The sequence below is a fragment of the Cantharellus anzutake genome (genome assembly GCF_015039405.1).
Source record: "Cantharellus anzutake strain C23 chromosome Unknown EI90scaffold_22, whole genome shotgun sequence".
Classification (NCBI taxonomy): Eukaryota; Fungi; Basidiomycota; class Agaricomycetes; order Cantharellales; family Hydnaceae; genus Cantharellus; species Cantharellus anzutake.
This window is the reverse complement of record NW_024066972.1, coordinates 640,281-776,801: the sequence shown is the minus strand read 5'-3', so window position 1 is coordinate 776,801 and position 136,521 is coordinate 640,281. Positions and strand designations below refer to the sequence as shown.

The 136,521-nt window shown below is 50.6% G+C and overlaps 29 protein-coding genes across 29 annotated transcripts; 21 read left to right on the top strand and 8 right to left on the bottom strand.

The window, feature by feature from the left end:
- Window positions 1-9,455: 9,455 nt before the first annotated feature.
- Window positions 9,456-10,067, top strand: EI90DRAFT_3123382 (uncharacterized protein; the record flags this gene model as incomplete). The annotated part of the gene is made up of 1 exon (XM_039063609.1): window positions 9,456-10,067. The coding sequence occupies one exon, from the start codon at window positions 9,456-9,458 to the stop codon at window positions 10,065-10,067; it is 612 nt and encodes a 203-aa protein (XP_038916365.1).
- A 14,907-nt stretch (window positions 10,068-24,974) lies between these two features.
- EI90DRAFT_2972368 (uncharacterized protein) lies at window positions 24,975-26,481 on the bottom strand. The gene is made up of 2 exons (XM_039055750.1): window positions 25,979-26,481; window positions 24,975-25,923 (listed from the first exon to the last, which is right to left on the bottom strand). Exons 1-2 carry the CDS (start codon window positions 26,328-26,330, stop codon window positions 25,058-25,060), a joined length of 1,218 nt encoding a protein of 405 aa, XP_038916364.1. The 5' UTR covers window positions 26,331-26,481; the 3' UTR covers window positions 24,975-25,057.
- Window positions 26,482-28,301: 1,820 nt separating this feature from the next.
- Window positions 28,302-28,673, top strand: EI90DRAFT_2844101 (uncharacterized protein; the record flags this gene model as incomplete). The annotated part of the gene is made up of 1 exon (XM_039053702.1): window positions 28,302-28,673. A coding segment is annotated over one exon (372 nt), but the record flags the coding sequence as incomplete, so codon positions are not given.
- Window positions 28,674-28,681: 8 nt separating this feature from the next.
- EI90DRAFT_3057202 (uncharacterized protein) lies at window positions 28,682-29,156 on the top strand. Its single transcript, XM_039060278.1, has 2 exons — window positions 28,682-28,876; window positions 28,940-29,156. Exons 1-2 carry the CDS (start codon window positions 28,743-28,745, stop codon window positions 29,106-29,108), a joined length of 303 nt encoding a protein of 100 aa, XP_038916362.1. The 5' UTR covers window positions 28,682-28,742; the 3' UTR covers window positions 29,109-29,156.
- Window positions 29,157-29,293: 137 nt separating this feature from the next.
- EI90DRAFT_3057196 (kinase-like domain-containing protein) lies at window positions 29,294-31,380 on the bottom strand (the record flags this gene model as incomplete). The annotated part of the gene is made up of 8 exons (XM_039060277.1): window positions 29,294-29,705; window positions 29,764-30,070; window positions 30,148-30,483; window positions 30,572-30,778; window positions 30,863-30,885; window positions 30,948-31,137; window positions 31,194-31,262; window positions 31,327-31,380. 8 exons carry the CDS (start codon window positions 31,378-31,380, stop codon window positions 29,620-29,622), a joined length of 1,272 nt encoding a protein of 423 aa, XP_038916361.1. The 3' UTR covers window positions 29,294-29,619.
- Window positions 31,381-32,917: 1,537 nt separating this feature from the next.
- On the top strand, window positions 32,918-34,271 carry EI90DRAFT_3057192 (uncharacterized protein; the record flags this gene model as incomplete). The annotated part of the gene is made up of 3 exons (XM_039060276.1): window positions 32,918-33,227; window positions 33,289-34,194; window positions 34,258-34,271. 3 exons carry the CDS (start codon window positions 32,918-32,920, stop codon window positions 34,269-34,271), a joined length of 1,230 nt encoding a protein of 409 aa, XP_038916360.1.
- A 315-nt stretch (window positions 34,272-34,586) lies between these two features.
- EI90DRAFT_964119 (uncharacterized protein) lies at window positions 34,587-35,528 on the top strand. Its single transcript, XM_039068295.1, has 3 exons — window positions 34,587-34,624; window positions 34,752-35,437; window positions 35,498-35,528. Exon 2 carries the CDS (start codon window positions 35,029-35,031, stop codon window positions 35,317-35,319), a length of 291 nt encoding a protein of 96 aa, XP_038916359.1. The 5' UTR covers window positions 34,587-34,624; window positions 34,752-35,028; the 3' UTR covers window positions 35,320-35,437; window positions 35,498-35,528.
- A 1,487-nt stretch (window positions 35,529-37,015) lies between these two features.
- On the top strand, window positions 37,016-38,304 carry EI90DRAFT_3057178 (uncharacterized protein). Its single transcript, XM_039060275.1, has 2 exons — window positions 37,016-37,415; window positions 37,487-38,304. The coding sequence occupies exons 1-2, from the start codon at window positions 37,067-37,069 to the stop codon at window positions 38,290-38,292; spliced, it is 1,155 nt and encodes a 384-aa protein (XP_038916358.1). The 5' UTR covers window positions 37,016-37,066; the 3' UTR covers window positions 38,293-38,304.
- A 900-nt stretch (window positions 38,305-39,204) lies between these two features.
- On the top strand, window positions 39,205-39,456 carry EI90DRAFT_2838457 (uncharacterized protein; the record flags this gene model as incomplete). Its single annotated transcript, XM_039053674.1, has 1 exon — window positions 39,205-39,456. A coding segment is annotated over one exon (252 nt), but the record flags the coding sequence as incomplete, so codon positions are not given.
- Window positions 39,457-40,266: 810 nt separating this feature from the next.
- On the top strand, window positions 40,267-41,522 carry EI90DRAFT_2920031 (uncharacterized protein; the record flags this gene model as incomplete). Its single annotated transcript, XM_039054724.1, has 2 exons — window positions 40,267-41,100; window positions 41,160-41,522. 2 exons carry the CDS (start codon window positions 40,267-40,269, stop codon window positions 41,520-41,522), a joined length of 1,197 nt encoding a protein of 398 aa, XP_038916356.1.
- A 1,621-nt stretch (window positions 41,523-43,143) lies between these two features.
- Window positions 43,144-44,940, bottom strand: EI90DRAFT_2920004 (P-loop containing nucleoside triphosphate hydrolase protein; the record flags this gene model as incomplete). Its single annotated transcript, XM_039054722.1, has 4 exons — window positions 43,144-43,227; window positions 43,282-43,394; window positions 44,027-44,546; window positions 44,608-44,940. Coding segments are annotated over 4 exons (1,050 nt in total), but the record flags the coding sequence as incomplete, so codon positions are not given.
- A 781-nt stretch (window positions 44,941-45,721) lies between these two features.
- Window positions 45,722-46,022, top strand: EI90DRAFT_2920071 (uncharacterized protein; the record flags this gene model as incomplete). Its single annotated transcript, XM_039054726.1, has 2 exons — window positions 45,722-45,859; window positions 45,918-46,022. The coding sequence occupies 2 exons, from the start codon at window positions 45,722-45,724 to the stop codon at window positions 46,020-46,022; spliced, it is 243 nt and encodes an 80-aa protein (XP_038916354.1).
- A 1,030-nt stretch (window positions 46,023-47,052) lies between these two features.
- EI90DRAFT_2920062 (uncharacterized protein) lies at window positions 47,053-48,302 on the top strand (the record flags this gene model as incomplete). Its single annotated transcript, XM_039054725.1, has 3 exons — window positions 47,053-47,272; window positions 47,334-47,495; window positions 47,641-48,302. 3 exons carry the CDS (start codon window positions 47,053-47,055, stop codon window positions 48,300-48,302), a joined length of 1,044 nt encoding a protein of 347 aa, XP_038916353.1.
- Window positions 48,303-53,809: 5,507 nt separating this feature from the next.
- On the bottom strand, window positions 53,810-57,091 carry EI90DRAFT_3123369 (uncharacterized protein; the record flags this gene model as incomplete). The annotated part of the gene is made up of 5 exons (XM_039063608.1): window positions 53,810-54,122; window positions 54,194-54,251; window positions 54,301-54,573; window positions 54,625-55,988; window positions 56,046-57,091. 5 exons carry the CDS (start codon window positions 57,089-57,091, stop codon window positions 53,810-53,812), a joined length of 3,054 nt encoding a protein of 1,017 aa, XP_038916352.1.
- A 3,094-nt stretch (window positions 57,092-60,185) lies between these two features.
- On the top strand, window positions 60,186-62,810 carry EI90DRAFT_3016286 (uncharacterized protein; the record flags this gene model as incomplete). The annotated part of the gene is made up of 7 exons (XM_039056971.1): window positions 60,186-60,386; window positions 60,441-60,734; window positions 60,756-60,822; window positions 60,893-61,294; window positions 61,382-61,476; window positions 61,618-61,873; window positions 62,131-62,810. 7 exons carry the CDS (start codon window positions 60,186-60,188, stop codon window positions 62,808-62,810), a joined length of 1,995 nt encoding a protein of 664 aa, XP_038916351.1.
- A 539-nt stretch (window positions 62,811-63,349) lies between these two features.
- On the top strand, window positions 63,350-66,086 carry EI90DRAFT_3154532 (uncharacterized protein; the record flags this gene model as incomplete). The annotated part of the gene is made up of 2 exons (XM_039065934.1): window positions 63,350-63,559; window positions 63,653-66,086. 2 exons carry the CDS (start codon window positions 63,350-63,352, stop codon window positions 65,687-65,689), a joined length of 2,247 nt encoding a protein of 748 aa, XP_038916350.1. The 3' UTR covers window positions 65,690-66,086.
- A 386-nt stretch (window positions 66,087-66,472) lies between these two features.
- EI90DRAFT_2819705 (uncharacterized protein) lies at window positions 66,473-67,232 on the top strand (the record flags this gene model as incomplete). The annotated part of the gene is made up of 3 exons (XM_039053565.1): window positions 66,473-66,566; window positions 66,654-66,811; window positions 66,879-67,232. Coding segments are annotated over 3 exons (606 nt in total), but the record flags the coding sequence as incomplete, so codon positions are not given.
- A 3,168-nt stretch (window positions 67,233-70,400) lies between these two features.
- EI90DRAFT_3289378 (uncharacterized protein) lies at window positions 70,401-72,137 on the top strand (the record flags this gene model as incomplete). Its single annotated transcript, XM_039067163.1, has 6 exons — window positions 70,401-70,792; window positions 70,870-70,979; window positions 71,071-71,211; window positions 71,266-71,392; window positions 71,585-71,662; window positions 71,731-72,137. The coding sequence occupies exons 1-6, from the start codon at window positions 70,444-70,446 to the stop codon at window positions 72,135-72,137; spliced, it is 1,212 nt and encodes a 403-aa protein (XP_038916348.1). The 5' UTR covers window positions 70,401-70,443.
- A 1,508-nt stretch (window positions 72,138-73,645) lies between these two features.
- Window positions 73,646-75,194, top strand: EI90DRAFT_3057152 (uncharacterized protein). The gene is made up of 3 exons (XM_039060274.1): window positions 73,646-73,865; window positions 73,966-74,267; window positions 74,329-75,194. The coding sequence occupies exons 1-3, from the start codon at window positions 73,693-73,695 to the stop codon at window positions 75,135-75,137; spliced, it is 1,284 nt and encodes a 427-aa protein (XP_038916347.1). The 5' UTR covers window positions 73,646-73,692; the 3' UTR covers window positions 75,138-75,194.
- Window positions 75,195-75,840: 646 nt separating this feature from the next.
- EI90DRAFT_3123363 (uncharacterized protein) lies at window positions 75,841-76,746 on the bottom strand (the record flags this gene model as incomplete). The annotated part of the gene is made up of 4 exons (XM_039063607.1): window positions 75,841-76,001; window positions 76,074-76,233; window positions 76,294-76,479; window positions 76,675-76,746. The coding sequence occupies 4 exons, from the start codon at window positions 76,744-76,746 to the stop codon at window positions 75,841-75,843; spliced, it is 579 nt and encodes a 192-aa protein (XP_038916346.1).
- Window positions 76,747-77,456: 710 nt separating this feature from the next.
- EI90DRAFT_3057142 (uncharacterized protein) lies at window positions 77,457-78,942 on the top strand. The gene is made up of 2 exons (XM_039060273.1): window positions 77,457-77,993; window positions 78,071-78,942. Exons 1-2 carry the CDS (start codon window positions 77,627-77,629, stop codon window positions 78,883-78,885), a joined length of 1,182 nt encoding a protein of 393 aa, XP_038916345.1. The 5' UTR covers window positions 77,457-77,626; the 3' UTR covers window positions 78,886-78,942.
- A 147-nt stretch (window positions 78,943-79,089) lies between these two features.
- EI90DRAFT_3057133 (kinase-like domain-containing protein) lies at window positions 79,090-81,568 on the bottom strand. Its single transcript, XM_039060272.1, has 9 exons — window positions 81,486-81,568; window positions 81,139-81,414; window positions 80,995-81,063; window positions 80,753-80,938; window positions 80,628-80,696; window positions 80,362-80,568; window positions 79,928-80,311; window positions 79,538-79,850; window positions 79,090-79,479 (listed from the first exon to the last, which is right to left on the bottom strand). The coding sequence occupies exons 2-9, from the start codon at window positions 81,304-81,306 to the stop codon at window positions 79,403-79,405; spliced, it is 1,473 nt and encodes a 490-aa protein (XP_038916344.1). The 5' UTR covers window positions 81,307-81,414; window positions 81,486-81,568; the 3' UTR covers window positions 79,090-79,402.
- Window positions 81,569-81,838: 270 nt separating this feature from the next.
- Window positions 81,839-82,843, top strand: EI90DRAFT_963602 (uncharacterized protein). The gene is made up of 4 exons (XM_039068294.1): window positions 81,839-82,054; window positions 82,117-82,171; window positions 82,245-82,355; window positions 82,421-82,843. Exons 1-4 carry the CDS (start codon window positions 81,977-81,979, stop codon window positions 82,693-82,695), a joined length of 519 nt encoding a protein of 172 aa, XP_038916343.1. The 5' UTR covers window positions 81,839-81,976; the 3' UTR covers window positions 82,696-82,843.
- An 852-nt stretch (window positions 82,844-83,695) lies between these two features.
- EI90DRAFT_2919935 (uncharacterized protein) lies at window positions 83,696-84,607 on the top strand (the record flags this gene model as incomplete). Its single annotated transcript, XM_039054718.1, has 2 exons — window positions 83,696-83,999; window positions 84,057-84,607. The coding sequence occupies 2 exons, from the start codon at window positions 83,696-83,698 to the stop codon at window positions 84,605-84,607; spliced, it is 855 nt and encodes a 284-aa protein (XP_038916342.1).
- A 14,206-nt stretch (window positions 84,608-98,813) lies between these two features.
- Window positions 98,814-99,600, top strand: EI90DRAFT_3289373 (uncharacterized protein; the record flags this gene model as incomplete). The annotated part of the gene is made up of 3 exons (XM_039067162.1): window positions 98,814-98,908; window positions 99,093-99,119; window positions 99,231-99,600. 3 exons carry the CDS (start codon window positions 98,814-98,816, stop codon window positions 99,598-99,600), a joined length of 492 nt encoding a protein of 163 aa, XP_038916341.1.
- Window positions 99,601-101,293: 1,693 nt separating this feature from the next.
- On the top strand, window positions 101,294-102,718 carry EI90DRAFT_3057108 (uncharacterized protein). Its single transcript, XM_039060271.1, has 3 exons — window positions 101,294-101,529; window positions 101,622-101,694; window positions 101,760-102,718. The coding sequence occupies exons 1-3, from the start codon at window positions 101,344-101,346 to the stop codon at window positions 102,623-102,625; spliced, it is 1,125 nt and encodes a 374-aa protein (XP_038916340.1). The 5' UTR covers window positions 101,294-101,343; the 3' UTR covers window positions 102,626-102,718.
- Window positions 102,719-121,668: 18,950 nt separating this feature from the next.
- EI90DRAFT_2919858 (uncharacterized protein) lies at window positions 121,669-122,184 on the bottom strand (the record flags this gene model as incomplete). Its single annotated transcript, XM_039054717.1, has 1 exon — window positions 121,669-122,184. One exon carries the CDS (start codon window positions 122,182-122,184, stop codon window positions 121,669-121,671), a length of 516 nt encoding a protein of 171 aa, XP_038916339.1.
- Window positions 122,185-130,491: 8,307 nt separating this feature from the next.
- Window positions 130,492-130,744, bottom strand: EI90DRAFT_3123349 (uncharacterized protein; the record flags this gene model as incomplete). Its single annotated transcript, XM_039063606.1, has 2 exons — window positions 130,492-130,611; window positions 130,685-130,744. The coding sequence occupies 2 exons, from the start codon at window positions 130,742-130,744 to the stop codon at window positions 130,492-130,494; spliced, it is 180 nt and encodes a 59-aa protein (XP_038916338.1).
- A 3,907-nt stretch (window positions 130,745-134,651) lies between these two features.
- EI90DRAFT_3123348 (uncharacterized protein) lies at window positions 134,652-135,095 on the top strand (the record flags this gene model as incomplete). Its single annotated transcript, XM_039063605.1, has 2 exons — window positions 134,652-134,845; window positions 134,888-135,095. 2 exons carry the CDS (start codon window positions 134,652-134,654, stop codon window positions 135,093-135,095), a joined length of 402 nt encoding a protein of 133 aa, XP_038916337.1.
- Window positions 135,096-136,521: the final 1,426 nt, after the last annotated feature.

The window sequence follows — 136,521 nt, the reverse complement described above, 5'->3', positions numbered from 1 at the left end:
AAGGGCTTCTCAGATGCAGAGAGGAACTACGAAATCTATGACAAGGAGATGCTTGCCATAGTCCGAGCCCTGGAGGAGTGGCGCCATTTCCTTGAAGGCACCCCTGAGAGGTTCGACATATACACCGACCACAGAAACCTCTCCTACTTCCGCTCAGCCCAGAGGCTAAACCGGCGTCAGGCACGGTGGTCCCTCTACCTCTCCCGCTTCCACTTCCTGCTAGTCCATAAACCAGGGAAACTCATGGGGAAGCCCGATGCCCTCTCACGTCGGCCGGACCACCCGAAAGGGAAGGACGACAACACGGACATGACCCTCCTACACCCGGGCTGGTTTGAAGTCAGAGCTATGGAGGGGGTCACAGTGGAGGGAGAAGAGGCAGACATCCTGGACAGGATACGCAGGGGGAAGGAGCATGACGAGGGAGTGGTAAAGGCAATGAGAGAGCTGGAAAGGGGAACCCTACACTCGGATGAATGGGAGAAGGAAGGGGAACTGATCCTCCACCAGGGCCGGGTGTATGTCCCAAAAGACCCACAGCTCTGCCATGACCTGGTACAACTCCACCATGACTCGGTGGCAACAGGCCACCCTGGGCAGTGGAAGACTGTGGAGCTCGTCTCCTGAAACTACTGGTGGCCCTGGATGGCACAGTATGTTGCACAGTACGTCTCGGGGTGCGACACCTGCAACAGAGTGAAGACATTCCCATCTCGGAAAGTCGGGAAGCTCATCCTGAACAAGGTCCCCACCCGCAGGTGGCAGGTGATTTCAGTAGACACCATTGGAGAACTCCCAGACTCCAAGGGGTACAACGCAATCCTGGTAGTGGTAGACCGACTTTCAAAGCGCTGAAGGAGTGGAGCTGGATCACCTTATGTAACCAGTTTCCTACGTCCAATAACGATATTAGAGTTTGTGCTGATTTGCGTACTGACTGTGTTTTGGTTGCCAAATATATGATTGTTCACTGTCTAAACAACAATAAACACCCCCCAACGATCTCACCTGATGTATAGATCGTCTACGGATAAAATTCTATATTGACTTTACTATGATTTCTAGTCAATATTACACCTATATTTACCACTTTTCAGTAGGATGTGATTTTCCTGATAATTTACTGAAGGAAAACTGCTAATAAAATAATTCCACAATAAATGTTACTCAATACAGGAGTGACCAAACTGCTCTTTCTATCGCTTAGAGTGCGTGCTAGTTATCTAGCAGGTTCAGGATCGCTCACTTTTCTCCTGTGGTGTGATAACCAAGTATTGCTGAGAGATTATTCAATTAAGAAGTCCCTCCACCAAATTCTCACTAATTCTCACTATGACACTTTTGTTCAGCTGTGTCTAACTGACCCTAACTCACGCTTAGAGTGACGTGTTAGTTTTATATTAGCTAACAACTAATATTTGCTTTTATCTTTTGGAGCAAACGAACCAACCACTGGTGAGGAGAATTAAACTTTTATTTCTACCTGAGGTTTGAGAGGGGGCAGAAGCGGTGGCCTTTTATGCTTTTCAGAGGCCTCTCTACTCCCACGCCTCGCACTAGTTACATGTGCTACATTTGTATTATAGATAGTTCTAGAATGATATAGGGGGTTGGGCTGTGTAAGCTTAATAATGGACTTAGGACATGACTCAGCAATAAGTAATTCATTTCTTTGTCTTTTGGGCCGATCTCAGCGGGATCTTGTAGCGCTGAAGCTATGCTCTACACCGCCTTAATTACGAACGGTTATCTTTAGAAATGACTCGGCTATAAAGGAACTTTCTAGACTGTTCTCTAATTGACCCCTTTTTGTGAAGCCACATCATTACTAATGTTCTAGAGCCTTCCCAATTAATTAACTGATCCGCGGACTTCTGAATCACTTCATGCTTATGATCCGAGATCCAGATCATCAATCATTCCTTTGTTCCGATTTATTTGGGCTTAAAATCAAAAAGTTTTGATGAATCATGGGAAAATATACAAGATCCGGTTTTTTAGCATTTTATCCTCTTCTGATGCGATCAAAAACTGTCCGCCCGCGCCGGGGAATACTCTATCATATGGTATTCGGTCCGCCAGACTTCTGGGCGCCAATATATTTCCTTGAGTCACATTACCTTTTGTAAGAATTAGCAAATAAATATATATGAATTATAAGGTGTTTCGCCGTTTGAGCGATATCTCCGTCAGTTTTGAAGTTTTTAGAATGAAACAAAACCGTGGATAAAGTTAAGAAACAGTCCTTCCAGATGGTAAAAAGGTTACAGTCAAAGGTTTACTGGTTCCCGAGATATTTACATTTCTTTCCCAATGTTCCTTCTTATTCTGCCGTCTATGTGCTATTTTCTTGTTGTAGGGATATATTCTTTGAATATTACACCTATGTCAAGTTCTAGGCATGATTGTAGTAGATTAAATCTCATACTACATGGGTGTAGATATTTTATACTGATCTTCTAATGTCTGTCCAGTCTCATAAAGATCATGAGATCTGTTAAACGTCTGAACTTGTCACCTGTTCGTTGACTATTCTGATAGATCATTGTTTTATTCTTTGAATATTATTTCTCCTACAGCGCATTCACGCAATCCCCACAGTCACTACGGTAGACTCAGCAGGCGTGGCCCGGCTCTTCCTCGAACACGTCTGGAGGCATCATGGCCTCCCAGAGGAAGTGCTCAGCGACCGAGGCAGCGCATTCATCTCCCGCTTCTCCAGGGAGCTAGCAGACCTCTTAGGGATCAAGCTCGCCCCTTCAACAGCCTACCACCCACAGACTGATGGCCAGATGGAGCGTGTCAACCAGGAAATAGAAACCTACCTCCGGGTGTTCGTCAACCACAGGCAAGATGACTGGGCTGACTGGCTGCCGCTTGCCGAGTTCGCCTATAACAACCGCATCCACTCTTCCACCCACCGCACCCCCTTCGAGCTTGACTCCAGGCAACACCCATGCATGGGGACCAAACCGACCCACATGTCTGAAGTCGAAGGGGCTAATGACTTTGCCTCTCGGATGATGAAGATGCAAGAGGAGGCAAAGGCAGCACTAGAGCACGCAGCAGAAGAGATGGCACGGTACTATGACAGGAACCGGAAGGCAGCACCAGTCTACCAAGTTGGGGACAAAGTCTGGCTCAACACTCAAAACTACACGACAGACCGACCAACCAAGAAGCTTGACCACAGATGGATCGGCCCCTTCCAGATCGTCAAGGTGGTATCCCCAGCAGCAGTAAAGCTACAGCTTACGGCCCGTCAAAGAGGAATTCACCGGGTAGTCTCGGTCTCAAACACCCGCCCCTACACCCCAGACAGAATCTCCGAACGCCATGCAGACCCGCTCCCTGGCCCGGACATCGTGAATGGAGAAGAGGAGTATGAAGTGGAGAAAATCCTGGATTCCAGGTACCAGTATGGACGGCTCTGGTACTTCGTCAAATTCTCTGGCTGGCCAAACTCAGAAAATGAATGGCTCCCCAGAGAGAACCTGGAGAACTCCCCAGACCTCCTGAAAGAATTCCACCAGGCCCACCCGGAAGCCCCCAGACCAAGGAGGATAAAGGAAACCCCCCAACCACGGACCACAGCCACTTCGAGGCAAAGTGGCATAGAGGGGGGGTGATGTCAGGGATCGGCCCCTGACCCCGCTGTCAGGGCACCCAACCACACCCCAGAACCACCTTCCCAGACCTCCCCATCCCTACATACCTCTCACAACTTCAGCCCGCATGTGAGCCCGCGGGAAAAATCACATGGGTTAAGGCGAGCAACTCGCCTTAACCCATGTGACACCTTTTCCGAGTCGCGGGAACATGCTCGGCTTCTACCCGGAGTCACGTTATGAACTGTACAGTACACTTCCTTTTTATAGTAGCCAAGTGGGGAATAGGGAAACTTACCCTTCTTCTCAACTCAATCCCCGCTTAGGCAAGTTGTAGTTACCCTCTGTAATACATGACAACTCAATCCCCGCTTAGTCCCTTCAGTGAGTTTGAGGAGCTAAGGACAGGGTCTATGTTAGAATGGGGCGGGAACGGACGACTCCAGAGTGGAATCGGAGACTTAGCGTGGAGGGACCTTGGCCTCAGCGACTCAAGCGGAGCGCTGTGCCATTGCTGTTTGTCCATTTGGTCCTTAATTTCACAGTAGGTGAGCAGGAAGTCTCTTGGGGGCATTTCAGGTCGATTTCGGACTGAAACCAGACGAGTATGTACAAGCGCCGATATATAAAGAAGGGGCAAAAGCACAAGGAGAACAAAGGGTGACCGAATCGGAACGAAGACGTCCGAACGGGAACAAAGGGTGAAGGGAGCGGAGCGGTACCAAAGGTCACAGGGCAAGACCTGTGATACATCCGAAAGGAGGTAGAGAGGGCGAGGCCCAGAGGGGCAGGAGGATGAGGGGAAGTGGGGGTGATGACTAACTGGCTAGAATAAAAGGAAGCAGTAGTCCAAATAGGGATGAGGGGGAATTGCGAGGAATACATTACAAAACGGCGAGAGTGCCGGAGGCGGTCCACGAAGCTCGGGGGTTGCGGAGCTTACGGAGCTTACGGAGGCGGGGTTGGAAGTCCGAGGAATATTGGCAATGGTGTTTACGTAGTATGAGGTCACCAATGCAATGGACTAAGACCGAGGTGGAGTCAAAGTCCGAGGTAGGGACTATGACAGAGGCTCGGAGTAAGGTACGAACGGTGTCCGAGTGTGAAGTACGGAGCAGCGGTGGACGGTCGTAACTTGGCGGAAGGGTAATGGAAGGAGGAGAGAGGGGACAGGTAAGGAAGAGGGAGTGGCGGAAAGGAGAGTAGTCAGGTCCGAAGGTGAGTATCGGAACGGACGGGGGAAGCGTAGGGGGATGACGGGAGGGTGGAGGTGTTGTGAGGGGGGAGCGGAGTTGTAGGAAGGGTGGCGAGTGGGGCGATGTTCAGTCCGAGATGAGTATCGGAACGGACGGAGAAAGGGTCGGAGAGGTAAGAGGAGGGGTGTGTTGCCAAGACCGAAGGTGAGTATCAGAACGGCAGCGGTAGGTTATGACTCCGGAGGTGAAGAGGGTGGAGGTCCGGAAGTCAGGTCGGGGTCAGGTATGCACAGATATGACAGTCTAGCGCCCAACCACCCGGAACGCCGCACAGACCTAGGCCTGAGGTCGGGCTGTCCCTGACGAGGACCGAGCCCTGACACACAATCTGGTATGGCTACACCATGACGTGCAGGCGATGGGACATCAGGGCGATGGAAAACCCTGGAGCTCATCTCCTGCAACTACTGGTGGCCTCGGATGGCAGAATATGTCGGGCGATACGTACATGGATGCAACACCTGTAACCATGTCAAATCCTTCCCCACACGGAAGGTTGGGAAGCTCACCCCAAATAAAGTCCCTACCCACCATTGGCAGGTAATCTCGGTAGACATGGTGGGAGAGCTCCCAGAGTTGAAAGGTTATAACGCCATCCTAGTTGTAGTGGACCGTCTGTCCAAACGCATCCATGTGATCCCCACCGTGATGTCCGTGGACTCGGCTGGTATTGCCCGGCTTTTCCTGGAGCACGTCTGGAAGCACCACAGGCTCCCGGAAGAGATCCTCAGCGACAGAGGGAGTGCCTTCGTCTCACGCTTCTCGAAAGAACTTGCAGATCTCCTGGGGGTCAAGCTAACCCCCTCAATGCCCTATCACCCCCAGACTGACGGACAGACAGAGCGGGTTAACCAGGAAATCGAAGCCTATCTCCGGGTGTTCGTCAACCACCGCCAGGATGACTGGGCAGACTGGCTCCCACTGGCAGAATTCGCCTACAACAACCGCGTCCACTCATCCACCTGTCAAACCCCCTTCGAGCTTGACACCGGGCAGCATCCCAGGATGGGGACAGAGCCCACACGTACATCCGAGGTAGAAGCTGCCGATGCCTTCTTGTCCAGGATGATGAAGATGCAGGAAGAGGCGAAGGCAGCCCTGGAGCATGCAGTGGACGAGATGGCCCGCTACTATGACCGGGGTCGAGAGACAGCCCCCAAGTACCAGGAAGGCAACCGAGTCTAGCTCAGCACCCAAAACTATACGACTGACCGCCCGACCAAGAAGCTAGACCATAAGTGGCTAGGCCCCTTCAAAGTCATCAAAATCGTCTCCCCGGCTGCTGTCAAGCTCCAGCTCACCGCACGGCAAAAGGGAATACACTCAGTCGTATCTGTGACGAATGTAAGACCCTACCACCCAGACGAGATTGCAGAACGACCCCCCGACCCCCGCCTGGGCCCAGAACTCGTAGATGGACAGGAGGAATATGAAGTAGAGAAAATACTGGACTCTAAGTGGTTACGCTGGAAGCTCTGGTATTTAGTAAAGTTCGTGGGTTGGCCGAACTCAGGGAATGAATGGCTCCCCCGAGACCAACTAATCCATGCCCCTGACCAGATAGAGGAGTTCCACCAAACACACCCCCACGCCCCAGGAAGGGAGAGAACGAACCCCCTGGCTGCTTCGAGGCGAAGCGGCTTAAGGAGGGGGTGATGTCAGGGCACACCTGCCTGACCCGGCTCCACCCGCCCTGACCTGGTATCCCACTCACCTCTACCCCCACCCTTCATCACGTTTCCTCAACTCTTGTTCTTCTTTCTATCCTTTTGTTCTTTTATTCCTTCGTTCTTTCTTCTATCTTTATCTACATGGACGACCTTTCCTCATACCTATGTATTATTGACCCACCCGCAATGCGCGCATGACACACCCAGCCCCGGATGACCTGGACGGCCTCACAGTGCAACCCAGCACGTGCGTGTGCAGCACATGCCCTCGGGATCCCCCATGGGGACACCCGATGACTGCGGCTGTATGTGGGGTGACGTGGCAAACCTCATGTGACCCAAGCTGCATGTACATAAAGGTACCTGGGGTGGGAACCAAAGAAGTAACCTTCTTCTCACAGTTCCCACTTCAGGTAAGTAGCATAGCCTCCCCTTTTAATAACAACTCACAGTTCCCACTTCAGTCTGAGTGGCCAGGGACCATCATCCTGGACCGGGCTTGCCAGTATGCACGCCCGCTCCACACCCCGCGACGGCCTCAGTGCCAGGCATTACCCTCGGGCTGCCTCGACCCTGGACGTGTCCCTGACACCCTCTTTCTTTCTTTCTTTTCTCCCTTTCTTCCCTTTTCTTTATTTCATTCTTCCCATCATTCTCTTCCTGTTTAATCCTTCTATTTACATGGACCACTTTCCCTTGCATCAATGTACTATTGACCCATCCAGCCCAGACACCCCAGATGGCTCCCCGCTGTGCCTAGCATGCATGCCTGCAGCGGATGCTCTTGGGATCCCCCATGGGGACACCTGGATGGCTGTGGCTGTCTCCAAGGATGATGTGGCACCCATCATGAGCCACATGCACATAAATGTACCTGAAGTGGGAACCGAAGAAGTAACCTTCTTCTTACCTTTTCCACTTCAGTCTAAGTGGCCAGGGACTGCTGTCCTGCATCAGGCCCACCAGCACGCATGCCCACTTTGCACCCCAAGAGGGTCCCTCTGCTGGGCACTACTGTACTGGCACAACCAACAACCGGGTCATGTGGAGGTGTGGGAAAAAGTTTCGGAAAACCACCAACCGGCAACCCTGCGTTATGCATTACACCCGACCGGATTCACATGTGATACAGGTTGGTTTTTTGATTGTTTTTTTAACGAGATCGGGTCTTACCTTAGCTGCGGTGCAGCGGGGTTGGCCTAATTTATTCATCTTAGAAGGCATATTATACTGACACACATTTGGCAACGTGTTATGAAATTTACTGTAAATGACAAAAAATTTCAAGCACGTGTTCATGATGGCTTCGGAGTTGGCTGAATTTTGCTATTCACATTTTTGAATGTATATACAATACAAAAAAGGAAAATTGAATTACATCAGCACAGCCACCACAAAATCCGTGAATCTGCGTTACACTGGACAGCCGACTGGCTGCCTCGCGTTACACGTCACAATTTTACATTTGAACTGGACCGGCGGGCCAGCGTTATGCATTACCGGTTGTTGGTCATGCCAGTACAGTACATCCAGGCCCCCTCCACCCTGGATGCATCCCTGACAAAAATCCCAAAACACCATTTTTGGGTAGCTACACCCAATAAGAATTTGTTTCCCTCAAAATTGAGCTTATTGTGATGAAAAATTCCAGTCTGGAAACTTTAATGTATTTGCTGTTGGGATTTCAACAACTAGTCCCAGCATCTGAGTAACATGGGATTTGATTTTTTTTTTTGGGGGTCGCTACAAACACTGAGACATGATCAATAACTCACCACTGATGGTGGAATGAGTTTTGAGGGTCTTGTCTCAGTCTCTGTTTGCTCTCTGTGCACTCTTTATGTGGTGAGACATGTCAGAGATGTGGCTCACATATAAAGAGGGCTCTCTCTGTAGATCCTCCCCCTCAAACTCTTGTATGAGTCTGAGGTGAGAGCTATAGCTTTATTATTATAGACATCTTTCTAACTATGTACATGTTGACACAGAATGTTATGGAAATGGGAATTTCCCATTTTAGACTCTTATGGGTTCTGTATCACATGATTTGTATTGTAATTGAGTTTGACCAATCAATAATCAATGAAAACCTGCTGCCACACTACCTGTTCAATAACATGTTAAACCATCTGTGAAACCACCTGTAAACCCTTATGTCCAACCCCCTTCCCTATTCCTGTGCCAGGACAGACAAAAATGGGTGCCTCCGGCCCCATTTTTGTAACACATAATCTTATGCATCATAGGTACAATTCAATTCTAGAACTCTTGTACAAGTCTGAGAATCTTATGCATCATAGCCTTTTATCTTTAAAATTTGCCTGTCCACAACTGTAGTTGTAAAGGCCCGGCAGCCTTTTACCTCTACCCCATTGAATATACAGCCCACTCAAGCTTATATTTAGATGGACTATCTGAGGCCTGAGGCAAACAGGGGAACAGAACATTATGGTCCCCAAATAAGTAAGCAACCTTTCTGTAAGGGATTAACCTTACTTCACTATAATTCCGATTATAGTGATATCATTATGTTGCATCGCTATAATTCCCATTATAGTGATGCTATTATTTCTTTATTTATTTGTGCCGAGATATGTAATTTACATATATATACCTCGGAGTAGTTGTAAAGGCCCGGTAGCCTTTTACCTCTACCCCATTGAATATACAGTTCATTAAAGCTTATGTTTAGACAGACTAACTGAGGCCTGAGGTGAACGGGGGAACGGAATGTTACCGTCCCCAAATAAGTAAGCAACCCTTCACTTTTTTAAGCTTGTTTCCTTTTACAATCTCAGCACCGCGATTGGTGACGGAACCCTACTGTGTCCCACATGCATTGTCTACCCTGACAATGTGCATTTGCGCTTAGTTCTCACATGCAAATCACGTGTGTGCCATTCCTAGATGCACACTCAACTATGCCTCAGAGTAGAGGCAAACCCTCCCAATCTCAGGATCTGGGAAACCCTGACTCCCTTGATAGGTCAGTGTATGATGAGGATGATATCCTCAACTATGTGCTGACTATCATTCTGAAAGTCGCAACACTCCCACTCAACACCCCTGGTGCTGAGGCTGATGTTGACCTCATCCAGAGGTACATTCAGTGGCATCTGAGCCCTGATCAGGTTGACATGCATGCATATGCATGCGACTTTATGTTCCAGAGAGTGGAATCAGACTGCCTGGCAGAACTCCATGGAGTTGCTTCCCGACTCCACACACTCACATGCCCACTCTATGCCCCAGGCTTAGAGAACTATTTGGAAAAGACGTTCAAGCAAAAGTTTGAATGGGCTCTTTGGCTTGTGGAAGAAGAGCTGGAACTGCATTTTCTGGAGCACTATGGCTTCAGAAGAATGGTGCTTATTGCATGCAAACACCTTGCTGGAAGGCAAAGGATTTCCAAGACCGTGCATCCCCACTGTCAGGGCACAGCCCTCGACCCCACACACCCTCAGACACCCTTTCCCCCTCCTAACCACCCTTCCCCCATTTTCCCCCATTTTTCCCCCACTGTTCCACAATGATACCGGTTCGTGAACCTGTGGGGATGTTCTGGGCAAGCAACTTGCCCAGAAACCAGCACAGCCACAACTGTGGGAACATTCTGGGCGAGCTGCTTGCCCAGAATCTTCCCACGGTACCTAATATGGAAACTCGGGAAAGACCCGACAACTGCACAGTTCCCAGGCTCCTTTTGTAGCGGCCTCACAGGGGGTTGAGAAGGTTACCCTTCTTCTCAACTCATTCCCTGTGAAGGCAAGTGTAATTACCTATTTCCTAATGCACACTAACTCATTCCCTGTGAAGCCCAGGGCAAGTCCCCTCAGTGACTTCGAGGAATTAGTGGCTGGAGAAGACTCTCCAGTGCCACTCCCGGACCTCATTGCTATGCCCCCTTGGGACACCCACAGCCTTCCCACTCCTGTTCCCTCCTTCCCAATCCATCTCCCTTCCCACCTTCCTTCTCTTTCAGTACACCTTGCCACCCTGAAATCCAGTGGTCACTTTTCCCTAATCCTGTCTGTGCTACCAGCACAGACTTGTTCCTCTTCCTTTCCAGAGACTGGAAAGAGACAGATGACATGCTCAGAGTCGTCTTCACACCTGATTGATGGGTTTTCAGCTGCAGTTAAGTGCCAGCTGTCAGGGACATGTCCGGGGTCGAGTGTCAGGGGACGACTCCCAGGTCCCCATGACCCTCCCCTATGGCCCACAGCCTCAGGTCTGGCCAGCCCTATCCAGGGCACAATCTACTGTGGGTAAGAAGATGTAATAGATAGGAAGGCAAGTAAGATACAACTTGCCTACTGTGGGTAAGAAGATGAGAAGGAAGCTAACTTCTCATCTTCCCACAGTGGCCACCATATCAGGAAAACTTCCGGGGATACCCGGAAGTCACATGAAGGAGTAGGAACCGGGCCCGGAGCATGCGGTGTGCGGAGCGTGCACGCATGTGGGAAGCACAGCGGGTGGAAGCGGGTCCGGATGCGGGTCCGGGTCCGGGCTAGTCAGGGTGTGTGCCCTGACATCGAGGCGGCCCGAGGTAATGCCCAGCACTGAGGCCGTCGTGGGGTGTGGAGCAGGTGTGCATACTGGCAAGCCCGGTCCAGGACGATGGTCCCTGGCCACTCAGACTGAAGTGGGGACTGTGAGTTGTTATTAAAAGGGGAGGCTATGCTACTTACCTGAAGTGGGAACTGTGAGAAGAAGGTTACTTCTTTGGTTCCCACCCCAGGTACCTTTATGTACATGCGGCTTGGGTCACATGAGGTTTGCCACGTCACCCTGCATACAGCCACAGTCATCCAGGTGTCCCCATGGGGGATCCCGAGTGTCATATCCGTGCATACCCGACCCCGACCCGACTTCCGGACACCACCCTCTTCACCTCCGGAGTCATAACCTACCGCTGCCTTTCCGATACTCACCTTCGGTCTTGGCAACACACCCCTCCTCTTACCTCTCCAACCCCTTCTCCGTCCGTTCCGATACTCATCTCGGACCGAACATCGCCCTACTCGCCACCCTTCCTACAACTCCGCTCCCCCTCACCACACCTCCACCCTCCCGTCATCCCCTACGCTTTCTCCGTCCGTTCCGATATCCACCTTCGGACCTGACTACTCTTCCTTACCTGTCCCCTCTCTCCTTCCTCCGTCACTCCTCCGCCACCCTTCCGCCAAGTTACGACCATCCACTGCTGTTCCGTACTTCACACTCGGACACTGTTCGTACCTTACTCCGAGCCTCTGTCATAGTCCATACCTCGGACTTTGACTCCACCTCGGTCTTAGTCCATTGCATTGGTGACCTCATACTACGTGAACACCATTGCCAATATTCCTCGGACTTCCAACCCCGCCTCCGTAACCTCCGTAAGCTCCGCAACCCCCGAGCTTCGCGGACGCCTCCGGCACTCTCGCCGTTTGTAATGTATTTCTCGCAATTCCCCCTCATCCCTATTTGGACTACTGCTTCTTTCTATTCTAGCCAGTTAGTCATCACCCCACTTCCCCTCATCCTCCTGCCCCTCTGGGCCTCGCCCACTCTACCTCCTTTCGGATGTATCACAGGTCTTGCCCTATGACCTTCGGTACCGCTCCGCTCCCTCTAACCCTTTGTTCCCGTTCGGATCTCTTCGTTCCAATTCGGTCACCCTTTGTTCTCCTTGTGCTTTTGCCCCTTCCTTATATATATATCAGCGCTTGTACATACTCGTCTGGTTTCAGTCCGAAATCGACCTGAAATGCCCCCAAGAGACTTCCTGCTCACCTACTGTGAAATTAAGGACCAAATGGACAAACAGCAATGGCACAGCGCTCTGCTTGAGTCGCTGAGGCCAAGGTCCCTCCACGCTAAGTCTCCGATTCCACTCCGGAGTCGTCCGTTTCCGCCCATCTCTAACACCGAGGGCATGTGCTGCACGCATGCATGCTGGGTTGCACCACAAGGCCGTCCGGGTTGTCCGGGGCTGGGTGTGTCAGGCACGCATTGCGGGTGGGTCAATAATACATAGGTATGAGGAAAGGTCGTCCATGTAGATAAAGATAGAAGAAGAATGAAGGAATAAAAGAACAAAAGGATAGAAAGAAGAACAAGAGTTGAGGAAACATGATGAAGGGTGGGGGTAGATGTCATATCCATACAATCCACCTCTGCTCCGGGCTCCTGGAACTCCGAAACCAACTCCAGAGCCCTACTTCCCTTCCATCACCTTCTCCTTGCCGACTCCCAAGAGGTTATCCCACCTCCGGCTCCAACACCACCTTCGGTCCGACTCCGGAACATTCCGGGTCCGACCCCAACCTCGACACCTTCCAGACGAGTACACAACACCTATGCTCCTGACTCCGACCTCCGCTCCGGAATCCTGTTTGCATCTCCATCTCCGGAACCTCCAGTCTTAGCTCCGACCTCGGACTTTGACCCCACCTCCGCTTATACCCATTGTATTGGTTAGCTCATTCCATTTAATTGCCTTTGCCAATATTCCGGAGTTTAACTTCTGAGTTCGGACTTTCCGGACTTATGTCGGACCTTGCAACTATTGCATTGCTCCATTCAATTCCGCTATACTCCCTCATTCCTATTTGGGCTGCTGCTTCCTTTCTATTCAGTCAGCTGGCCATTCCCCACTCCCATCCTCCTTCCTTCCTCCTTGGGCCTTGGCCCTTCATTCCTCCTTTGAGAAACACCATTGAGTCAAACACTTGACCCTCGGTGTTGTTCCTCTTTCCATCTCCCTTTGTCTCCTTTCGTCCTACCCTTGTTCCTTTGATTCCAGACCCCTCCTTATATACAATGTACCTAGTAACTTGTAACCTCAGTCCGAAATCGACCTGAATTCCCCCCAAGAGACTTTCCCTCTGCTAGATCCGAAATTAGGGACCCCCAGGACAACCAGCAATGGCCCAGCGCTCCGCCTGAGTCGCTGAGGCTGAGGTCCTTCCACACTAAGTCTCCGATTCCACTCCGGAGTCGTCTGAATCCACAAGTTCTAACAGTAGAGGTGAGCGGGATACCAGGTCAGGGTGGGTGGAGCTGGGTCAGGTGGGTGTGCCCTGACAATTTTTCTCTCTTTTTTTTTTTAGCCCCAGACAATTTTTTGAGCAAAATTTTTCACATGTTATGAGATTTTGCAAGAGTATATCAACATTAGAAGGCTCAGGTGAATTTAGTTGAGAATGGCCTCCATTGCAGCCATTGCTGCTCCAGATGCAGTGTATGGCCCTTCTGTTTTTTTACTGCCCACTCTGTGTCAGGGCACTGCACAATGTGTGGGTAGGAAAGTGAATAGATAGAAGGCAAGTAAGATACACTTGCCTACTGTGGGTAAGTGTCATATCCCAGATCTTCCACCTCCCTCCTGTCAGAGTACAGCCCAGTTAAGCCCGGACTGCTTACACACAACTGATGACACACTTGCCCCAGACCAGCATTACCCGCACAGCCTGATCATCATCCTGGACTGGCACAGACATTTGTTATATTTTCCTTCTGTAGAGCGGCCCTGCTTTGCCAGGCATACTGACTTTATCATTCCCTGGGTAGCGAGTGAGGAAGATAACTTTCTTCTCTCACTTCCCCTCGCTGCTCAGCTGGAATCCTATCGCAATCTGCTTTGCCGGGTTCCCCATTGAGACTGACCCTGTCCCCTTGGCCTCAGCTCCAGCAAAGGCTCAGGATCCTCGACTTAGAGTCTGAGCAGCTCAGTACCCTGACATCAGAAGAAAGTTTCAACCTTCTTCCTGAGTCTGCATCAAACACCACAATGTCTGCTCAGGAGCAAATCCAACAACTCACCAGTTGGTCCAAGTGCTGCTCAGTGCCCAGGCTGCTCAGGTTAATCAACCACCTCCTCTCCCCATGTCAAGGCCTCCCAAAGTCGCTACCCCATCGCCCTTTAATGGTGACCAAGAAAACTAGAGGATTTCTTGGCACAATGCTGCTTGTACCTGTCGCTCCACCATGCCGAGTATCCTGATGATCAACAACAGATCCTGTTCATCCTATCACATATGAAAGAGGGGATGGCAGCCTTGTGGGCCTCCCAGAAGATTAATGCATACCTCTCCCCTAATGCTGCGATCCCAACACTTGAGAACTTCCTCCAAGAGTTGAAGGACATGTTCGCCGACCCAAACCAGCAGCGACCACATGCAGAAGCTGTCGGACATAAGACAAGGGCCCAACCCTGTCAAGACAGTCATCCAGCTCTTTGAGTTGTACAAACCAGTGTCCAGGCTCAGAGATGCCAGGTTTGACAAGTTCCAACGAGCCATTACCCATCACCTTTGAGAGTCAATCTATGGATCCCACCCATTCCCAACAAAGAGTGGAAGCAATGGGCCCTGCTCCTGGACAGTCAGCACAGAAGGTTTGATCACTTCCAAGCCCAGATGGGCCAAGGATGTGCCTTTGGGGCATCCCCTCACCAGATGCGGGCTCAACCCCAACGAAACAGTACTGTGGTTACTCACCAGAACACGATGTGCCCACCCAACATGCAGACACTGAGCCCATCTTCCTCGTCGACTAGCCCTCAGCCCATGGACCTTGACCGAGCCTGACAACCTCGCTGAAACCCACGAAACGGCATCTGCTACAGCTGTGGGCAACCAGGCCACATCACGCAACTGCCCCTCGGCGGCCACACAAAGAATCCACGTGGTTGATGAACCCATGCCAATAAGAGAACCAGGAGACCCACGACCCTTGTCCTTATCCCCAGAGGACCTTCACAGTGATAACCCAGCTGATCAAGGACCAGCTTGTTGAGAATGGGAGTGCTGTGGAAGGGGAAGAACCCAACAAAGAGGGTTTTGAAATGCCAGTCAGTGAAAGCTGCACCCCGACTGGGTGACTCGCCTGTAAATGCCTCAAAAAACTGTAAATATCTGTGTACGAAGGTTGAAATCAAACCTGTAAACGAGGCAAAGGCGAGAAAGTTGCACAAAGAAAGAAGAATGCGAAAATAAAAGGAGCTGATGCACGAAAGACAATGGGGAAGACCCCATGCTCGATGAACATTCTGATCTCACTCAGGTCTGCTACTTCGCTGCTGTGTCGACGTTGTTGTGGGGACAACTCCGTGTACCGCAAAAAGTCGGATTCTGCGGAATTTGGCCACCAACATATACCACATACCCTCTGACGCTCCCAATGTTCATTCTATCACTATCCAACACTCCATACACTCATTCCTTATTTTTCCTTATTTTCCCCATCATTCCCGACAACCCCAAGCAAAATTCCCACGCCCAACCACGCCGCCAATTTCACCCCCTCTCCACATCTCAAGAACCACTGCACCAATTGGACGAATAAGGGCTCGTTGGAAAGCTGGAGACGAGGAGGTTTGCTGACGGGAGGATAGGCGGGCGCTGTGGCGAAACTGTTGCGGAGTTAATTTTCACAATTCCCATTTCGGACCCATTGTCACATTTTCCCCATTCATTCATATTTTCTTTTATTGTTTCTTTGTTCCCAATTGGATATTCATCATTTACGGTTGCCTAACGGCCCGTTTACATTCCCCCAGTCCATTCATTCCATTTCCAACATATATAAACTAGATAACAGCTTGTACATAACAAGTTAGTATTGAATAGACCCGTGAAGGGACAAGCAGAAGTTGCATCCAAGTGGCAAAGACGCCATCCACGACCCTAACGCCCCCTCTGAGCTAGTTGCTCACATCTAAGACCCCTCACATCATAATACTCAGCCTTGACGTCCAAGAGAGACGTAGGTGAGTGTTTGTTTGAGGTTTTTGCAGACTCAGTAGTGCCCACGGACCAAAACCCGGCCCAACGAACCACACCTGCGCACACTACCACCCTCCCCCTTCTCTCTGTCTCGAGTCTAGGCGATAGACCCGTTACAACGTCCATGTTACTCGATTCAGGGGCCACAGGAATGTTTGTCAGCAAGGAATTCATCTGCAAACACCAGCTGCCAACGACCCCCCTAGCTTCACCCATCCCTGTTCACAACGTTGATGGGACTCAGAACAAGAACGGTCCCATCACGGAAGAAGTCGACATTATCCTCGGTTTTGGGGACCACTCTGAGCGTTGTAAACTCGCTGTTGTGAACCTTGGCCAACAGACGGTTATTGTTGGCCACCCATGGCTTCTCCTCCACAACCCAGAGGTGGATTGGGTTCGACAGAAGGTGACGATGACACGATGTCCACCTAAGTGTCAGAGAGCTGTACCTGCGAGAGTAGAATCGATAGAACCCGGAGATGAAGTCTTTGTGGTCCACGTGATGTTGACATGCAGTGTGCTGGAGATTCAGGCCATCACTACCCCTTCTCAGCAATTCGCAGAGAAGGCCTGGCAGGATGAGAGGCCTTCCCCAGAAGGGGTGATCCCTGAGGCCTACTGCCTCTATGAAGATGTCTTCTCAAAGGAAGCATTTAATGCATTACCTCCACAGAAGCCTGGGATCATGCAATAGATATCCTGCCTGGGGCTGATCTCCCACGGTCATGCACCTTCCCTTTGTCCCAAAACAAACAAAGGGAACTTGATGAGTTTCTGCAAGAGAACCTTGCCAACAGCTGCATCAGGCTGTCTAAGTCCCCAATGGGGGCCCCAGTGTTTTTTGTTAAAAAGAAGGATGGATCCCTCTGAGTTGTTCAAGACTACTGAAAGCTGAACAAAATCACAGTGTGTCATATCTGTGCATACCCGATCCCAAACCGACTCCCGGACCTCCATCTTCACCACCTCCGACCCTACCGTCGTCCGTTCCGATATTCACCTTTGGTCCTGACACCACACCTGACACCACACCACCCCTCTTCCCTCATGACACCTCACCCTTCCATCACCCTCCTACCCTTCTCCCGTCCATCCGATACTCACCTTTGGACCTAACACCTTTCCTCTCCTCCACTCCTCTCTCCTTTCCTCTCTCCTCTCTCTTCCTCTGACCCTCTTCCACTGACCCCCCGCCAAGTTACAACCTTCCGCTGCTGTCCGTACCCCGTATTCAGACTATGCTCATACCTTTGCTCCAAGATCCCATCATAGCCCCAACCTTGGACTTTGACTCCACCTCAGCTTTAGTCCATTGCATTGGTGACCTCATACTACATAAACACCATTGCCAATATTCCTTGGACTTTCAACCCCACCTCCATAAGCTCCATAAGCTCTGCAACCTCCAAGCTCCATGGATCATCTTCGGCACTTTTGCCACTTGTAATGTATCTTTCGCGTTCTCCCCTCATCCTTATTTGGACTGCTGCTTCTTCCCATTCTAGCCAGTTAGTCATCATCCCCACTTCACCTCACCCTCCTGCCCCTCTGGGCTTTGCCCTCCTTACCTCCTTTCGGATGTACTGCAGGTTCTGCCCTATGACCTTCGGTACTGCTCTGCTTCTGTCATCCCTTTGTTCCTGTTTGGATGCCTTTGTTCTGATTCGGACCCCCTTTGTTTCCTTGTGCTTTCGCCCTCTCCATTATATATATTGGCAGTTGTACATACTCATTTTAGTCCTTTAGTCTAAAATCGACCTGAAATGCCCCCTAGAGACTTCCTGCTTGCTGCCTATGAAATTAAGGACCAAATGGACAAACAGCAATGGCACAGTGCTCCACTTGAGTTGCTGAGGCCAAGGTCCCTCCTTGCTAAGTCTCCGGTTCCCCTCTGGAATCGTCCGCCCTTGCCCAGTTCTAACACAGTGAAGAACTCATACCCACTCCCACTTGTGTCAGATGTGCTCAACCATCTTCGAGGCTCAAAGTACTTCTCTGTCTTGGACCTCAGATGGGGTTCCAACAATGTCCAGATTAAGGAAGGCCACAAGTGGAAGGCTGCTTTCTGCACCAACCGAGGACTGTTTGAGCCCCTAGTCATGTTCTTTGGCCTCTGTAAACTCCCCTGCAACCTTCCAGACGATGATGAATGACATTCTCCAAGAGTGGTATTGACAGAGGTGTTGCCATCTGTTATATGGATGACATCCTACTCTTCACGTCAACTGTTGAAGAACATTGTCAGGTTACCCTGGAAGTGCTAGCCACTCTGCAAAGACACAAACTCTTCCTCAAACCAGAGAAATGCAAGTTTGAGCAGACCCAGATAGAGTATCTAGGGCTGGTGATATGTCAGGGCAACCACACCTGACCATACAACCCCAGAACCACCTTCCCTGACCTCCCCCCACTTCCCCATCCTCCCATCTTTACACACCTTTCACAACTACAGCCTGCACGCGAACCCGCAGGAAAAATCATGTGGGTCAAGGCGAGCAACTTGCCTTAACCCATGTGACACCTTTTCTGGCATCGCAGGAACATGCTTGGCTCCTACCCTTAGTCATGTTATGAACTGTACAGTACATTTCCCTTTTATAGTAGCCAAGCGGGAAAATAGGGAAACTTACCCTTCTTCTCAACTCAATCCCCGCTTAGGCAAGTTGTAGCTACCTTCCATAATACATGACAACTCAATCCCCACTTAGTGAGTTTGAGGAGCTTGGGGTAGGATCTAGCACCTGGCTGCCTGGGACACCGCGAGTGTCCAGTTCTGAGGTAGGGCTGCCCCCGGACAGAGGCCGGGCCCTGACAGCAGAAGAAGGGTTCAACCTACTTCCACATCCCCTGATGTCGCTAGAAGAACAGATATTAGAGCTGACTCGCCAGCTCCAAGACCTCCAGACCCAGCTGGCTACCCAAAGGCAGCCTGCCCCCCCTGCTGCTGCTCCCGCTCCAACCCGCAAGCCACCCAAAGTAGCTACCCCCACTCCCTTCTCCAGGTCGCAAGATGACCTGGACCACTTCAAGGCAGAATGCGGGCTCTACATGAGCATGCACCATGCTGAGTTCCCAGATGAACACAGCCAAGTTCTGTTCATCCTGTCATACATGAAGGAGGTGCTGCCGGCCCATGGGCTACCCAGCGCATCAACTCCCTCCTTGCCCCGGTGCCCCAAGGATTGCCTTCGATGACTTCGCCCAAGAACTAGACTCCATGTTTGCTGACCCCAACCATCAGGCCACAGCTCGGCAGAAGCTGGCCTCACTCCGGCAAGGCAGCAAGTCAGTGGACAAACTGATCCAGCAGTTTGAGCTCCACTCACGGATGGGAGATGTTGCCCTGGTAGACCGTTTTGAGCAGGCCCTCCAGCCATGCCTCCGAGAGAGCATCTACCACCTCCACCCGATGCCTACAACCTGGGCCAAATGGAAGCATGAGGCCTCCGTCCTTGACAACCAGTGGCGACGTTTCCAAGCCACCCAACCTCACACCGTGGCAGCAAAACCCTCCCCATTCCTCTCTCGCCCCACCCCTCCCCTGGCACCGTCTACCACTGCTCCCGCTGCAACCCCAAAGCCAGACCCTCAGGCAATGGATCTGGACCGCACACGCTCCCCCCGCACTGAGCAGAGACGCAGTGGGCTCTGTTTCAACTGTAACCAACCGGGGCACATAGCCTGTGACTGTCCAAAGCCAAGACCTCGCCAGATCTGTGGGGCCCTCCAAGAAGAAGGCCCCAGAACCCCATCCCAGCTGGCCCCAGAGGACTTCGAGTGATCATTGACTCATTGAGAGGCCATCATGCAGTGGAGGCCCCTCCCCAGAACTGGAGGAAGCGGAAGAAGATCCAACAGGGGATTTTCTAGAGGGCGACCAGTGAAGAGTGTGCCCTGGTTGCCTGATGAGAGCAATGTACCCACCTGCAAATACCGCAGCTGCCCCAGATGGGCCATCCAATCTAAGCTGCTCTGGTAATTGCAAAAAAGAGAAAAGCCACACCAAGGAAGCCAGAAGGGGGTGAACCCCCGTGCAAGTTGCCATCCCAGCCCTGCAATTTATGTCCTGTCCAAGCACTCCCCCTGCTCACTCAACCTCTCAGTGGAACTGACATCCACCACTTCACTCTGCTCAGGGGCCACTGGAATGTTTATCGGATGCGACTTTGTCCAGAAGCACAACCTAGAGACGTCGCCTCTAGTGCAACCGGTCCCTGTCCATAATGTAGATGGAACCCTGAATGAGAACGGATCCATCACAGAGGAGGTAGAAGTGCTCCTCCGATTCGGCCGACACACAGAGCGGGCCCGGTTTGCAGTTGCTAACCTGGGCCACCAGACAGTGATAATTGGCCATTCGTGGCTCCTGCACCACAACCCAGAAGTAGACTGGGTCAAGCAGAGGGTCACCCTGTCCCGGTGTCCACCAGCCTGCTATGGCCGGAACCCAGTGCTGAAGCCGGGAACCCAGGGGGAACCCGACTTCACCCTCGAACCTGGAGACGGACTCTATGCAGCCATGATCCCACCAGAGTGGAGCCATGAGCTCCGAGCCACATCCACCCCCTCTCAGCGAATGGCCCAGGATGCACAGGAAGGCCCCCGGTAGAACACCCCTTCGAGGAACTGGTACCAGAGCACTACCGAGACTTCCAGGACATATTCTCCAAGGAAGCCTTCAACAAACTCCCCCCCCCCAGAAGCCTTGGGACCATGCCATCGACCTCGCCCCAGATGCCAAGCTCCCCCAAGGAGGACGTTCCCACTCTCACCAGCAGAGCAGAAAGAGCTGGATGCCTTCCTCAGGGAGAACCTCGCAAACAGACAGATCAGACCATCTAAGTCCCCAACGGGGGCCCCTGTGTTCTTTGTGAAGAAAAAGGACGGGTCCCTGAGGTTAGTCCAAGACTACTGCAAGCTGAACGAGGTCACAGTTAAAAACTCCTACCCACTCCCCCTGATATCCGACGTCCTCACCCGCCTCCGGGGCGCTAAGTGGTTCTCAACCCTAGACCTACAATGGGGGTTTAACAATGTCCGGATCAAGGAGGGGGATGAGTGGAAGGCAGCCTTTGCCACCAACTGAGGGCTGTTTGAGCCCACAGTGATGTTCTTCAGCCTCTGCAACTCCCCTGCCACCTTCCAGACAATGATGAATGACATCCTGTGGGAGTTCATCGACCGAGGGGATGTCATCTGCTACATGGATGACATCCTAGTCTTCTCCCCCAGTCTCGAAGGGCACTGGAGGGCTGTGCGAGAGGTTCTAGCCACCCTGAGGAGGTGGAAGCTCTTCCTCAAGCCTGAGAAGTGCAGGTTCGAGAAGAACACCATCAACTACCTGGGCCTCATCATCTCTGAAGGTCATGTTGCAATGGACCCAGTCAAGGTGAAGGGAGTAACCGACTGGCCAGTCCCCATGAAGGTCAAGGAGGTTCAATCCTTCTTAGGCTTCATCAACTTCTACCACCGCTTTATCCGGGACTTCTCAGAAAAGGCGAAGCCCCTTCACCAACTCACCCGGAAGACCCAGCCTTGGGCCTGGGGCCTGGTAGAACAGACTGCCTTTGAGGACTTGAAGCAAGCAGTCACGTCAGCCCCGGTGCTCACCTTCCCTTCCAACACGGCCCCATTCCACCTAGAGTGTGATGCCTCCAACTTTGCGATGGGGGCAGTCCTCTCACAGCTCCAGTCGGACAGAGACTACCACCCGGTGGCCTTCATGTCTAAGAGCTTCTTGGAGGTAGAAAGGAACTACAAGATCTATGACAAGGAGATGCTCGCCATAATATGAGCACTTGAGGAATGGCGCCACTTCCTAGAAGGAGCCCCAGAGAAGTTTGCCATCTTCACGGACCACAAAAACCTCTCATACTTCCGGACGGCCCAGAGGTTGAACCGGCAACAAGCACGCTGGTCCCTCTACCTCTCCCGCTTCGACTTCGTGCTGACCCATCGCCCAGGGAAGCTCATGGGGAAGCCAGATGCTCTGTCACGCAGAGCAGACCACCCTTGAGGAGAAGGGGACAATACAGGTGTAACCCTACTGCACCCGGAGTGGTTCGAAGTCCAAGTGACCGAGGGGGTGTCGATGGAAGGAGAGGAGATGGATATGTTGAAGAGGATCCAAGAAGGGAAGGAACATGATGAGGCAGTGGCGAAGGCCTTAAGAGAACTAGGAAAAGGTTCTCTGCACCCGGACGAATGGGATAGAGATGGGGACCTGATCCTCTACCAGGGGCGAGTATACGTCCCCAAGGACCCCCAGCTCCACCATGACCTGGTGAAGTTGCACCATGACTCGGTCCCAGCAGGACACCCAGGCAGATGGAAGACTCTGGAACTGATCTCCCGGAACTACTGGTGGCCGGGACTGTCACAATATGTAGCTAGTTATGTCTCAGGCTGCAACACCTGCCACGGGAAAAATCCTTCCCCTCCCGGAAGGTTGGGAAGCTCATCCCAAACAAAGTGCCCTCCCACCGATGGCAGATAATCTCGGTGGACACCATAGGCGAGCTCCCAGAGTCCAGGGGCTACAATGTGATCCTGGTGGTAGTAGACCGCCTCTCCAAGAGGATCCATGCTGTTCCTACCATCACCACAGTGGACTCTGCAGGCATAGCCTGGCTGTTCCTGGAACATGTCTGGCAGCACCATGGCCTTCCAGAGGAGATCCTGAGCAACCGAGGCACAGCCTTTGTGTCCAAATTCTCCAGTGAGCTGGCAGCACTCCTAGGGATCAAGCTCACCCCATCCACCCCATACCACCCGCAGACAGATGGGCAGACAGAACGTGTGAACCAAGAGATTGAAGCCTACCTCTGCATCTTTGTCAACCACCAGCAGGATGATTGGGCTGACTGGCTCCCACTAGCTGAGTTTGCATACAACAACCGGGTCCACTCAGCCACCTGTCAGGGCACGGCCCTTGACCCCACTCACCCTCAGACACCCTCACCCTTTCCCTAACCACCCTCTCTCCACATTTCCCCATTCCCCTTATCCTTCCCCCCACTGTTTCACATAATGACGCGCACGCGCGAACCTGTGGGAACGTTCTGGGCGAGCGACTCGCCCAGAAATGTACAGCCACAACCGTGGGAACATTCTGGGCGAGCAGCTTGCCCAGAACTTTCCCACAGGTCACACCCGTTATGGAAAGTCGGCAGCGAGCGGGAACTGTATAGTTCCTAGGGTCCTTTTGTGTCAGCCTCACAGGGGGCTGAGAAGCTTACCCTTCTTCTCAGCTCATTCCCTGTGAAGGCTGAGGCCAGTCCCCTCAGCGACTTCGAGGAGTTAGCACCTGGGGAGAGTACCCCAGCACCCACACCCGGCCTCGCCCTCCGGCCACTCCCAGCTGGGGTCCGGATCCTGACACCACCCGCCAGACCCCATTTGAGCTCGACTCAGGACAGCACCCCTGGATGGGGACTGAGCCAACCTGCTCCTCTGACGTCGAAGCAGCAGATGCCTTTGCCTCCCAGATGATGAAAATGCAGGAAGAGGCAAAGGCAGCACTAGAGCATGCAGCAGACGAGATGGCCTGGTACTATGACAGGAACCAGAAGGCTGCCCCAGAGTACAAAGAAGGGCAGAAGGTCTGGCTCAGCTCCCGAAACTACACAACCGACCGACCAACTTCGAAGCTGGACCACAAAAGGATTGGCCCCTTCCGCATCACCAAGGTGGTGTCCCCAGCAGCTGTGAAGCTGCAGTTCCCCACCCAGCTGAAGGGCGTCCACCCTGTAGTCTCAGTCACCAACATCCACCCCTACCTCCCAGATGAGATCGCCAAGCATGCAGCAGACCCCCACCCTGGCCCAGAAGTTATTGATGGAGAAGAAGAATATGAAGTAGAGAAGATCCTAAACTCTGGGTACAGGTACGGAAAACCCTGGTATTTTGTTAAATTCTCGGGCTGGCCAAACTCGGAAAATGAATGGCTCCCCCACAAGAACCTAGAGCACTCTCAAGAGCTCGTAGAAGAGTTCCACCGATCCCACCCTGATGCCCTGAGACAAGAAAGGTCCAATAGAACCCACCAGCCAAGACACCAGCCAAGACACCCAGCCACTCCGAGGCGAAGCGGTATAGAGGGGGGGTGATGTCAGGGCAACCACACCTGACCATACAACCCCAGAACCACCTTCCCTGACCTCCCCCCACTTCCCTCATCCTCCCATCCTTACACACCTTTCACAACTACAGCCTGCATGCAAACCCATGGGAAAAATCACGTGGGTCAAGGCAAGCAACTCACCTTAACCCATGTGACACCTTTTCTATAGAAAATATAGGGTTATGGCAGTTCCAGGGCCGGGGTCGGACAAGATGACAGTAGACCGCTAAATAAAATTGTCGGCACAAACATATGTAAATACATGTTTCGAGGCTGTCCTCCAACATTTTCCGCATCGCGGGAACATGCTCGGCTCCTACCCTTAGTCATGTTACAAACTGTACAGTACATTTCCCTTTTATAGTAGCCAAGCGGGGAATAGGGAAACTTACCCTTCTTCTCAACTCAATCCCTGCTTAGTGAGTTTGAGGAGCTTGGGGTAGGATCTAGCACCTGGCTGCCTGGGACACCGCAAGTGTCCAGTTCTGAGGTAGGGCTGCCCCCGGACAGAGGCCGGGCCCTGACAGCAGTACAGGGAGGCAAAGAATGCAGTGGGGAAAGAAATGTTGGAAGAGGTAAATTTTGTCCTGTAATTTTAACTAGAAGTGCAGTACATACACAACTATCCAAAATGCGGGTCGAATGATGACCAAGATGGGGTCTGGTATGGGCTGGGCTCAGGTGAATGCAAAGAACTGAAGGTGAGAACAGTCAGGGTGACCCGCGCAGCAGCGTAAACAAGTGGAGGAAGTAATACTATGCCCTTAATAATAGACTCATGAACATGATCATCAAGCCATGCAACACAATCCCCAACCCATGCCTTAACCCATGCGACACCTGCAACCCATCCAATCGGAAAAATCAAGACAGGAGCTACTGTGATATATATCGCTGAAACCCGCCATAGAATCATCTCCGTGCGTGTTGGAAAGGGAAACGACCATGCAAGGCAATGAATTCCCCCAAAGATTATTCCGGTGGCTGCAAATATGGACATGAATTCCAACCCCTTAGGCTCATCCACCCACACGAGGGACATCGGATCTGCATCAGGCTCCGTTTTAGGTGTTTGTTGATCAACATTTGTCTCGGAAGTCGGAGGAACAGAAGGGGACTTTCGCATCACATGGATTGGAAATTGAGCATTGACAGGTTTCTCCCACCACAACACGTAAACAAAGATATATAATGCCACATATGCCAGCGCCATTGTCTCGAGTTGCGATCTGTGCAAATGGTTTGCCCATCGTTCGGCATATTGAGTGATAAACCAGAGTAGTTGGAGGACAGTGATAATTTTGGAAAACGCATCGCCTTTGCTTCTGTCAAGAATTTCCTTCTGTGTAATTGCGACCTTTCTAGTATCCCCGGTGTTCTCAATTATGCCGGGGTATTGCTGCAAGTCATTCGGGCCCACAACGCTTCCTTCTGATGGGTCGAAGAAACCATTCATGACAACAAAGTATGAATGCGTCAAGGTCCACCCTTGTGGCAAGTAGTCAGCGCATCTTGTGCATTTCCCCTCAAATTCCGGGCACACCTTCAACCATCTCGAATTTTTCTGATATTCTCCGAGATATCAAAAATTGGTCCCAGGCAAGCGCCAGAGTGAACTCCGGTAGAACCAGTGACCAGGTCATCATGACAGCGCGCAGTATAAGCACTGAGGCATCATCATCATAGGATTGTGGTAGATCTGGGTGCACTGCTGTCCAAATGCAAGCAAATACAGTAAGGAGACAGCTATAGAGGATGCCCCATATCATTCGGTAATTCCGGGGATCGTTGTAACCATCAGATACATTTTGCAGGAAACAAGTCGTATTGTGAGGGGGGGTGGGCGCCGAATAAACATTGTAGGCAAGAAGAACGTTGATAAGGGCTGTTGCCATCAGATCTGGTAGAATGGGGGTACAAGCGCACCAAATACAGGTCGAGTATACTTAAGCTTTATAATGTGAACTGGGGTACTGCCGATGTTCAGCTCGTTATCAGCCATGCGGCAATTCCAGGGATTTCGAATTGCATCGATGTGAAATTAAGTTACCGCGCGTCATTCACTTCGAACAAATTTTAAATTTGACTCTAGATTCAGTCACCGCAGTCGACGATTTTACATAAGCGGTTGACTGTTGCGATAACATACCAGTTGTTCCTTTCAATGGTGCACGGCCATGAAAACCAGGGCCGGTTCGGGCCCTTGGGGCACTAGATATAGTTATATAACCCCCCAGGAAGTGTTAGCTCAGTCATTGCCATGGTCTCCTAACACTCGATGCGAGAAAACGCATTCCCCGCAAATTGTAGAGTTAGGTCCCTTCCCCACATCCCCGAAGGGAATAGGCCTCTCTCTTAGAAACTACATAAAGGGTGAATGAACCCCAGTCTTATTGGCGTCTGGCACATCCTTTACAGGACGCTGGCCACTCTAAGCTGTACTGGGAATTCCACACCGCGCTAATGATCATGTACTGAATAACTTCGTATACTATCACCTTGGCGGTGCTTCTTTACATCGGCAACGCCATCGACAACCTTCCTTGACACTGGCCATCTATCGCTCCTTCATACGACATGGCTCAGCTTCGGTTCTCGCCGTCTATTGCTACCACAATGACTACCGGGTCGAGCTCGCGGACTGCCGTGAAGCAACTGTTCTCCCTCTCACTCATTCCAACTAGGACAATGACAGAGAATACGTTCTCGTGCTCGCACTAGTTTCGATTCACGACAATTACTCGGGCGCTGGATGCTATAGATTCCATATTTACATGATTGACTATTGTCGTAGCTTCAGAGATTCAGTGCAAGCGCTGTACAATGAAATGGGAATCCTTTCCGAGGAGGCCACTCAGGGATTATTGTTCGAGTCAGTCCGAGATCTGTGAATTCACCTAATCCCAGCTGATATGTGTGTTTTTTTTGCAAATGGTGGACATCTCTCGAGCTCAGAGACAATCGTCGGGCCAACATGCTCCACGATATCCTGCTTCTACTGCACCCTCCGGCACCGCAGCCATCACACACACTCGGTGTCGAGACAACATGTCGATGAGTAAGGGTCAAGGCCAATTCTTCTCGACGGAATCCTGCAGAACAAATCTTGCCAGGTACGAAAGTTCATGTGCTACTATGCTACGCTTCTGATGAACCCTTAGGAGTTATTCCGTTCAATTTCGATGTCATTCAAGTCCCCACCCCTACGGCTCTGCCAGTCCTGCCAACCGCAGCGAGTTTCATGCACGAAAAGGGAGGGAATGGTGTGGGGAAAGAAAAGGTGATTAATGCTGGGAGAGGTGAAAATCAAACGGATTGCGAGTCTTTTAATTTATCCGTACGTAACTTGTGGTCTGATGGTTTTTAATCTCAAATGTAACGGCGCATCTGCGTCGTATTCGAATGTAAACAACGGTAATAAAACATACAGATTGAAATAAGAAGCACGGTACATACATCTATCCATGATGTGGAAGAAATGAGGTCCAAGATGGGGTCCGGTAAAGATCAGGGGGAGGCGAACGCAAAGAAGTGAAGGTAAGAACAAGATAATCCGGGCAATAATGTAAGAGGCTTCCATGAGTAACCCACATAGTTCAACTACGGAAGAGCAAACATCAGTAGCCTGGCGATGAGTTATAGTAAAGCGAAAATCTCCAAGAGCAGAACGATAAATATTGTCTGCAGGGAGGAGAGTGATCCGTCGTATCGACATGTGCAAGGCATAAGGAATAGGGCACGCCACAATAATTATCGCTGAAATCCGCCACAGAAGGGTCTCCTTGGGTGTTGGAAAGGGAAATGACCATGCCAAGCAATGGATCCCCCGAAGATGATGCCCGCTGCTACACTACTCGTCATAAGGGTGGACCCTGACGCATTCATACTTTGTCGTCATAGATGGTTTCCGAGTCGACTCGGGACTGGAATTGCCGGTGGATGACTTGCAGAAATATCCTGCCATAATTGAGAAGACGGGGAATACTAGGAAGGCCGCAATAACAAAGAAACAAATTCTTGACAGAAGCAAAGGGGACCCATTTTCCAAATTTATCATTGTCGTTCAGCTGCTATGGTTTATCACTCAATACGTCGGACGGTGGGCAAGCCATTTACAAAGATCGCAACTGGAGACAATGACGCTCGCGTACGCGGCATTATGCGTCTTTCTTTATGTGTTGTGGTGGCATAAACCCGTTAACATTCAATTCCCAATCTATGTGATGGAAGAGTCCCCTTCCGTTCCTCCGACTTCCGAGACAAATGTCGATCAACCGACACCTAAAACGGAGACTGATGCAGATCCGATGTCCGTGCAAGTGTCTGAGCCCAAGGATATGGAAGTCATGTCGATATTTATAGCCACTGGGATGATCTTTGGGGGAATCCATTGCCTTGCATGGTCATTCCCCTTTCCGACCCACACGGAGATGATTTTATGGCAAGTTTCAGCAGTATATATTACAGTCGCTCCTGTCTTTATAACGTTGGCCGGATGGCTTAGTGATCATGTTGATGATGATTTGGGTATGATGATAATGGTACTTCTTTTACTTGTTTATGCCGTTGCGCGGGTCATCCTCCTTGTTCTCACCCTCAGTTCTTTGCGTTCACCTCCGCCTAGTCTATACCAAACCCCGTCTTGGTCATCATTCCTCCCGCACTTTGGATAGCTGTGTATGTACCGCGCTTCGGGTGTTTTATGTACTGCGGGATAGCCCATGTTTACAATTGAACATGAGCGCGGTTGCGTTAATTAAGATTCAAATTCATGACATCACAAGTCACATAGTGATTCACTTGGCATCCGGCATCCCTGCACTGCCGAGGTCCTTGGATGGCTGCAAAGAGACCATCTCCCGAACCAATTCCCCCTAGGCCACTCAGATACAAGCCATTCCCTCGGATCTCACCATGCCTGGGAAGCCTGCCCCTCGCATGAACATGAATAATATTGTTGGCAAAAATACCCAGATGGTGCAACAAGGCAGGCCAAATGCCGGCCTTACCGGGTTCGTGCTTCTCATCCTTCACCGTTTATTTAGTTGATTGTTTGATTCTGGGCGTATTAGGTTATTCCTACGCGTGGGGCTTCTGATTTAAGTGTACAGAGACAACGAGGGTTTGGCCAATCTGAATCTACTCCCCCTTTATGTCCAGGTAAAGACCAAAGCACAATAATCGTCATCTTCTTTTCCGTGATAACACTGGGCCTCCAGCATCCAACAGAGGTGACCTTTTCCGTTTTCGTCCCTGCCTTTCCTCTCGAACTTCTCTCACCAAGGTTTGAGGACAAATAACCGTATCATCATGTTGGGTACAACTCACCTCCGTTTCTAGCCAGATAATTCACAAAGTTGCCTATCTGACCGGCAACGGACATTTCGGTTGCAATACCAACGAAGTCAGGATCGTTGTGAAAATAGCGTATAAAAGGCGGCTGCTCTGCGAGTGAACGCGGGGCTGACCCGCTGGGACTGATGGTGCTGATAGTGGGGTTGGCAGTAGTGGATGGGTCCGGCGTGCTGGCGTGGGAGACACCGATGTATGCAAGGATCGACAATTGGGTGGGTGATGCGGGTCGCTGTATGTCATCTGTCGTTGGATATGGTCCGATACCAATATTTGTGCCACCCTGGGCACCCAGCGGGTTCGACGCGGAACCATAAGATAAGTTGAAATAGTCAGATAAGTGGTAATCATAATTCATACCATTGGCTCTTCCTTCTGTTCTCTCTCCTTAGATGCACCTGGCAGTGAGGATTCCAAAGTTTCTGGAGGCCACGCCGCTCTGTTCTGACGCGTAATGAAAGGGGATTGGAACGCTACCCTTCCACCGGTAGTACTCATCGACCCGCTAATCCTCAGCTCCCCAATTGGTAAGCTGGTCAGTGTTTCCCCTCGCTGCACCCGCTCAAGCAGATGGTTGAGCTCAGCAGCGCTGGGTCGTAGCTCAGGGCGAGGTTCGAAACACGCCGAAAGGCACCTTTCAACGGAACCGACATTGCTCCATTCATAAGGAGGGCCCTTGGAGATGGCCGAAGGAAGCTGGAACGGGCCTTATACGGGATCTGGTCAGTGAGGATCTGAACCACAAATCAGTCCTCGGGCTCATATTCCTAAGCATAACTTTCACCTCTGCAGCTGTACACCCAAAAGCCCAAATATCGCTGGCTTCATTTCGCCCGGTGATGATGGCCTCCACCAGTTCTGGGGAAGCGTACCTAGGAGTGCTCATCACGCTCGATGATTCGGCGTGCGTTGTAAAATCGTCGAGGATGGAGGAAAGCCCGAAATCACATAATTGTGCATCACAATCCGCTCCCAGGACGAGTATATTCTCCTATTGCAGTCACCAGTAGATAAACCAGTACTAGGGACGAAATTATGGTTGAACGCACTGGTTTGATGTCTCCGTGGACTATACCGCATAAACCAATCCTTGACATGCTCCCCGAATCTAACTGACTTAATTAGCGACGGAGTTTGGAGTTGAAAAATCCGCAACCAACTGATGAGATGAGGGCGGTCCCCAAGTGGATTACGGCGCAAGAAATCCTTCACGTTCCCACCTTCAGCCCACTCCGATATCAGGCTCACACGTAATTTATCGTCAACAACGCGCTGTAGCGTCCAGCCAAGAAATGCTACGATATTTCCGTGCTGCAAGTTGTGCCAAACCTTGACTTCTCGTCTGAGCCGCTGAAAGGAGCAAGGTTGTGGCCAAGGCAAAGGAGAGGGAGGGAAACGATACGAACCCGAATAAACTTCCCAAGCCAGTCTGTGCTGATAACAGGGACTTCTTTAAGCACCTTCACGCAGACGTTCTGACAGCAAAAGTAAAAAGTCAGTGGGCGCTAACGTTGATCCCCGAAGAAAGAGCGAACGCACGGAATTATGATATTCACCCAAATATACGTCACCAAAACCCCTCTTGAGACGCATCCGGAGTGAACATCAGTATAATTATTGACACTCAGTGACCCTTGTGCTGAGTACTCCAACGTGTTCTTGGGCACGGATGGACTTAAGGGGTGTATTACTTATTCAATTTTGACGCTCCCAATCACCTGTGTGAACGGCACCAAGAATGGTGGGTTCGCCAGTCAGCCGACGTATTATATCACTCTCATGAACGTACACTTGTACTTTGGGCATCACTTGAAGACAAGCATACCCGAATCGTAGACTTGTCCCACTTTATTATCATGTATTTATTCCGAGGACTGCTCTTGGCGCTTGTCCCGAGGCTAAATATCCAGAATAAACAAGACACCTAGCTACACTCTGAAAAAAGACCGCATTTTTGGTGCCCTCTTTGTTTGGCCTTCCCATCGTAGGCAGGATCGAGAACAGTGCCAGCCAGACCTGAATTAGCACAAACTCCAAGGGAGAAAGTGATGCTGCAGGAGTCACATCCAGTATGGTACCTTATCTTCATACGCCGAAGAAGCCCAAATGCGGCTTTACTGGATTGTATGAGGGGTCTGTCGGAGTGATATCGATAAGCGCGAGGGTATGACTATGTGCCCCCAGCTTCCACCACTACCTCTCTCGAATAGTTCAGGAGACTGATACGGAGTGGAGTGAATTCATTAACTTTGCTTCTATGCTGGCGCGTGTTCAAGACACGCATATATCTGTGGTGTTTAATTCTCGAATTGCATGATGTGCTTCTCACACTTCCTCGTTGCGGTTTGCCTTTCCATCCAGTGCCCCCACGGGGATTCGTAAGTTGCATTCCAGCCAGGGTTCCCCCGCTGCTCGAGTTTTTCTCTGGCAGTTCCTGGGAAATTGATCAAAGGCGGGATCAATTGTTTCTGCTCCTACGACGTGACGCAAGTTCGCAATCAGGGAGGGGGGTTCAAAGTTGATGACAACGGCTATGCAAAAAAAAAGCCGGCGCGCATGGCGATTTGGACAAATGGGGCTGGTGATAACTCGAAAAAGTAGCAAATTAGACCAGACTGAGCCTAAAGGGAAATTTGTTTTGTTTGAATTTGAATGAGGCGCTGTTGTTGTTGTTTATTCTGGATATTTATCCTGCAAACTCGCTCCACTCTCAAGTCGTTACGTATGGGTTGTCCGATCTTGGGTTGGCGATGTCGGATACGCGCGCATGGCCCCACGGTATGATTTTCAAATGCTTCAGGATCCATGTGATGATGTCTTCACTTGCGTGCGACTGCATAGGAACCTAATATATGAAAGTCCAGACACTGCATTAATTGAATACACTGAGCCCAGTCACGGCAGTTAAGATTAAGTCCGACGCCCATTTGATCATCGGCTAGGCACCTCACATTGAGCTTGGCAGATCCATCAAAGATCTGTGGATATGTAATTCGGAATCTCCATAATCAAATACCAGTTTGCCTCAAGGAACATGGCTAACACAGCATAAAACATAGGGGCAGTATAAAGCTTATACTCAACCTATAAAATTTGGCCTGTACCCATTCTTGCCTATGGTGTTTATGCAATGCCTATCCTCCCTCATAACACCACGAGTCTCTCAGTGCCAAATATATCTGATGCATGCAATGACCTACGCAATTGTCAAACTATGTGGAATATCGTCTATACCTGTCTCCTCACGATTATTGCGTGCATTTGGACGGCCGTACACCCAGATATACCAAAGCCTAATTATTCCCTGTTCAAACATCCTGGATCGTCCCGTGGCCCCTTGATGATTCTTTCACTGGTTGCACCGGAGGTCCTTCTGGGGGGAGCGTTGGGAGATCTCTTGGACGCTCGGAGAGTGTCAAAAGGCTGCAGGATGATCGAAGGTGTGCCCTGAATTTGAGCAGAAATACACAAGACAAGAATCTGATCTCTACTCTTCACAAGGATGGACGGATACGCATTCATTCTTTGTCATCATGCGTGGCTTCTTCGACCCATCCATAGGAGCAGTGATTCCTAAAAGGAACGAAAACCCTCTGGATGTCCTCAAGCAATACCCAGGCATAATTGAGAGTGCTGGTAAGGTTGCAGTAGCAAAGGAAGAAATTCTTGACAGAAGCAAAGGGGACTGGTTTGCGAAATTTATCGTTATCCTGCAACTACTGTGGTTTATCATTCATTATATCGGACGATGGGCGGGCGGTTTGCATAGTTCACAACTCGAGACAATGACGTTGGCGTATGCAACACTAAGTGTCATCGATTATATGTTGTGGTGGCATAAACCTACTCTCATCCAACTCCCGATCCATGTGACGAAAGATTCCAGCTGTTTCGATCCTCCGAGTTTCAGGGACGTCGATGCCGATCAGCCAGAGCACAGTGTGGAGAAGGGGGCAGTTCTGAATCTCACTCTAGCGGAGATCGTTGGATATGGCCCTGTTTGGGCCAGTGTAGCCGCGGGCATCATCTTCGGGGGGACTCATTGCTTGGCGTGGTCATTTCCCTTTCCAACACCCAGGGAGACCATTCTGTGGCGGATTTCAGCGATAATTATTGTGGCGTGCCCTATTCCTTATGCCTTGCACATGTCGACACGACAGATCACTCTCCTCCCTGCACACGATACTTATCGTTCTGCTCTTGGAAATTTTTTCTTTTGTATAACTCGTCGCCAGGCTGTTGATTTTTGCTCTAACGTAGCCAGAGTATGTGGGTTTCTCATGGAAGCCTCTTACGTCATTGCCCGGATTATCTTGCTTGTTCTTACCATCACCACTCTGCGTTCGCCCCCCCCTGATCTTTACCAGACCCCATCTTGGACCGCATTTCTCCACATCTTGGATAGATGTATGTACCGTGCTTCATATTTGTATGTTTTATTACCATTGTTTACATTCGAGTATGACCTAGATGCGCCAGATTAAAAACCATCAGATCACAAGTTACGTAGGGATAAATTAAAAGACTCTCGCAATCCGTTTGATTTTCACCTCTCCCAGCATTAAACACCGTTTCTTTCCCCACACCATTCCCACACATTCTTCCCCTTTTCGTACCTGAAATTTGCCGCGGTTGGCGCGACTGGCAGGGCCGTAGGGGTGGGGCCTTGAATGACACCGAGATTGAACGGAACAACTCCTAAGGGTTCATCAGAAGGGTAGCATAGTAGAACACGAACTTTCGTACCTGGCACCCCGGTGCTGCCAAAGCTTCGCCCCTCGCCCGCTCAAAAGATGTACCATCCGCAGCTGATCTCTCAGGTTCTGACCGGCGTCCGGTGAGTGAATGAAGGGACTTCTTGAGCCCTTCGCTCTGCTTCCTGGGCGGTTCTTTGCCAACTCCCGCTTTCGCTGCCATCTTGGCCAAATGCACTGGTCGCTCTGCATGATCCGCACGATCTCCAGTTCCCCAAAAAGACACCCAATCAAATGACTGATCATATTACATCACCGGACCAGCCTGAGCAATGCCCCGTGCGCAACAGCCGAGTGAGTCGTGACTCCGAGGATGAACCGAAAAGGACCAAATTGGGGCCTTCTCTTCAACTAGCAAAATACTCAAGGGGAAACGGGCTGCTGGAGGAAAAGGAAAAGCAAAGGATGAAAGTGCCCTGCTTGCCGCTCCTGACCGGTTCAAAGCCAGGCTGAAGGATGCGCATGTCGAGGGACCTTCAAGCAAAAGATGATACAAAGCCCGAAGAAACGGGTGAGGATGGCAAGGAGGCTGCACTTGAAGTTGATAATGACACTGGTTGGATCAGCCATCGACTGGAGTTCCCTAAGAATGACAGGGCTGAGACGCATCGTGCTGAACATGATTACGAGGACATCGATCCTCGAGCCAAGGCACGAGGATTACGCGAGGGGGAACAGGAACGAAAGAGGTCACGACGGTCCGAAGTTGGGCGAGCATTTCGGAAAGGGAGATAACTCATCATCTCATTCAATCCATCCCACAAACAAGCCGCACTGAAGTATTCACCAATACCGGCAAGGTCCATATAATCAGCCAGGCGAGATCGAGAGATGGAAGGATGCGAGAAAGTGTTCAATGGGCGGTGCCGACATTGAAGGCTTGAAAATCACCTAGGGTGAGTAAGAATGGTTGGCTAAACGAAAGCGACGATGACGCATCCGATGGGAGCCTCCAGAGTCCCTCGCATGTGAGGAGGCAGCGTCATCATCTCCTGCCCAATAGCAAGAAGAGAACCTGCCTTTGCCAATCGTCTCGCCAGCCCTCGGCGCCCCAGTCAATGGGGTCCCCAGCATTGCAGCTCGTGCAGGGGAATCAGTGCTCGAGGATTCCGGTCATTAGCTAGCATTGGGTCTTCTAGAGTGATTGTTGTACGACCGATTGTTGCTGGGGGAGGCTGGGGCAGGAAGGGGATTTGCTGGTTTGGAGGGTGATTTTTGTGGGTGTGCTGAGGGCGATGCATTGGCGCTCACTCCTAGAGTCGGAGCCGACGAGATTTGTTCTGCAGGATTCCGTCGAGAAGAATTGGCCTTGACCCTTACTCATCGACATGTTGTTTCGACACCGAGTGTGTGTGATGGGTGCGGTGCCGGAGGGTGCAGTAGAAGCAGGATATCGTGGAGCATGTTGGCCCGACGATTGTCTCTGAGCTCGAGAGATGTCCACCATCTACACAAAAAAAAACACACATATCAGCTGGGATTAGGTGAATTCACAGATCTCGGACTGATTCGAACAATAATCCCTGAGTGGCCTCCTTGGAAAGGATTTCCATTTCGTTGTACAGTGCTTGCACTGAATCTCTGAAGCTACGACAATAGTCAATCATGTAAATATGCAATCTATAGCATCCGGCGCCAGAGTAATTGCTGTGAACCGAAACAAGTACGAGCATGGGAACGTATTCTCTGTCATCGTCCTAGTTGGAATGAGTGAGAGGGAACAGTTGCTTCCCGGACACAGCAGTCCGCGAGCTCGGCCCGGTGGTCGTTGTGGTGGCAATAGACGGCGAGAATCGAAGCTGAGCCATGTCGTATGAAGGAGCGATAGATGGCCAGTGTCAAAGGAAGGCTGTCGATGGCGTTGCCGATATAAAGAAGCATCGCCAAGGTGATAGTATACAAAGTTATTCAGTACAACTAGGAGATGATCATTGGCGCGGTGTGGAATTCCCAGTACAGCTTAGAGTGGCCAGCGTCCTGTAAGTCAGTGGATAAAAAGATGATTTGAAGGATGTGCCAGACGCAAACAAGACTGGAGTTCATTCACCCTTTATGTAGTTTCTAAGAAAGAGGCACATCCCCTTCGGGGAGAAGGGACCTAACTCTACAATTTGCGGGGAATGCGTTTTCTCGCATCGAGTGTGAGGAGACCATGGCAATGACTGAGCTAACGTACACTTCCTGGGGTTTATCTAGTGCCCCAAGGCCCTGAACCAGCCCTGGTTTTCATGACCGCGCGCCATTGAAAGGAACAACTGGTATGTTATCGCAATAGTCAAGCGCTTAAAATTGTCAACCCTATTGCGATGACTGAATCTAGAGTGAAATTTGCAATTTGTTCCAAGTGAATGACGCGCGCTACTTAATTTCCGAGAAGCAACATTGTTTTTCGTAGCTTCAAATGCAATTTGAAACCCCTAGAATCGCCTCGAGGCCGATAACGCGCTGAACATCGGCAGTACCCCAGTTCACATTATAAAGCTTATACTCGACCTGCGCTTGTACCCCCATTCGACCTGGATCTGATGGCAACTGCTCTGATCAACGTCCTTCTTGCCCACAATGTTTATTCGGCGCCCATCAACCCTCACAATATGACTTGTTTCCTGCAAAATGTATCTGTTGATTGCAACGAACTCCGGAATTACCGAACGATGTGGGGCATCATCTATAGCTGTCTCCTTACTGTGTTTGCTTGCGTTTGGACAGCAGCACACCCAGATCTACCATATCCCGGTGTTGGTGGCTCGATGTTTCTATCGCGCGTTATCTCGATGATCATTTCACTGGTTTTACCCGAGTTGACTCTGGGGTCTGCATGGGTCGAATTCGTGACATCTGGGAGAATATCAGAAAAATGCGAGATGGTCGAAGGTGTGCCCAGAATTTAAGGGGTAATGCACACGTTAGGAAGGGACGGGGCACTGACTTGTACTTGCAACAAGGGTGGACCTTGACGCATTCATACTTTGTCGTCATGGGTGGTTTCTTCGACCCGTCAAAAGGAAGCGCTGTGGGCCGGAACGACTTGCAGCAATACCCTGGCATAATTGAGAACACCGGGGATACTAGAAAGGCTGCAATAGCGAGGGAGGAAATTCTCGACAGAAGCAAAGGCGATGGGTTTTCCAAATTTCTCATTGTCCTTCAACTACTATGGTTTATTACTCAGTATGTCGGACGATGGGCAAGCCATTTGCACATATCGCAACTCGAGACAATGACGCTCGCGTATGCGGCGTTATGCCTCCTTCTTTACGTGTTATGGTGGCATAAACCCGTTAACATTCAATTTCCAATCCATGTGACGAGAGGGTCTTCCGTTCCTCCGACCTCCGAGACAAATGTCGATCAACCAACACCTAAAACGGAGACTGATGCAGATCCAATGTCCCTCGTGCAGGTGACTAACCCCAAGCATACCAGGCATTGGGAAACCCCCATATTTATAGCCACTGGGTTGATCTTTGGGGGAATTCATTGCCTTGCATGGTCGTTTCCCTTTCCGACACGCCTGGAGATGATTCTATGGCGGGTTTCAGCAATATCTATTACAGTGGTTCCTATCCTTGTAATAATGTTGATGTTTATCGTAGGTCAGGATGACGTTAATAGCTCACCATTCGCGTTACCCGGTTTACTTGTTTTTTCCGCTGCGCGGATTATCCTCTTTGTTCTCACCTTCGATTCTTTGCGTTCATCTCCGCCTGATCTGTTATCTTGGTCATCATTCCTCCCGCATTTCGGATAGCTGTGTATGTACCCGGTGCTTCTGGCTAAAATTGTGTTTTATTACAGGACAACCTGATGTTGACGAAGATTCAAATTCATGAGATCATGGCAAGTTACGCATAAACATATACAAATGCGCCTTTGCTCTTTGCCTCTCCCTACATCAGTCGTCATTCTTTCCCCCACCACACCCCACATCACTGTACTGCATGCGAACTAGAAACTCGGCTAGGTCAACGTTATCAAACCGGGTGCGCGCCGGGAGTATCACTTTGGAGATTATTGCTATTGGAGATAAGTCAATCAACGGGTATGTGCACACCCTGATGTTGAATGCCCCGAAGCCCCAGGGTGAAGCCCATCACGAGATTGTCTGCTCCCAATCCGGAAAAATCGTTGTTATTGGAGGGGCAAAGATATATATGAGTCCCGAAGCCCCACATCGGAATCAGACTCGTACCCAGTCGTCGTCGCTCCGTGGACGCGCACTGCGAACACGCGATTTCAAAAATTGACTAAGTTACGTTTGTATTGTAATACATAATAAGTGGTCACGTTGCGTATTGAAATACATCTGATCACATGTTGCGGAGATAAAGTCATGTCCGATCACCTACTCCGAAAACCAGCGCGCGACACTTCGCTCCGACGACTGGTGTAAAATGGCAGTGGCGATGTCCACGGCAACTTCCGGGACCGACGGAAAAGCTTCTCTGAGACCACCTCCGGTTCCTTCACCACCCCCCACACTATGAATGCACCTGCAGATCGTGCAGAAGATGTACTTAACTGCATGCTAGCTAATGGATTCACCCTTATATCATTTCTATCAACGATCTTGACCTTGATGCGCTTTGGTGACAAACTGCGAGAGATCCATCTCCATATTCTCAGCCCCGACGAAAACTCTGGCAGTGCTGTCATTGTGAAAAATTGGATCCTTACAAGCGCTCAAGCAATTTACATGGAAGAAATACAAACACTTATAGAGAAGGAGAGCGGGCTCCACATGAACGCCTTCAATCTTCATCCGGCACAGCTTGATGCAGGAAGGGTCAGTGCATTGGAGCCGATATTTAAGTCCAAGGCACCAGCACTTTGGCGCCTGTTCCAGCAGCTACTTGTAGTGGAAAGCAAGGTGCGAGCAAGGCATTGGGCAAAGCCAGTGCCACCAAGCGTGGAGCTGAGTGATAGAAGAGATGAAGCCGATGGTGGGGATCATGTCAGTGCGGGAAGGCAGTTGAAGGGAAGTTCTTCAGAGAAACACTACGCTCTCCTCAGAATTGTAAGGTATAACACGCCCGAGAAGTATGGTAGATGACTTACTCTTGTATAGAAAGGAGTTGTAATCATGTTGATAATTGTGAATAGTTGCAATGGTCACTGCAACGCATTGCAAGTGAAAAATTCATTTTATTTGGCCGCATCGAATACATCAAAATCGGTCCGTGAGTGGGCTGCCCGTACTGGAATTGCAGTATCCCCCTCATCGATCGAGAAGCTTCGAGTGTCACTGATAAGAAACCAAAAGACCTTGAACAAAGGCCTTGGACTCACTCATGTTGTCAACATTGCATATGATAATTGCGACTTCAAGTTCGGTGTTGGTCAACCAACAGACCTCAAGGACCGAACATTTGAAAGCATCACGACGGGCCTATTCTTCGTGCCACCAAAGGAAGTGCTTCCTGAGCACTTAGAATATGCTGAAAGGATATGGAACACTCACCCAAACAATCCCAATGTCATTAATATGCCACCGAGGATTGGCCTTGCCGATGTTCTGCAGGCAACTGAACCTACAATCAAGTTGGCGGAACATTTTCAGTGGCATATTACATCGGCATTGATCGAAGATTACTTCCCTGAACTGCGATCAGAGCTTATTGACCCACCATCGACATTCCGACTGCTGCCACAGCAAACATCATTTTCGACTGCGGAGGCTGTGTATGCGAAGGCATCTACTATCAATGGGAATGTCGAGGCGATAATGTCACTTCTTGAACAAAGCGGTATCGTGGATGTGAGAGTTTTTGAGAAGTATGTAATTCTTCTCCATGGGGATCTTGGGACAATGGAGAAGATTGAGGGCATTTTGCACTCACGGAGAATTGAAGAAAGCGTGTTGGAACGCATGCATTATCTTCTGCCTATACCAGGGCTCTTTCACGTTAGAATGGCATGCGTTGATGCAATAAACAGGATCCATGCAACTGGGAATGACTTACGAAGCGACCCAAACAGATTCTACAAGCACCTCTGTTTGCTCTTTCCAAACGACCTTTCCAAATTGAACAAAGCAGTCCCTCCTTTTCGGATGATGAATGACGGAATAAACTACATCACCCGATGTATTATTCTTGATGCATGGGAGGAGAGTGTGGGCGGTGACCTCCAGAAATTCATTTCTTCCAAACCTACTTTGGAAGAGATTAACCGGAAAGCTGAGGAAATCACGAGGGCGCATTTTGAAACGAAACAAGATGCAATGAATCAGTGGCCACAAGAGGAACAAGATCAAAGGAGAATGAACCAACTTTTGTTCAACAGAGATGCGATGTATTACCGCGTCCTTGTGCATGCGATGAACTATGGGATGGTCGATGTGATAATCGACGTCCTTTCATTCTGGGTTCCGATCTTCCAGGCCTGCCGAAAACACAAGTACGCAACATACCTTTCAAATTTCATCTTCAAGTTGCAACGGTACCCACTACCACTTCAAGAAGCCATCATGAGGTGCTGGCTCTGTAATCCGTCAGGGAATAATGGTGGATTTCGGGCAATCGACTGGCTGGTTGAGTTGATGAACCTCTACACGAAGGTACAGCATGTAACCCACTGGTGATTCTCAAAGTACCTAATCGTAGTACATGCGACTAGGTTATTTACTCGGGGGGAGGATCTGGGAAAACAATAGAGTATATTGTCAGTCAGTCATCGATAATTCAGGCCTATAGAACGTGCATTGAAGACGTTGAGGATGATTACCACATACCAGACAAGACCCTTCATCATGCAAGCCCCGACATCGAATCTAGATTACTTGCTATAAGGAATGAACTTCGTAACCTTCGACCTCACAAGTATGAAAGGGGTCGCACCGTGCCTACTGTGATCGATGATCATTTTCGGAAGGGCCTGGAGCTGTTCCAACGTGGCACCATGTGGACATCAACCAATATAAGTCAATCATCATCAACTGATGACACTTACGACATTGAGGCGGCTGACTTGGGTGCCTAATTAACGAGGTCCTGTGCCAAGGGACTGACATGTCATATCGAGTGGCAGCATTTTCCTTGTTTGGACAGCGCTTCTCTAATTTGGACCTAATCTGTCATATTTGTATATAAGTTTGCATGTCACTTACTCGTATGACCAGTCTGGTTACAACTCTGGCATCGCTCGGAGCAAGTTTGCGCTATCCCAGAGACACCAATTGGTAAACATGGGAACAATTAAAATAAGCTCACCATTGTAGCCATGTTTGCTGCAGTTGCTACACTTTTTCGTGTGAGGGAGAACTGCAGCATTAGTTTCCACTGAAGCAACAGGCTGAGCACACGGGTGCTCAGGTAATGGGAAAACTTGGTGAATGATCGGCAACAACACAGCAGCATAGCGGCTCCGCTCCTCCCAATCAATGAGCTGTATGAAATCTTGCTGAGTTGAGAGCCTGTTAGAATTTGCATGGTAGACAATATCCTCAATGATCAAGTCCCCAAGGACTATCCAGTCTCCAATCCACATGCTGTCCAGTCGGTCGGGATAACGCCGAGAAAACTCTTCTTTTCGCCAGTCCCGAAGAGCATCGCCTAGCTGAGAAGAACAGTTGATGTCTTTCTCGTAGTTGGGTTTTGCATGCTGAGGTAGCCACTTGACAGGCATCTCTCCAAGTGAGTGAGTGAACATTGGTGTGGTGAGACTTGGCGTATGGAGATCACAACAAGTCACGGGTTTGTACAAGTCACAGCGTTTACAGCATTGACAGGGTTTTGCTGACATAAGACTCAGTACATGTCAACGAGATAACTTCAAACACATACGGATATGGTCATTACCAAAGTGAGCATCCAGCACTTTCCTCTGGCACCCATGGCGAGGGTCATCTTTTGGAAGCCAATGGGCATTAATGAAGGCATCCAATCCAGGGTCAACATTCTCGCGATCCCCTGGGTTCCTTTTCTTCCCCTTTGGCCCCTTTGACAGCTTTTTTGTGGTTCCGCAGACACAGGGATTGTCATCTTGGTCCATCATGTTCATCACACCCACTGTCTCTGGTCGCGTCCTGCCATCTGTGGTGAAATTGTAAGCTTCGGGTGGGGATTCTTCCCATGGGCCACTTACGCGCTCGTCCATTTTCGACGGCTTCCAAACTGTGATCCTCCCCAAAATCAGCTAACCTGTCATCCACATCCCCCTCAACATCATCTAGGAAAGCCTCAAGGTCCGTTAACGTCAAGTCATCCCACTCACCCCACTCCTCTTCTGGGTTGGGGCGATCTTGGTTGTCATTGACATGTGCTTTTTCGAATGGAGGTTCCAGAGTAATATCAATGTCGCTGGATGGCCATACATCAATCCTGGGAGGCAAGTTGGGGTCTTGACGATGGAGTTCGAGTAAGTGATCATCAAATTCTTGATTTTCGGGGGCAGTTATGACATGAACTTGATTTTCTGAAGGTAGCTTCGTTTGACACTTCTTCGCTGGCCTCCGCTCACTGGAAGCTGTGGAATCAGCTTTCCGTTCCTTGTTGTCTGCCGTCTTTCGTGCCCTCTCCTCTCGCTGGCGACGTGTCTCTTCAAAATAGTCTTTTGGTGCAAGAAGAACGACGATTGCTGAAATATCCGGACTCCAAGCAGCTCTCCCAAAGCGCTGAGTTAATGTGTTTAAATTGTCTGGTGGCCCAAACTGAACCAAACGGGTCACATTTGCTAGGTCATGGCCCTGTTTGATCTCAATCAGATAATCAATGCTGACATTAGATGCGAGGATAGTCACCAGTCCCAATGATTCCGTGCTTGTAAGTCCAATGAGGTTCCCTTCCTTAAATAACTTGACTACCATCAACTTATGACCGTCTGACATCCCAGAATGCACCCAGACGATTCTATCTTTGAGGGGTGCACATGTCATATCCATTCCCAGCCATCAACTTCCGGTCCTTCCGATCCCTCCGTTCCAACTCCGCTCCTCCCTCACTAACCTTGGAGCCCCTGTTATTCCGCAATCCTCTTGGTACCCTTGATGGTCACCACCCCCTCATTTCAATTTATTACCTATGCCTCCCTAAGTATGGAGCCCCGAAGACTTCCGGACAGCTCCGACATCTGCTAGCGCACCCCCGCCTCCGCTGGGCAATACACTTGCCTGCCCTGCAGAGTCCACCTTCGGGCTTATCCCTCCTTTCCGTTTCTGGGTTATCGCCTGCCTTTCCGCTAACCCCGCGAACCGACTCGTCGGTAATATTCAGTCGGCTAATGGTTAAACCCTGTTAGCTCCGCTCCGTTCGGCTCCGCCAATTGCGGAACCGTCTCCACTGTAACCATATATATATCCCACTTGTACATAGGTTACGCCCCAGTAGAAAAATCAACTAGAGTTACCCCCCTAGGTTCTAATTGCCAGTCAGTAAGTTAGGGCACGGACGTGTCACTAGGCACAGCGCTCTTGGCAGAAGTCGCTGAGGCCGAAGCCCTCCGTTACGGAGACATCTCCTCGTCTCGAGTCTGGTCTCTGACAGCACACACTCGCGACCTCAGGAAGTTGGCGCTGCGCTCAGCATCAGCCCAGGACTCGCAGTACACGAGAAATGGGATTGGAGGAGGATCGGACTCTTGTAGGCCTAGCGGGATGAGGAATCCTAAGTCATTACAGGAATCTTTGCTGTATTGCATTTGGTGGATGCAGTAATGGAGATTCGGACGGTCATTAGAACGACGCAACCATTTTGTTGTCTTTCCACCGTAAGTGCTATAGTATGGGTCCAACCCAATCGCTGACAGCACTTGCCTGCATGTCTGAGGATCCAATGTTGCGGAAGTGAGATACCATTGGCATCTGTTTTGGAGGTACGAGTAAAGCCATGTCAAGTTCTTATAGGATGTGTGGAATGACAGCCACTGGACTGCACAGTGCACCTCATCAACAATGATGCGGTTAATGCTATGGACAAAGTTATCCTTCGTCCAGAGGGCTCGAAGGAGGTTCCCTCGGAGCAAATCGGGCCCCAGCACAACAAACTGATACTTCATGTCTCCGATTGCCTGCTTGGCAATGTTGAATGTATGCATTAATGGTTATCTATTGATTGGTACATGCCTTTACAGTTTCCTTGTTTATAGTACCTGCTTCCAATGCTATTGCTGTAAGCCCTAAACTCTTGGCACTTTCCACATGCTGATCTGCAAGTTTCCTCAGCAGTGCGATTATGAAAGAGATTCCCGGTGTATCTTTTTCAAAAAGGGCAGGAAGGAAAAAAGTGTATGTTTTCCCTGTTCCTGTTGCAGCGGTTGACACTAAATTCTGCTTTGGCTTGCAAAGGAGGAACTCAGCAATTTCAGCTTGGAACCAGCATGCAGGTCGGTTCCATTTGGTTTCACTCAGAGCCCTTATTTGCTCAGCCGAGGGTGTCTGAACACGATCTGCAGGTGCATTCATAGTGTGGGGGGTGGTGAAGGAACCGGAGGTGGTCTCAGAGAAGCTTTTCCATCGGTCCCGGAAGTTGCGGTGGACATCGCCACTGCCATTTTACACCAGTCATCGGAGCGAAGTGTCGTGCGCTGGTTTTCGGAGTAGGTGATCGGACATGACTTTATCTCCGCAACATGTGATCAGATGTATTTCAATATGCAACGTGACCACTTATTATGTATTACAATACAAACGTAACTTGGTCAATTTTTGAAATCGCGTGTTCGCAGTGCGCGTCCACGGAGCGACGACGACTGGGTACGAGTCTGCATCGGAATGGTCCCCTTTTAGGCAACACTTAAGTTCTGCCCCGGGGTACACGCAACAGAGGCAACCACTGCATCCTATTGCCGATATTGATGTCCATTCCGGATGCATCTCAGGATGTGGTGTCTATACTTCTCCACAAAATAACCAAGGTAGATCCACACAACCTTACCGACTCGATCAACGTCGATCTCGATCTCAACTGCAGGAGGGGCTGGGGGGCCTTTGGTGAAGTGTATGTTGCGGTTCTGTGGGACCACTCTCTCGAGGAACAATAGCACCTCGATCCTAATATCCCACTTTCAGGACGTCTGTGTGAAGGTGCTGAGAGAAATGCCTGTCATCGGTACAGGCTGGCTTGGGAAGTTCGTTCGCGTCCGTGTCCTAAATTCCTTCGCGCTCCCTTGCTTTGGCTGAAGCTCTTCACCGTTCAGCGACTCGGATGAGAAGTAAAAGGTTTGGCATAACTTGCACCACAACAATGTTTATCGCTTTCCTCGGCTGGACGCTGCAGCGTACTCACGATAAATTACATGTGAGCCTCATATCAGAGTGGGCTGAAAGTGGGAACGTGATGAATTTCTTGTGCCGTCATCCACATGGGGACCGACTTCATCTTGTCAGTTGGCTGAAAATTTGTGATGCCAACCTCCGCCATCAATGGCCTCGTAAATTAGGTCCGGGGAGCATGTCGAGGATTAGCTTATCTTCATTCATCCGGCATAGTTCATGGAGATATCAAACCAGTGCGTTCATCTGTCATTTCGTACCGTTGTTGCTAATACTGCTTCATTCTTCCGGTGGTCGTGATGGGAAAATATACTTGTTCGAGAGGTGAGCTGTGACGCACAACTGTGCGACTTTGGGCTTTCCTCCATCCTTGACGATTTCACCACACACGCCGAAACATCAAGTGTGGTGAGCAATTATGATGAATAAGTAATCAAGTGATACGAACAGGCTCGCCCTGAGTGATGAGTGGGCCAGGCATATCATTTCGGACGGCACCATGCACTCCTAGGTTCTTATAGTGATGACACCGCATGACGGACGAATATTGTTTCGCAAAGATATCGCTGGTTTGCAAGGGGGATTAAAGGAAGACTACGCGGTTAGTGATGCTCTCCACAGCTATGAGTCTCTGGTGACTCGTGATTCCAACAAGTGAACCGCTAAAGCCGCCGTTACAACATACTCCCTGGTTTCGGTCTGCCTTCCCAGTGCCTGGTGGGGACTCGCAAGTCCCATTGAACAGGGGTTTCCCTGGAAAAATTGTTTCTGCTTCTATGACGTGAGGGTTCAAAAGTTAATAATAGTGGCATGCAACCCACGCATGAAATGAGACCAAACTGCGTCTGCTTGTAGGGACCTATTATATGGGAGTCGGTCAGGCATTTTCCAGGGTGCCTTCTCGTTGTCGTGCACCCCCTGCCATCATGGCAGTTACATATGTAAGATTCAGCCCGATGTCCATTCATCGGCTAGGCCCCTCCCCCTCACATTGAGTTTGGCCGCTTCTCTGATCACTTTGCCATCAGTCATCGAAGATCTGTGAATATGTAATTTGGAACCTCTAGAATCCACATGGGGCTAATACAGCGCTGGACATAGGAACGTGCCCCAGTTCACAGTATAAAAACTCATACTCAACCTGTCTTTGTACTTGCACTCGACCGGATCCGATATATGACAACCGCTCTGATCAACGTCCTTCTTGCCCACAATGTTTATTCAGCACCTACTCCTCTCAATACGACTTGTTTCCTGCAAAATGTATCTGATGGTTGCAACGATCTCCGGAATTGCTGAACGATGTGGGGCATTGTCTATAGCTGTCTCCTTGCCGTGTTTGCTTGCATTTGGATGGCGGTGCACCCGGACCTACCAAAGCCCTCTGATGGTATCTGGCCACCCAAATCGCGCATTGGCTTAATGATGGTTTCACTGGTTTCACCAGAGGGCATTCTGGCGTTTGCATGGCACCAATTCTTGTTGTCATGGAGAATATCAAAAAAACACAAGATGGTTGAAGGTGTGTCCTGAATTTGAGAGAGTTAAGAAGGGACAGGGCACTGACTTGTACCGGTCACAAGGGTGGACCTTGACGCATTCATACTTTGTCGTCATGGATGGTTTCTTTGACCCATCAAAAGGAGGAGCGGCGGGCCTGAATGACTTGGAGCGATACCCCGGCATAATTAAGACTGGGAATACTAGAAAGGCCGCAATAGCAACAAAGCAGGAAATACTTGACAGTGTTGGAGGAGCAAGTCATAACGGGTGTTGTGCACTTTCCATACTTGTCTCGATGTGTATTTACATGTATTTACACCGACAAATATATCTTCAGAGTCTACTGCCATCCCAACCGAGCCGCCGCACTGAGTGGTGCAACTTTAGACAGAAGCAAAGGCGATGCGTTTTCCAAATTTATCATTGTCCTTCAACTACTGTGGTTTATCACCCAATATGTCGGACGATGGGCAAGCCATTTACACAGATCGCAACTTGAGACAATGACGCTGGCGTATGCAGCATTATGTCTCTTTGTTTACGTGTTGTGGTGGCATAAACCCGTTAACATTCAATTCCCAATCCATGTGACGGAAGAAGAGCCCCGTTCCGTTCCCCCGACGTCCGAGACAAATGTCGATCAACCAACACCTAAAATGGAGACCGATGTAGATCAGATGTCCCTCGTGCGGGTGCCTGGACCCGGGGATGTGGAAGACATTTTCATATTTGCAGCCACCGGAATGATCTTTGGGGGAATTCATTGCCTTGCATGGTCGTTCCCCTTTCCGACACGCGCGGAGATGATTCTATGGCGAGTTTCAGTGATATATATCACAGTGGCTCCTGTCTTTGTAGCGTTGGGCATATGGGTTGAAGCTCGTGTTAATGGTGCTGTGAGTCAGGGTATAGTACTAACATTTATTTCACTTGTTTACACTGCTGCACGGGTCCTCCTGCTTGTTCTCACCTTCAGTTCTTTGCGTTCACCTCCACCTGATCTATACCAGACCCCGTCTTGGTCATCGTTTCTCCCGCATTTTGGTTAAAGTTGTGTTTAATTACAGATGTCAACGAGGATCGCTGCATGTTTACAATCGAACATGACCCACGAGTGCAGTTGCATTTGAGATTAAGATTCATGAGATCACAAGTTACACGTAAATAAGCGCTTCTTGCATTCCATTTGCTCTGTGATGAGGCGATATCGTTCAATAATATAACGGAAGGGACCATTGGCCCACCAATCCTCCGTGCTCCCATTGGTCAGTGTTCTTCTCGTGCTGGGGCACTGGTATCGAGTGGTCGACGGCTTGGGTTAGGGTCTACATTGGGTGCAAGGTGTTTATCTGGATAGGAACTCGTAGCATCTGACGGCGGGTCTTAATTTGTGAGTCATCATCATGGGTTCTGATCTTGAAAAGAAGCACTAACTCAAATTCAGCAGCAGTTTGGGACGAGATTCAAAACATGCTGAAATGCACTTTTCGATATTACCCCTTGTGACATCCGCACATACTACACAATCTGATCGATAGGAATCTGAATCACATATCAATGTTTAGGTTTGATACTTCTGAGCATTACTCTCACCTCAGAATCGTACCCAGCCGTTCTGTTTATGATGTGAACGACTGGGTCCGAGTCTGCTCTCACCTCCACAGCGGTGCACTCAAAACCCCAAAAATCGAGCTTAGAGCATTTGGGCGCATCGTAAAATCATCGAGGATCGTGGAAAACCCAATATCGGGTAGTTGCGCTAATGACGATCATTAGTAGAGGTGAAGTAGCAGTAGAAAAGATGAACGATATTTACATGAATTACGCCACATGAATGAAGATAGATCAATCCTCGACACGCTCCTCGGACCCAGTTGACCACCAAAGTCATTGTTTAACGTGATGGAGTTTGGCATCACAAATTTTCAATCAACGAACGAGATGACAGCGGTCCACAAGTAGATTACTGCGCGAGATGTCCTTCACGTTTCCACCTTCAACCCACTCCGATATCATGGCCACATGTCACATGGGCTGTGGCATCTAGCCGAGGAATGAACAACATTGTCGTGATCGCAAGCCATGCCAAACCTCCACTTTTCGTCCGAGTCGTTGAAAGAAGAAAGGATTGTAGTGAAGGAAATGGAGTGCTAGGGAAACGATAGGGAGTCCAACAAATTGGCCAAGCCAGTCTGCGCTGATGACGGGAACATCTTCCAATTCCTTCACGCAGATGTTCTGAAGGCAAAGTTATGGATCATATGATGTCGCGGCTGCAGTCATTCCTCAAGAAAACGAACGCACAGAACCGTGGAATTCAGGTCAGAAAGTCCCCCTGCTCTTCCTGCGGTCGAGATGGAGATCGACACCGACCAAGCCAGTAAGGTTGCGTGGATCCCCCTTCGTCAGTTCGTCTAGGAGTGCAGTTGCTGTGTTTTGAGACGCGTTTAAAATGGACATTAGAATAGTAGTAATCGTAATGCTGTTGTGCTCGCGGTGTGAGCACCGAAACGAGTTCTCAGAAGTTAGAAGTTAAGTGTGCAGGTACTCGAGTTACGCGTAAAGTGAAGCACTATTCAGTCTTCAGCCCGCCACTGGCACTATGATTTTGAATCACCGCTAGTCTAAATGTAGAAAGCTTATATCCCGGAAGTCTCAAGTAAACTGTAACCACACGACCAAAAGCCGCGAGTGTGATGGCACAGGAGAGTCACCTAGGTAACCAAGTAGCACGAATGCCCACCACAGAGACATGTTAGGCAGGTGAGAAACATCCCCAGGATGAGACCAACAACCATCCTGACTCTGATAAGACGTGCGCACGATTCGAAGCAGTCCCATTTGATGAAAGGAGGCCAAGCAAAAGGACGACAGAAAAAAACCCGAAAGAGCTGACCTAAAGAAAACAAAGGATCGGCGGATAAAAATATGGAGCGGGTAAAAAAAAAAAAAACAAGTACCGGGTTCGAAGATGTGAGCAGGGGACGCACGGAACCAGCAGGTGCTAGTGGCAGAAACAGATAGCGGTTGAAGGCAGACAGTCCGGGACATGCAGGAGCAATAACACTAGATTGGCAGGGCAAAACGCGGGGGTTGACAGATCGGGAGAGGCTGCAGCGGGTACAAAGCTAGCACAGTAATCATTGTCTTCGTTCCCCCCAATGAAGGCGACGTTTTTCCGTTTTCGGCCCTGCACTTCGCCAAGGTTCGAGGACCAATGACCGCTTGATTACAACTCGCCTCCGTTTTCAGCCAGGTAATCCACAAAGTCGCTTATCTGACCGGTGACGGATATTTCGCCCGCAACACCAGCAAAATCCAGATTGTTGCATGTCGAAGTAAGGTGTTTTCCCCAAAGGGTGAATTTGGGATTGAACCGCTGAGCCTGACGATGCCGATAGTGGCGCTGGCGGCAGTGGATGAGTCTCTTGTTTGACGTGCCGGTCGCGGAAGGCACAGATGTATGCGAGAGTGCCGGTCGATAATCGGATGGGTGACATGGGTCACTGTATTATCGGATGTGACGCAATAGCTACGCCCAGGCCGTTGGATGTAACGTCGACTTGACCCGCACTCTGCAAACATGTTGTTGCTATTCGCCCGATGATGCCTGGGAGTCTCTGCTACATGCGACATGCGCAGCAGGGGCGGTGAGAGGCTGGCCGGATCTGGCCGTTCTCAGTTGCTTAAGGCACGCACCAGATACCGGAAGGTCCTTCCACGAAAGTGGCAACGTCGTTGTATGAATGGACTCGACAAATAATTATGATGCTGGGATCCGCTTTGCAATGTACCTAGCCAACTTGTGGGCCCGGCTCCTGCAACCTATGGGTCATCGTATGGCTAGGATTCGAAAAAAAAGTGCGCTTGTGCAAGCTCCGGGACTGAGTAGGAGCTTGGCGATTCGAAAGCTATGAGGCGACATCCGTTGTCTGGTGACTTGTACCCCAACAGGGAATCCCTAGTGGCTGATCAGTTCTCTCGAATAGTGATACGGAGTGAATTCATCAACTTTGCCTCTATGCTGGCGCGTGTTCAACGCGCGCATCTACGGTGTTTAATTTCTGACTTGCATGATGCGCTTCTCACACTTCCTCATTGCGGTTGACCTTTCCAGTGCCCCATGGGGTTTCATAAGTTGCGTTCCCCCGCTGCTCGAGTTTTTTCCTGGCAGGCCCTGGGAAATTAATCAGAGGCGGAATCAATTGTTTCTGCTCTGCGACGTCACGCAAGTTCCAATGCACGCAATCAGGCAGCAATTAGACCAAACTGAGTCCGAGTGAAATGTGTTTGAAGCTGAATGAGGATGCGCGCGGGTATAATTTTCACTGCTTCTTGAGTTCAGAAAAGCTTCAGGATCTGCATTGATATCTTCACTTTGCGTGCTTACCTGCTTGATGGCTGCGCAGGAACCCAGAATATCCTGATATGTGAAAGTCCGGAATGGTTAGCCATTTCCCGAGATGCTGCATTTGCCTAGCTCTTGGGCATAGTGTTTGCTCATTGAATTCACTGATCGTGTCACGGCAGTTAAGTTCAGGCTGGTCAACCCTCTCTCGGAGACCTTAAGAGGTGGGGTATTTGGCTGAATAAAATAGGCCTAATGGGCCAAAACGAGGCTGTATATCCAAGGATATACAAATCCCAAAGTGCGGCGAACCGGGGAAAGTTGCGCGAACATTCATGTATATCCTTGTATATACATGGATATCCTTGTATATACATAGACCATGTATATACAGGTGGCACCTGAATACATTTGCCGCGGCTGCCGATGTCATGTGGTCCGTTGCCACATGTTACTGCGGAGTTGTCCGAATTTATTGTTATATTGTTATATCAATCTCTCTCCTCTCGGTCGATGTTGGGTCCCCCGCTTTGCAGGTTGCTTAACGTGGCTTGGGCCACTGCGGGCTGAAGGTGAGACCCTCTCTTTTCATATTTCATACGTTCTTCCGTTCGACCGTCGCACCTCTTGCGTTTTTAATGTCCTTCACCTCTCCTTATGGCGAGGCGGAGGCGAGAGTATCGCCGTTGTTTGTCATGATTCTCCCTGACAAATACTGTATCCTGAGTATCATAGTGCTGCAGATTTGCTGCATTGCGCCCTTTCCTGTCGATGACGTGGACTTTATGCTTCTGACGCGCGAGCTCCTCTGTCTCCTTCAGTCATCCATATCATCCTGTCGCTTCCGCTTCCCGTCACGTCGCCATTCTATGCTTAGTGTGATCTTCAAGTCTATATGGCTGGGATACCGGCAGTCCGTCCCCCTGGAATGTCTCAAACACGCCCTCCATGACACCTGTCTCTCCTGGGCCGCATCCCCTCAACGTTAAGTACTCTCCCGCATTTAGGTTAAGTCCGGTGGCCAACCAATTTCTCGATATCATGAAGGATTTCAAAGTCGATCCTCACGCTTGGCTGTACACTATTGAATTCCATGACCAACGCTCTCATCGTAACAGGATGCCACTTCTGCAAAGCAACCCGTCAAACTTGCCGGTGTCATTAAAGTTTTGGGTTGAACTGGCTCTCGCGGAGGTGTGACCCAGGTCTGCAGATTTCTGCAGCTCATCCGCAGGGCCTAACGTCACCCACAGGTTCGTATTGAGTTGATGGACGAGATGCAACGCTCTATCATTCGAAATGTCAAGGTACCAGTTCGTGAGTTGGATGTCCTTGCCCTCTTGGAGTCTGAGCGTGAATTCAGCTCAGTGTGTCCAGTGACTTGCTAGACAGTAACAATATCCGCTGATGATAATTTTCGGCATTGATTTTCTTTTTCAACCCTGTGCATCTATTGAGATTTGCATATTGAAGAGTTTGACCTATGTTCCGCTATCAATTCCACATGGGAATGAAGCGCCTTCAGGTTGATTCCACGCTTGTCGTTGTGTATTGAAGCCGAAGGTAAGCGGGAAAAGTACCATTTGCAGACATACTGTGATTTAGAGTGTGCACATCATTGTATAAACCTATTGTAAAGAAGCTTCTCAAGTCATCAGGTGCGTAGCAGCAACCCACTACGATGTCGCACACGCCTGAAACACAACATAGTTACATCTTTTTTTAAGCTTTGCAACCGCCACAATCCCCTCCGTAACGGGAGGGATGCTACACACGCACTCCCCCTCCTATACATATAACCCTCCCCGTCATCATCCGAGTCATCAAACAACCTCTTTATTCCATTGTATTTTCCATCTTTCCCTTGTTAACATGCATGCAAGAACTCACCGGGGGGTTGCGGGAAGGGGTTGACTGTCTATTCATACAGCGAACAGAAAACGAAATGATGAATTAAAAAAAAAAAAAAAAGGGTAGAAAGAAACAGAAAGAAACAGAAAAAGGGAAAAGAGACAAGGAGGAACCCGAGTTGGGCCCATGCTTAAGTATAACCATCCCCAGGTCTGTGCACAAGAACTGATGTGGGAAGTTGCCAATACTTACGGGGAGATCCGAAGGCATAGTTGGACTATATATATATATATGCGGAGTTGTCCAAAATATATTGTTATATTGAATGCCACGCCCCGGATGTATATATAAAACATTCTAATCTAGAGATGCGCCACCTGCCTCAGCTGCCTCTATTAACCGTGCAAGCATTTCATCTTCTTCCTCTGAACCATTCAATTCAAACATATCACTCTCGTCGCTGTCGGACCTGACAGAACCATCGTCAGGCACCCTGTGGACTGGGGGTGAATGGTTTGGGTTATGATGTTTAGCAAGAGCCTGAACTTCGGGCAGACTATGGAACGCGTGAAGAGAGGGTGGAGGGTCATTGGGAGCCCAATCTTTTGTACCAGCGGAGATCTCGAAAGTTTTGGTACTTCCTTCCCAGCGATTTTGTAGCTTATGAAGCCTGTGAATCCGCATGAGGGAAAAAAAGGCAACGTCAACATCACTTCCAAGGGCAGCAAAGTATAGGTGAACGGCTCAGTAACTCTCCTCCCATATCCATTGACGGAGATTGGCATGTTCAGCCTCGCATCTGGCAATCTCAGATTGGCAGCTGACAACCATCTGTGCCGAAGGGATACCTTCCTTTACACATGGATCAGCGAGCCATGCCGGTAGCTCTTCGAACTGTGAAGGATCACAATCTTGCCATATATCTTGATCTACATCCAACTTATAGAGACCCTCCTTTCTGAGCGGTGAGGGAAGCCATGCATCTTCAGCAACCCCATTTCTCCCTCTCATCTCAGCCAATTGTAAGATCTTATCGTTATACTTCTTCAGAGTGGCATCAACTCCAGCCGAACGACGAGAGACTGCTTTGTCCACATGATCTCGTAAACTCTGGTCAGCGACTCATCCTCCATGAGATTGATCAAGTCGTTGCAGCTCCTGTTTTCTTGCACGTAATTTGCGGAGTAACTGATCACGCAGCACACGAAGGTTCAAAAAGCCATTTGCCCATACATCCTTCTCTGCCTTCTTGAGTTCCTCATGTGTATCATCCTTAGCCTGCAACTCCTTCGTGGCCTTCTCTACAGAACTCCTCAGCCTCGCGATGCTGCTGTCAAGGACATCAACGCGTTCCTGCCAATCTGCCAGGAGGAGTTCCGCCACTGAATCAGAGCCGGTAGGCATATTGCACCTCAAGTCTTCTAGAAGTGACCTAGAACTCTCAATGGTTGCCTTCCAGCCCATGATGGCCTCGATCTTGGTGCGGACGGGAGTCTTGGTTTGCCGAGCTTGAGGCTTCGAGTGATACTGACGCTGTGCCTTGAAATGTTCCAGCATGTCATCCACATTCTGCTCCTTGAGGGCCTGTTGAGCCGACTCGAGACGTTTCTTGGCATTTGTGATGTGATGGTGCAACCAATTCCCCAAATCCAGGCACTTCGTATCAGTGATATGGCTCATCTGCATGTCAAGCACAAAGAGACGACGGTGGTACCCCGCAACCCGAAGACTTGGTATGAGCTGTCGCAGTTCACTCCAAAAACGCTCACACACTTCACCATCCGAAAGACCCCAGACACGATCCTTCCGAGGGTGATACCATAGCTGACAAGCCCATTGATGTCCATAGGCGTGAAAGATAGAGACGCCCCACACCAGACGTGACCGCCACTCAGGTGCAATGTTCCACTTGTGAAGCGCACGATCAGTCTGGCAACCAATGTCATACAGGCACCCGATGGTCCACGACGAAGGGAGATGCTCTATAAGCTTCCCGAGTAATGAAAGTATGTAGAACTGTTGTTCCCCTGGAGTCCAAACGCTGACGTAGAATAACGGTATGCCGTGACGACAGACAGCAGACATAATGCCCGTTTCGTCGAAGTACTTCTTGGATGCCTTCTGGCGCTCCCTGTCGGCAGCCGTGAACGAGCCTTCACAGCCATCATACGTGCTCTCTGTCAGGTTGAGCCCTGGGGTGACATGGTTTTGCTTGGAAAGATCGTCCTTGCCGCTACCCATGTTTCCTTTGCCTTTCGAAGCCCGAAAATTCCGTTTGGGTTCACATATTTCAGCAACCTTGCTCTGCCACATCTCAGCATAACCGCGGGGAACCTCAATTGTTTGAGGTGACGTCATTTTGGGATCCTGAGAACCAATCTTGTTCAATCTGCGGTACTGGGGCCTCCTATCATAGTCTTTGATCCTCTTCAGCTGAAAATTTGCATCGAACGAAACGATGCAATCTGCTGACAACTCGGACGTGGGACTAGATGTAGAGCCGAAACAACATGGACACCTTCCCCGGAGGTAGTCACTGGGGAGGTCAGGATGTGAAAATGTAGGGGATGTATGAGCATTTCGATATTCTCACGCATCGATCGAAGTGTTCTCATCCAAATTTACATGAACGGTCGGAGCTTGAAGAACGCTGGGTATGCTGGACGTTAAATCTGATGGGATCTTGGGATCTGGATGGGAAGGATCGACATCCATGTCTGATTCCAGAAGGCAATTTGAGACTGAAGGTGGCGAGGATGGTTCGCGGAGGTGGCCAGGCAGAAGACGAGGTGGAATGGGGATGGCGCTTGCCATGCGGTCCATCTCTGCATCGACGAGTCTGATGAGCAATTGATAGTGCACAAGGGAGTTGCTAAAGCGACGACGAAATGAACTCGCAGTCTCGAAATGATGCCCTTCACGCTGAAGCATAATTTCGGCAGTTGTTGTCCACACCCGTATGTTCGGTGCCATGTGTAAGAACAGCGTAGAGGCCCAGTCAAGCATTACCATGCTCACAGCAAGTTTGGGTCGGACTGGGGCACAGGGAAACAAGCCGCATTCGACGAGCTGCACAGTGAGTGTTTGCTCTTCACAATGCCTTATCTGCCGCTTCTCAAGCCGTGACATGTAGACGCAGAGCACGTCATCCACTCGGTGAGGGCCGGCACAATCACAGTGCTGATGGGGTTCACTTCGTTCTGATGAAGCAGAACGTTCCCGCATCCACTTCATATACGGTCGTATCAGACGCGGCAGGACATCTACGTGCCACCGCGTCCTCTGATGGTTGCGTCGCATGGCATGCTTAGACATGATATCAAGGGGTAACGGTGGGGGGGCTGGCTCACATGTCTTTTCCTTGCCGGAAATGACGTGAAGAGACTCAGATATATATTCGTCCATAGGATGAGGTGAGGTGTGGGGAGGGGAACTAGGATTTGCGGCTGAAGGACCCTGAGATGAAGTGGGGGCATCGTGTAATGGGGCCAATTTGAACTTTTGCCTCTGGAATTCCTCGTATGCTTGGATGCAGGGGATACTGCTGACTGGGGTCGTCCTCACGATACCCGATTTCTGTTCACGCTTGAGAGCATCCCGAACTCGACGCTTTGCTGACTTTTTGTAATTGGAGTACATCTGAACAATCGCTGTCGGCCAACAATGTAAAGCACCAGTGAAAATACACTCACGTTAAAGCGTAAAGAAGATCAATACACAGGTGTAGCAATATTGAAGTTACTAAGCAAGCGAGTGTACAACGCTAAGCAATGGACACACGATTGCAAAGTGAGAGGCCAAAGGAACTAAGCAATCAGGCCTCGATGTCAGACAACAAGGCGCTTGGTCACAGAGTTCGAACAAAGGATTCAAATCCGACGTGGCCGAGGGGACTAAACGATCAAGCCTTGACGTCAGACAACAAGGCGTTCGACAGCAGAGCCCAAACGACAACACAAAAACAAAACTAATCAACGCCAAAATGAAAAGGTTTCGATCGCAGAGTACAGATGGAAAAGCAAGGGATCTGAATGGAAGAACTTGCATGAGAACTTGCGTCTGGACTGAGAGGTTTCACTTACGAGGGCTCGGGGGCTGTAGCAAGCGAGTGGACATTGAACTATTCCAGGTCACGCCCTCTCAGTTGCTTCCGAAAGGGTCGGCTCCGACGCGGGATCATTGACATTATGATAAGATCCCAGGAATAGTGGTGTGACAAATGCAGAGAACAGGACAGTATAAGTGAAGAAGGGTGAGCTAGCATAGCGTGCAAACCAAGGTAATATACAGAAAGGAAATTCTGAATGAACGGAATTTCCCATATAGTCGGAATAAAGGGACATGTGATAGATTCTGGGCGAGTTACTCGCTCAGCTGCTTTGTAGCGGAGTTGGCCGAATTTATTCATTTATTCGCCCAGCCGTGCGAACGTGGCTGTTGCAAAACCCGGATTGATATGTAATATTTTAGACTAGAACACCTAGCGTTGCATGACCACTCAGTTCTAGACATGTAAACTACATAAATCCATTACTCAATAGTTACCTAGTGTTGAATGAACGCTAGTTACAGTTACATAATATGAAATTACTACATTACTGTAAACGGACCTCAGTTCTAGATACATTGATAAGATTCCAGGAATAGTGGTGTGATAAATGCAGAGAACAGGACAGTAAAAGGAGGCCCAATATTCTTCAGGATCGACGGGTTGATAAGATTCCAGGAATAGAGATGGGAAGCTCTGTAGATGGGCTAAATGCAGAGAACCGGACAGTATAAGGAGGCTCAATATTCTTTGAGGCCGACGGATTGATAAGATTCCAGGAATAGCGGTGTGATAAATGCAGAGAACAGGACAGTAAAAGGAGGCCCAATATTCTTCAGGATCGACGGGTTGATAAGATTCCAGGAATAGAGATGGGAAGCTCCATAGATGGGCTAAATGCAGAGAACCGGACAGTATAAGGAGGCTCAATATTCTTTGAGGCCGACGGATTGATAAGATTCCAGGAATAGAGGTGTGATAAATGCAGAGAACAAAGGAGGCCGAATATTCTTCGGAACGACGGAATGATAAGATTCCAGGAATAGAGATGTGCTGAACCTGACAGTATAATGTGGCCCAACATTCTTTGAGGCCGACGGATTACATAATAAGATTCCAGGATAGAGGTGTGATAAATGCAGAGAACAGGACAAGGCCGAATATTCTTCGGAATCGACGGAATGATAAGATTCCAGGAATAGAGATGTGCTAAATGCAGAGAACCGGACAGTATAAGGAGGCCCAATATTCTTTGAGGCCGACAAGATTCCAGGAATAGAGGTGTGAGAACAGGACAGTGAAAGGAGGCTGTCAGGGACCGACCTGGGGTCGAGAGCGCCCGGGTGTATCGCCCGAGGCTGAGGGTCCGGTAGGTATGACGCGAGCGCGCGTAGCAGCGGGCCCGAAGCAGACAAGGGTCCCTGGCCACTAAGACTAAAGTGGGAAATGTGAGAAGAAGGTTGCTTCTCAGTTCCCACTTAGGCTGTGTTTATATACATGTGGTTGAAGGGCACGTGGGAAGCGCCACGTCATCCGAGCACACAGCCACCTCCGTCTGGGTACCTCCGTAAGAGGTCCTAGGAGCGTCCGGTGTGCGGGGGGTCGTCCGGTGTGTCCGGGTTCGGGCGCGTTACGCTGCAGCTGGGTCAATGGTACATTGATACAAAGGAAGTCGTCCGTGTGATAAGAAAGGAATAAAGAGGAGAGAGAATAGAAAAGAAGGAGAGGAAGGAAGGGAAGGGAGAAAAGGGGAAGAGGGGGGAGGTCAAGAGGAGTGGATGGTGGGGCACCGGGTTAGGTGGGGCCGGGTCAGGCGGGCGTGCCCTGACAGAGGCCCAATATTCTTTGGGATCGACGGATTGATAAGATTCCAGGAACAGAGGTTTACTAAATGCAGGGGACCGGACAGTATGAGGCTTAATATCTCTTTGAGACCAACGGATTGATAGGATTCCAGGCATAGAGGTGTTATAAATACAGAGAATAAGACAAAATGGGGCTAGCGATATCGTCGCTCAGTCCCATAGTATGTGAACTAGAAATATATTGAAGTAATCACGTCGCTGGTGTACAAGAATGAGATACAACTTGACAGACACAAGAGTAAAGGGAAAAGCTTATATTCACCTCAGTCCCGTAGTACATGAACTGAGGAAAAGTCGTAAGGTCCAAAAATTGTGGTTTATATAATCAGCGCTGTGAATGCGCACTATCTTTGGCAGCAACCGAGCCAAATCAGGCAAGAAAAATAAATCGAAGGCGCCGCAAGACTCGACATAAACAAAGTGAGTTGGCCTCAGCGTGTGCTTGAATTTGAATTGTAGTATAAGGAGGTCCAATATTCTTTGAGGCCGACGGATTGATAAGATTCCAGGAATAGCGGTGTGATAAATGCAGAGAACAAGACAGTATAAGGAGGCCCAATATTCTTTGATACCGAATCCAGTAAGTATAAACATTCGCAGCTTGATAGCCGTCACTTCGCGGAGTCGGGACCCATCGTCGCTGCGAGGTGCACTCCGAACTATTCTCACGGGCTCCGGAAACGTGACTCGCCCATTGTCAGCCAATATTGTCGGCAATCCCAGAAGGTCACGCTGCTATAGTGAAGCGGACTTGGCCGAATTCATTTGTCTAATCATTTCGCTCCACAATCGTACAATCGTTCGCTCCCCAGCTCAAACAATGTCTCAAAAACAGTACCCTTCCATGAACCATGCGGCCACTGAGCGTGGTTTGGCTTCCTCTACATCCAAGGGCACTGGGCATGTGGCGGGCGACAACACTGGGCAACCGTCTCTCGTTTCTGACGCAGCCGACAAGGTCGCTGCGGAGAAACGACCTACGGGCGAACCCATCACCTCTTCTGGTCCCTCGACCGCTAAGGTTAGCACGATTTTCCTTCGTCAAAAGCTAGTTCTCATTGTTCCTTGTTTACAGCCAATACCTCGTAACTTGCGTTTTACCAAAAAAAAGCCAACGCCATCCAACGCCGGTACTTTGTCAGGTTCAGCTATCCAGCCCAGCCCCTCCCATCCGCCAGCGGTTGTCCCGGATGCCCCTGGTCATGGGTTCGGTGGTGGAGAGCCGCGATTCTCATTGCCAGAACGACCTGGGTGGGTCATCGTCGAATTTGAAGGCAGCACTCCAGTGCCTTTGACGCCTTCAGAACGGTATCCAGTTCTCGATCCTTTCAATTACGACTGTGTTTCTGGTCATCTACGGCGCACTACTGTACGTTGGCTGCGGGATCAGTGGCCCATGACCGAATCTCGACTCAAACGTCTTGAGGATGTCATCAAAGAGGATAATGAACTTTTCGGTGTGTTGGATCCATCTCCTCATGTCGTGTCACTCAATCTAATTGTGGGCACTTTTAAATCATTCGTTAGCGTCTGTCGACGTATACTGTGTTATACATTGGCGACTAGTCGCATCAAACAGTATGAAGGCAAAAGCCTATCATTTTCAGGGGTATCCAGAAGGTTTTTCGGCTGCGGATCCATACGATCGGCAAGGCACTCTCCCCCTCTACGACGGTCATTCATGGGGATACCCCAGGATTGATCCAAGTGACATTGTGGAGAACCCCACCATTTATCGTTTAAGCCGTCCTCACTATCCCTACCTCACCCGCTATGCCGATGACCCCCCCCTCGATTACCACAGTATAATACAAGATGATTTCCGTAACGCTAGGCCGTGGATAATGAGTCAACACCTTCGCGAGAGGCTTGTCAATTGGTTCGAGGTCGTCTACGAGTTATACTTGGCCTGGAACCACCTTGCGTGTTGTATTCATATTGTCCCCTTCAGGCCTTCCTGGTCTTCCCCATCCCATCAATTTGCGTCCCTTTATCCCTTCTGTCCCCAACAAACAGGCCATAACCCTGATCCTCTCGTTCTTGCAGACTTCTGCCGTGGCGTGTATGAGATGAGAGCCTGGTGCACGTATGCTATGTTCACCATGGTTGACGTAATCCATCAATCCATCCGCCGGCCACTGTTGCATCATCCAGTTGATGAAAACATGATGGGCGCTACTTTCTTCGATGACCTTGATTTGTCCGATAGTAATATATCGACTCTTCATCGTCACGGTGTCCCTATTTTTCAGGTACGGGTATGGGACGGTCCACGAACAACAGAAAGACCTCAGATAACCGCACACATCGCGACAAGCCGCCCAGTCAGGGTGGAGCAACGTGTTCGAGTAAATCTCTTCTTTGAGGAAAGCGCGTTGAGCATCCTTCGGGCTTTCCCCTGGATAGTCCATCCACTGACAGAGGCGAATATGAAGCAAAGTCTTGTGTGGATTGTTGCGGACGAGCTGGGCCTGTCTAAACCCCCTCGGCCGATTGCCCTCCCCCAATGTACGTCCACTGTGCTCCAAAAGCACTTTGGCAGAGGTGTTAATATCGAGGCTGTTGCCAAGTCGGAGGCGGTCCACCAACCAAGAGGTTTCCACGCTCAGCCTGATCCTCGTCCCTCTGCTCCTCCGCATTTCCCTCCTCCACCTCTGCCCCCTTGATCGTAGGCCACACAGCCTCATGACTACAATCCCAGCATCCCCTTGATCGTCGTCACCAGTCCACCCACGTTCTCCCCCCTGTTGCACCCCCCGTTGCAGCGCCTTCCACTTCAAGTGCGCCTCCAATTCCCGACAGCTCAGGCAGCTCGGATAGTGGATGTGAATTGGATATAAGCACAACCATGGTGATGCAGCGGAAGTATCCCCAACAGCAGGGTGAAAGCAGGCAGGCCTATTCGAGGCGAATTTATAAGGAACTTCAGCGGGTGAAGGAAACACTCGATCATCCAGAGGGGCGATTATTGATAGCTGGCGCATACCTTGGGAGCGAGATCTGTTTGAAGCGGATATCGGAGGAACAAGCCAAGCCAGCACTGGGTAACAAGGCTGGCAGAGGGGTGCGGACATCCACTCTACGTCTGTATCTTGACAAGTTGTGGCCCAATTCACAGCGACGAGCGATGATGTCCGAAACCGAGCTCCAACAGCGTCGGAAGGATAGTTTAACTATTCTTCGAGACTCAGGAACATCCTTTGAGGATCTGCCCCCAGGCGTTCTGTCTGAGCTTGCTGTCTCACGACCGGCTGTGATGGACATTGATCCACCTAGTACGATGAGGCCTGTGGGACCACTAGCGTCAATGTCTGTGGGCCTTGTTGAGCCTCAGTTGTCAAGCGAGGTCCAGGCAGGCGGTACTGTTGAGAGGCCTCGGACGCCACCATCTCACCTCATGAAGCGCTCTTGGTCTACAGTTCAATCGCCTACATCGCCCCCTTGAACGAGGGGTGTCTGTCGCTCAAGAATTTGATGGGCACAGGTAGTGCAATGGAAACATATCCGCCAGGTCTTTCCTTAGTTCAGTTGCGATGCTCCTCTTGACCAAGAGTTTAGGATGCACGTCGGCCACCAAGTAAACGTGTTTGTGTATGTGTATTTGGTCCGGTGCCGAGAACGTCACGTTATCGCCGCCATAGTTCAAGTACTTGTTCTACCGCTTCATCACACAGAGTTACAGGGATCCTCACCCACGTCTTTGGCGCATCGTCACGGAGTGGTCGGGCTTTCTTGTTCAACCCCCTCCCCTGTTTTCGCTTGCACACCTTTATTGACATTTGGTGCATGCTTACGACGCGCCAACATCGTAAAATTGTTTCATTTGTCCCTTGCATCATTGGCTTGAAGAGTTTGACAATAACCTTTCGCTGAAAATAACAAGCCTGTCATCTCATTTCGTTTCCAGACGGTGAGTGTTTTACTTTTGACATTCAAATTTCGCATAGCATAACCGACACGCAGCCAGCCACCCGCCCACCGCCCATGTCGTCAGATTCTAATACCCAGCGCTGTCTCCGCCCCAGACCCAATCCAAAGTTAACAACCTCAACTGCACCTGACAGTACGGATGATTTTTTCCTCATACGGCGAAATGCTGCCTTGCCGCCACCCACCTCCAGTGCGGAGCCATCTGCTGTGCCTGTGGCCCCCCTGAGACCTAAACGTGCTGCTGCACACAACTCGAAGAAGAAGGTTTCGCCCTGACGATCCAACATCCCTTCCCCTTCCACTCCCTCTTCTAAAATTGTGCTGAAAATCCCTCGTCGTCCATGCACCCACGCTGAGCTGAACGCGGCACCAGCTTCCCTTTCCTTGACCACTGCTGGTGAATCCAGTTTCTGTGAGCCACCATCGAATCCTGAAGCTGGTGAGCAGGTCAGTGGCAACCATGATGCCGCAGGTGACTCCACTTGCCTTGACCCGCAACCCAAGAGCACCGAGGCCGAGCCAGACGCGGCACCAGCTCCTACTGCCCTTGATGAGCGTAATCTCCATAAATCACAGCCAAACCCTGAATCCAGTGAGCAGGTCAGCAGCGAGCCCGACACTACGGGTGGACCCAGTTGCCGTGGTCCGCTACTCAACAATTTCGAGGCCAGCGATCAGGCAACTCACCCTGTTGTCAGCACTGGCAGCCTCCCTAGCAGCACAATTGCCAATAATACTCCCCTTGTTGGCCAAACTGTTAATGGTGAGGCTGGCGGGTTTGATGATGATTCCAGAGAACTGAATTTGATTGGGGACCCCTCCGGGGTGAACGTGAATTACCCAGAGCTTGAGGATGTTGCGGCAGCCAAGATGGATCTGATCAATTCCTTTGATGATCCTGAGGCAGATGTGTCTCCCCTAGTGGCTGGACGTTACTCAAAGGTGGAAATTAAGGAGCTAGACGCTATTTATCAATCCTTCCTGATTTCCGTCAATGACTGGGCTGAGAGTCGACATCGCACCATCACCTCCGCACTCAATCATATCAGCCTTGCTTTTGCTACCCGTGAACGCCGTGCTTCGGGGAACCCATGGAATGCATACCTCGAACTCAACCCCAATCCGGATTCCAGCATGCGTTATGACCAGTACATTCAGAACATTGCTCGGCCCAACTATAACAAGCTTACTCAGGATCATGGTGGAAAGGGCAGCCAGGGCTGGCAGGCTAAGGCGCAAGAATTGATCCAACTTCAGGACGCAAAGAAGTGGGATAGCATTTCAATGATCCGAGATGATGCCAAGGACCAGGGGGGGATGATAAAGCGGATTGTCAAGAGCTGGAAGCAGGATTCTGTTGCAGCACGTTTCGCTGGCATTCACATGGCCATGATGATTCTTCCATCCCATAAGGCTGCTTCCGACATGGGCACCTTCGAGTCCAATTCACCACATCTGCACCAATTTATCACTAGTAAGCTCGGCAAGGAGACTACATTTATCCCTGAGCTACACAGTATAATTTCGGGTGTTGATGCACCGGCTACAGAAGCCGTGGGACGGGACAAATTAAGGTCCAAATGTCGGGAATATTTGTGCCAGATCGTGGAGCAAGCCAGCATGCCCTTCAAAAAGAACTTCCAGTGGAACCAGTTCATTGCTCGTTTGATCCGGCAGGGGAAACAGCTTGTGAATTGGCGTGACAACCTCCCACTAGCACATGTTTTTTCGGGGGAATACTTGCAGAAAAAGACGGACACCTGGGAGATGCTGTGGACTTCCTGCACTGGAGCCGATAATCAACCTAAGCTTTTCATACAGTCAAGGCCTTCTGGAAGCGATGTTATTGTTGTTGCTGTTAATGAGGAGGCCATATTGTCATCCGGTGATGCGGGTGTGTTTTTGCAAAAGCCGAAGCGCACTCGAAAAGCCGCAACTCTTGTAGAGGATTGTGAGGATGGAAAGAAGGTGGCCAAGCGTCGTAGGGTGGGGTCTGAATGTGACCGCTTTGCTGGGTCTGCAAACGGTGAATCTTTTGCTCCCCAGGAAGATCGCCGAGTCTCTTCTACTAGTGTCTCGACTCTAGTGGCAGAAGAACCATTGCCTAGCAATGCTGGACTTGTGGGGTTCCCTCCCATCTCCATCCACAATCCCGATATCTTTGCATCTCTCCCTGGCCCCTCGAACAGCCAGCCTGCCGGTACTTTTCATGGCATGCCATATGGACTGGTTTCAACCCCAGCAATTCTGCCTTTCAGCTACCCATTCATCCCTCACCAACACCATTTCCCACCTATGATGGGTATGGAGGTGCCAGGTATGTCTCCCAGTGTCCCGACAGCTGATCCACGACAATCGCAGACTTTCTTCAACTTTAATCATACGAACACATAAGCTTCTTATAATCATTCCATTTGTACAATATTTTTGCAAGCTTTCCCCTCGTGCTAACGTTTATCTCATTATCTTAATGTCATCGCTTCATTTGTATATACGATTGCACTCATACTCCATATCATGCTAATGGTTGTCTTGATACCATTTGTACATACTCTCACAAGTCTTCATCGCAATGCTACTCTGTTTGCGCAATCTCATTTCCGTTCAATATCGCAGTACCACTCCGCACAGACTGTAAGTAGGGGCAGCGGCCGCTGAAGTTAATTCGCACGCTTGTATATACAAGTGGATATACAACAGTATATACAGGCCGGGTTTGGCCTATTAGGGGCCAATGAAAGTTATACAAATAATCCACCTAACGAGGCTTCACCCACTGGGTGTCCAAGGTGGTTAAGTTTCAGTCCAATGTCCGTTCATCAGCTAGGCCCTCACATCGAATTCGGCAGCTTCTTTGATCGCTTCGCCATCGGTCATCGAAGGTCTGTGGAAGTGTAATTCGGGTCCCCTAGAATCATCTGCCGGCCAGCTGGCTTGCCTTGAGGAAGTCGCATGGCTGACAAAGTGCTGAACGGGATGTGCCCCAGTCCACAGTATAAAGCTTATACCCAACCGGTATCTGGTGTGCTTGAACGTGTGCCCGCGCTCGATCTGATGGCAACTGCTCCTATCACCCTTCTTCTTCTTGCCCACAGTGTTGGTTCAGCACCTATCTCCCCTCACAATACGACTAGTTTCCTGCAAAATGTATCTGATAGTTGCAATGATCTCCGGAATTGCCGAACGATGTGGGGTATCGTGTATAGCTGTCTCCTTACCGTCTTTGCTTGCATTTGGACGGCAGTGCACCCAAATCCACCAAAGCATCACTGTAAGAAAACGACCTTCGGATCCTGCTAACCCATTCAATCACGACCATTTTTTAATTTTAATTCAGTTCAAAACTTTCGTGATGAAGTTAGGGCCTTTTTGTATGATCGTGGCACCTGGTTCAAGGCGTGGTTTGAATCACGCACTGGCTTGATGTCGATTTCGCTGGTTTCACTGGAGGCCATTCTGGCACTCGCATGGGGCGATTTCTTGTTGTCTTGGAGGATATCCAAGAAATGCAAGATGGTCGAAGGTGTGTCCTTAAATTTGAGAGGAATATGTTAGGAAGGGACAAGGCACTGACTTGTCTTAGTCACAAGGGTGGACCTTTGTGCATTCACACTTTGTTGTCATGGATGGTTTCTTCGACCCATCGAAAGGAGAAGCAGTGGGCCCGAATCACTTGCAGCGGTACCCCGGCATAATTGAGGAGACAGGGAATACTAGGAAGGCCGCAATAACAAAAAAGCAAATTCTCGACAGAAGCAAAGGCGATGCGTTTTCCAAATTTCTCATTGTCCTTCAACTGCTATGGTTTATCACTCAATATCTCGGACGATGGGCAGGCCATTTGCAAAGATCGCAACTCGAGACGATGACGCTGGCGTATGCGGCGTTAAGCCTCTTTGTCTATGTGTTGTGGTGGCATAAACCCGTTAACATTCAATTCCCAATCCATGTGACGGAAGAAGAGTCCCCTTCCGTTCCTCCGACTTCCAAGACAAATGTCGATCAACCAACACCTAAAACGGAGATGGATGCAGATCCGATGTCCCTCGTGGAGGTGTCTGATCCCGAGGTGTTGGAATTATTGTTCGTATTGGCAGCCACTGGGATGATCTTTGGGGAATTCATTGCTTGGCATGGTCATTTCCCTTTCCGACACACAAGGAGATGATTCTATGGCGGGTTTCAGCAATATATATCACAGTAGCCCCTGCCTTTCTATTTTTGATCGTATGCGTTGCAGAGGTCGCATGGGTTGGGGATCTTGTCACATGGGTTGTCGCATGGGTTAGGGATGTCGCATGGGTTAGGGGTCTTGTTGCATGGGTTGGGGATATTGTCGCACAGGTTGTCGCCTGGGTTGAGGATCGTGTTAATGAGGCTATTCTTGGTCGTATAGCAGTACTTATAGTAGCACTTCCTGCACTTGTTTACGCTGCTGTGCGGGTCATCCTGGTTGTTCTCACCTTCAGTTCTTTGCGTTCACCCCTGCCTAGTCTATACCAGACCCCATCTTGGTCATCGTTTCTCCCGCATTTTGGGTAGTTGTGTATGTACCGTGCTTCTAGTTAAAATTGTAATTAATTACACGACAACCCAATTTTACCTCTTCCAACGTTTCTTTCCTCATTGCATGTTTGATGGCAATCCTACTTATGTTTGTTGAATTCGTTAAAGATGCCAGCAATTATGCATGCTGCTGTTAATGTGACTGGCTCGCTGATGGGACCGTATTTTGAGTGACACCAAATTAACCAACTTAACACGACTCCAAGCAGTGCATCAGCATAGTGATTCGCATCCATACCTGTGCTGCCGAGACTCTTCCCTTGAGTGAGAGGTGGCTGGTGATGACTGATCCCCCAAGTTCTCCATCGAGATTCGGCATCAGGTAAGCAGCCTTGCATGGGGCTTTGCGATGCGAAACATTCTATGTTTGCTCCTGCCGATTGAGCACCGTGATGAATGTGCAGCCTAAATTTAAAAGTAAAAAGAATCCTGTCGATTAGAAAAAAAGGGGGGTCTGGGGGTCTGAGGTAAACATAATAACTACTCAGCACCCAAGTTTCATCCACCCATTGTTGAGGAAGGTCGGGGCAACGGTGTCAAACCTACACTGAGCACCGTGATGAACACAGCTTAATTTAAAAGCCAAAAATATCCTATCGACTAGGAAAAAAAAGGGGGGCTGAGCTGAGATAAGCACGATGGCTACTCGTTGCCCGACTCTTATCTCGTTCCACCCAGCCGCTGTTGAGAAAAGCGAGGGTGACTGGCATGTGAGCACCATGATGAACACACAACCTAATTAAAAAACCAAAAAAAGATCCTATCGATTAGAAAAAAAAAAGAAAGAGGGGTCGAGACGTATATGAGAACTACTCACCGCCTGACGTTCATCCCATTCCACCCAGCCATTGCTGAGAAAAATGAGGGCGACCATGTTAAACCTATATCTATAAAAACATAAATTATCAGTGAAATAAATATCTGAAGAATAAAAAAATACAAACCCCTCCCAACAAACTACAAGTCTCTAGCTCATCTGGTTGCAGAGATATAACGAGTTCTTGGTCGGACTTGATTTCGAGCGATTGTCCGAATCAAATCACGTGGACATCAATATGGAAAACGGCTCTATTGCGCACACAGGGGACGAGCTAGAACCCGAGGATCGCTGACACCCGAAGATACCAATCAGACACCATACCACAATGCTTAGATTATCCCCTCATGTACGCTACGGTGTCAAGACGGGATAGCCGCACTGCCACGTCATCACGAGGCCGCGGGGTAATAAGAGAGATTTATCATCATCATCATCACAGGGGACGAGCAAGTCTATATCAGCCATGCATCTGGTTGCTTAGTACTCCCTTAAGAGCGGCTGGTCACCTGCCTAGCACTCCCACAGTTCTGGGTTACTTTGCCGCTAGTGTTCACAAGAGAAATATGTATGAGTTCTAGGACTAAGCAAGGGTTTGCTGGTCTCGATGATTCGAACGCCACGAGGTGGCATCCGCCATCTGGCGAAGACTCGCGAGTTGCATTCAAGATAGCGCTTGGGTTTCCCGAGAAACCGATAAGGGGTGGATCGACTATTTCTGCCTCCATGCTGGTGCAAGTTCAACGCGCGCATCTGTTCGAGGTGAATGAGGAGATGATGTTTAATTTCCGGACTCGCGCGGTATGCTTTTCATAGCTTCTCTAGAAAAGCTTGACGGAGTTATATTGTATTCATTTGTACCCCTAACCGGGCTGGAATCTCTTGACGATCGGTGCTCCCACTGTCCAGCAGGTTGAGTTCCCACAGACATTCTGGGTCAGTCTTCCAGTTTATGGGTGGTAGAAATGACCGCTTCTTTAATGACATGTAGGCGATCCTCAAGTAAGTACTTACATCCTATGTTGCTCGGTTCTTACTTACCGTTTTGGGGCCCCTTCTACTGTGGTGCCCTCGCCCGCATGAATAGCCTGGCGAATTGCTCGGACGCGATGGGCGTAACGCTCACGAGCTAACTGTCCTATCGGATCATATTTCTATCACTTGTATGGTCTAGCGCTTCGTCAACACATCGTTGCTATTCCACCGTTGTCGTCCGGAGCCTCCGTCATACGCAGCGTGTGGCAGGGACGGTATGATGCTCAGGGGATCCGAGAGTTCTCATATGCTCAAGCCACGCACAGGATATGGAAGGTCTTTACATGGTTATGTATTCAGAGCTTATCGAAACTGACAATGCCATATTGATGAATAAACCCGATAAATAACTAGGATCCTCGCTACGCTCGATCCACATAAGACCTGAACAGCGCGTTGCAGTAAGCCTTTATGCATCCCACAACTAGTCGACGTCATCATGGAACGGGATTTACAAGGATGGCGCAAGAAGAATGGAGACGAATTTCTGACAAGTGGTCTAATGATTGAAATGTAGAGCATCGACCGGCTACTTACAAAACAGCTAGGAGACAAAGGGGGACGGGGGTAGGCAATGCAAGGGAAACAACAGCACAGGCGCACAAGAAAACAGACAAAGGTTATACTAGATAGTAAACAGCCAGACAAACAATTTAAGAACAAACCCGACCAAAACAGAAGGAAGGAAACCTAGTGCCACTAAGTAAACAAAGAACCTGCAGATGAAGATATGCAGCGGGCAAAAGAAACAAGCACCCGGCTCGAAGATGCAAGCGGCGGATGTACAGAATCAGTGGGTGCTAGCGGCGAGGACAGGCAGCGGTGGAAGGCAGGCAGTCTAGTTTTAGAAGAAATAAAGTTCAGTTCCGTTGTGATTCGACGCACCTGGCGGTGCTGCCACCTCAGCTCCCGAAGTTTGGGCCGGGGAGGTGGCATCATGGTCTTCCACCCAATAGCAGAAGCCAGGATAGATGGCAGAGAGAAACCTCTGCCAGCGCTCAACGCACCGACTGAGTCCATCACTTCTCATTCGATGGGCGACGCAGCGCTGCAACTTGTGCCTGAGGCATCAGTGTTAAGTGCTTGAGGTGCATGACGATTCGAGTCATTGGATTCCCTGGAGTGGCGATGATTTGTTGCTACCGGGGGTTTGCAGCAGTCCTTGGAGGTAACCCTGCTAGGGTTGAGAAATCTTGTCGGTTCGGAGATTGGTCTTGTGAGGATCCCATGGGCCTCATGAAAGAAGTATTGGCGCCCGCCCCTGGAGTCGGTGCAGATGGGATCTGTTGCGCAGAACCCATCGGATGTTAGAGGAATTGACCTTGACCCGGTCCTCAGGTATTCATCGGCATGTTAGGTCGAGGCGGACGGAGTGAACGCGATGGGTGCCCGAGGTTGGGCACCATACGGTCCAGTAAAAATAGAATACCCTGGTGGATGTAATGGAGCTGCCTACGCGATCCAAAGAGAGGGTTCCATCGTTGACGTTTTAGGTCAGGTCTAGGAGCGTCCTGATTGCTATCTGGATCATATTGACCTTACGGAGACCCAGGTCTTTTGCACCCGCCTGGACATGCGGGATAATAGCACTGGGAGGCTGAGGCGGACGGGACCCCGAGGAAGTCGTTGGACTCCCAGTAGTCGGAGCCACAAACGAAGGGGTCGCCCCAAAGGGCGAGGTGTGACCTTCTGCATCCCAAGGCTCACTCTGAGCATCCTATCGGTTGAAAATCGGCGAGTCGGGCCAATAAGTCAATGCTATTGTTAAGACGATTTGCAAACCACTTTACATGGGATCTCTCTTGACAGCTAGACCGAATGTACCCACCATCATCTCCCAAGACATCCTGCACCTTGTAGCCCTAACCCAGGCCGATTAGGTGGCGCAAACACGCCACCTGGGCCCGAACCATACATAGGGCATGGTGCAGGTTGCGCACTTTACAGTTGTGAGTGAGGATGTGACGAGACGGCGTCGGGGCCCGGACCTGGTTGCGCCATAGCAATGTTTGATTAGATGCGGGTGTGGTTGATGCGCAACGGGGGGATGAGCCGGGATCATCTGGGCCGTCGAGACTTGCTGGAGCGGTCGAGGCGTCGGCGCTTGTGCTTGAATCACTCCATATGGCTGAGGATCTTGCCGTGGTGGCTGCTGGGGCTGAAGTAGTTGACCGGGTTGCCGGACGAGACTTGAAGCAAATATCGATGTCGCATTCAGGTTTGATTAGAAGTAGGATCGAGGGGTTGCTTGCTGGGGGTGTTGAGAGCAGTTGGGATGGTCGCTTTGTGGTGGAAAGTGGTTCGCTGCAGGGATCCGGTGTGGAGTTCCAAGTTCTTCCATGCATCCCTGCGCGCTTGGGCACCATTATCGAGTGGCTGACGGTTCGGATCAAGGCCCACACCTCGTATAGGGAACCCGAATGAATCTGACTTGAGCCTGGATTTGTGGAATCATTACGCTATGTTCTGGTCCTGAAAGGAGGCACTGACTCAATAAGTTCAGCAGCGAACTCAGGGCGAGATTTGAAACACGGAAAAATGTACTTCTCGAGAAAACCAATGCACTCGGGGGGTCCTTGCTGATGGCTGAAGAACGCTGGAGCGCATTTGACATCCATTTGCATGGGATCTGGCCGGTGAGGACCTGAAATGGTATATCGATACTTGGGTGGATATTTCCGAGATTGAATTTCACCCCCGCAGCTGTACATCCAAAGGCCCAAATATCACTGCCTTCATTTAATCTAGTTATGATGGCTTCCACCAGTTCTGGGGCAGCGTACCTAAGGTACTCATCACGCTCGATGATTCAGCAGGCGTTGTGAGGATGGAGGAAAGCCCGAAATCGCACAATTGTGCCGCTCCCAGGACAGTATATTCCCCTATTACGATCATCGGTAGAATAAAGGGCAAAATTGGAGTTAAACGTACTGGTTTAAAGTCGATACGCCAATCCTTGACATGCTCTCCGGATCTAAGTGAGGAAGTCATTAACGGCAGAGTTTGGAGTTGAAAAACTCGCAACCAACTGACAAGTCCCCAAGTGGAATACGGCGCAAGAAATCCTTCACATTCCCACCTTCAGCCCACTCCGATATCAAGCTTACACATAATATATCGTCAATAACGCGCTGTAGCGTCCGGCCAAGAAATGATATAGCATTGTTGTGCTGCAAGTTATGCCAAACTTTTGCGTCTCGTCCGAATCACTGAAAGAAGAGAGGTTGCAACCCAGGAAAAGGAAAGGAACGGAGACGATACGAACCCGAATAAACTTCCCAAGCCAGTCTGTGCTGATAACAGGGACTTTATTTAAGCAGGCGTTCTGAAAGCAAAGGAAAAGCTAGGGATCACATCAGCGGGTGCTACCGTTCTTCGAGAGAGCAAACACATGGAATTACGATATTCACCCGAATACACATCACCAAAGCCCCCAGCCCCTCCCTACAGTTAAGATTAAGATCAACATTGACCAAGCTTGTAAGATTGCACAAATCTACAGCAGTCAGTTGTTCGGGAAGTACGGTTTCCACCTCTTGAGATGCATCCGAAGTGAACATCAGCAACGAACCAAAAATGCAGTGATGCTTGTGCTGAATGTTCTTGGGCACGAACGAACTTGAGGGGTGTACCGTTCAATTTCGGTGCTGCCAATCGCCTGTGTGAACAGTGTCGGTAGGTTCAGCCGACTGATTTCACTTTGTTTATTCCACTTCGCGCTTCCGCTGCTTCGGTGACTATTCAGTACTTGGCGACCATTCAATTCTAGTGCCTGAGGCTTTGAATGATAGGTGGTGTTGATTCCCCGTTCAGGTAAGCACATCCATACCCCATCCGGGCCATCACCAGTACATCACACGGCCACATGAGGTCCCATCAAACGGCACAATCCCGGCTGAGCCAAAGAACCTATCTATCCTGATATAGCTATATGAAAGTCCGACATTTCCCGAGCTTCAGGCATAGTATTTCACTGATCATGTATTTCACACCCCAATGTCCGAGTCCGTTCTTCGGCTCCACACTGAATTTGATGCTTCGCCATCAGATCTGTGGATATGTGATTCGGAATGCCAAGAAATTATCGACCAACTTGATCGCATGGCTGATAAGTTACAGCGCTGAACATAGGGATGTGCCCCTGTCCACAGTGTAAAGCCTTCACTCAACCTGTAGCTAGTCGGTGTGCTCGTACCTGCGCTTGACCGGATCTGATGGCAACTGCTCTTATCAACATCCTTCTTTCCCACAGTGTTTATTCAGCACCTATTTCCCCCCACCATACAACTGGTTTCGTGCAAAATGTATCCGATGATTGCAACGACCTCCGGAAGTGCCGAACGATGTGGGGCATCGTCTATAGCTGCCTCCTTACCATCTTTGCTTGCATTTGGACGGTGGTGCACCCAGATCTACCAAGGCGCGGTGGTGGTAGCTGGTCGCGCGTTGGCTTGATGATGATTTCACTGGTTTCACCGGAGGCCATTCTGGCATTTGCGTGTCATCAATCCTTGTTGTCTTGGAGAATATCCAAAAAATGCAAGATGGTCGAAGGTGTGTCCCAAATTTGCACAAGTTAGGAAGGGACGAGGCAATGACTTGTACTTGTCACAAGGGTGGACTTCGACGCATTCATACTTTGTTGTCATGGATGGTTTCTTCGACTCGTCAAAAGGAAGAGCAGTGGACCTGAACGACTTGCAGGGATACCCTGGGATAATTGAGAAGACAGGGAATACCAGAAAGGCCGCAATAACAAAGAAGGAAATTCTTGACAGAAGCAAAGGCGACGGGTTTTGCAAATTTCTCATTGTCCTTCAACTGCTATGGTTCATCACTCAATATGTTGGACGATGGGCGGGCCATTTGCACAGATCGCAACTCGAGACAATGACACTTGCGTATGCAGCATTAAATGTCTTTGTTTATGCGTTGTGGTGGCATAAACCCGTTAACATTCAATTCCCAATCCATGTAACGCAAGAGTTCGCCCCTCCGACCTCCGAGACAAATGTCGGCCAGCCAACACTCAAAACGGAGACTGGCGCAGATCCGATGTCCCTCGTGCAGGTGTCTAAGCCCGAGTTTATGGAACTCTTGTTCATATTTGCAGCCACTGGGACGATCTTTGGGGGAATCCATTGCCTTGGATGGTCGTTTCCCTTTCCGACACGCAGGGAGATGATCCTATGGCGGGTTTCAGCGATATCTATCACAGTGGCTCCAATCTTTCTATTTTTGTTCGTGTGGTTTGCGAATCATGCTAATGAGCTGATTGGTAGCGGTATAGTAGCATTTATTCCCTTTGTTTACGCTGTTGCACGGGTCATCCTGGTTGTTCTCACCTTCAGTTCTTTGCGTTCACCTCCGCCTGATCTATACCAGACCCCGTCTTGGTCGTCATTCCTCCCGCATTTTGGGTAGCTAGCTGTATGTACTACCGTGCTTCAGGTTTAAATTGTGGTTTATCACAGGGCAGCCTGATACTGACGAAGATACATGACCCAGTTCCATTATCACAAGTTACGCATAAACAAACACCATTCTTCGCCTCACCGCGCTAGAAATTCGGCAAGTAGTAGGGGGACTTCTGAATTTTGTGTCACATCATCAAATCAGGGGTGCAACCACCTTGTTCTCGACGAGTCCGCAAGGTGCATATATTGAACATCATACACCTCTGCACCCTTTCATTTTTGAGGTCTTTTCGGGTACAAGTAAAAGCACTTCAACGGCTTCGACACCTTTGGTCCTAGCCAAGGCGTGTGGAGAGCGACCGGTAATATATCATGCAAGATAAAATCCATTCGGATTGTTGATAATCCATTTGATGACATTGTGAGAGAGGAGGTGCAAAAGGAGCGGGAGGCAGCAAGGCGGAAGAGCGCAAAAAGTCGATCTATTCTGTACTCTGGATGGACTCATTTGATCATCATTCTTGCAACTATGTCTTGCAATGTAGAGGCGCAAAGCTGCTTTCATTCGGAGACGCAGTTGAAGAGGAAGAATACACGCCAATAAAGGGGAAGTCCATCAGTCGTCCGGATCGTGCGTCATTAGTCCCCGGATCTACACACGTTCCCACTCTTATATTTTGTTTACCGTATAGTAATTGATGACCCAGAGCTTAGAGCAGCAACTGCTCAACCAACAATACCTGAAGTTCCATACCAGAAGAAGGTTCGAGGTTCAGGCCCTCAAGACATCGAAGCGTCGTCATCTCATGACCCACACCGAAGTATTCATCCAATACCGGTAAGGTCCATATAATCATCAGCAAGGCAAGATCTAGAGGTCATCTGTAAATGATAAGCAGATGGAAATCAGGTTCGAGTAAAGTGATGACTCTGGCCGAATCACTGGGTCGATGGTTGTGTTGATTGTCGGGCACGTGTAGGTTGTCGCCACCGGAGGAAGGGGGCGCAGGCGTTGAAAGCTTTTGTCCGTCCAGATTCTTGATTATGGGTGAAGGCGCAATGACTGTGCTCGATTCACTTTGTGGTTTCAGGGGGATGGAAGGCTTAGGAATCACCCAGGGTCAGCAAGAATGATTAGCTAAACGAAAGCGACCACGGCGTACCATTAGTTTGTCTTTCTCCTTCCCTTTCCCCTTCGACGCACCCGAGGAGTATCCGGAGTTCCTCGTGTGTGAGAAGGCAGCGTCATTAACTTCTACCCAATAGCAGACATTGACAAAGAGAACATGCCTCTGCCAATCGTCTCGCCAACCCTCAGCTCCCAGTCCACAGGCTCCCCAGCGTTGCAGCTTGCGCAGGGGTGGTCAGTGTCAAGCCCTTGAGGCGCTTGACGATTCGGGCCATTCGCTAGCAGTGGGTCTTCCAGAGTGGACCGATTGTTGCTGCTGCAGTACCTGTGGATGGCCTTGTTGGAGCTAGGAGGGATTTCGCTGGTTTGGAAGTTGATTTTGTGGGTGTGCTGAGGGCGATGCGTTAGCGCTCACTCCTGGAGTCGGAGCAGACGAGGTTATTCTCCAGGATTTGCCGTGACCCGATCCTCCCGTACCCATCGACATGTTGTCGCGACGCCGGGCATGTGGGGTGGATGCCGTGCCGTAGGGTGCAGTATAGTTAGAGTATCGTGGAGCATGTTGACCCGACGATTGTCTCCGTGCCCAGGGAATGTCCAGAACGCTGTCCAGGTGAATTCACACATCACGGACTGACCCGAAGAACTCTCCCTCGAAAAGGATTCCCATTTCGTTGTACAACGCTTGAACCGAATCTCCGAAGCTGCGCTTACGACAATAGTCAATCATGTGGATATCGTGTGGATATTCAATCTATAGCATCCGGTGCCAGAGTAATTGCCATGAACCGAAACTAGTACGAGCATGGAAACGTTCTCTCTGTCACCGTCCTAGTGGGAGGGAATTGTGGTGACTCCAGAAGGGGGCGGACACGGCAATCCACAAACTCGACCTGATAGTCGTTGTGATGGCAAAAGTAAACAGCGAGGATTGAAGCAGAGCCATGTTGTATGAAGGAGCAATAGATGGCCAGAGTCGAAGGAAAGGTTGTCGATGGCATTGCCGATGTAAAGAAGTACGGCCAAGATGATGGTATACGAAGCTATTTAGAACAACTAGGATTGGCGCGGTGTGGAACTCCCAGTACAGCCCAGAGTGGCCGGGGTTCTGAAAGTCGGTGGATAAAAACATGATATGAAGGATGTGTCAGACGCCGACAGGACTGCACTGCAATTTGGAGGCTGTGTTAGCGCCTACCGTACTGAACCAAACGTAGTGAATGGAAATACTACGCACGTTCATTAATTTCCAAGAACAAGGACCTTGCACGGCTGATAAAGCGCTGAACATGGGAATGTGCCCCAGTCCAGAGTATAAAGCTCATCTCGACCTGTATTTGGTGTAAACCTGCGTTCGACCGGATCCGATGGCAACCGCTTTAGTTATCAACTTGCTTCTCGCCCCCAATGTTTATTCAGCGCCCATCCCCCCTCCGAATGTGACTTATTTCGTGCAAAATGTATCTGATGGTTGCAACGATCTCCGGAATTGCCGAACGATGTGGGGCATCGTGTATAGCTGTCTCCTTGCCATCTTTGCTTGCGTTTGGACGGCAGCGCACCCAAATGTACCAGGGCCCAATGATAGTATCTGGGCGTTCAAGTCGCCCACGTTTAAGTCGCGCTTTACCATGGTGATGGGTTCACTGCTTTCACCGGAGGTTATTCTGGCGCTCGCATGGCGCCAATTCTTGTTGTCTTGGAGAATATCCAAAAAATGCAAGATGGTTGAAGGTGTGTCCTGAGTTTGAGAGGAAATACACAAGTCTTAGTTAGGAGGGGACGAGGTACTGACTTGTACTTGTCATAAGGGTGGACCCTGACGCATTCATACTTTGTCGTCATGGATGGTTTCCGAGTCGACCCGGTACTAGAATTGCCGGTGGACCTAAATGACTTGCAGAAATATCCTGCCATAATCGAGAAGACGGGGAATACTAGGAAGGCCGCAATAACAAAGAAACAAATTCTTGACAGAAGCAAAGGGGACCCATTTTCCAAATTTATCATTGTCGTTCAGCTGCTATGGTTTATCACTCAATACGTCGGACGGTGGGCAAGCCATTTACAAAGATCGCAACTGGAGACAATGACGCTCGCGTACGCGGCATTATGCGTCTTTCTTTATGTGTTGTGGTGGCATAAACCCGTTAACATTCAATTCCCAATCCATGTGATGGAAGAGTCCCCTTCCGTTCCTCCGACTTCCGAGACAAATGTCGATCAACCGACACCTAAAACGGAGACTGATGCAGATCCGATGTCCGTGCAAGTGTCTGAGCCCAAGGATATGGAAGTCATGTCGATGTTTATAGTCACTGGAATGATCTTTGGGGGAATCCATTGCCTTGCATGGTCATTCCCCTTTCCGACCCACACGGAGATGATTTTATGGCGAGTTTCAGCAATATATATTACAGTCGCTCCTGTCTTTATAACGTTGGCCGGATGGCTTAGTGATCATGTTGATGATGATTTGGGTATGATGATAATGGTACTTCTTTTACTTGTTTATGCCGTTGCGCGGGTCATCCTCCTTGTTCTCACCCTCAGTTCTTTGCGTTCACCTCCGCCTAGTCTATACCAAACCCCGTCTTGGTCATCATTCCTCCCGCACTTTGGATAGCTGTGTATGTACCGCGCTTCTGGTGTTTTATGTACTGCGGGATAGCCCATGTTTACAATTGGACATGACTCACCATGAGCGCGGTTGCGTTAATTAAGATTCAAATTCATGACATCACAAGTCACATAGTGATTCACTTGGCATCCGGCATCCCTGCACTGCCGAGGTCCTTGGATGGCTGCAAAGAGACCATCTCCGACCGCTCGAACCAATTCCCCCTAGGCCACTCAGATACAAGCCATTCCCTCGGATCTCACCATGCCTGGGAAGCCTGCCCCTCGCATGAATAATATTGTTGGCAAAAATACCCAGATGGTGCAACAAGGCAGGCCAAATGCCGGCCTTACCGGGTTCGTGCTTCTCATCTTTTACCGTTTGTGTAGTTGACTGTTTGATTCCAGGTGTATTAGGTTATTCGCAAGCGTGGGGTTTTTGATTCAAGTGTGCAAACGAGGATTTGGTCAATCTGAATCTACTCGCCCTTTATGTCCAGGTAAAGACCAAAGCACAGTAACCGTCATCTTTTTTTCCGTGATAACCCAGTATCCAACAGAGGTGACCTTTTCCGTTTTCGTCCCTGCCTTTCCTCTCGAACTTCTCTCACCAAGGTTTGAGGACCAATAACTGTATCATCATGTTGGATACAACTCACCTCCGTTTCTAGCCAGATAATTCACAAAGTTGCCTATCTGACCGGCAACGGACATTTCGGTTGCAATACCAGCGAAGTCAGGATTGTTGTGAAAATAGCGTATAAAAGGCGGTTGCTCTGCGAGTGAACGCGGGGCTGACCCGCCAGGGCTGATGGTGCTGATAGTGGGGTTGACGGTAGTGGATGAGTCCGGCGTGCCTGGCGTGGGAGACACCAATGTATGCGAGGGTGTGATCGACAATTGGGTGGGTAATGCGGGTCGCTGTATGTCATCTGTCGTTGGATATGGCCCAATACCAATATTTGTGCCACCCTGGGCACCCAGCGGGTTCGACGCGGAACCATAAGATAAGTTGAAATAGTCAGATAAGTGGTAATCATAATTCATACCATTGGCTCTTCCTTCTGTTCTCTCTCCTTAGATGCACCTGGCAGTGAGAATTCCAAAGTTTCTGGAGGCCACGCCGCTCTGTTCTGACGCGTAACGAAAGGGGATTGGAACGCTACCCTTCCACCGGTTGTACTCATCGACCCGCTAATCCTCAGCTCCCCAATTGGTAGGCTGGTCAGTGTTTCCCCTCGCTGCACTAACTCGAGCAGATGGTTGAGCTTAGCAGCGCTGGGTCGTAGCTCAGGGCGAGGTTCGAAACATGCCAAAAGGCACCCCTCAAAGGAACCGACATTGCTCCATTCATACGGAGGGCCCTTGGAGATGGCCGAAGAAAGCTGGAATGGGCCTGATACCCACTTATACGGGATCTGGTCGGTGACGATCTGAACCACAAATCAGTCCTTGGGCTCATATCCCCGAGCACAACCCTCACCTCTGCAGCTGTACACCCAAAAGCCCAAACATCACTGAGTTCATTTCGCCCGGTGATAATGGCCTCCACTAGTTCTGGGGAAGCGTACCTAGGAGTGCTCATCACGCTCGATGATTCGGCGTGCGTTGTAAAATCGTCGAGGATGGAGGAAAGCCCGAAATCGCATAATTGTGCATTACAATCCGCTCCCAGGACGAGTATATTCTCCTATTACGGTCATTGGTAGAATAAACCAGCACTAGAAACGAAATTATGGTTGAACGCACTGGTTTGATGTCTCCGTGGACTATACCGCATGAATGTAGATAAGCCAATCCTTGACATGCTCCCCGGATCTAACTGACTTAATTAGCGACGGAGTTTGGAGTTGAAAAATTCGCAACCAACTGACGAGATGAGTGCGGTCCCCGAGTGGATTACGGCGCAAGAAATCCTTCACGTTCCCACCTTCAGCCCACTCCGATATCAGGCTCACACGTAATTTATCGTCAACAACGCGCTGTAGCGTCCAGCCAAGAAATGCTATGATATTTCCGTGCCGCAAGTTGTGCCAAACCTTGACTTCTCGTCTGAGCCGCTGAAAGGAGAAAGGTTGTAGCCAAGGCAAAGGAGAGGGAGGGAAACGATACGAACCCGAATAAACTTCCCAAGCCAGTCTGTGCTGATAACAGGGACTTCTTTAAGCACCTTCACGCAGACGTTCTGAAAGCAAAAGTAAAAAGTGCGGATCACGTCAGCGGGCGCTAAAGTTGATCCCCGAAGAGAGAGCGAACGCACGGAATTATGATATTCACCCAAATATACGTCACCAAAACCCCCCCAGCCCCTCCTACAGTTGAGATCAAGATCGACGTTGACCAAACTTGTAAGGTTGCGTGGATCTACGGCAGATAGTTCTTCGAGAAGTACAGCCTCTACCTCTTGAGACGCATCCGGAGTGAACATCAGTATAATTATTGACACTCAGTGATGCTTGTGTTTAGTGCTCCAACGCGTTTTTGGGCACGAACGGACTTGAGGGGTGTACTATTCAATTTTGGCGCTCCCAATCACCTGTGTGAACGGCATCAAGGATGGTGAGTTCGCCAGTTGGCCGACGGATTATATCACTCCCATGAAAATACGCTTGTACTTTGGGCATCACTTGGACAAAATTAAAAGCGGACAAGTGTACCCGAATTGTGGACTTGTCTCACTTTATTATCGGGTATTTATTCCGAGGACTAAACATCCAACAAGACACCTAGCTACACTCCGAAACAAGACCTCATTCTTGGTGCCCTCTTTGTTTGGCCTTCCCATCGTAGGCGGGATCGAGAAAAGTGCTAGCCAGACCTGAATTATCACAAACTCCAGGGGAGAAAGTGATGCTGCAGGATGGTACCTTATCTCTATACGCTGATGCGGCTTTACTGGATTGTATGAGGGGTCTGTTTGACGTAAGGTCGATGTTAAGTGCGAGGGTATGACTATGTGCCTCAATGGGCCGTCAAATCGATATGGGCCACCATGTTCTCGGTGAAGCATTTATAGCAGCACAAGGCGCATCGTCTGTTGTATCAGATCCATGAGGACTTCGTGTCCACCTCTCCTCTCGTATCTCGTATAAGTTCGTATGTTGGCTTCGCTGTTCTACCTTTCTGTCGCTTTATGCGTGGGGCTTACGACCGTACAAATCCGTTCTGGGTGTGTTGTAAAAGCGGGGCCTCTGGTATAAATAACAGAAATTCAACCAATCTACTCGTTCCCCCATAGCAAAAGCACAGTAATCGTTATCTTCTTTTCCGCAATCCCCCAGCGTCCAATGAAAGTGATGTTTTCCGTTTCCGACGCTGTACTTTTCTCGCCAATGTTCGAGGGCCAATGACTGCTTGATCATTGTGGGTTACAACTCGCCTCCGTTTCCAGCCAGGAAATCCACACAGTTGTTTATCCGACCGACAACAGACATTTCGCTTGCAACACCACCAAAGTCCGGTTCGTCAAATATCAAAGTAAGGTGGTCTCCCCAAAGGGGCTGAACCGCTGGGCCTGATGATGCTGATAGTGACGCTGGCAGCAGTGGATAAATGGATAAGTGTCTCGTTTGACGTGCCTGCCGCGGGAGACACAAATGTATGCGAGATGGTGTCGGTCGACAATCGGATGGGTAACATGGGTCGCTATGGTCTGAATTATCGCAATAGCTACATTTGGGCTGTTGAATTTAAGGTTGACATGACTTGCACTCTGCAAAGGTGTCGTTGCTATTCCACCGTTGATGCCTGCTACATGCGACATGCGCAGCAGGGGGCAGTGAGGGGCTGTGGGATCTGGCAGTCCTCAGTTACTTAAGGCATGCAGGGGTTACCTTATGGCTAGGATTCGAAAACAAAATGTGCTTGTGCAAGCTCCGGGACTGCGCAGGGATCCGCTGGCCTTGGTGATTTGAAAGCTATGAGGCGACATCCGCTGACAAGGATTCCCTAGCGTATAGTACTAGCTGATCAGCTCACTCGAATAGTTCAGGAGACTGATACGGAGTGAATTCATTAACTTGGCTTCTACGCTGGTGCGTGTTCAACACGCGCGTCTGTGGTGTTTAATTTCCGAATTGCATGGTGCGCTTCTCACACTTCCTCGTTGCAGTTTGCCTTTCCAGTGCCCCACGGGGATTCCAACCAAGGTTCCCCCACTGCTGGAATGTTTCTCCTGGGAAATTAACCAAAGGCGGAATCAATTGTTTGCCGTGATATCAAAGTTGAATGCAAAAAAAAGCCCGCGCGCGTGGCGATTTGGACGAATGGGGCTGGTGATAACTCAAAATGGTAGCAAATCAGACCAAACTGAGCCTATGTAAAGTGAAAGTTGAATGAGGATACGCGCGGCCGCGCGGTATGATTTTCCCTGCTTGATTTCAGAAAAGCTGCAGGATCTACAGGACGGTCGATGCCTTCACTTGCGTGCTTACCTACTCGACGACTGCATAGGAACCATCACACGCCAACGTGTGAAAGTCCGGGAATGATTAGACATTTCCAGAACCGCATTTGTCCCCGGCCATACTGTATTAGCCCATTGAATCCACCGAGCGTCCCGTCACGGCAGTTAAGATCAAGTCCGATGTCCGTTTGATCATCAGCTAGGCACCTCACATTGAACTTGGCAGCTTCCCAGCCGTCATCAAGGATCTAATTCGGAATCCCTAGAATCATCTACCAGCTTGCCTTGAGGAAGTCGCATGGCTGATATAGCGCTTGAACATAGGGACATGCCCAGTCCACAGTATAAAGCTTTTACTCAACCTGTATTTGGTGTGCCTGTATCCGTCGTTCTTGCCTATGGTGTGTATGCAATGCCTATCCTCCCTCATAACACCACGAGTCTCTTGCCAGATATATCTAATGCTTGCAATGACCTACGCAATTGTCAAACTATGTGGAGTATCATCTATACCTGTCTGCTCATGATTATTGCGTGCGTTTGGACGGCCGTACACCCAGATATACCAAAGCCCGGCCATTCCCTGTTGCCTGGAGTGTCCCGTGGCCCCTTGATGATACTTTCACTGGTTGCACCGGAGGTGCTTCTGGGGGAGCGTTGGGAGATCTCCTGGACGCTCGGAGAATTAATATCAAAAGGATGCAGGATGATCGAAGGTGTGCCCTGAATTTGAGGAGAAATATACAAGACAAGAATCTGACTCAACTCACAAGGGTGGACGGCTACGCATTCATTCTTTGTCATCATGCATGGCTTCTTCGACCCATCCAGAGGAGCAGTGATTCCCAAGAGGAACGAAGATCCCTTGGACGTCCTCGGGCAATACCCTGGCATAATTGTGGAGTCTGGGAATGCTAGGAAGGCCGCAGTAACAAAGGAGGAAATTCTTGACAAAAGCAAAGGGGACTGGTTTACGAAATTTATCGTTATCCTTCAACTATTATGGTTTATCGTTCATTACATTGAACGATGGACAGGCAGTTTGCATCGGTCGCAACTCGAGACAATGACATTGGCATATGCGACACTAAGTGTCATCGATTACATATTGTGGTGGCATAAACCCACTCTGATCCAACTCCCGATCCGTGTGACGAAAGATTCCAGCTGTTCTGGTCCTCCGGATGTCAATGCCAATCAGCCAGCGCCCAGTGTGGAGAATGGGGCAGTTCTGAATCTCACTCTAGCGGAGGTCGTTGGATATGGCCCTGTTTGGGCTACACTGTGGGAAGTAAACTGTTGTAAAAAATCACAATACTTGTAGTTTTTAACCATTTACGGACGTTTTGGTGGTATTTTGAAGGAGGTAAATTACGACAGAATGCGCAGTGAAGTTAAATACCACAGTTGGAACGCTGTAAAATACAACTCAATCGATAGTCTCTTGAGTGCAACGAATTTTACATGAGTTGGGATGCACATTCGATACGTTCAGCTAGCCATCATCATCCACACTAAAAATTGGCCTCGCAAGCTCGCCGCTGCAGTCAATGATAGCCCAATGATGGTCAGAATTTGCCCCATAACAGAACCGGCCACAGACTGATGATACGGACGCAAGTGCAATGATTTGGGTGGTGTCAGAGAGCATAGTGAAGGAAGTGGGTGATAATGCCGTGTCCGAATAAGCGCCACTATCTGAAACTAGTCACTGGAACTGTGCTCGAAATTGTCGGAGTCGTGCTTGGGTGTTGGCTCAAGTGCATCAAGTATGTCCGGGCCAGAAAACTGGATATGCCGTCTACTTGAGAGGCCAACTGCATTACAGCAGGGACAAATTGCTGTTACAGGGGCATCCACCATCAGGTGTTGGGTGTAGAGCCAGTGGACACTTGGCGCTTAGGAGTTAGCTCGATCAAACAGCTTCTCAGCAGTTTCCGGTCCTTACTTCGTCCCTCATCTCCCTCAGCTGTCAACTCTCAAATCCCCTACACCTATCTCCAAGCTCCCACCTACCATCCTACAGTAATTCTTTTCTGAGGTAGCACTTAATAAGTGCTTATAGTTCTACCAGAACACCTGTACATGCCGCCAGCTGTACTCATGCCAATCCTCATGAAGGCTTTGCATTTGGACGTGTTTCCACGCGTCTTTACGTGTGACTTGCTGAGATGTGCCTTGCTAACAACAAGTTTGCTTTTATTTTATCCAGGGAATCATCATGACGCCAACAATAAGCAAGGTAACTCCCATCTCCCCAATCCTTTCCCTTTTTGATCCAAAGTGTCGTGAGAAATGCGCGAGGAAATCATATTTGTATGCTTAGTAAGTACTTTTTTGGGGGCAGGTCATCTGGGTATCGTCACGAAAACCGGCAGACGCTCCTATCAGCTCTTGAGTGCTCCTGAGCGATTAGAGCTATTAGAGCCCGGGAGAAAGGTACCCCCCTCTGGAGTGCTCCCGAGCATTGGTTTGCTCCTGAAGTGCTCTGGAGTGCTCCGGAGTGCTCTGGAGTACATATTATACTGGATCTCACCCACTCAGTTTATGCATTAAACATTCACGTTGCAGAAAGAAGAAATTGTAAATTCTTTAACTACATACAGGAAATGTAACTAATTGTCATATCTAAGTATCCAATGAACCACCTTCCTCCACCTCACACACTTCTGGCGGCTCCGTGTTGGTACCTACAATGAACTTCCTGTCAGATGATAAATATTGAATTACTGGAAAAACTCACAAGGCCGAGCAATGAGACGTTGGACCACTCCTTGCAGAATGGTAACAGTACTGAGTTATAGCTAAGCACAACCCATGAGACTGGGATCTAGAATTTGAGCACTTGATGATTCAAGGAGCCAACGTGACAAACAGACCAGGAGAACAATGTGGAGAGCACAGAGTAACTCAAGTGCCAGGCTTTCACATACAACCCAGACATGACTAAAATCTGACGCCACAACCCAGAGGACACTGTCACCCCAACCATACCAACTAGACAATCTTACCCTGTTGTTGTTGATATCAAATTTGTTACCCCGTGGTCGCGACATGACAGAGCAGCATATCCCACTACATTACAACAGTACATGAGGGGACTTTCACAGCATGGAGTGTCATCGGGTCAATCTTACCCTGTATTGATGAATCGTCCACTCAGATGGAACACACGGGGAAGCCGCACTGCCATGTACAAACATGGCTATGAGATCCAGTCAACACATAAGGTGAGCTCAATAGAGGTGGAGGGATCTATCCCTGCTGTGAAATCCGAGTTTTGAGTTCTATGTTCAAGAGACAACGCCTGTGTGCAGAGTGATGATGTGGTTGCAAAAGCCAGCCATGGCAGAGGAAGTGCAGTGCACCAAGTGTGCTATAGTTTTCCCAGACGCAGCCATGTGGCATAGAGACTAATGGTGGTGGTGTTATGGGAACATTTGAGGTTGGGAACGGCAGGATGGGGTGAAGTGCTGTGGCCCAACTGAAAATTTTCCTGACACGTGATTATACTTTTGTATCCGAGCCCATTGTAGCGGAGTTGGCCAAATCTATTTGTCTATTTGTCCATTGTAGCCGACAGTGGGTTTGCAGTCCACATTGTAAGAACTAGTGATGTTCCAAATGCCTCTTGGCTGGTGCTTGACAGCCGACTTTCAACTTGGGAAAGGGAGCCATGAAAGTCTTCAATGATACACCAGTGGCGAAATTAACGCCCCCAGACACCAGCAGTCAAAAATGAGGTGAAGAACTAGCATTAAACACTACAAATGCCTCTAGTGATTGACAGCCAAGTCTCAAAGTGTTTGAAGACCACAATACACCAGCGATGCACTTAATGCCTCCGGACATTAGCAGTCAAAGATGAGATAGGTAAGGTTGGATGTCACATGATGTGAAAAATCGCGTCCGGAATTACTTGGGATCACTCAGGAGCTGTGGGAGCTTTTGAGAGCTTGGGAGTATGCAACCAATCTCCAGAGCACTCCTGAGTGCTCTAGAGCCATACCGGTTTTCGTGACGATGTGCTCATTATCTACTGCAGAGAAGATGAATGAATCGTCAGAGCCAGACAACAGACTCGAAGCTGAGAGCTTGGAAGATAGGACAAACCCGACTGAAAATGACTCTGGAGATCAACCAGGTGAAAGTGATCAAAATCCCCCTTCGAACGATATTGTCACACTGCACACACGGATCCGCAAAGCGTGGGGGTGTTGTCTGGCCAAAACGTATGCATATCCTTTCTGATTTAATCTTCCCTCCTCTTTCTGTATCGTTGCCTCATTTCTATTCCAGGAGGTGATCAAAATGCTCAAAGGCAACTGGAATTTGATAGCAACAATGATAGTATCCAACCAGTCGGTAATTCAAAGCCAGCTTTGTCCATTGCAAAAACACGGACTCCCACAGCTGTTTCCATGGTGGCCCCTCAAACCAAGAAAGCCCAAACCTACCTCACTAATGAGCCTGGCCCATCCCAGAAGGAAGGCCCCGACCTATGTGCAAGGGATGAAATCCCTTCACTTATCAGTTTGTGCTCTATGCAATTTTACTCTCAAATCCGACTCACCCCGCACTTTGCTAGGTTGTGCTCCCCATGCTCGAAACACTTTGGTGCATTCTGTTGTGTTATTTCTTCGTCAGGCACTTGCTCACTGTGACAGCTCTTCTCTGCATCTTGCTCGTTGGTCTGATTCTGTCAGGGCACACCTGCCTGACCCGGCTCCACCTGGCCCAACCTGACCCGGTACCCCGCTGTCCACCCTTCCCTACCTCCTCCCCCTTCCCCTTTTTTCCCTCTTTATTCTTCCTTCCTCACCTTCTCCCTATCTTACTTCTTCTTTATTCTCTCTTTATTCCACACGGATGACCTTCTTTGTACCAATGTACCATTGACCCATCTGCAGTGTGCCCACCATGTACCCGGCCTGGGCACCTTGGGCGACCTCCTGCTGTGCCCAGTACGCATGCCTGCACCGGATGCCCTCGGGATCTGTCATATCCCGGAATCCCGACCCCGCGCACTCCCACCACACCACACCTTCCTAACAACTTCACCATCCCCTACACCATGTCTCCCCACTCCCCAAGTCACCTTCCCTCCTGACTTTCTCAGCTCCGGTCTGGTTGTGGCACACCGATCCTTGGCCACTCCCATCCCGGAAGCTCGGTCCCGAGTCGGAACATTTGGAGACCCCGGATTTGCTCCGATATCCCGACGGACCTCCGACATCCCATGACATGCCCTTAAACCTCTCCTCCACCCATTTCATTTATTTGAGTCACCTAACATCCTTCGGATACGCAACTCCGCTTTCGGAGCTACCCGCATCCTTCGGTGATCTCCCTCACGTTATCACTTATTAGTCACCTTCTATTCTTAGCACGACTACCTTCTTCCTTTCATTCAGTCGGCTAACCCCCCTTTGTCCATTTGTCCTCCCCATTCATTTTCCGGCCTCCAACTCCGCCCTCCTTGGCCCGACACCTCGGTTCCCCGTTAAGATATCGTTCGGTACCTTTCGGTGTTTTCCCATTTGTCATTTCGGACTTTGACTAAGTCCTCCCCATTCTCCTTTATAAATACCTGTAGATTAGAACCTGTAGCTCCTCAGTTCTAATCTCGACTAAAATGCCACCCAAAGTCCCTCTGAGTGAATCCCGCTCCCGTTCTACAAGACACCTCAGACATAAGAAATACAAGGACTAACTGAGACATAACGGAGGCACAGCGCTCCCTCCGAGTCGCTGAGGCCGCGTCCTTCTTAGAGCCTCTTGTACCATCCAGCAGAACCGGGCTCCCTGAGAAGCTTCGGTTCACTACCGGAGCCCTCGGACCCCCCTCTAGTTGAGCCCTGCCTGCATTTGGACTCACGCATTTACCCCCTTTCCATCATGGGTTTTTGACAGGATCTCCCATGGAGACACCCGGGTGATTACGGCTGTGTGCGAGGGTGACATGGCACCCGTCATGTGATCTAAGCCGCATGTATATAAACAAACCTGAAGTGGAAACCAAAGAAGTAGCCTTCTTCTCAACTTTCCACTTCAGGTAAGTAGTACAATATTCCTCCTTTAATGACAATAACAACTTTCCACTTCAGTCTAAGTGGCCAGGGACCATTGTCCCGCATCGGGCCTGTCAGTATGCATGCCCGATCCGCCCCCCACCAGGCTCTCAGCCCCGGACGCTACACCCGGGCCCCCTCGACCCCAGACGAGTCCCTGACAGCAGAAGAAGGCTTCAACCTCATCTCCCCCGCCTCCCCTGCCTCCCCTGCCATGGTGACAGAAGAACAGTACGATGACCTCCTAGCCCGGTTCCAGGAACTGCAGGCTATCGTGGAGAACCAAGCCCTTAACCACCCCCCACCCGCTCCTGCGTCTGCACCCATGCCCACCCCTGCACCTATTCCTGCACCCCCCCCAGTGTCAGGGCACACCCGCCTGACCCGGCCCCACCTAACCCGGTGCCCCACCATCCACTCCTCCCGACCTCCCCCTCTTTTCCCTTCCCTTTCTTCTTCCCCTTCTTTTCTATTCTCTCTCCTCTTTATTCCTTTCTTATCACACGGACGACTTCCTTTGTATCAATGTACCATTGACCTGGCTGCAGTGTAATGCGCCTGAACCCGGACACACTGGACAACCCCCCGCATACCGGACGCTCCTAGGACCTCTTACAGAGGTACCCGGACGGAGGTGGCTGTGTGCTTGGATGATGTGGCGCTTCCCACGTGGCTGTTAGACACTGGTCCGGGGTCGGCACCGAAGGTCACCGATGCGGGCCGCTATTGGCCGCGATGGCCGCGATGCCTTAGACAAGGCCCGAGGGTAGGGCATTTGGCCTCAGCAACTCTAAAGGGAGTGCTGTGCCCCCTAGCTGTCTCTTGGCCCTCATTTCGGACTCACTGGGGTTGCCTTGTTGGGGTCAGGACTTAGGGGTCGTGGTCATATCGGGACGGGCGGCTAACGGGCCGGAATGCACGGCCGTGACAGTGGCCTTCAACCACATGTATATAAACACAGCCTAAGTGGGAACTGAGAAGCAACCTTCTTCTCACATTTCCCACTTTAGGCAAGTAGCTTACACTTCCCCTGATAATAACAATAACACATTTCCCACTTTAGTCTCAGTGGCCAGGGACCCTTGTCTGCTTCGGGCCTGTTGTTACGCGCGCCCGCGTCATACCTACCGGACCCTCAGCCTCGGGCGATACACCCGGGCACTCTCGACCCCGGGTCGGTCCCTGACACCCAGACCCAAGCCACCTAAGGTCGCCCCCCCCACACCCTTCTCAGGAGCCAGCGAAGATCTGGACCGTTTCAAAGCTGAATGTGGAATCTACTTCCACGTCTGCGCGTCTGAGTTCCCCACCGCCCTCTCCCAGATTCTCTTTGTGTTGTCCTACATGAAGGGAGGGCCGGCAGGGGCATGGGCAACGCAGCGCACGATCTCGCTGCTGACGGCAGGGTCCCCAGCACTCACCATGGACGAGTTCAACATGGAACTCAACGACATGTTCCAGGACCCAAATTGGGAAGCCACCGCCCAGCAGAAGCTGGTGGCTATCTGACAGGGAAGCGACTCCGTGGACAAGGTCATCCAGGAGTTCGAGATATTAGGGCCTGCCTCAAGACTGGGTGATGTAGGGCTGGTTGACCGCTTCAAGCAGGCGATCAACGCCCGCCTCCACAAGAGCATTTACCGTCTCCGCCCTATGCCCACCACCTGGGCTGAATGGAAACGCGAGGCCACCCTCCTCAACAACCAGTGGCGATGTTTCCAAGCCACCCAGCCACGAGCACCCCCACCTAGACCCCCACTCAACCAGGCCCCCTCCAGCTACCACCCCCCCCTACGTGCAGCCCACACCCACCACCTCGCGACCTGTGCCCGCACCCGCACCTGCAACCCCCGCAACCCATCCCACATCGGGAACAGGACCACAACCAATGGACCTCGACCGATCGAGGACTGACCAAAGATGGAGGGGGTTGTGTTACAATTGCAATGCCCTGGGCCATGTCGCACGAGGGTGCCCACACCCCAAGGTCCACTGAGTCCGATGCCTGCATCCGGAGGACTTACGAGCTTTGATGGAAGGGTTGAAGAGGCAGCTGGGTGAGGGACCAGAGGCAGAAGAAAGAGAGATGGGGCCAGACCCCCAGGAAGAGGATTTTCAGGAAGGCGACCGGTGAGGGATGCGCCCTGGCCGCCTGTAGAAGATAACCTGTGTAAATACCGCAATGTGTGCGAGTCAATGCCACTGCAGAAATTCCATCGAGTTATCACAAAGAAAAAGAGGAAAAGTGCATCCTCTACCCACAGAAGTGAGAGACGCCCAGAGCTAACACCCGAAGTAGCAGTGTCTCCACCCACCATCTACGTCCTTTCCAAACAATCCCCCAGATCACTCAACCTCACGGTGACGTTGACTGCCCTGACCTCTCTCGCCCCCATATCAGTGTCAGCCCTCCTGGATTCAGGGGCCACCGGGAACTTCGTGAGCCCTGAGTTCGTCTGGAAGCACAGGCTCGAGACCACCCCACTCCCACAGCCCATACCCGTCCGCAACGTCGATGGCACCCCGAACGAGAATGGGGCCATAACCGAAGAACTGGAAGCCCTCTTGATGTTCAGACGACATACAGAACGGGCCTGCTTTGCAGTTGCAAACCTGGGATGCCAATCCCTCATCATAGGGCACTTGTGGTTGCTGCATCACAACCCGGAGGTGGACTGGGCACGACAGAAGGTCGTCATGTCCTGCTGCCTGTCTTCCTGCAGGGGGCCACGAGTGGGAGACAACCGAGACCTCACAGTGGAGCCCGGGGACGGGATCTATGCTGCGATCATCCCCCCGGGGTGGGGACACGACCTGAGAGTGACCACAACACCATCTCAGCGGATGGCCCAGGAGGCCCATGACCCGGAGGCAGAGCCCATACCGTTTGAGACGTTGGTACCGGAGCACTACCAGGACTTCCGGGACGTGTTCTCTAAGGAAGCCTTTGATCAGCTACCCCCCCGAAAGCCCTGGGACCATGCCATAGACCTGGTGCCAGATGGGAAGCTACCCAGGGGAAAGACCTTCCCTCTCTCGTGACCCAAGCAGAAAGAACTGGATGAGTTCTTACGGGAGAACCTGCAGAACAGGCATATATGCCTGTCCAACTCCCCGATGGGGGCGCCAGTCTTCTTCATCAAAAAGAAGGACAGATCGTTGCGCCTAGTCCAAGACTATCGGAAATTGAACAAGATCATGGTCAAGAACTTGTATCCACTCCCCCTCATCTCAGACGTTCTCGCCCGCCTCCGCAACGCCAAGTACTTTTCGGCCCTGGACCTACGTTGGGGGTTCAACAACATCCGGATCAAAGATGGGGACGAGTGGAAGGCAGCGTTCACAACCAACCGGGGGTTATTTGAACCCATGGTGATGTTTTTCGGCCTGTGCAACTCCCCCATGACCTTCCAGACCATGATGAATGACATCCTTCAGGATTTCATCGACCAGGAAGTCGTCATTTGCTACATGGACAACATCCTCATCTTCACCACGACCCTAGAGGAACACTGGAGGGTAGTACGGGAGGTCCTGGAGACGCTGCGAAGGAGGAAGCTCTTCCTGAAGCCCGAGAAATGTAAATTCGAGCGGACACGGATCGAGTACTTAGGCCTCGTCATCTCTGAGGGCAACGTGGCGATGGATCCCATGAAGGTCCGTGGAGTTCTTGACTGGCCGGTCCCGACCAAAGTGAAGGAGGTGCAGTCCTTCCTAGGGTTCGTGAACTTCTATCGCCGGTTCATCAAGGACTTCTCAGAGAAAGCACGCCCCCTCCATAAGCTGACCCGGAAGACTCAAGCCTGGAATTGGGGCCCGGATGAGGACGGTGCCTTCCTAGCCCTTAAAGAAGCCATCACCACTGCACCCATCCTCTCCTTCCCTTCAGACTCCGGCCGCTTCAAGCTCGAATGCAACGCTCCAAACTTCGCAACCGGTGCAGTCCTCTCCCAGCTCCAATCGGATGGGGAGTTCCACCCGGTAGCGTTCATGTCCAAAAGTTTCACGGATGTAGAACGCAACTACGAAGTGTACAACAAGGAAATGCTGGCGATCGTCCGAGCCCTTGAAGAGTGGTGGCACTTCCTAGAAGGCGCCGGAGAGAAGGTTGAGATCTACACCGATCACTGCAACCTGAGCTACTTCCGGACGGCACAGAGGCTGAATCAACGCCAAGCTAGGTGGACCCTCTTCCTCTCCCACTTCTACTTCACCCTCACCCACCGTCCTGGGAAGCTCATGGGGAAGCCGGACGCACTCTCCCGTTGTGCTGACCACCCAAAGGGGAGAGACGACAACGAGGGGCTAACTCTTCTCCAACCCGCCTGGTTCGAAGCCCACGCAACAGAGGCAGTTTCGGTGGAGGGTGAAGAGGCAGGTATTTTAGGAAGGATACGTGAAGCGAAGGACCATGACGAGAGGGTAGTGAAGGCCATGCGAGAGCTGGGAGAAGGGACGTTAAGGTCAGATGAATGGGAGAAGCAAGGTGACCTGATCCTGTACCGGGGAAGGGTGTACATCCCGAAAGACCCCCAACTCCACCATGATCTGGTATGGCTACACCACAACTCATGGGCAATGGGGCACCCAGGGCGATGGAAAACCCTGGAACTCGTCTCCCGTGACTACTGGTGGCCCCGGATGTGTCACGACCTGACATATCCGACACTTCCCTCTACGTGTCCTAGTGCCATTTGGCCCATCCCTCCCGCTATCATCATCATCCGTCCACCCATCCGTCCACCCGTCACCCTCATCCGCACTTCCTCCCTCGCGTGCATACCTTCCAACTGTCACGACCCCGGCAATTCCCACGGTCAGGTGATCATTCCCCACGCCTCTTCCTTCCCCGCTTCGACCCCGTCAACCCCGCTACCTGCCCGACGCCGCCTGAACAAGCCCGCCACCCTTCCCCGTTACCACTACCTGTTTCCACGGCCCGTCACGGGCCTACGAGTCTTTCTTTATCACGCTTGTCTTTCCTGACGGCCATACACGGCCGTCCTTCTCCCACACTCTTTGTTTGTTTTCGCTTCTTCTTAACCCCGCCCGCAATCTCCGTGAGATCTGGCGACTTAATTCCATTCATTCCGTTATACTTAAATACCGGTTGTACACTACCTAGTACTGTAGTTCGAAAATCAACTAGGGTTACCCCCCCGCACTATCTGTCTGACCCAGTCGCACCTCCCGTCTTCTGAAATATCGGGGCCGCATCAAGTACGAGGCGCAACACTCACGAACGAGTCGTTGAAGCCGAAACCCCGTTCCGCCGCGATTGTCATCCCCGCCCTTGACGGGCTGTTACGCCGAAGCAGTGGACCTTAACGGTCGCCGACGGCGAGTCACGGTAACGTATTCCCACGCCCTGACACCAACCTAGGTTGCCCGCTTCATTGTTGTCCGCCCCCAGCCGGACGGCTTGCTAGACGGCCGGATGGCCTTTTCTCTTTTGTCTGCTTGCGAACTATTGTTCCTCCTATTGTTCCTTGCTTGCCTTTGTTGACCAAGTTTGCCGATATTGATTATTTGTTCCTTTCTTCATTCATTAATATCGTGCTTGATCCGCCACTCCTTCTGGGCCGCTCTCATTTAGTTACTTGTGTTTATAATGCATGTAGGTTACACCGGATGTACCTCAGTTCGTATATCGACTTGGATTCCCCCCTCTAACTCTTATCCTCATCGTAAGGCTTCTGTCTGAAATTGGGACACCAACATAAGAACGAAGCGCAGCGCTCCACCCGAGTCGCTGAAGCTAAAAGTCCCGCCCCTCCGACCTTACGAGCCCGGACGACTTCGCGCACCTCGCGGGTCACCCGGATACGCTTCTGGCACGTTCCTGACAGGATGGCTGAGTATGTCGGACGATACGTATGGGGATGCGACACCTGCAATCGCGTCAAGTCCTTCCCCTCACGAAAGGTCGGGAAGCTCACCCCAAATAAGGTCCCCACCCATCGTTGGCAGGTCATCTCAGTGGACATGATAGGGGAGCTCCCAGAGTCTAGGGGATACAATGCCATCTTGGTTGTAGTGGACCGGCTGTCCAAACGCATCCACACGGTCCCCACCGTGATGACTGTGGATTTGGAGGGTATCGCACGACTCTTCTTGGAGCATGTCTGGAGACACCATGGCCTCCCTGAGGAAATCCTCAGCGATAGGGGGAGTGCCTTTGTCTCCCGCTTCTCGAAAGAGCTCGCAGACCTCCTAGGCATCAAGCTGACCCCTTCAACGCTGTTACAAAAATGGGGCCGGAGGCGCCCATTTTCGTCCGTTCTGAGCGCAGGAGAGAAGGGAAAGGAAGAGAGAGGGTCCATTAGAGGTTACAATGGTTTCACAGTTGGTGTAACATGTGGTTTAAAAAATAGTTCACAAGTGGCGATTTTGGTGGTTAATTGATTCGTTAAACTATATTACTATATAAATCACATGATACAGAACCCATAAGAGTCTAAAATGGGAAATTCCCATTTCCATAACAAACGCCCTACCACCCCCAGATGGATGGACAGATGGAACGGGTCAACCAAGAGATCGAGGCCTACCTCCGGGTGTTCGTCAACCACCACCAAGACGACTGGGCAGACTGGCTCCCGCTAGCAGAATTTTCCTACAACAACTGCATCCACTCCTCCACCCACCAAACCCCCTTCAAACTCGACACCGGCCAACATCCTAGGATGGGGACAGAACCCACGCGCACATCCGAGGTGGAAGCTGCCGATGCATTCTCGTCAAGGATGATGAAAATGCAGGAGGAGGCAAAGGCAGCTCTAGAGCTTGCAGCGGACGAGATGGCACGATATTACGACCGGGACCGTGACCCGGCCCCTAAGTATCGAGAGGGTGACCAAGTCTGGCTCAATGCCCAAAACTACACGACCGACCGTCTGACTAAAAAACTGGACCACAAATGGCTTGGCCCCTTTAGGATCACTCAAGTCATCTCCCCAGCTGCCGTTAAGCTCCAGCTCACCGCCCGACAGAAGGGAATCCACCCAGTTGTGTCCGTGACGAACGTCAGACTGCACCTCCCGGACGGTATTGCAGAAAGACCCGCTGACCCATGCCCAGGCCCAGAACTGGTAGAAGGAGAAGAAGAGTATGAGGTCGAGAAGATATTGAACTCTAAGTGGCTATGCCGGAAACTCTGGTATCTGGTAAAGTTCACTGGCTGGCCGAACTCTGAAAACCAATGGCTCCAGCGGGACCACCTAGCCCATGCCCCTGACCAGATCGAAGAATTTCACAGGATGCACCCCCAAGCCCCAGGGAGAGAAAGGGAGAACCACCTGGCCGCTTCGAGGCGAAGCGGCTCAAGGGGGGGGGGGGTGATGTCAGGGCACACCCGCCTGACCCGGCTCCACCCGGCCCAACCTGACCCGGTACCCTGCTGTCCACCCTTCCCTACCTCCTCCCCCTTCCCCTTTTTTCCCTCTTTATTCTTCCTTCCTCACCTTCTCCCTATCTTACTTCTTCCTTATTCTCTCTTTATTCCACACGGACGACCTTCTTTGTATCAATGTACCATTGACCCATCTGCAGTGCGCCCACCATGTACCCGGCCTGGGCACCTTGGGCGACCTCCCGCTGTGCCCAGTACACGTGCCTGCACCAGATGCCCTTGGGATCTCCCATGGAGACACCCAGGTGATTACGGCTGTGTGTGAGGGTGATGTGGCACCCGTCATGTGATCTAAGCCGCATGTATATAAACGAACCTGAAGTGGGAACTGAAGAAGTAGCCTTCTTCTCAACTTTCCACTTCAGGTAAGTAGTACAATATTCCTCCTTTAATGACAATAACAACTTTCCACTTCAGTCTAAGTGGCCAGGGACCATTGTCCCGCATTGGGCCTGTCAGTACGCACGCCCGATCTGCCCCCCACCAGGCTCTCAGCCCCGGACGCTACACCTGGGCCCCCTCGACCCTGGACGAGTCCCTGACAGATTCATGTCTGTTTCTGGCTTTATCTCTTGTGCGCTTTTCCAATTCCTCATCTCTGGCTTGCCACCGCTCCGATCATACCACTATTTCGCATAGTACAGCCTGATAAAGTGAAGGCTATTGTCATTGTAAACTACCACCATTATAAGTATAAATAACCCTGAATTCTCGTGTTTTTTACCAACCATGAGTGTCGTAAATTACCTACCCCATGAAGTAAAATACCGAACAGGACGATGGTAAACGGTCAGTTTACCATCATTAAACAGTTAAAAAACAACAAAAAGATGCATCTTTTACTCATGCTATTGTGGTAATGGAATCTTGGTAAAACACTTCACACTTGATGGTAAAATACTACTCAACTCGTGGTAAAGATAAAGGTATTTTACCATCTTTAAAGTAGTTTTTTACGCTGCTCTAATTCCCTCTGTGGCTAGTGTAACCGCGGGCATCATCTTCGGGGGGATCCATTGCTTGGCATGGTCATTTCCCTTTCCAACACCCAAGGAGACCATTCTGTGGCAGATTTCAGCGATAATTATTGTGGCATGCCCTATTCCTTATGCCTTGCATATGTCGACATGACGGATCACTCTCCTCCCTGCAGACGATACTTATGGTTCTGCTCTTGGAAATTTTTTCTTTTATATGTCTCGTCGCCAGGCTGCTGATTTTTGCTCTTACGTAGCTAGAATATGTGGGTTTCTCATGGAAGCCTCTTACGTCATTGCCCAGATTATCTTGCTTGTTCTTACCATCACTTCTCTGCGTTCGCCCCCCCCTGATCTTTACCAGACCCCATCTTGGACCTCATTTCTCCCACATCTTGGATAGATGTATGTACTATTGGAATATCAATGTCCATGCATACTGATATTTTCTTTATTGACGCGATATCAATTGAGGATATTGTATATACCTTTTGTCTTGATGTCCTCTTCATTGCCGGTTATAGCAGGCAGTTGCTATAAGCGATATCAGCGCTAGGTGTATAAAACACACTGTGCGCGGAAATTTTTCACACCCCCTCAGTTCTCTTGTTCGAGACTGAGGTGATATCCTTTTATTTTACTTTATTCCTTGTATGCGAGTTCTGACTGTATTTACAGACCGCGCGTATAGGTAAAGGAACAATAAATTAGTTCTCTTGTTCGAGACTGAGACCGCGCGTATAGCTTATTTACTTTATGTACTGTGCTTCATATTCCAATTTGTATGTTTTATTACCATTGTTTACATTTGAGTATGACCTAGATGCGCCAGATTAAAAACCATCAGATCACAAGTTAGATAGGGATAAATTAAAAGACTCTCGCAATCCGTTTGATTCTCACCTCTCCCAGCATTAAACACCGTTTCTTTCCCACACCATTCCCACACATTCTTCCCCTGAAACTTGCTGCGGTTGGCGCGACTGGCAGGGCCGTAGTGGGGCCTTGAATGACACCAAGATTGAACGGAACAACTCCTAAGGGTTCATCAGAAGGGTAGCATAGTAGAACATGAACTTCCGCACCTGGCACCCCGGAGCTGCCAAAGCTTCACCCCTCGCCCGCTCAAAAGATGCGCCATCCGCGGCTGATCTCACCGGCGTTCGGTGAGTAAATGAAGGGACTTCTTGAGCCCTTCGCTCTGCTTCCTGGGCAGTTCTTTGCCGACTCCCGCTTTCACTGCCATCTTGGCCAAATGTACTGGCCACTTTGCATAATCCGCATGACCTCCAGTTCCCCCCAAAAAAGACGCCTAATCGTATGACTGATTATATTACTTCACTGGACCAGCCTGAACAAGCTCCCCATGATGAGGCAGTAAGAGCAATGCCCCCGTGCGCAACAGCTGAGTGAGTGGTGACTCCGAGGATGAACCTAAATCGAAAAGGACCGGATCGGGGCCTTCTCTTCTTCAACAAGAACCGACAGAATAAAACGAGCTGCTGGAGCAAAAGGAAAAGCAAAGGCCCTCCTTGCCACCCTTGACTGGTTCAAAGCCAGGCCGAGGGATGCGCGTGTCGAGGGACCTTCAAGCAATTGCATGGGTGAGGGTGGCGAGGAGGCCGCACTTGAAGTTGATAATGACACTGGTTGGATCAGCCATCGACTGGAGTTCCCTAAGAATGACAGGGCCGAGACGCATCGTGCTGAACATGATTACGAGGTTATCGATCCTCGAGCCAAGGCACGAGGATTACGCGAGGGGAACAGGAACAAAAGAGGTCACGACGGTCCGAAGTTAGGCGAGCATTTCGGAAAGGGAGATAACTTATCGTCTCAGGTTTTATGGCGCCTGTAACATTCATCATCTCATTCAATCCATCCCACAAACAAGCCACACTGAAGTATTCACCAATACCGGCAAGGTCCATATAATCAGCCAGGCGGGATCGAGAGATGGAAGAATGCGGGAAAGTATTCAATGGGCGGTGCCGACATTGAAGGCTTGAAAATCACCTAGGGTGAGTAAGAATGGTTGGCTAAACGAAAGCGACGATGACGCACCCGATGGGAGCCTCCAGAGTCCCTCGCATGTGAGGAGGCAGCGTCATCATCTTCTGCCCAATAGCAAGAAGAGAACCTGCCTTTGCCAATCGTCTCGCCAACCCTCGGCGCCCCAGTCAATGGGGTCCCCAGCATTGCAGCTTGCGCAGGGGAATCAGTGCTCGAGGATTCGGGTCATTAGCTAGCATTGGGTCTTCTAGAATGCATGTTGTACGACCTATTGTTGCTGGGGGAGGCTGGGGCAGGAAGGGGATTTGCTGGTTTGGAGGTTGGTTTTTGTGGGTGTGCTGAGGGCGATGCATTGGCGCTCACTCCTAGAGTCGGAGTAGACGAGATTTATTCCGTCGAGAAGAATTGGCCTTGACCCTTACTCCTCGACATGTCTCGACACCGAGTGTGTGTGATGGGTGTGGTGCCGGAGGGTGCAGTAGAAGCAGGATATCGTGGAGCATGTTGGCCCGACGATTGTCTCTGAGCTCGAGAGATGTCCACCATTTGCAAAAAAAACACACATATCAGCTGGGATTAGGTGAATTCACAGATCTCGGACTGACTCAAACAATAATCCCTGAGTGGCCTCCTCGGAAAGGATTCCCATTTCATTGTACAGCGCTTGCACTGAATCTCTGAAGCTACGACAATAGTCAATCATGTAAATATGGAATCTATAGCATCCAGCGCCCGAGTAATTGTCGTGAACCGAAACTAGTGGGAGCACGGGAACGTATTCTCTGTCATCGTCCTAGTTGGAATGAGAACAGTTGCTTCACGGCAGTCCGCGAGCTCGACCCGGTAGTCATTGTGGTAGCAATAGACGGCGAGAACCGAAGCTGAGCCATGTCGTATGAAGGAGCGATATATGGCCAGTGTCAAGGAAGGTTGTCGATGGCGTTGCCGATGTAAAGAAGCACCGCCAAGGTGATAGTATACGAAGTTATTCAGTACAACTAGGAGATGATCATTAGCGCGGTGTGGAATTCCCAGTACAGCTTAGAGTGGCCAGCGTCCTGTAAGTCATGAAGGATGTGCCAGACGCCAATAAGACTGGGGTTCATTCACCCTTTATGTAGTTTCTAAGAGAGAGGCCTATCCCCTTCGGGGATGTGGGGAAGGGACCTAACTCTACAATTTGCGGGGAATGCGTTTTCTCGCATCGAGTGTTAGGAGACCATGGCAATGACTGAGCCAACACTTCCTGGGGGGTTATATAACTATATCTAGTGCCCCAAGGGCCCGAACCGGCCCTGGTTTTCATGGCCGTGCACCATTGAAAGGAACAACTGGTATGTTATCGCAACAGTCAACCGCTTATGTAAAATCGTCGATTGCGGTGACTGAATCTAGAGTCAAATTTAAAATTTGTTCGAAGTGAATGACGCGCGGTAACTTAATTTCACATCGATGCAATTCGAAATCCCTGGAATTGCCGCATGGCTGATAACGAGCTGAACATCGGCAGTACCCCAGTTCACATTATAAAGCTTAAGTATACTCGACCTGTATTTGGTGCGCTTGTACCCCCATTCTACCAGATCTGATGGCAACAGCTCTTATCAACGTTCTTCTTGCCTACAATGTTTATTCGGCGCCCACCCCCCCTCACAATACGACTTGTTTCCTGCAAAATGTATCTGATGGTTACAACGAACCCCGGAATTACCGAATGATATGGGTCATCGTCTATAGCTGCCTCCTTACTGTATTTGCTTGCGTTTGGACAGCAGTGCACCCAGATTACCACAATCCTATGATGATAATGTCTCGGTGTTTATACTGCGCATTGTCACGATGATCTGGTCACTGGTTTCACCGGAGTTCACTCTGGTGCTTGCATGGGACCAATTTTTGATATCTCGAAAAATATCAGAAAAATTCGAGATGGTTGAAGGTGCGCCCAGAATTTGAGGGGAAAACAAGTTAGGAAGGGATGGAGCACTGACTACTTGCCACAAGGGTGGACCTTGACGCATTCATACTTTGTTGTCATGAATGGTTTCTTCGACCCGTCAGAAGGAAGCGTTGTGGGCCCCAATGACTTGCAGCAATACCCCGGCATAATTGAGAACACCGGGGATACTAGAAAGGTCGCAATAACACAGAAGGAAATTCTTGACAGAAGCAAAGGCGATGCGTTTTCCAAAATTATCACTGTCCTCCAACTACTCTGGTTTATCACTCAATATGCCGAACGATGGGCAAACCATTTGCACAGATCGCAACTCGAGACAATGGCACTGGCATATGTGGCATTATATATCTTTGTTTACGTGTTGTGGTGGGAGAAACCTGTCAACGTTCAATTTCCAATCCATGTGATGCACAAGTCCCCTTCTGTTCCTCCGACTTCCGAGACGAGTGTTGATCAACAAACACCTAAGACGGAGACTGATGCAGATCCGATGTCCCTCATGTGGGTGGATGAGCCTAAGGGGTTGGAATTCACGTCGATATTTGCAGCCACTGGGATGATCTTTGGGGGAATTCATTGCCTTGCATGGTCGTTTCCCTTTCCAACATGCACGGAGATGATTCTATGGCGGGTTTCAGCGATATATATCACAGTAGCTCCTGTCTTTCTATTCTTGATTGGATGGGTTGTGGATGTCGCATGGGTTAAGGCATGGGTTGGGGATTGTGTCGCATGGCTTGATGATCATGTTCATGAGTCTATTCTTAAGGGCATAGTATTACTTCCTCCACTTGTTTACACTGCTGCGCAGGTCACCCTGACTGTTCTCACCCTCAGTTCTTTGCATTCACCTCCGCCCAGCCTGTACCAGACCCCATCTTGGTCATCATTCATCCCGCATTTTGGATAGTTGCGTATGTACCGCGCTTCCAGTTAAAATTGTGTTTAATTACAGGACAAATTTTGCCTCTTCCAACATTTCTTTCCCCACTACATTCTTTGCCTCCCTGTACTGCATGTAATTATGTGCTTGATGGCAGTCCTACTTAATGCTTGTTCGTTAAAGACGACAGCATGTTGGAATACAAGTCATAGTAGGGATCCCACATCTGACGCTGTGCGGTTGACTGACATCCCACTATTCCGACACCACCTCCCCGATGTGACCGTGCGTCCATCGATCTATAGCATAGCCCCGATGTAGTATAAATACACAATTAGCTGGGCTTAATAAAGAACATCTTTTGGTCTTACCTCAGGTCCCTTCGTTATAGTGCGAGTGTAGCCACAAGCGCTACATCACTAACTGACTAGTCTCTACAACACAGCAATTATGCCTGTTGCTGTTGGTGTGACTAGGACCGCATTTGGGTGATGTCAAATCAAATCAACTTGACACGGCTCCAACGGTGTAGTAATTTGCATCCATACCTGTGCTGCCGAGACTCTTTGCTTGAGTGAGGTGATAACTGATCCCCAAGTTCCCCATCAGGATTCGGCATCAAGTGAGTAGCCTTGGGGCTTTGCAATGTGAAACATTGCTGCACCCTATGTGTTGGAATACGAGTCACATGATGAAACTGAACCGGAATAACCGGGAATATTCTAGGGGTTACTAGGTGCCTGCATAAGCGCTGGGCATAGAAGAGCCTGGAATATTGTTGAGAAGTATAAATATGGGTGCTTCAGCACCGTATGTTCTTTAGTTAGTTACAGTTATATTTCTTTCTGTATTACATCTGGGTTGTGAGTGAACCGCTGAAGTGGGTTGCCATATTTGGAATGCCGTGTTTACAACACTATGTTTGCTCCTGCCGATTGAGCACCATGATGAATGTGTGGCCTAAATTAAAAAGCAAAAAAACAATCCTATTGATTAGAAAAAAAAACTGGTCTGAGATAAATATGATAACTGCTCACCACCTGAGTTTCATCCTGTTCCACTGTAAGGAATGGATGGGTCTCAGGGTGGAGATGCATGCATAGCACACATCTTTATTCATTGTGTATTACTTTTTATTCCTTGATGTTGTCATATCCATCCATGGCCATCATCTGTCATATCCGTACAATCCCAACCTCTGCTCCGGGCTCCCGGAACTCCGAAACCGACTCCAGAGCCCTACTTCCCTTCCGTCACCTTCTCCTTGCCGACTCCCAAGAGGTTATCCCACCTCCGGCTCCAACACCACCTTCGGTCCGACTCCGGAACATTCCGGGTCCAACCCCAACCTTGACACCTTCCAGACGAGTATGCAACACCTATGCTCCCGACTCCGGACCTCCACTCCAGAATCCTGTTTGCATCTCCGTCTCCGGAACCTCTGGTCTTAGCTCCAACCTCGGACTTTGACCCCACCTCCGCTTATACCCATTGTATTGGTTAGCTCATTCCATTTAATTATGTTTGCCAATATTCCGGAGTTTAACTTCCGAGTTCGGACTTTCCGGACTTACATCGGACCTTGCAACTATTGCATTGCTCCATTCAATTCCGCTATTCTCCCCCATTCCTATTTGGGCTGCTGCTTCCTTTCTATTCAGTCAGCTGGCCATTCCCCACTCCCATCCTCCTTCCTTCCTCCTTGGGCCTTGGCCCTTCATTCCTCCTTTGAGAAACACCATTGAGTCAAACCCTTGACCCTCGGTGTTGTTCCTCTTTCCATCTCCCTTTGTCTCCTTTCTGTCAGGGCACACCCGCCTGACCCGGCCCCACCCGGCCCCACTTCACCCGGTACCCCGCCACCCAGTCTTCCCCTACCTCCTCCCCCCCTTCTTCTTTCTTTCTTCCTCCATTCCACTCTCTCTTTACTTATCTCACCTTCTCTTTATTTTCTCTTTATTCTACACAGACGACCTTTCCTTGTATCAATGTACCATTGACCCACCTGCAGCGTGCTCACAACATGCCCAGCCCAGGCGCCTCGGGCGACCCCCGCTATGTCCAGCTCGCGCGTTCACAGCGGACGCCCTCAGGATCCCCCACGGGGACACCTGGGTGACTACGGCTGTATGCGAGGATGACGTGGCACCCGTCATGTGACCTAAGCCGCATGTATATAAACATACCTGAAGTGGGAACCGAAGAAGTAGCCTTCTTCTCACCCTTTTCCACTTCAGGTAAGTAACATAGTATTCCCTTTTAATAATAATAACACCCTTTTCCACTTCAGTCTAAGTGGCCAGGGACTGCCTCCTGAGCCGGGCCCGCCAGTATGCACGCCCGCTCCACACCCCACGAGGCTTCTAGTGTCGGGCATCTCACCCGGGCCTCCTCTACCCTGGACGCGTCCCTGACAGCAGAAGAAGGCTTCAACCTCGTCTCCCCTATCCCTCCTCCCTCCCCTGCCATGGTAACCGAAGAGCAGTACGACGACCTGCTGGCCCGGTTCCAAGAACTACAGGCCATCATCGAAAGCCAGGTCTTGAACCAGCCGGCACCACCCCCCATGCCGGCACCTACACCCGCCCCTGCGCCCCCATCCGCGCCCAGACCCAAGGGGCCTAAGGTTGCCCCCCCCACTGCCTTCTCAGGAGCCAGCAAGGACCTTGACCGTTTCAAGGCCGAATGTGGCATCTATTTCCACGTCTGCGCGGCCGAGTTCCCCACCCCCCTCTCTCAGATCCTCTTCATGTTGTCCTACATGAAGGGGGGGACCGCAGGAGCGTGGGCGACCCAGCGTACCATCGCGCTGTTGACGGCAAACTCTCCCACCCTCACCATGGACGAGTTCAACACGGAACTCGATGCCATGTTCCAGGACCCCAACCAGCAAGCCACTGCCTGGCAGAAGTTGGCAAGCATCCGACAGGGGAGTGACTCCGTGGACAAAGTCATCCAGGAGTTCGAGATATTGGGACCCGCCTCGCGGCTGGGCGACGTTGGGCTTGTCGACTGTTTCGAGCAAGCAATCAACGCCCGGCTCCGCGAGAGTATATATCGCCTCCGCCCCATGCCTACCACCTGGGCCGAGTGGAAACGTGAAGCCACCCTCCTGGACAACCAGTGGCGATGCTTCCAGGCGACACAACCCCGCGCGCCCCCACCCAGGCCTCCGTTTACCCTGACGCGACCCCCGCCAACTACAAACCCCCCTCACGCACGTCCCACACCCGCAGCCCCACGACCTGGGCCCGCAGCCCCGCCCCCAACTCCTGCAGCCCGCCCCCCTACAGGGACGGGCCCGCAACCCATGGACCTCGACCGCTCGAAGACTGACCACAGGAGGAACGGGCTGTGTTACAACTGTAACGCCCCAGGGCATATCGCACGAGACTGCCCGCAACCTAAGGTCCACCGAGTCCGACGCCTCCACCCGGAAGACCTTCGAGCACTGATGGAGGGGTTGAAGAGGCAGCTGACTGAGGAACCAGAGGGAGAGGGGGAAGAGCCAGAGGCAGGGCCTCAGGAGGATTTTCAGGAAGGCGGCCAGTGAGGGATGCGTCCCGGGCGCCCGCAGAGCATAACTCATGTAAATACCGCAAAGCGCGTAAGCCAGCAATGCCAAAGCTTCACCGAGTTATCGCAAAGAAAAGGAGAAAAAGCGCATCTCCAGCACAAGAGAGTGAAAGAACCCCAGGGGTAACACCTGAGGTAGCGGTGTCCCCACCCGCCATCTACGTCCTCTCTAAACAATCCCCCAGGTCGCTCAGCCTCACCGTGAAGCTGACCGCCCTGACCTCCCTCGCTTCTGTATCCGTGTCAGCGCTCCTGGACTCAGGAGCCACCGGGAACTTCGTAAGCCCCGAGTTCATCTGGAAGCACAACCTTGAGACCACCCGGCTCCCTCAGCCCATCCTGGTCTGCAACGTCGACAGGACCCCCAACGAGAATGGAGCCATAACTGAGGAACTGGAGGCCCTCCTGACATTCGGACGACACACAGAGCGAGCCTGGTTCGTGGTTGCAAACCTCGGGTGACAGTCCCTCATCATAGGACATTCATGGCTGTTGCACCACAACCCGGAAGTGGATTGGGCACGACAGAAAGTCACCATGTCCCGCTGCCCATCCTCCTGCAAGCTGCTACAGACACGAAGCGACCCGGACCTTGCCCTAGAACCCGGGGACGGGATCTATGCCGCGATCATCCCCCCGGGGTGGGGGCATGACCTGAGAGTGACTACGACACCCTCCCAGCGGATGGCCCAAGAAGCCCATGACCCGGGGGCAGAACCCGTGCCGTTTGAAGTGTTGGTGCCAGAGCACTACCAGGACTTCCGAGACGTGTTCTCGAAAGAAGCCTTCGACCAGCTACCCCCCCGGAAGCCCTGGGACCACGCTATAGACTTAGTCCCGGATGCCAAACTACCCAGGGGGAAGTGTTACGGGGATGGGGGAAATTCCCCATTCCTCGATCCGTTCTTATAGTGGGATGAGTGAGGTCATATCTGGTCTGTACCATAACAGGATATGTAATCGATGAGTGATCCCAGTCTTGCCTGGGGGTGGACGATCGAGTTCCCATCGATCGCGATTGGTGATGTAGTGAGCTATTAAGGGATTGATGGTAGGTAGTCGGAGATGCCAGGACGGACGGGTCAGCCACGGGTACTTGGCGCTCCTCAATGGAGCGTACTGTGTGCGAGGTCGCGACTTGTGAGACGGGTGAGAACTTCATATAGTTGCTATCGGGTACTTGGCGTTCGCAGTGCGAACGTACTGGTAGCGGGTTGATGTCATAAGCGTGCGATGAGGACTGACTAGTAGGGCCTTTGGTGACTTGGCGTTCCCAAAGGGAACGTACCGTTGGCGGGGATACATGATGACTGGCGAAGGAAGGAACAGACGGTGGATGGGCGGCGACTTGGCGTTCGCGTAGCGAACGTGCCGGCATCACGGGAAGATGGGCCTCAAAGTATTCACGATCTCCAAGATCGTGAGGTGACGTCGTATGTTGAGTACTAGGGGGAGAGCGGAGTGATGAAGACCCATAGGGTACAGATTCAGTAGGACGATACACATGTCGAGAGTCTTCGACTCTCGACCTCGAGTTCTCGCGGCGAGGACCGTTAGAGGACTCGATATAACCAGACTTATAAGACATATTGAGAGTTGTACAGTCACACGGGTTCAGTTGAGTCACAGGGAGGGTTGTTACAGAAGACAGTACACGAGACAGTTGTAGAGCAGTTGTTAGTTAGCGGGAACCGCCTTCGGCAGTTTCCATACATGACGCGTGACTATCTACAAATGGTAAGGTCGCAGGAAGTCCCGTGAAACACAAACAACCTCAGCCAGCACCAAAACCCCAATGGGGAAAGCTTTGCACGAGGGGGGGGGAAAGGGGTAGAACGGGTAAGGAGGATAGGGTAGCGGGATAGAGGACGGAAAGGAGAAAGAGGGGAGGAGCGATAGAGAGGGGAAGTCTTTGACCATGCGATGGATATGGTCGTTGGAGACTCCGTATCCGTAACAGGAAGACTTTTCCCCTCTCATGGCCGGAGCAGAAAGAGTTGGACGAGTTCCTGCGCGAGAACTTGCAGAACGGGCGCATACGACCCTCCAAGTCCCCGATGGGGGCTCCAGTCTTCTTCGTCAAGAAGAAGGACAGGTCGCTACGCCTGGTCCAGGACTACCGGAAATTGAACGAGATCACGGTAAAGAACTCGTACCCGCTTCCACTCATCTCAGACGTTCTCGCCCGCCTCCGCAATGCCAAGTACTTCTCAGCTCTGGACTTACGATGGGGGTTTAACAACGTCCGGATTAAGGATGGCGACGAGTGGAAAGCAGCATTCGCAACCAATCGAGGGCTGTTCGAGCCCATGGTGATGTTCTTCGGCCTATGTAACTCACCTGCGACCTTCCAGACCATGATGAACGACATCCTTCGGGATTTCATCGATCGGGAGGTCGTCATTTGTTACATGGACGACATTCTCATCTTCACAGCCACCCTAGAGGAGCACCGGAGGGTAGTCCGAGAAGTCCTAGAGACGTTACGGAAGAGAAAGCTCTTCCTGAAGCCGGAGAAGTGTAAATTTGAACGGACGCAGATCGACTACCTGGGCCTGGTCATCTCAGAGGGCAGCGTCGCGATGGACCCCATGAAGATCCGTGGAGTCCTTGACTGGCCGACCCCAACCAAGGTGAAGGAAGTGCAGTCCTTCCTGGGGTTCGTGAACTTTTACCGTCGCTTCATCAAAGACTTCTCTGAGAAAGCACGGCCCCTCCACGCGCTAACCCGGAAGACCCAAACCTGGAACTGGGGCCCGGACGAGGACTATGCCTTCTGCGCCCTCAAAGAAGCCGTCACCACCGCCCCCGTCCTCTCCTTCCCTACAGACACTGGCCGCTTCAGGCTTGAGTGTGACGCCTCTGACTTCGCAACCGGTGCAGTCCTCTCCCAACTCCAGGCGGACGGGGAGTTCCACCCGGTAGCATTCATGTCCAAGAGCTTCATGGATGTGGAGTGTAACTACGAGATATACGACAAGGAGATGCTCGCAATCGTCCGAGCCCTGGAAGAGTGGCGACACTTCTTAGAAGGCGCCGGGGAGAAGGTCAAAATCTACACTGACCACCGTAACCTGAGTTACTTCCGGACGGCCCAGAGGTTAAACCGGCGCCAGGCCCGGTGGACCCTCTTCCTCTCCCGCTTCTACTTCACCCTCGTCCACCGCCCAGGGAAACTCATGGGGAAGCCGGATGCACTCTCCCATCGAGCCGACCACCCGAAAGGGAAGGACGACAACGAAGGGCTGACCCTCCTCCAACCAGCCTGGTTCGAAGCTCGCGCAACGGAGGCGGTCTCAGTAGAAGGAGAGGAAGCAGGCATCCTAGAGAGAATACGCAGGGCAAAAGACCACGATGAGAGGGTGGTAAAAGCTATATGAGAGCTGAGGGAAGGGACACTAAGATCGGACGAGTGGGAGGAGCAGGGAGACCTAGTCCTATACCGGGGGAAAGTGTACGTTCCAAAAGACCCCCAACTCCGTCACGATCTGGTACGGCTACACCACGACGCACGGGCGACGGGACATCCAGGGCGATGGAAAACCTTGGAACTCGTCTCCCGTGACTACTGGTGGCCCCGGATGGCAGAGTACGTCGGGCGATATGTATGCGGGTGCGATACCTGCAACCGCGTTAAGTCGTTCCCCTCACGAAAAGTTGGGAAGCTCACCCCAAACAAAGTCCCCACCCATCGTTGGCAGGTGATCTCAGTGGACATGGTAGGGGAGCTCCCAGAGTCAAAAGGATACAATGCCATCCTCGTAGTGGTGGACCGCCTATCCAAACGCATCCACGTGGTCCCCACTGTGACGACCATGGACTCGGAGGGTATCGCACGGCTCTTCCTAGAGCACGTCTGGAGGCACCATGGCCTCCCTGAGGAGATCCTCAGCGATAGAGGGAGCGCCTTCGTCTCCCGCTTCTCAAAAGAGCTCACGGACCTCCTAGGTGTCAAGCTCACCCCCTCTGCACCCTACCACCCCCAGACGGACGGACAGACGGAGCGGGTCAATCAGGAGATCGAGGCCTACCTCCGGGTGTTCGTCAACCATCGCCAAGACGACTGGGCGGATTGGCTCCCCTTAGCGGAATTCTCTTATAATAACTGCATCCACTCCTCCACCCACCGAACCCCTTTTGAACTCGACACCGGCCAACACCCCAGGATGGGGACAGAACCCACACGCACGTCTGAGGTGGAAGCCGCTGATGCATTCTCGTCAAGGATGATGAAAATGCAGGAGGAGGCGAAAGCAGCGCTAGAACACGCAGCGGACGAAATGGCCCGCTACTACGACCGAGATCGCGAGACGGCCCCAAAGTATCAAGAAGGTGACCAAGTCTGGCTCAACGTGCAAAACTACACGACCAACCACCCGACCAAAAAGTTGGACCACAAATGGCTTGGCCCCTTCAAGATCGTCAAAGTCGTCTCCCCGGCTGCCGTCAAACTTAAACTCACCGCACGACAGAAAGGAGTTCACCCAGTCGTATCCGTGACAAACGTCAGACCATACCACCCGGACGACATCAGGGAACGACCCACCGACCCACGCCCGGGCCCAGAGCTCGTAGATGGAGACGAAGAATATGAAGTCGAGAAAGTACTAGACTCTAAGTGGCTACGCCGGAAACTCTGGTATCTAGTGAAGTTTGCTGGCTGGCCAAACTCAGAGAACCAATGGCTCCAGCGGGACCACTTAGTCCACGCCCCTGACCGGATCGAGGAATTCCACAGGACGCACCCCCAGGCCCCGGGAAGAGAGATGGAGAACCACCTGGCTGCTTCGAGGCGAAGCGGCTTAAGGAGGGGGTGATGTCAGGGCACACCCGCCTGACCCGGCCCCACCCGGCCCCACTTCACCCAGTACCCTGCCACCCAGTCTTCCCCTACCTCCTCCCCCCCTTCTTCTTTCTTTCTTCCACTCTCTCTTTACTTATCTCACCTTCTCTTTATTTTCTCTTTATTCTACACGGACGACCTTTCCTTGTATCAATGTACCATTGACCCACCTGCAGCGCGCTCACGACACGCCCAGCCTGGGCGCCTCGGGCGACCCCCGCTATGTCCAGCTCGCGCGTTCACAGCGGACGCCCTCGGGATCCCCCATGGGGACACCCAGGTGACTACGGCTGTATGCGAGGATGACGTGGCACCCATCATGTGACCTAAGCCGCATGTATATAAACATACCTGAAGTGGGAACCGAAGAAGTAGCCTTCTTCTCACCCTTTTCCACTTCAGGTAAGTAACATAGTATTCCCTTTTAATAATAATAACACCCTTTTCCACTTCAGTCTAAGTGGCCAGGGACTGCCTCCTGAGCCGGGCCTGCCAGTACGCATGCCCGCTCCACACCCCGCGAGGCTTCTAGTGTCAGGCGTCTCACCCGGGCCTCCTCTACCCCGGACGCGTTGTTGTGGGGACAACTCCGTGTACCGCAAAAAGTCGGATTCTGTGGAATTTGGCCACCAACATATACCACATACCCTCTGACGCTCCCGATGTTCATTCTAACACTATCCAACACTCCACAAACTCATTCCTTATTTTTCCCTATTTTCCCCATCATTCCCGACAACCCCAAGCAAAATTCCCACGCCCAACCACGCCGCCAATTTCACCCCCTCTCTAGACCTCCATACCCACACTCACAACCCAGCCGTCTTTCCACCCGATAGTGATGCTCTACCACCCTTCTTCACCCCCGGAGCATTTCCCAGAATGGTAATCCCATATCCGGATGGTTCAGCACGGAGTATACTCTCACGTGGTCTTGACAGCACCTGTCAATGGCCACATCTCAAGAAGTACTGCACCAAATGGGACGAATAGGGGCTCGTTGGAAAGCTGGAGACGAGGAGGTTGCTGACGGGAGGATAGGCGGGCGCTGTGGCGAAGCGTTGCGGAGTTAACTTTTACATTTCCCATTTCGGACCCGTTATGATATATCCCCCATTCATTCATATTTCTTTTATTGTTTCTTTGTTCCCAATTGGATATTCATCATTTACGGTTGCCTAATGGCCCGTTTACATTCCCCCAGTCCATTCATTTCATTTCAAACATATAAAAACTAGATAACAGCTTGTACATAACAAGTTAGTATTGAATAGACCTGTGAAGGGACAAGCAGAAGTTGCATCCAAGTGGCAAAGACGCCATCCACGACCCTACCGCCCCCATTGAGCTAGTTGATAACGTCTAAGACCCCTCTCATCATACTACTCAGCCTTGACGTCCAAGAGAGACGTAGGTGAGTGTTTGTTTGAGGTTTTTTGCAGACTCAGTAGCACCCACGGACCAAGACCCGGCCTCACGAACCACACCCGCGCACACTACCACCCTCCCCCTTCTCTCTGTCTCGAGTCTAGGCGATAGACCCGTTACAGCGTCCCTGACACTTTCGTCCTACCCTTGTTCCTTTTGATTCTGGACCCCTCCTTATATACAATGTACCTAGTAACTTGTAACCTCAGTCCGAAATCAACTTGAATTCCCCCAAGAGACTTTCCCTCTGCTAGATCCGAAATTAGGGACCCCCAGGACAACCAGCAATGGCACAGCGCTCCACCTGAGTCGCTGAGGCCGAGGTCCTTCCATGCTAAGTCTCCGATTCCACTCTGGAGTCGTCCGAATCCGACAGTTCTAACATCGTCTTCCACTACCTCCGATCCCTCCAGACTACCTCTGCTCCTTCTTTGCTAACCTTGGAGCTCCCATATTCCGCAATCACCTCCGCCTCCCTTGATGGTCACCACCCCCTCTTTTCAATATATTACCTATGCCTCCCTAAGTACGGAGCCCCAAAGGCTTCTGGACAGCTCCGACGTCCGCTAGTGCACTCCCGCCTCCACTGGGCAATTCACTTGCTTGCCCTGCAAGCCCATCTTTGGGCCTATCCCTCCTTTCCATTTCTGGGTTATCGCCTGCCATTCCGCTAACCCATAACCTGACTTGTCGGTAATATTCAATCGGCTAATGTTTAACTCCGTTAGCTCTGCTCCACTTGGCCCTGCCATTCACAGGGCCCACCCTTGCTGTAACTATATATACTTAACTTGTACATAGGTTACACCTCAGTGATAAAATCGACTAGAGTTGATCCCCCTTTAGTTCTCGTTGCCAGTAAGTAAATTAGGGCACGGACATGTAACTTGGCACAGCGCTCCTGGCTTGAGTTGCTGAGGCCGAAGCCCTCCACCATGGAGACAAATCCTTCATCTTGATCTGGTCTCTGTCAGGGACTCGTCCGGGGTTGAGAGCCTGGCAGGGGGTGGATCGGGCGTGCATACTGACAGGCCCGATGTGGGACAGTGGTCCCTGGCCACTTAGACTGAAGTGGAAAGTTGAGAAGAAGGCTACTTCTTCGGTTCCCACTTCAGGTTTGTTTATATACATGTGGCTTAGATCACATGATGGGTGCCATGTCACCCTTGCACACAGCCATAACCACCCGGGTGTCTCCATGGGAGATCCCGAGGGCATCCGGTGCAGGCATGCATACTGGGCACAGTGGGAAGTCGCCCGAGGTGCCCGGGCTGGGTACATGGTGGGTGCGCTGCAGATGGGTCAATGGTACATTGATACAAAGAAGGTCGTCCGTGTAGAATAAAGAGAGAATAAAGAAGGAGTAAGGTAGGGAGAAAGTGAGGAAGGAAGAATGAGGAGGGAGGAAGGGAAAGGGGGAGGAGGTAAGGAAGGGTGGGCAGTGGGGTACTGGGTCAGGTTGGGCCAGGTGGAGCCAGGTCAGGTGGGTGTGTGCCCTGACAGTCTCTAACAGATGTAAACAATGTATATAAAATGCAGGGAAGGGTGAAACAGGTTTTCACTCTTCTCCCCTGTTGAATCATAGCTCTATACTGCCTACATTCTGACAGCTTGAGGATAGCAGGAGTCAACACCAAGGTTGGAACCTCAACTGACCTTTCAAACCTACATTGAGCACTGCAATAAATGCACAAGCTAATTTAAAAGCAGCACATGGAGCATGCAGGGTGGAGCACACATGCAGGTCTGGGTCCAGGCTAGTCAGGGTGTGTGCCCTGACACACATCCCCTTCTCTGTGGGAACATATTCCTTCTTCTAAGAAAGGGAAGTGGTGTTAGAACTGGGCGAGAGTGGACAATTCCAGAGTGGAACCAGAGACTTAGCAAGGAGGGACCTTGGCCTCAGCGACTCATGCGGAGTGCTGTGCCATTGCTGTTTGTCCATTTGGTCTTTAATTTCAGAAGCAGTGAGCAGGAAGTCTCTAGGGGGCATTTCTGGTCGATTTTAGACTGAGGGCCTAAAACAAGTATGTACAGGTGTCTGTATATAGTGGAGAGACAAAAGCACAAGGAAATCAAAAGGGGTCTGAATTGGAACGAAGGCATCCGAACAGAGACAAAGGGGTGACGGAAACAGAGCAGTACTGAGGGTCATGGGTTAGACTTTGTGGTACATCTGAAAGGAGATCGGGAGGGCGAAGCCCAGAGGGGCAGGAGGATGAGGTGAAGTGGGGATGATGACTAACTGGCTAAAATGGAAGGAAGCAGTAGTCCAAATAAGGATGAGGGGAGATCGTGAAAGATACATTACAAGTGGCGAAGGTGCTGAGTATGGTCCATGAAGCTCGGAGGTTGCAGAGCTAACGGAGGTTGCAGGGGCAGGGTTGGAAGTCCGAGGAATATTGGCAATGGTGTTTACATGGAATGAGGTCACCAATGCAATGGACTTAAGCTGAGGTGGGGTCAAAGTCCAAGGTCAGGACCATGATGGAGTCTTGGAGTGAAGGTACAGACAGTGTCCGGGTACAAGGTATGGGATGGCAGCGGAAGGTCATAACTTGGCAGAGGCTTGGTGGAAGAGGGTCGGAGGGAGGAGAGTGATGTGAGGAGTGAGGAGGTGTGATGTTCGGTCTGAAGGTGGATGGATATCGGAGCAGACGGAGGTAGGGTAGGACTCTGGAGGTGGTGAAGCAGAGGGTCCAGGAGTCGGATCAGGATTGGGTATATGTGGATATGACAGAAATGACTTTAACAATCATGAAGGGGCCAGTCCATTTATGGTCCAGCTTCTTGGTTGGGCAGTCGGTTGTGTAGTTCTGGGTGCTGAGCCAGACCTGGTTGCCTTCTTGGTACATAGGGGACACCTTGTGGTGCCGATTGTAGTAGTGGGCCATCTCGTCCGCCACGTGCTCTAGCACTGCCTTCGCCTCTTCCATCATCCTTGATGAGAAGGCATCAGCGGCTTCTACCTTGGATGTGCATGTGGGCTCCATCCCCATCCTGGGGCATTGGCCAGTGTCGAGCTCAAAGGGGGTTTGGTGGGTGGAGGAGTGGATGCAGTTATTATAGGTGAACTCCACTAGCAGGAGCCAGTCCGCCCAGTTGTCTTGGTGGTGGTTGACAAATACCCGGAGGTAGGCCTCTACCTCTTGGTTTGCTCGCTCCATCTGCCTGTCTGTCTGGGGGTGGTAGGGCATTGAGGGGGTGAGCTTGACACTGAGGAGGTCTGCAAGTTCTTTTGGGGACCGTGAGATGGAGGCGCTCCCTCTGTCACTGAGGATTCCTTCAGGGAGATCGTGGTGCTTCTGGACATGTTCAAGGAAAGCCACACGATCCCCACTGAGTCCACTGTTGTCACTGTTGGGATTGCATGGATGTGTTTGGATAGGCGATCCACCATGACCAGGATGGCATTGTAGCCCTTCGACTCAGGGAGTTCTCCAATCATGTCCACTGAAATCACTTGCCAGCGGCGGGCAGGGATCTTGTTCGGGATGAGCTTCCCCACTTTACGAGAGGGGAAGGATTTGACACGGTTGCAGGTGTCACATCCACAGTCGTACCACCCAACATACTCTGCCATCCATGGCCACCAGTAGTCGTGGGAGACGAGTTCCAGGGTTTTCCACCACCCCAGGTGCCCCGTCGCCCATGCATCATGGTATAACTGCACCAGGTCATGGTGGAGCTGTGGGTCTTTCAGGACATATACTTTTACTCTGTACAGAACCAGCTCTCCCTTCTTCTCCCACTCGTCCAACCTCAGCGTGCCTCCTAGTTCCCACATTGCCTTCACCACCTTCTCATCCAGGTCCTTTGCCCCAGTAACTCATGAAAAGTGATGGATGCTCCATGGGCTCCATGGGATTTCATGGGATTTCATGGGATTTCATGGGATTTCATGGGATTCCATGGGATTTTTTGAAATTTCATGAAATTTCATGGATTTTCATGGATTTTCATGGAGTTCCATGGATTTTCTGACAAATTACATGACTTTTACAGCCTCCCATGAGTGGTCATGGGCTTCTGTGGATGTTCATGGACTCCCATGGGTGTTCATGGAATCCCATTGATATTCATGGACTCCCATGGGCATTCATGGACTCTCATGGGTGCCCATGGGTGCTCATGGACACCCATGGATGCTCATGAACTCCCAAAGGCCATTTATGTAACAGCTTCTATGTGCTGTTATTTTGCTCTGTTACAAGGATTTGACACTCAATGCTGCCACAGTGATGTGCAGATGGTCAGAGCAGAGGGGGGTTTCCATTGTTCAATCAAGTGTGAAGCAAATATTGCCATAATTAATGATGAAAGTTACTGAAGATAGGCAGCACTGACATGTCTATATTCACCAATACTATATAAATTGTGCTGTGATCAAAACTGATGGAGATGTATGCATGTTTTTCCCTGGGCTCCTCACATGTATGATGCACCTGTGATCGGTTGTAAGGATTGTATTTCCCACCCTTAACCATATATGTAGCCTCATTATGGCATGTACTGATGGACTGGGAGTGTGAGGCTACACCCATGCTTAAACAAGCACACCAACATATTCAGTGGACACTCGCAGTTGTGGCACAAAAATCAAAGTTCATATTTATTATTATAGAAATGGGTGTTTTCCATTTTTAGCCTCTTATGGGCTCTGTGGAGTACAGTATCCCATGCCATGTAAATAGTTAGTATCCAACAACTATCATCACACAAAACCTGACCCAACCATGTTATTGTAAACCCAGCTCTCACAACCTCTGCCACATTATCTGTAGAATCATCCCTATGCTGACCCCCTATGCTGCATGCAAAACCAATGGAAATGGACCAATTCAGCCCCACAGTTCTAACATTTATACAGACTCCTGTTGTCAAAGACTGGATTCGAAAGGGAGGTATGACTCAGTGTTCAGAGGGCTTTGGCCTCAGCAACTCAAGCCAGGAGCACTGTGCCCAGTAGCATGTTGGGGCCCTAATTTGCAGATACATGGGAAGTCTAGGTGGAGGGCCCATAAATGGCAGGAACCAGGTGGAGCTGACATAACAGGGTCAAGGGTTAGTCAACTGAATATTACTGGCAACTTGGGTTACAGGTTTAACAGACAACAACCCAAAAGGAGAATGGAGAGGGCGGTCCAAAGGCAGACTTGCAGGGCAGGCAACTAAATGGCCCAACAGAGTCAGGGGTGTGCTTGTGGACATTGGAGCTGTCTGGAGGCCTTTGGGGTTCTGTACTTAGGGAGGTGTAAGTAATATATGGAAATGGGGGGGTGGTGACCATTGGGGGGCTCTGAGGTTGATATGAGTGGAGCAGAGGTAATCAGGGATGGCTGGAGGTGACAGAAGGTGGTGGTGGAGGATGGATATGACACCTGTGAAGACATATGTATAAAGGCTTTTGGTTGGGTCCCCATGGGTCTCTGAGTCCTACAATTTCATTCACTTGCTATAGTATTGTCAGGGCACCTCACCTAAACATACAACCCTGAAACCCCTCCCCCCAGTCCTCCCCATTTTTCCCTATTTTTCCAAGTGTATTTACAACCAGGAGCCCACATACAGACCCATGTGACACCCTTCCCCATGCTGTGGGAATGCACCTGGCTTCTGCCTGCAGTCACACTATAAACTGGCACAGTCCACTTCCTTTTATAGTAGCTTAGCAGGGATAAGGAAACTCACCCTTCTTCTTAACTCACTCCCCACTTAGCCCCCTCAGTGAGTTTGAGGAACTACAGGCAGGATCTAGTGCCCCACTGCCCAGAACACTGCACACACCCAACTCCGAGGTCAGGCTGCCCCTGAATGAGGGCTGAGTCCTGACAAGTATGTTGTTGTTCATGCACTGTCATGGACTTCTGTGGACCTCCATAAACATCCATGAACATTCATGGACATTCATGGACCCTTCTAATAATGCTCCCATGGGTATTCATGGGTATCCATGGGCATTCATGGTACCCATGGAATTTCATGGAAATTGGAAGATAATGTTGTACATGGGCTTTCATGGGCTTCCATGGGTGTTCATGGGCGTTCATGGCCCCCCATGAAAATCCATGGAAGCCCACGAAAGCCCACGAAAGCCCATGAAAGCCCATGGATATCCATGGAGCCCATGGGAGATATTACACTTTTCAGATGTTACTCCTTTGCCCTGCTGATCCTCTCGAGTGTTAAAAACCCCAGAGGTTGTGGAAGAAGGGGGTAAATGCGTGAGTCCGAATGCAGGCGGGGCTCAACTAGAGGGGGGTCCGAGGGCTCCGGTAGTGAACTGAAGCTTCTCAGGGAGCCCGGTTCTGCTGGATGGTACAAGAGGCTCTAAGAAGGACGCGGCCTCAGCGACTCGGAGGGAGCGCTGTGCCTCCGTTACGTCTCAGTTAGTCCTTGTATTTCTTATGTCTGAGGTGTCTTGTAGAACAGGGACAGGATTCACTCAGAGGGACTTTGGGTGGCATTTTTAGTCGAGATTAGAACTGAGGAACTACAGGTTCTAATCTACGTGTATTTATAAAGGAGGATGGGGAGGACTTTAGTCAAAGCCCGAAATGACAAAATGGGGAAAACACTGAAAGGTACCGAATGATACCGAGAGGTACCGAAAGGTTCCGAACAATATCTAAAATGGGGAACCGAGGTGTTGGGCCAAGGAGGGCGGAGTTGGAGGCCGGAAAATGAATGGGGAAGACAAATGGATAAAGGGGGTTAGCCGACTGAATGGTAGTAAGAAGGTAGTTGTGCTAAGAATGGGAGATGACTAATAAGTGATAACGTGAGGGAGATCACCGAAGGATGCGGGTAGCTCCGAAAGCGGAATTGCGTATCCGAAGGATGTTGGGTGACTCAAATAAATGAAATGGGTGGAGGAAGGGTTTAAGGGCATGTCACGGGATGTCGGAGGTCCGTCAGGATATCGGAGCAAATCCAGGATCTCCGAATGTTCCGACTCGGGACCGAGGTTCCGGGATGGGAGTGGCCAAGGTTCGGTGTGCCGCAACCAGACCGGAGCTGAGACAGTCAGGAGGGAAGGTGACTTGGAGAGTGGGGAGGCAAGGTGTAGGGGATGGTGAAGTTGTTAGGAAGGTGTGATGTGGTGGGAGTGCGCGGGGTCGGGATTCCGGGATATGACATCGAGGATAGTTATCCCTTCACCTTCCACCAAGACCACCTCTGCCATGTGGGGGGCCTCAAACCAAGCGGGTTGGAGGAGAGTCAGCCCATCGTTGTTGTCCTTGCCTTTTGGGTGGTCAGTGCAGCATGAGAGATGTCAGGTTTCCCCATGAGTTTCCCTGGGTGGTGGATAAGGGTGAAGTGGAATTGGGAGAGGAAGAGTGACCACTGTTCTTGGCACTGGTTCAGCCATTGTGCAGTGTGGAAATATCCTAGGTTGTGGTGGTCGGTGTAGATGTCGACTTTCTCCTCCACTCCTTGTAGGAAATGCCACCACTCCTCGAGGGCACGTACTATTGCAAGTATCTCCTTGTCGTATACCTTGTAGTTATGCTCTACATCTGTGAAACTCTTGGACATGAAGGCTATGGGGTGGAACTCTCCATCTCTTTGGAGCTGGGATAGGACTGCACCAGTTGCAAAGTTAGAGGTGTTGCACTTGAGTTTGAACTGGCCTGTATCGGCAGGGAAGCCGAGGACCAGGGCAGAGGTGATGGTGTCTTTGAGGGCACAGAATGCATGGTCTTCACCTGGTCCCCAGGCCCATGCCTTGGTTTTGCAAGTCAGCACATGGAGGGGGCAGGCTGTCTCGGAAAAGTCTTTGATAAACCGGCGATAGAAGTTGACAAACCCCAAGAAGGACTGTACTTCTTTGACCTTGGTTGGGGTTGGCCAATCGAGAACTCTGCAGACTTTCATGGGATCCATCATGATGCTTCCCTCGGAGATGATGAGGCCGAGGTACTCAATCCGCTTCTGCTCAAACTTACACTTCTCCCACTTCAAGAAGAGTCTCTGCTTCCGCAACATCTCCAGGACCTCTCAGATGACCCTCCGGTGCTCCTCCAGGGTGGTGGTGAAGATCAAGATGTTGTCCATGTAGCAGATGATGACCTCTTGATTGATGAAGTCTTGGAGAATGTCATTCATCATTGTCTGGAATGTTGCCAGGGAGTTACACAGGCTGAAGAACATGACAGTGGGCTTGAACAGTCCCCGGTTGGTCAAAAACGCTGCCTTCCACTCATCACCATCCTTGATGCAGATGTTGTTAAACCCCCAATGCAAATCTAGTGCCAAGAAGTACTTGGCATTTCGGAGGTGCACGAGGATGTCCAAAATGAGTGGGAGGGGGTATGAGATTTTGACCATGATCTTGTTGAGCTTCCGGTAATCTTGGACTAGGTGCAATGATCCATCCTTCTTCTTGACTGGCACTCCTATCAGGGACTTGGATGCCCATATGCACTCGTTCAGGTTCTCTTGCAGGAACTCATCTAGTTCCTTCTGCTCTGGTCATGACAGGGGGAAGTCCTCCCTCTCGGGAGTTTGGCATCCGGCACCAGGTCTATTGTGTGGTCCCAGGGCTTCCACAGGGGCAGCTGGTTGAAGGCCTCCTTCGAGAATACATCTTGGAAGTCCTCATACTGTTCTGGGACTAGTGCCTCAAATGGTGCAGGCTTCGCCTCTGGTTCATGGGCTTCCTGGGCCATCTGCTGAGATGGCATCATGGTCGCTCTTAGTTCATGTCCCCACCCTGGAGGGATGATAGCGGCATAAATCCCATCCCCAGGTTCCACTGCAGGGTCTGGGTCAGGGTGTCCTTGTGTCAACTGGCAGGAGGATGGGCAGCAGGACATAATGACCTTTTGCCACATCCAGTCCACCTCTGGGTTGTGGTGGAGCAGCCATGAGTGTCCTATGATGAGGGACTGCTGCCCAAGGTTCGCGATGGTGAAGCAGGCCCACTCTGTGTGCTGTCCAAATGTCAGGAGGGCCTCTAGTTCCTGTCAGGGACAGCTCCGAGGGCGAGGTCCCGGCATGCAGGGCTCGGTGGGATGAGTAGCAGCTGTGTGTAGCGGTGGTCCCATTGCAGGGTGAGCGTCCCTGACCACTTAGTCTGAAGTGGGAATGTGAGTTATCATTAAAAGGGGAGGCTACACTACTTGCCTGAAGTGGGAATGTGAGAAGAAGGCTACTTCTTCAGTTCCCACTCCAGCTGTTATTCTATACATGCAGGATCGATCACGTGGAGCATGCCATGTCACCGTTGCACACAGCCGTGGCTCTCCGGGTGCCTCTGCAGGAGATCCCAAGAGGGTCCGCTGTGGGTGCAGAGCGAGTGGAGCGGTGGTGGTGGTGATATAGGGATGGTAAGATACAGGAGGGGGAATGGGCATGCATGCCACTGATACATTGAACAGTGGGAAAGGTGGTCCATGTAAGAGAGAGAAAGAAAGAAAGAAAGAAGAAAGGAAAAGGGAAAGGAGGGAGAAGTGGGGAAGTGGAGCAGGGGTTGGGCGGGGCATGTTGGGGCATTCCCTGACAGTTCCTCAGTTATGGCCCCATTCTTGTTTGGGGTCCCATCAATGTTGCAGACAGGGATGGGTTGGGGGAGTGGGGTCATCTCGAGGCCGTGCTTTCTGACAAACTTGGGGCTTACAAAGTTCCCGGTGGCTCCCGAGTCTAGGAGTGCTGACACAGAGACAGTGGCGAGGGAGGTCAGGGTGGTCAGCTTTACAGCTAGGTTGAGGGATCTGGGGGGTTGCTTGGACAGCATGTAGATGGCAGGTGGCAGGACCGCTACCTCCAGCACTGCACTTGGTGTTTCTCTGCTCTTACTGATCGAGGATGCGGTTTTCCTCTTTTTCTTGGTGATGACTTGGTGGAATTTGGATGTCAGCACCGGCTTAGGTGCCTCATGGTGTCAGGGCACACACCCTGACTAGCCTGGACCCAGACCCGCATGTGTGCTCTGCCCTGCATGCTCTGTGCACCGCATGCTCTGGGCCCGGTTCCCACTCTTCATGTGACTTCTGGGTATCCCCGGAAGTTTTTGCCATATTGGGCCACTGTGGGAAAGTGAGAAGTTAACCTTCTTCTCACTTTCTTACCCACAGTAGGTTGTGCCTTAGGATAGGCTGTTTACACACAGGGCTGTGGGCTATAGAGAGAGGGGTCATGGGGACCCGGGGTCCATCCCCTGACACACGGTATCTACATGAGCTAGTACTATTGCCTACAGGTGGCCGGGATGTGTTCCTCACTGGTTGGCTTCCTGAAAATTCTTTTGGGCTTCTACCTCTTGCCCTTCTCTTCCATCCATCTCCGGCTCATCCACTAGCTGCCTTCTCAGCCCCTCCATGAGCACCCTGAGGTCCTCTGGGTGCATCCATCTGGCTTGGCGGATTTTCAGTTGCAGGCAGTCTTGCATGATGTGCCCCAGTGCATTGCAGTTGTAGCACAGCCCATTTCGTCTTTGGTCTATCCTCAAGCAGTCAAGGTCCATGGGTTGTGGCCCTCCCCCTGCTCCAGGGTGGGCTGCAGGAGGCGGCGGTGCAGGGACTGGGCATGCTTGCAGGAAGATGGTAGGGAGTGGGGGTCTCACAGGTGGGAGTTGGGGCCTGACTGGGGGCAAGTGGGGCTGCATTGCCTGGAAGCATCACCACTGGTTGTTGAGGAGGGTGGCCTTGTGTTTCCACTTGGCCCAGGTCGTTGGCATGGGGCAGAGGTGGTAGATGCTCTCTCGGAGCCAGGAGTTGATTGCCTGTTCGAAGTGGTCTACCAGCCCCATGTCTCCTAGCCATGAGGTGGGGCCGAGGATCTTGAACTCTTGGATGACCTTGTCCACAGAGTCGGTGCCTTGTCGCAGGGTGGCCAGCTTCTGCCTGGCCATGGCCTTGCGGTTCAGGTCTTGGAACATGGTGTCGAGTTCCATGTTGAACTCATCCATGGTGAGTCCAGGGGAGCCCATTGTCAACAGTGTGATGGTGTGCTGAATCGCTCACACCCCTGCAGTCCCTCCCTTCATGTAAGACAGGATGGAGAGGATTTGGGAGAGGGTGCCGGCGAACTCCGCCACCTGAACATGGAAGTATATGCTGCATTCAGCCCTGAAGTGGTCAAGGTCTTTGGTTGCTCCAGAGAAGGGGGTGGGGGGGGGGGGCAACTTTAGGCGGTTTGGGTCTGGGGGCAGGTGTGGGCACTGGTGGGGGTGCCAGTGCCAGCGCCAGTGTGGGTGCAGCTGGGGGTTGGTTCTGGGCTTGGCTCTCCATGGTGGCCTGGAGCTCTTGGAATCGGGACAGCAGCTTGTTGTACTGCTCTTCGGTCACCATAGCAGGGGAGATGGGGGAGGCAGGGGAAATGAGGTTAAAGCCTTCTTCTGCTGTCAGGGACAGCTCCAAAAGTGGCAAAGTCCTGGGATGAGGGACTCGGTGGGACAAGTGTCAGCTATGTGTAGTGGCGGTCCTGTCATGGGGTGAGTGTCCCCAACCACTTGGTCTGAAGTGGGAAATTGGGTTATCATTAAAGGGGAGGAACTATGGTACTTACCTGAAGTGGGAAATTGAGAAGAAGGCTGCTTCTTCTGTTCCCACCCCAGGCGCTATTATATACATGCAGTTAAGGTCACATGGAGGGAGCCACATCATCTCCACACACAGCCACACCTCTCTGGGTGCCTCCATGGGAGATCCCAGAGGTGTGCTGCTGTGTGGGTGGAGATGTGCATGGTGGGTGTGGTGATTGGGGAGTGGCATTAGGTGTGTAGTGATACATAGAGAAAAGGGAAGGACTGCAGAACAGAAGTAGAGAGAAGGAAGAAAGAGGAAAGGAGGAGGGAACGGGGGGTGATAGTGGGGGGAGTGGAGTAGGGCAGGGTGGTGTGGGATGCAGTGCAGGGTCAGGTGGGGTATGCCCTGACACTGCAGAACACATGATTACTCACCCTGACCAGGTGAGCTTCAATGAATGGTTCTTGAACACCCTCCCACCAACTTGGAAGGAGGAACTTGTTCTGCATGATCATATTACAGTCGATTTTTCTACCCATGATGAACTATGGGCTGCCATTTGCATGTTGACAGCACATATGACTCTATGCATGCTAGCATACAAAGGAGGATTCTCCTCCTTGTTGTCTAGTCATCTGAACTTGAAGCTGAGCTTGAGTTCAAAAACTAGTAACACAAGCATCGCAAAGGGAGCGATGTTGTGGGGACAAGTCCATGCACCGCAAAAAGTCAGATTCTGCAGAATTTCCCCACCAACACACACCACATACCTGCCGATGCTTCCATTGCTCATTCCCACACTATCCAACACTCCATACACCCATTCCCTATTTTTCCATATTTTCCCCATCATTCCCGACAGTCCCAAGCCAAATTCCCATGCCCAACCACACCGCCAATTTCACCCCCTCTCCAGACCTCCATAACCACACATTAAACCCAGCCATTTTTCTACCCGTTGGTGATGCCCTACCTTCCTCCTTTATCCACGGAGCATTTCCCAGAATGGCAATCCCCTACTTGGATGGTTCAGCACAGTGTAGGGCCTCATGTGGTCTTGACAGCACCTGTTAATGGCCATATCTTGGGAACTACTGCACCAATTGGGACAAATGAGGGTTTGTTGGAAAGCTGGAGACGAGGAGGTTGCTGACGGGAGGATAGGCGGGCGCTTTGGCGAAGTGTTGCGGAGTTAACTTTTTACAATTTCCATTTTGGACCCGTTGTCACAACTTCCCCATTCATTCATATTTCTTTTATTGTTTCTCTGTTCCTAATTGGACATTCCATATTTACGGTTGCCTAATGGCCCGTTTACATTTCCCCATTCCATTCATTCCATTTCCAATCCATATAAAATAGAAAATAGCTTGTACATAACAAGTTAGCACTGAATAGACCCATGCAGAAGTTACATCCAAGTGGCAAAGATGCCATCCATGACCCTAACGCCCCCCCCCCTTGAGCTTGTTGCTAACATCTAAGACCCCTCCACTCATAACCCTCAGCCTTGACGTCCAAGAGAGATGTAGGTGAGTGTTTAGTTGAGGTTCTAGCAGACCCAGTAGCGCCCCAGGACCAAAAACCTGGACCTCCCACCACATACACAATCACTACCACCCTCCCCCTTTTCTCTGTCTTGAGTCTAGGTGATAGACCCATTACAGCGACAAATAAAGATTCAACTGGTGCTGCCACTCATGGGTACACTCAAACCACCCCTTCATACATTAAGAAGGGAATGGTGACAAAGAAACCAGCAGTGGTTTCAACAAATAAAGGTGCAACAAGCACCTCAATCACTAATGTGAACCAGAACTCCATGAGTTCTTGTTATGGGAATGGACCTAGAATCTTATGGTCCGTGACTATAGACATAAACCTTAGCCCCTCCAACTTTATTTCTTTGTCAAACCCCATGCCAAGCTTTCCCACTGGGTTTTGGTGCTGGCTGGGGGATTTGTTGAGTTTCAAGGGACTTCCTTTGACCATTGTGATTTTTATATTAGATAGTTAGAAGTCATATGATGTATAAGGCAGATGCCGGAATTGTTCTCTTTATCAAACATACAATCTGTCATATCCATCCCTGGCCATCGACTTCCGATCCCTCTGATCCCTCCAGTCTACCCCCGCTCCTTCTCCACTAACCTCGGAGCTCCCGTATTCCACAACTCCCTTGGTACCCCTCGATGGTCACCACCCCCTCCTTTCAATTTATTACCTATGCCTCCCTAAGTACGGAGCCCCGAAGGCTTCCGGACAGCTCCGACGTCCGCTAGCGCACCCCCACCTCTGCTGGACAATACACTCGCTTGCCCTGCAAAGCCCACCTTCGGGCCTATCCCTCCTTTCCGTTTCTGGGTTATTGCCTGCCTTTCCGCTAACCCCGTAACTGTCACGACCCAACATATCCGTCACTTCCCTCTATGCGCCCTAGTGCCACTTGGTCCGTCCCTCCCGCTATCATCATCATCCGTCCACCCATCCGTCCACCCGTCACCCTCATCCGCACTTCCTCCCTCGCGTGCGTACCCTCCAACCTAGGTTGCCCACTTCATTGTTGTCTGCCCCCAGCCGGACGGCTTGCTAGACGGCCGGATGGCCTTTTCTCTTTTGTCCACTTACGGACTATTGTTCTTTCCTTTTGTTCCTTGCTTGCCTTTTGTTGATCAAGTTTGCCGACATTAACTATTTGTTCCTTTCTTCATTCATTAATATCGCGCTTGATCCGCCACTCCTTCCGGGCCGGTCTCATTTAGTTGCTTGTGTTTATAACGCGTGTAGGTTACACCGGATGTACCTCAGTTTGTATATTGACTTGGATTCCCCCTCTAAACTCTTATCCTCATCGTAAGGCTTCTGTCTGAAATTGGGACACCAACGTAAGAACGAAGCGCAGCGCTCCACCCGAGTCACTGAAGCTAAAGTCCCGCCCCTCCGACCTTACGAGCCCGGACGACCTCGCACGCCTCACGGGTCACCCGGATACGCTTCTGGCACGTTCCTGACAGTAACCCGACTCATCGGTAATATTCAATCAGCTAATGTCTAACCCCGTTAGCTCCGCTCCGCCATTTGCGGACCTGCCCTCGCTGTAACTATATATACTTAACTTGTACATAGGTTACACTCCAGTAATAAAATCAACTAGAGTTTACCCTCTTCAGTTCTGGTGGCCAGTTAGTAAGTTAGGGCACGGACATGTTTACTAGGCACAGCGCTCCTGGCATAAGTTGCTGAGGCTGAAGCCCTCCATCATGGAGACACTCCGTCTCGACCTGGTCTCTGACACAATCTCAGACTATCACCCAGTGATTGTAACTGTCACCCCAGTGTGCCACCACCTGTAAACCTTCCCTGTAACATCTGACTTGGTCAATATTGATGTCTACATCAATATTCTTACAATCCATGAGGAAACCTCAATGACCTGGTGAGTGCTCAGACACCAGACCTCACCCTTCCTGCTTCCACCCCCCCACTGGGTGGTTGAGCTCCCTTTCCTACCCTTCCTGTAGTAACCTACCGGGTCCTACAGCCCTTCCTCCCTTCTTGGGAGGGGGGAGTGACTCAAGCAGCCCCAGGATGCTTGGCCACGTACCTGCGGGCCCAAATTCCCACGGTCACTCACTACCGTGCGCTAGTCAACCAACCCGCTTGTCCCAACAATTCACACTACCGGTACACTCCCCTGAGTGCCAAGTAACTGATAGTTGACCACTGGGCTGCTCCCTCAAGGAGTGCCAACTACCCACGCTACCGGTACACTCACATGAGTGCCAAGTCACTGCTAGCCAACTGTTAGGTGGCTCCCTCAAGGAGCCCCCATTATACCCGCTGCCGGTACGCTCCTCGGAGCACCAAGTTGCTGCTAGCATGTCACCACACCTGCTGCCTGTCAGAGACCAGGTTGAGACGAGGGAAAGTCTCCATGGTGGAGGGCTTCGGCCTCAGTGACTTATGCCAGGAGCGCTGTGCCAAGTAACACGTCTGTGCCCTAACTTACTAACTGGCAACCAGAACTGAAGGGGGTAAACTCTAGTCGATTTTATTACTGAAGTGTAACCTATGTACAAGTTGGGTATATATAGTTACAGCGAAGATGGGTCTGCAAATGGCGGAGCCGAGTGGAGCAGAGCTAATGGGGTTAAACATTAGCTGACTGAATATTACCGACGAGTCGGGTTACGGGGTTAACGGAAAGGCAGGTGATAACCCAGAAACGGAAAGGAGGGATAGGCCCGAAGGTAGGCTCTGCAGGGCAGGAGTGCGCTAGCAGACGTTGGAGCTGTCCGGAAGTCTTTGGGGCTCTGTACTTAGGGAGGCGTAGGTAATAAATTGAAAGGAGGGGGTGGTGATCATCGAGGGGTACCAAGGGGATTGCGGAATACGGGAGCTCCGAGGTTTAGTGAAGAAGGAGCGGAGGTAGACCAGAGGGATTGGAGGGACCAGAAGTCGATGGCCAGGGGTGGATATGACACTGCCAGTATGCTCCTCAGAGTGCCAAGTTACCGTTAGTACACCCGGCCTCAGATCTCCCCCTGCTCTCCCTTCAACAGCTATGCAGCCACCTCCGTCCATGAGCAGAATGGCTCAGGTTGGGTTCCCCGGAACCCATTCCTGTAACAGTTCTGGTTCAATTCGACACTGCAAGTGGGCTAGAGATCTAAGCCCCTAAATGCAAGCAAATTCGTGGGGAGGGAGTCTGGGATGTCCTAAGCTCGTCCTAGGTTGGGTCCGGGTGCTAACAAAACAAAAAAAATCACAAAACTCGCTAAGAATTATGTACCCCTGGTCCGTCTTGGACAATCGTCAGGGATTTCCTTATAATACTCAAGGAGTCAAGCTTAGAATTTCTCTCTTTTTCTTGGATCTCTCAGCGCTACAGTCTCTTGTAGTCAAAAAGGGAGGTCTCTTTTCCATTCCTACATGTACAAAGCTTTTAAACACATGGAACAGCAATAATGTGGAAAAACAAATGAAAAGGAAAAATACAAAACAAAGGATTGTTGTTACAGACACCATGTGGACCATTAAGTATGGCCGATAAGTCCAACAGCTGACATGGAAGTTCAATAAAAAAAAGACAGGAGTGATAAGTGGGCCATATCTGCTAATAATTGCCATTCTCCACCAATTTCCACCATCACACTACACTCATCCATCTCTTCCTACCCATAGCATCCTTTCCCAACCTCTCCATTCGATTCCCCAGGTTTGTAGCTTTCTCCTGATACTAAATTTGTCCCAAATGGTTGAGATTTGACTGAGTGGTGGGTGTGAGAATCGTAAAATTGGCCTGTGCGCAGGGTTAGACGTCCCAAAAAGTGTTTGCGAGAGTCCCCATGTCAATTGGATCTTCATATGCATCCTTTGTGATTTTCCTGAATTTTTCTGAGCACTCCAGAGTGCATTTTGGTTGTTTGTTTGCTTCCATATGGCTTGTGATTTCCATATTGGGCTGAAAACCAGTTTCGCAATCTCCCAAAGTACGGATCTCGGCTCTGCCACATGGGACTTTTGACACTGCCACCCTCATGTGCCTTTCGATATTGTGTGGAACCTTGCAGTAAGATGAGAAATCACCACCACCATTGTTCCACAACGGCTGGGTTGATCTGGACGAAATTCGGGGAATCCATAGTTATGATTTCTCTCTATTTTTTGAGCCCTTGATCGTCTTCTGGCAGCAAGTAGCGCCAAGCGTAGTTTTTGGGCTGAACCAATTCAGTACCAGCACGTTATGCGCAATTGTACCCCATAATAAATGAAATAAAATGTTCTTATGCACCATTGGCATTGGTAGGTGATCATTGCATATGGGAAATCCTTAAGGAACGTAAAACCACGAAAATACTGGTGGTGTAGGGTATAGTAGGTTATCCTGCCTACAACGCCCTTTGAAGGACATGAAGGGTAACCCTCTATGCTACAAGTGTGGCAAGACAGGGTACTCATTTGAGTGCCCAAACCACCCAACCAGGGCCCAGGTATTTGCCCTGGGAATAGAGGAGGAGCCCGCAGAGGTGGATCCTGAACCTGTTGACATTGAAGCTGATGATGAAGCTCTACATGAAAATGACAACATGTCAGGGCACACCCGCCTGACCCACCTCCACCCGGGCCCACCTCACCCGGTTCCCCTTCTCCCACCCTGCACCCCTCCTTCATACCCCTTCCCCCTCTATCCCTCTCCCACTTCCACTCCTATTTCCATTTCTATTTCTATTTCTATTTCTACTTCACACGGACGACCTTTCCCTTATATCCATGTATTATTGACCCGCCCGCGACGCACACACGACGTGCCTAGCCCCGGACAACCCCGGACAGCTCTAGGGTGCAACCTAGTGCACGCGCGTGCAGCATACACCCTCGGGATCCCCCACGGGGACACCCGGGTGACTGCGGCTGTATGCGGGGTGACGTGGCGGACCTCATGTGACCCAAGCCGCATGTATATAAACACACCTGGGGTGGGAACCGAAGAAGTAACCTTCTTCTCAACATTCCCACTTCAGGTAAGTAGCATAGTTCCCCTTTTAATAACAACTCAACATTCCCACTTCAGTCTAAGTGGCCAGGGATTGCCGTCCCACATCGGGGCTGCCAGTACGCACGCCCGATCCACCCCCCGTGAGGTCCTCAGCACCGGACGCTACGCCCGGACCACCTCGACCGCGGACGCGACCCTGACACAACACTGGGGTTGTCGACGTTGTCAACAAGGACGAAGAAGAAGACCGCTTTGTTGAAGACCCATACCTGCCAGACCAGCCTGTGGAGCTGGAGAGCGAACCCAAAGATAATGTCATCTTCAGGCATGCAGGACTTTGAGGGTTGAGCTTCGTCAACCCATCTGAGAGCAACTACACTCTCATATTAGCTTCAGCCCAAAGCTCCTCTCTGAGGAGCGAATCATTGCTGAACTGGTTGATGAACCAGTCCTTGCTTTCAAGATGGAGGGACAGTTGCCCCTCCAAAAGCCAGAACCTAACACGGTTCCAACAATGGTTACAAAGAAAGTGCTGCCCATGTTCGATGCAAAGCTAAGGTTTTCACAAGAGGTGGGAAAATACCCCACTGAAAGAAGTGCTGACTTACATTGCAAGTGGGAATCTGCTACGGTCTCCAGAAAATGGAAGGTAGCACTCCAACTCACTCCCCAAAGAGCTAGGGAAGAAAGAAAAGGGGCTTAAAGGGTGTTGTGGTAGAACAGGTTCATATATTCAATGGGGAGGGGATTTCGGGAAAAATTACTGGTAACTCTTGTTTATCTTCTTTCCATGGTGGATTTTCCTAAAGGTCACAATAGCCCTTTACCAATCATGTGGCCACTCACAACACCCAAGTACATGGACTTCAAAAGTAGTGGGAGGGGGGAAATCTCTGTTTCGGTGTCAATTGCTATGTACATATACTCATACTGCAAATATACAAATAGTGGAAAAGACTCTGAAATATATGGTTCGGCTAAGCCAAGCCTTCACCAATAATGGCAATAAGGCTCGGTTACTGTTGGCTTTGAATAAATTCCCATACAACAAAAGAAGAATGTTAAACACCAACTTCCCTATACCACTCCCAATATCGCGTCAAAACTCCGTCCCTTTATTTCATTCGACTCTCCTCATCCATAGCTTTCTAACGATACCGATTTTGTGAAATTTGGTGGAGATTTGACTGAGAACAGGAATTCTCAGATGCGGAATACATATCTTGGTTACACAGAGAAAAGTAATTCCAGCGTAAAATTGTGTCCAATAGACGATGGGATTTCCTCATAAAATCCAACTTTCTCTTGACTATGTCTATGTGATAAATCCCTGTTTCATCATGTATTTGACCAAAATCATGTCGTAAAATCTTGTCTTTCCGGAAATTTAATCAGTTTATCCTGACAAAGCCATGATAGTATTCGAAATATATCATCTTAATGTTGTGAGGAATCCCGACATTAATCGTGTATTCATCAAGGACTTTATCTAATTGTAGCTCAGCAAGCATGCTATATTACATCTGAGCAGAGAAGGTATGCAAGGATCGATGCAGGTGGATGTGGGAATGAGAAGAAGAACGTTCAAGTTTCTAGCAGTACAAGATGATGAAGGGTTAGCGGTGCAAGGGTATGGTACAAAGATGGTGAAGGGAGGGACTGTGGTACGAGGCGCAAACATCATGCTTCTTAGCATAGAAATAAGACAATCAGCAATGTGATGACAAATGATTGTTCTTACCTCCCCTCTGACCTGAACTCCTCAAGCTTGTGCATCTAGTTCTTGCTTGCGCATCCTGGCTCGTGCTCCTTAGGCTTGCATGCCCACCTCCGTGTTGTGGACTATTGCCATAAAGTGTGCCTATGTCAGAGTTGGGAATACTGTCAGAGTCGGACATGCTGTCAGAAGATGGACTGAAGATGGATGGGTTTCTGTCTGAGTCGGGGTCGGAGGTGTTGGCAGAAGTCTGTTGGAGCGCGCATGTGCAGGTATGTGGGTGGAAATATGCTGCGCATCTGGAAATGCTGTCCAAGGTTAGCAGAGTGGGATTGCAGCCTCAGCAACTCAAGTGGAGTGCTGTGCCCTGAGCTTGACGTTTGGGGGGAGATCCCTTATTTACAGATTGACACTTACAGCGGACTTCAGACAAGACTTGCGAGCAGAGTGGACCTGTAAGGGAAAACCCAAGGGGGACTTACCCACTTGCCGGGTCAGCGAGCTCATGAGAGAATCGCCTTATCGAGCATTGTGAAGTGGGTAGGTGAAGGGTGGAATTAGCGACAGCTACTGGAGAGTGGGAAAACCTTTGTGGGGGTGGCAGAGGTCCTAGGAGGTCTGTAGTAATATTGGGTAGATAGAAATATTAATAAACATTTAGGATGAGGATAAGAGGTATTGGAGATCAGAGGCAGAGGTGAACTGGAGGTGAACTGGAGGGTATGGCAGAGGTGTGGGGAGGATGGACCAGAGGTGGACCGGAGTGGTGGCAGAGTGGAGTGGAGGTGAGTGTTAGAACTGGGTGAGGACGGACAATTCTGGAGGGGAACTGGAGACTTAGCAAGGAGGGACCTTGGCCTCAGTGACTCAAGCGGAGCGCTGTGCCATTGCTGTTTGTCCATTTGGTCCTTAATTTCACAGTAGGCGAGCAGGAAGTCTCTAGGGGGCATTTCAGGTCGATTTTAGACTAAGGCCTAAAACGAGTATGTACAAGTGCCGATATATATAATGGGGAGGGCAAAGCACAAGGAAACGAAGGGGATCCGAATCGGAATGAAGGCGTCCAAACGGGAACTGGCTAGAACGGGAAGAAGCAGCAGTCCAAATAGGGATGAGGGGAAAACGCGAGAGATACATTACAAGTGGCGAAAGTGCCAAAGATTATCCATGGAGCTCGGAGGTTACAGAGGTTGCGGAGGTGGGGTTGAAAGTCCGAGGAATATTGGGAATGGTGTTTACATAGTATGAGGTCACCAATGCAATGGACTAAGGCTGAGGTGGAGTCAAAGTCCAAGGTAGGAGCTATGACGGAGGCTCGGAGCTGAGGTACGAGTGGTGTCCGAGTACAAAGTACGGGACAGTGGCAGGAGGTCATAACTTGGCAGGGGGTTGACGGAAGAGGGCCAGAGGGAAGAGAGAGGAAGGAGGAAGGAGGGAAGGTGTGGAGGAGAGGAGAGGTGTCAGGTCCGAAGGTGAGTATCAGAGCAGATGGGAGAAGAGTAGGAGGATGACGGAAGGGTGGAGGTGTTGTGGGGAGCAAGCGGAGGAGTGGGAGGAGGAGTAGTAGGAGGGTGGCGAGAGGGGTGGTGTTCGGTCCAAGGTGGGTATCAGAGCAGATGGAGATAGGACAGGAGAGGGACAGAGGAGTGGAGGTGGCATGGGAGGTGAGAGGAGGTGTGGTGCCAGGACCGAAGGTGAATATCGGAACGGACAGTGGTAGGGTAGGACTCCGGAGGTGGTGAAGGAGGAGGTCCGGGAGTCGGGTCAGGATCGGGTATACACAAATATGACAGTGAGGCAGAGTTGGTATGGATATGACAATGGGCCCAAACACAAAGAGACGACAGAAAGGAAGGACTGTGACTCTGGTAGTGGAATAAAGGTCCAGAAGTGGGAATCTTCTTACACTGGCCAAGAGGAGGCATCAGCAGAGAAATTTCGAGACAAGGTATGGGAGATGTGTCAGGGCATACCCACTCCACCTGGGCCCACCCAGGTCCACCTCCCCCTTCTCTCATTCCCTGTCCTTCCTTCCTGCTCTTCCCCCTTCCTACCTCCCTTCTATTGCTGTTTCTGTTTCTATTTCCGTTTCTATCTCTATTCCTATTTCTATCTTACATGGATGACTTCCCTTTATATCTATGTATTACTGACATGCCCGCGACATGCACACGACATGCCCAGCCCTGGATGCCCCAGACGGCTCTAGGGTGCAACCTAGTACGCTTGCATGCAGCATACACCCTCGGGATCCCCCATGGGGACACCCAGGTGACTGCAGCTGTATGGGGGTGATGTGGCAGACCTCATGTGACTTGAGCTGCATGTATATAAACACACCTGGGGTGGGAAACAAAGAACTGACCTTCTTCTCAACATTCCCACTTCAGTCTAAGTGGCCAGGGACCACTGTCCCACATTGGGCCCGCCAGTACACATGCCCGATCTACCCCCCATGAGGTCCTCAGCACCGGACGCTACACCTGGACCGCCTGGACCCCAGACACATCCCTGACAAGATGGCCAAGGGAGCAGAGATCTATGAGGATGAGGATGCAGTGGAGCTCCTCCCTTCAAGACTTTATTACGAGCCCTCTGAAAGCACAGATTGGAAACAACATCAGGGCAGGTGGATTAGTAGGCCACATCTGGAGGAAGGGGGAGTCCAAGATGAGAGGACCCCCATTGACATGATACAAGAAGATTTTGAATGGTAAAAAGCAGATGTTGGGAAGAGAAAGGCTGACAAGCTCAGGACCATGGAGAAAAACAAGATTAAGAGGGCTCTTGAGTGCCCCACCCATTTGCCTCTCATCGCTGCGGACTATAAAGTCGTGGATTTGATTACCTGCACCACTGAACGAGTCCAAGAGTTCAAAGATTTAAGGAAACAGACTGTAACCCTTCATGACCAACATCTCAAAATCATTTATGAAGACTTGTGTCAGGGCACACCTGCCTGACCTGGGTCCCACCTGGACCCACCCAGCCATACCTCACTCACTGCCCCGCTGCCCATCCCTCTCCTTCCTCCCTTCTCCCTCTTCCCTTCTTTCTTTTCTCTCTTTCTTCTCTTTTCTTTATTTCATTCTTCTCATCATTCTCTTCCTGTTTATTCCTTCTATCTACATGGACCACTTTCCTTTGTATCAATGTGCTATTGACCCATCCAGCCCAGACATCCTGGACAGCTTCCCAGCATGTGTGCATGCAGTGGACACTCTTGGGATCCCCCATGGGGACACCCAGATGGCCACAGCTGTCTTGTTACAGGAATGGGTTCTGGGGAACCCAACCTGAACCATTCGGCTCACTAATGGAGGTGGCTGCATAGCCATCGGAGGGAGAGCGGAATGGGATGAGTGTCTGGAAGTACAACCTGTGGGTTGGCCAACGGTAACTTGGCACTCCTGGGAGCATGCTGGTAGTGGGTGTGCTGGGAGTGGTCAGCTAGCGGTGACTTGGCACTCAATGGAGTGTACCGGTAGTGCGGGATACTGGGACTCCCAAAGGAAGTCACCCAGTTGGTGGCTATCGGTGACTTGGTGCTCACAGGAGCATACTGGTAGCAGGAGTTGTTGGGGAAAGCGGGCTGGTGGACCAGTGCACGGTAGTGGGTGACCGTGGGAAGTGGGACCTGTGGGTGCATGGCCAGGCATCCTGGAGCTGCCTGGACCATATCCCTCTCCTAAGGAGGTGGGATAGGTTACAGTTCCTGATAGGGAACTTCTGGTTGGATGGGAGTGACCGGTGGACTGGTGGGAGCAGGCAGCAGGAGGTTGGGCATGGGAATGCCCTCCTCATTGCGGTTTTGTCATGGAGAGGATGAATAGGGAGGTGGACATGGTTCCAGGGGTACAGGTTGAGTTTACAGTGGTGGCACAATGGTGAGGATGTTACAATCATGGTACAAGGTTTGTGGGTTATGTATTCGATAATGAGAACAATTCCAGCATCTGCCTTATACATCATATGACTTCTAACTATCTAATATAAAAATCACAATGGTCAAGGGAAGTCCCTTGAAACTCAACAAATCCCCCAGCCAGCACCAAAACCCAGTGGTGTCATATCCATCCACGGCCATCGACTTCCACCGCCTCCGATCCCTCTGGACTATCTCCACTCCTTCTTCACTAACCTTGGAGCTCCCATATTCTGCAATCACCTCCGCATCCCTCGATGGTCACCACCCCCTCTTTTCAATTTATTACCTACACCTCCCTAAGTACGGAGCCCCAAAGGCTTCTGGACAGCTCCGACATCCGCTAGCACACTCCCGCCTCCACTGGGCAATACACTTGCTTGCCCTGCAAGCCCACCTTCAGGCCTATCCCTCCTTTCTGTTTCTGGGTTATCGCCTACCATTCCGCTAACCCCATAACCTGA

Excerpts from the sequence above, each read along its gene's own strand:
- EI90DRAFT_2972368 (XM_039055750.1), bottom strand. The coding sequence starts at position 26,330 with ATGGCAACAGCCCTTATCAACGTTCTTCTTGCCTACAATGTTTATTCG. Across the intron at positions 25,924-25,978 it reads AAAATTCGAGATGGTTGAAG|GGTGGACCTTGACGCATTCA; the intron begins GTGTGCCCGGAA and ends ACTTGCCACAAG.
- EI90DRAFT_3057202 (XM_039060278.1), top strand. The coding sequence starts at position 28,743 with ATGTCCGTGCAAGTGTCTGAGCCCAAGGATATGGAAGTCATGTCGATA. Across the intron at positions 28,877-28,939 it reads CACACGGAGATGATTTTATG|TGATCATGTTGATGATGATT; the intron begins GCAAGTTTCAGC and ends CGGATGGCTTAG.
- EI90DRAFT_964119 (XM_039068295.1), top strand. The coding sequence starts at position 35,029 with ATGATACAAAGCCCGAAGAAACGGGTGAGGATGGCAAGGAGGCTGCAC.
- EI90DRAFT_3057178 (XM_039060275.1), top strand. The coding sequence starts at position 37,067 with ATGGCAACTGCTCTGATCAACGTCCTTCTTGCCCACAATGTTTATTCG. Across the intron at positions 37,416-37,486 it reads AAAATGCGAGATGGTCGAAG|GGTGGACCTTGACGCATTCA; the intron begins GTGTGCCCAGAA and ends ACTTGCAACAAG.
- EI90DRAFT_3057152 (XM_039060274.1), top strand. The coding sequence starts at position 73,693 with ATGTATTTCACACCCCAATGTCCGAGTCCGTTCTTCGGCTCCACACTG. Across the intron at positions 73,866-73,965 it reads GATGTGCCCCTGTCCACAGT|TGTTTATTCAGCACCTATTT; the intron begins GTAAAGCCTTCA and ends TCTTTCCCACAG. Across the intron at positions 74,268-74,328 it reads AAAATGCAAGATGGTCGAAG|GGTGGACTTCGACGCATTCA; the intron begins GTGTGTCCCAAA and ends ACTTGTCACAAG.
- EI90DRAFT_3057142 (XM_039060273.1), top strand. The coding sequence starts at position 77,627 with ATGGCAACCGCTTTAGTTATCAACTTGCTTCTCGCCCCCAATGTTTAT. Across the intron at positions 77,994-78,070 it reads AAAATGCAAGATGGTTGAAG|GGTGGACCCTGACGCATTCA; the intron begins GTGTGTCCTGAG and ends ACTTGTCATAAG.
- EI90DRAFT_3057133 (XM_039060272.1), bottom strand. The coding sequence starts at position 81,306 with ATGTTCACTCCGGATGCGTCTCAAGAGGTAGAGGCTGTACTTCTCGAA. Across the intron at positions 80,939-80,994 it reads GGCTTGGGAAGTTTATTCGG|CGGCTCAGACGAGAAGTCAA; the intron begins GTTCGTATCGTT and ends TTCTCCTTTCAG. Across the intron at positions 80,312-80,361 it reads TTGGGTGTACAGCTGCAGAG|ATCGTCACCGACCAGATCCC; the intron begins GTGAGGGTTGTG and ends TTTGTGGTTCAG.
- EI90DRAFT_963602 (XM_039068294.1), top strand. The coding sequence starts at position 81,977 with ATGTTGGCTTCGCTGTTCTACCTTTCTGTCGCTTTATGCGTGGGGCTT. Across the intron at positions 82,055-82,116 it reads AAATCCGTTCTGGGTGTGTT|CAAAAGCACAGTAATCGTTA; the intron begins GTAAAAGCGGGG and ends GTTCCCCCATAG. Across the intron at positions 82,356-82,420 it reads CCGGTTCGTCAAATATCAAA|CAGTGGATAAATGGATAAGT; the intron begins GTAAGGTGGTCT and ends TGACGCTGGCAG.
- EI90DRAFT_3057108 (XM_039060271.1), top strand. The coding sequence starts at position 101,344 with ATGGCAACAGCTCTTATCAACGTTCTTCTTGCCTACAATGTTTATTCG. Across the intron at positions 101,530-101,621 it reads TTGCTTGCGTTTGGACAGCA|TTCACTCTGGTGCTTGCATG; the intron begins GTGCACCCAGAT and ends GTTTCACCGGAG. Across the intron at positions 101,695-101,759 it reads AAAATTCGAGATGGTTGAAG|GGTGGACCTTGACGCATTCA; the intron begins GTGCGCCCAGAA and ends ACTTGCCACAAG.